This window comes from Bubalus bubalis, chromosome 8 (genome assembly GCF_019923935.1).
Source record: "Bubalus bubalis isolate 160015118507 breed Murrah chromosome 8, NDDB_SH_1, whole genome shotgun sequence".
Taxonomy (NCBI): domain Eukaryota; kingdom Metazoa; phylum Chordata; class Mammalia; order Artiodactyla; family Bovidae; genus Bubalus; species Bubalus bubalis.
Window position 1 is genome coordinate 30,392,912 of NC_059164.1, and position 125,529 is coordinate 30,518,440.

Below are 125,529 nucleotides of genomic sequence, written 5' to 3' on the forward strand. Positions count from 1 at the left end.
ACTCATTGGAAAAGACCCTGATGCTGGGAAAGACTGAAGGCAGAGGAGATGGGGCCGACAGAGGATGAGATGGTTGGATGGCATCACCGACTCGATAGACATGAGTTTGAGCAAGCTCCAGGAGTTGGTGATGGACAGGGAAGCCGGGTGTGCTGCAGTCCATTGGTTCACAAAGAGTTGGACACGACTAAGCAACTGAACTGAACAGATATCCACTCACTGGGTGGCTCATGAGCAGAAGTTTACTTCTGACAGTTCTGGAGGTTGTGAAGCCCATAATCAGGGTGCTAGCAGATCTGGTGTCTGCTATCCCCACTTTCTGGTTCCTAGATGATCATCTTTTTGCTGTAACCTCACATGAGGGCAAGGGGTCTCTCTGGGTCTCTTTCATAAGAACACAATCCTTACGGCTCCCAAAGCCACCCTCCTAATACCATCCCACTGGGCATGAATACACATTCTGGGGGAACACAAACATTTAGCTCAGCCCCCTTTGGAACCGCTGACAGCTCCAAATCTGATCATTCAGCCCCTATTTAAATGACTTCAAATCTTCCCCGGGACAAATCAAAAGTTTGCTTCTGAAGTCTGTGAATCTATGTTTTTGCTATTTGCAGCAACACTGATGCACCTAGAGATCGTCTTACTAAGTGAAATAATTGAGAGAAAGACAAGTATCATATGACATCACTTATATGCCAAACCTAAAAAGGTGATACAAATGAACTTATTTACAAAAAACAGCCTCACAGACTTCAAAAGCAAACTTACGATTACCAAAGGGGAAATATGGGAAATAAATTAGAGGAGATTAACATATACACACAACTACATAAAAACAGATAATCAATAAAGACCTACTGCACAGCACAGGGAACTCTACTTGATATTCTGTAATAACCTATATGAGAAAAGAATCTGAAAAGAAGGGAATGGATAAATGTATATGTATAACCAAACTGTTTTGCTGTAAACCTGAAGCTAACACAACACTGTAAAATAATTATACAATATAAAAATTTAAAAATAATAAAAGTAGACGTCTCAGTTGTCTACACTTTTCCTCAGAGGTTGAGCCCCTTGAGAGCAAACATTATGCCCTTCCTTCTTGCTGTGCAGATTTACTGAGCTGGTATTTGTCGTACATCCCCATGCTAGACCTTTCTGCCTTCATCACCAGTGTCTAGAAGAGTATCAGGCACGCAGTAGAAACCTGAGAAACGTTTGCTGAATTAGATGTCAATTCTTTTCAGTTTAATCAGCATTAATTAATTAACAAGCTTCAGAGTGCCTGTGGAGTATGAGACAAGATGCCACTGCTCATGGGGGACTGTAACCTAATGAGGAGAAAAGATAAAGTCAACCATTCAGGTTTCCCAGTAATGCCCCAGGGGAAGGAGACTAACTGAGCAGTGGTCTTGGAGAAAGGGAAGCAGGAGTCAAAAAGCCCGGCCCGTAGTTAACCCAGCAAAACTTGCTCATTCTTGCTACATGTCTGCCTGGCACAAGTCAGCCAGTTTGCTGACGATTGCTCACAGTAATCACCAAGGACTCGGGATGATGGGAGACCTCTCAACAGTCACCTCCTTAATTATCGAAGCAGGGACAAGGGAGTATGATAAGTTATATGCTGTCTCTTAAAGGATAGTCTTGGACGTGTCACATCATTTCTGCCCAAATTCCACTGGCCAAAGCATGTCACTTATCCATGTCTAATTTAAAGGGACAAAAAAATACAAAATACAATCTTATCATGTGCCTGGAAGGAAAAATGTTCATCAACAGCCTAATGACACTCACACTCATACAGTGTGAGTGCTAACACAGCAAGTGCTCTTATCACTGTGTGCATAGTAGGCATCCAACAAATTTTTAGGAAGCAAACAAGATGTCACAAACATTGAGATCAGAGGTCCTCAACGTTAACTGGACATGAGACTTGCTTGAGAAGCTTTTTAAAAATCCAGAAAGTGAGACTGAACTCCAGACTATTTAAATTGCCATATCTGGACATACCACAGGGGCCACGGGATTTTTATTAAGTTCCCAGGTGGTTTCAATGTTCAGCCAGGGCTGACAACCATTAGTTTAGACTCTACACCAAACATCACTCCACAGACCAGCCTGGCCGCACAGGAGTGCTCAGGCTTGGCTTCTTTACTAAACATGATGTTTTGATTCCTGAGTGAAAATGGTCAGTGAGAGGAGGAATCTTAAGCTCCCCAAACTAGTTACATTTCTAGCAAGATAACTGTGTCCCACACTAGAATACTTTGGCGTTTGATTTTATTCTCTGTTTCTCATTGCTTCATGTTCATTCAAGAGCTGCTTTCCCAACCGGACAGGAAGGTTCCTGAGGGCAGTGACCACACACCACGCACTTGTGGCTGCTCAGAGGGACGCTGAGCAGACCCCAGGGCAGGACACTCAGTGCTTGCCAGACTTACTGGCGGATATCCAGGGCACTGCCCCATAGTTTTCCTGATATAGTTCTCTCTGCCAAGCAGCTTCACTCTGGAGAAAGATCCTAGGTTGTCAGGGTAGAATGTTTGCTTCTCTGTTTATATTTTGCCTTCTCCCAGAAAGGATTTGAGGCAGTATTTGTGGCTCACAGGCTCTACAGAGTGTGCTCAGTCGTTGTGGTGCGTGGGATTGGTTGCTCCGCGGCATGTGGAATCTTCCCCGACCAGGGATCGGACCTGTGACCCCTGCATTGGCAGGTGGATTCTTATCCACTGTACCACCAGGAAAGTCCAAGGGACAGCTTTATCAGTAGTACCAGTGGGTCATTACCTACTGATTCATCTTAATATGTGTCCACGATCCCTGTCCCCTCTGATTTTTCAAGCAGCTTGTTCAAATCTGAGAACCTTCAAAGATATATGTATACTTAATACCCAATAACTTACTTTTCCAAGAATATTCTTGAATAACCATTTCTAAGCCTTATTTCAAAAGCAGAGACATTACTTTGCCAACAAAGGTTTGTCTAGTCAAGGCTATGGTTTTTCCCGTGGTTATGTATGGATGTGAGAGTTGGACTGTGAAGAAGGCTGAGCGCCGAAGAATTGATGCTTTTGAACTGTGGTGTTGGAGAAGACTCTGAGAGTCCCTTGGACTGCAAGGAGATCCAACCAGTCCATTCTGAAGGAGATCAGCCATGGGTGTTCTTTGGAAGCAATGATGCTAAAGCTGAAACTCCAGTACTTCGGCCACCTCGTGCGAAGAGTTGACTCACTGGAAAAGACTCTGATGCTGGGAGGGATTGGGGGCAGGAGGAGAAGGGGACGACAGAGGATGAGATGGCTGGATGGCATCACTGACTCGATGGATGTGAGTCTGAGTGAACTCTGGGAGTTGGTGATGGACAGGGAGGCCTGGCATGCTGGATTCATGGGGTTGCAAAGAGTCGGACACGACTGAGCAACTGATCTGATCTCTGAAGCCTTATTCTCTCTCCCTGGGAACTTCTGCCATGACTTTGGTTTATCTATCATCTAATTACATGATCAATATTATCTAATAACAGATAATGTAAAGAATACTCTGGTTCAAAGGGTCCACACATTCAAATTTCCTAGTTTAAAAAGTGCCAGGACTTTTTGATGAATACACAAGGCACTCAGAGACAGAAATGCACAAGGGCTCACACATCTATGGTAAAGTGTGTGCTCACAAGTCTCCCAAATGCCATTTTGTGGAATTCCTCTTTTCCCTTTGATCTCAATTGCTTTCTCCTGATATCTATTATACTTTTCTTGGCCTTATTTTCATTAAGCTTTAACAAGTCTGACTTACAGGAGAGCATAATTTATCAAGAGTAACAGTGTATGATCAAGTTTTTACCCACATACCTTACTGAGAGTACAACTTAGTTGAATTCATCTTTGTTTCTCCCTTCAATCCTTTCAGTGACATCTTACCCATAGCAAGTACTCAATAAATGTTGAAGAAATGAATGAATGCATAATACATGAGTTGAAGCTCCTGGTACTTTCCAGCCAATTAGGTTTTTAATTACTCTTTGAAACATCAAGAGGAAGCAGCATTATTCACAATAACCAAAACGTAGAAGCAACCCAGGTGTATACTGACAGATGAGTGGATACATAAAATGTGGTTTACACATATAACAGGCTATTATTCAGCCTTAAAAAACAAAGAATTTCTAACACATGCTACAACATAGATGAACCTCGAGAACATTATGGTAAGTGAAACAAGCCAGTCATGAAAATACAAATACTACATGATTGTATCTATGTGAGATATATAGAGTAGTCAAATATATAGAACAAGAAAGTGAAATGGTGGTTGTCAGGGGTTGGGAGGGGGAAAATGGGAGTTATTATTTAATGGGTTACAGAGCTTTGCAAGATGAAAACATTTTGGAGACTGATTACACAACAATATGAATAGGAACTTAATATGAACTCTATACTTTAAAATGATTATGAAGGTAAATTATGTTATGTTTATTTTACCACAATTAAGTTTTTTAAAAATGAAAATCCATCTAAGCCCCAAACCACACATTATTTGAACTGTTGGCCAAACAAACAAAAACACTTAATTCAGTTTCTACTTTGTTTGCAGGAGCACATGGGATGGTACCAGCCACGCTAAGAAGAATATACAGTCCAAATAGACTATAATCAGAGCAAGTGTAACTGGGTAAGCACCAGGGCATAGAGGAATTGTGAAAGGAACCGAAGATAGCTAATCTAGAGAGAGATGTGGTTTGGAGTTACCCAAGTGCAGGTGACAGAATTCCAGCTGAGCTATTTTAAATCCTAAAAGATGATGCTGTGAAAGTGCTGCGCTCATTATGCCAGCAAATTTGGAAAACTCAGCAGTGGCCACAGAACTGGAAAAGGTCAGTTTTCATTCCAATCCCAAAGAAGGCCAATGGCAAAGAATGTTCAAACTACCATAAAACTGCATTCATTTCACATGCTAGCAAGGTAAATTCAAGCTAGGCTTCACCAGTACATGAACTGAGAACTTCCAGATGTACAAGCAGGATTTAGAAAAGGCAGAGGAACCAGAGATCAAATTGCTAATGTCCGCTGGATCATAGAAAAGCAAGGGAATTCCAAAAAGAACATCTACTTCTGCTTCATTGACTATACTAAAGCCTTTGACTGTGTGAATCACAAGAAATTGTGGAAAATTCTTAAAGAGATGGGAATACCAGACCGCCTTAACTGTTTTTTGAGAAACCTGTGTGCAGGTCAAGAAGTAACAGTTAGAACTGGACATGGAACAACAGACTGGTTTCAAATTGGGTAAGGAGTACATCAACGCTGTATATCGTCACCCTGCTTATTTAACTTATATGCAGAGTACATCATGCGAAATGCTGGGCTGGATGAAGCACAAGCTGGAATCAAGACTGCTGGGACAAACATCAACAACCTCAAATATGTAGATGACACCACTCTAATGGCAGAAAGTGAAGAGGAATTAAAGAGCCTCTTGATGAGGGTGAAATAGGAGAGTGAAAAAGCTGGCTTAAAACTCAACATTCAAATAAAGATCATGCCATCTGGTCCCATCACTTTATGGCAAACAGATGGGGGAAAACTGGAAACAGTAACATATTTTATTTTCTTGGGCTCCAAAATCACTGTGGATGGTGACTGCAGCCAGAAAATAAAAAATGCTTGCTCCTTGGCAGAAAAGCTATGTCAAACCTAGACAACATATTAAAAAGCAGAGACATCACTTTGCCAACAAAAGTCCACAGTGTCAAAGCTATAGTTTTTCCAGGAGTCACATACAGATGTGAGAGTTGTACCATAAAGAAGGCTAAGCACCCAAGAATTGATGCTTTTGAACTGTGGTGCTGGAGAAGACTCTTGAGAGTCCCTTTGACAGCAAGGAGATCAAACCAATCAATCCTAAGGAAATCAACCCTGAATATTCATTGGACTGACTGATGCTGAAGTTGAACCTCCAAATCTTTGGCTAAGAACCAACTCATTGGAAAGGACCCTGATGCTAGGAAAGATTGAGGGCAGGAGGAGGAGGAGGTGACAGAGGATGAGATGGTTGGATGACATGACTGACTCAATAGACATGAGTATGAGCAAACTCCAGGCGAGTGGAGGACAGAGAAGCCTGGTGCGCTCCAGTCATGGAGTTGCAAAGAGTCAGACGCAACTTGGCGTTTGAACAACAGCAACAACAATTTTCTCATATTTGAAGAGCTAAGCCATGTGAAGGACAGTTATTCGATCTGGACTAGTTTCCTCCAGAAAAGAGAATTTGAGCGAGGTGGAAGCTCTAGAGATACAGATTTCAATGCAAACTTCCTATAAATATGCTGCTTCAATGTGGCATGAACTGTCCCAAAGGGAAGTTTCATTTCAAAACACCAAAACTACACCGAGATATTACCTCACACCAATCAGACTGCCCAACATCAAAAAATCTACAAACAATAATGCTGGAGAGGGTGTGAAGAAATGGAACTCTCCTACACTCTCGGTGGGAATATAAATTGGTAACAGCCAGTATGGAGAACAGTATGGAGGTTGCTTAAAAAAAGAAAAATACAGCTAGCATATGATCCAGCAATCCCACTAATGGGTATATATCCAGAGAAAAACATGGCTGAGAAGGATACATGCACCCCAGTGTTCACTGCGGCGCTGTTACAATAGCGAAGACATGGAAGCAACCTAAATACCCATCAACAGATGAATGGGTAAAGAAGATGCGATACAAATATACAATGGAATACTACTCAGCCATGAAAAGAATGAAATAATGCCCTTTGCAGCAACACAAATGGACCTGGAGATTATTATACTAAGTGAAGTCAATCAGAGAAAGACACATATATTATGATATTGCTTATACTCAGAATCTTTAAAAATGAGGGTTTCCCTGGTGGCTCAGTGGCAGAGTCCGCCTGCCAGTGCAGGAGACATGGGTTCAATCGCTAGCCTGGGAGGATCCCACATGCCTTGCTGGAACTAGGCCCCTGCACCACAGCTACCGAGTCTACGCTCTACAGCTTGTGCTCTGCAACAAGAGAAGCCACTGCAAGGAGAAGCTTGCACAGAACAACTAAAGAATAGCCTACAAAGAAAATGTTTTCTTTTAAAAATTATACAAATGAATTTATTTATGATATAGACTCACAAACTTAGAGAATGAACTTATGGTTGCCAAGGGGGATAGATGGTGGGAGTTTGGGATTGATACACACACACTGCTATATTAAAATAGATAACTAATAAGAATATACTGTAAAAAATAATAAAATTTCAGCTCCAAAAAAAGGACTAATCTGCAAAATTAAAATAAGTGGGACCTAATTAAACATAAATGCTTTTGCAGGAGCAAAGAAAACAATGAATAAAACAAAGGACAATCTGCTAAATGGGAGAAAATATTTGCAAATCATATGACTGGTAAGGGGTTGATATCCAACATATATAAACAGCTCTTACAACTCAACATTAAAAATCAAACAGCCAGATTAAAAAATGGACAGAAGACCTGAATACACGTTTCTCCAAAGAGGAGAAATGTGCCTATCGGCCATCCACATGTCCAATAGGCAATGAAAAGACGCTCAATATCACTAATCATCAGAGAAATGCAACTCAAAACCACAATAAGATATTACCTCAAACCTGTCATAATGGGTATATAGGCCAGATGGCCAATAGGCACATGAAAAGATGCTCAGTATCACTAATCGTCAGAGAAATGCAACTCAAAACCACAATAAGATATTACCTAACACCTGTCATAATGGCTATAAGCAAAGAACACAAATAACAAATTTAGAGAAAAGGGGACCATCGTACATTGGTGATAGAAATGTTAATTGGTGCAGCCACTGTGGAAAACAGTATGGAGTTTTCTCAAAAAACTAAAAATAGAACTACCATATAATCCAGCAGTTCCATGGATTGCTGGGGTCTATATCTGAAAACAACAACAACAACAACACTAATTTTGAAAAGATACATGCAGCCCTATGTTTATAGCAACATTATTAACTGCTAAGAAATGAAAGTAATCTAAGTGTCCATTAACAGGCAAATGAATAAATAAGCAGTGTATATACATACAATGGAATACAAATCAACCATAAAAAAGAAAATCTTGTCATTTGCAACAACATGGATGAACTTGGAGGCTATTATGCTAAGTGAAATAAGTCAGACAGAGAAAGACATATACTATATGATATTACTTATATATGTGGACTCTAAAAAATACAACCAACTAGTGATTAACTAAAGAGAAACAGGCTCACAGGTATAGAGAACAAATTAGTGGTTACCAGTGGGGAAAGGGAACGGAGAGCAGCAAATAGGGGTAGAAAATCAAGAGATACAAACCATTATGTATAAAATAAGCTACAAGGATACACGATACAACATGGAATATAATCAACATTTTATAATACTTATAAATACAGTATCACCTTTAAAAATTGTGAATCATCACATTATACACCTGTAGGTTATATAATATTGTATATCAACTATACTTCAATTAAAAAAAAGAATAGTCTGCAAATTCATTTATCTGGATGTTACCAAAGGAAATCTTCAGAAAAGAACTTACTTCCATATACAAGCAAATGTAACTTGCTTTCCCAATCCCTTTTTTCTTTTCTTTGAGGTGTTTCATATTAATGAAGTTTCTCCCCAAAGCTGTCACCTAAATAGAACATCTCTGTGCTCTGTCCCTACAGGTGATCTAGGGACTCGGTGCTGAGCCCAACTCCTAGTCTTGTAGTGCAGACTCGACCATTGGTAACACGGCAAAGATTGGATTTATTTGGAATCTGAGTGCCCCATTTCTGGTGGCTGCTTCTCTAGGTTTTATGGTCTAAGCATTTGGTGATCCCTGCAAATGCAGTGATGGTTCCTAGAGACCTTATGTCCGTTGAGTGAAAGATGAGACACAGTCTGACTGGTTAGTCTCCCTTCCTGGTTTGTCTGTTTGTCTGGTTTGAGCTCACATCACGTAAGAAGTCATATCCACTAGGAAGAGAACAGTTCTTTGATACGGTTTAGTGAATTTTGTAATTCTGTCTTTACATTTTACTCATGGCTGAAATTTTAGGATTGAAGCCAGAAGCTCTGTGTGTCTGTATGTTTTTATGTAACTCAGAAAGGTCTTTACCTCTCATTGGTTCAATATAATATTTTCTCTGAATGTTTTTACCAAATTAGATTACAAAATCCTGGCCCCTCCATTCTCTTTAAGATCTTCTTAATCTGTATTCTTTCTATTGTAACAGTCTGACTAAAAGCATCTTTTCAATGCCTGGTATATTTTGTGTTTTACAGGTGAGATGATCCTTAAGTATTGAATCACCTATTTTACCACTCAGGAACTTTTGAGTATGAAAAACAATATTACAAAACAAACATATAGGTTTAAAGAATATTTACTTACTGATCAAGAAACTTTTGATTAAATTGGTGGATATGCATAATATTTTAATTCAAATTTTATTTACATATAAAATTATTTCTAAAAATAAAATAGCATATATGTATGTATATTGAAATAAGAAATCTTTTTATACTGTTTATCAAAATAATCCTCCAGGTTGTACCCAGAATGATATTAAAAATAGCATAAGCATTAAAAAATCATTCTGGGGGAAGTAAAGAATCATTCTGGATACACATTCTTTTAATTCATTTCTTAACTGTATTAGTCTCCAGACAGTCGTTAGTATCTTTCCAAAGAGTGTATGTGGTCCTATTTTTTAACTTTTTCTTCAAAGTGTTATCAATATTCTTCACATTTACATTTTATTGTTGATGTATTTGAAACCGACCTTTCTCTGTAAGTCATAATATTTTTCATTGAGAAAATATTTTCTCTACAAGTGTTGACATACCTGGTAAGGTCAGAGCAAGTGCTGATAAATGAAAGCTATCTGCAATTCTAATTTTTTATATTAAATTGTGAAACTATCTCAGCTCAAAGAGCCTCATGGGTCCACTTGCATCTCTGCTCATAATACCTTTCTTAAACAAATATTTTTACAAGACATTTATCAAATAACTTGTCTCTATTTATAATTCTATTGAATATTCAAATTAAGATGCTACTAAATGTTCTGTTCTAACAGAGAATATAAATTTATCCAATTGAAATTAGGAGCACCATCAAAATATTCTTTATGCATGTAGAGATAGTCCAAAAACAATTCAAAAATTTTTAAATTGTATTTGTATACCATTTGAGTGCTTATTAATCTATCAGCATTAGTTCAGGTTCTCCCTTGCTTTCTTTAAAGGAACACATTTTCATCTGCAAATGTTCCCAAGTTTTATTTTCAATAATTTAAACACGCTAAATGTTTCAAGAGCTGAAGTTTTTTGATGCTGTTTTTGTATAAACATGGTGCCTTAAAGATTTCCAATATAATCCAACTGAAATGTTTAACTTACAAAAAAGTTCTATACTGTCACTGAACATTTAGGTTGATTTACAAAGTAGTTCTTCAACGGTTAAAAGTTTCTAAAAGCTAACTGAAGGCCGGAAGGAGATTGATTACTACCATGCCGCAATTTTTTTTCCCTTTAAATCAATAGCTTCATTAAAAAAAATCTGCATTTCAGTTACTGTGTACATACAAAAAAACTATATATTTGTCTTACAAAATATATAAGCATAAACTTATGGACTTTAAGTGTAAAACAATGAAACAATACAAATTCAAGTACACTTACAAACTCTTCTCTAACCTCAGTGTAAGGAAAAGCTCTTTAAGTATGAATCAAAACAGAGAGACAAATAGGAAAATAATCAATAAATTTTACTGCATCAAAAATAAATGCATGGCAAAAGCATTACAAAGTCAAGACCATAGGCAAATGGGAAGAAAATACTTGCTATGCACACTATAGGTGAAGGACTAATAGCCTTTATGTATGTGTGTGTGTAGGTGTAAATATGTACTTTTTAATTCTAAAAATTGCACAGTAAAGGACAAAAAATTCACCAGAAAAATGAGGAAAAGATATGAAGAGACAATTCCCCCAAAAGGATGTAAAAACAGCTCTCAACTACATTAAAACATATCTAAATTCAGTAGAAGTAGAGACATGCATATTATAACAACACAAATACCATTTTTCACCGAGCAAGTCACAGGAACTGAGCAGCACGGTAACACCTATTGGCGAGGCTGTTGGGAAACAGGCACTCTCATTCGTTAACCGAGAGGACTGAAAACTGATCCAATCCTGCTGGGGGAATTTGGCAATACTTAAAAATTGCGTGTACTTATTTTTTAAAGTTTATTTGGTGATAAAATACACATGACAAAACACCACTTCAGCCATTTTTAAATGTATAGTTCAGTGCTGCAAGAACATCCTCACTGTGTAACCATCGCCAATTTTGTGTCATCCAAAATAGAAACTCTGTACCCTTTAAACATTAACTCCCCAAACCCTTTCTCTCGAGCCCCTTATAACTTTTACTATATTTCCTGTCTCTATGAATCTGACGAATACAAGTACCTTCAGTTCAGTCACACAGTCATGTCTGACTCTTTGCAACCCCATGGAGTGCAGCACGCCAGGACTCCCTGTCCATCACCAGCTCCCAGAGTTTACTCAAACTCATGCCCATTGAGTCAGTGATGCCATCCAAGTATCTCATCCTCTGTCGGCCCCTTCTCCTCCCACCTTCAATCTTTCCCAGCATCAGGGTCTTCTCAAATGAGTCAGCTCTTCACATCAGGTGGCCAAAGTATTGGAGTTTCAGCTTCAACATCAGTCCTTCCAATGAACATTCAGGACTGATCTACTTTAGGATGGACTGGTTGGATATGCTTGCAATTCAAGGGGCTCTCAAGAATCTTCTCCAACACCACAGTTTAAAAGCACCAATTCTTCAGCACTCAACTTTCTTTATAGTCCAACTCTCACATCCATACACGACTACTGGAAAAACCATAACCTTGATTAGATGGACCTTTGTAGGAAAAATAATGTCTCTGCTTTTTAATATGTCATCTAGGTTGGTCATAACTTTTCTTTCAACAAGTAAGCGTCTTTTTATTTCATGGCCGCAGTCCCCATCTGCAGTGATTTTGGAGCCGCAAAAAATAATGTCTGCCACTGTTTCTCCATCTATTTGCCATGAAGTGATGGGACCAGATGCCATGATCTTTGTTTTCTGAATGTTGAGCTTTAAGCCAACTTTTTTCACTCTCCACTTTCACTTTCATCAAGAGGCTCTTTAGTTCTTCTTCACTTTCTGCCATAAGGGTGGTGTCATCTGCATATCTGAAGTTATTGATATTTCTCCCAGCAATCTTGATTCCAGCTTGTGCTTCTTCCAGTCCAGCAATTCTCATGATGTACTCTGTATATAAGTTAAATAAGCAGGGTGACAATATACAGCCTTGAGGTACTCCTTTTCCTATTTGGAACCAGTCTGTTGTTCCATGTCCAGTTCTAACTATTGCTTCCTGACCTGCATATAGATTTCTCAAGAGGCAGGTCAGGTGGTCTGGTATTCCCATCTCTTTCAGAATTTTCCACAGTTTATTGTGATCCACCCTGTCAAAGGCTTTGGCATAGTCAATAAAGCAGAAATAGATGTTTTTCTGGAACTCTCTTGCTTTTTCCATGATCCAGCAGATGTTGGCAATTTCATCTATGGTTCCTCTGCCTTTTCTAAAACCAGCTTGAACATCAGGAAGTTCATGGTTCATGTACTGTTGAAGCCTTGCTTGGAGAATTTTGAGCATTACTTTGCTAGCATGTGAGATGAGTGCAATTGTGTGGTAGTTTGAGCATTTTTTGGCACTGCCTTTCTTTTAGTTTCATTTGGGACTGGAATGAAAACTCACCTCTTCCAGTCCTGTGGCCACTGCTGAGTTTTCCTAATTTGCTGGCATATTGAGTGCAGCACTTTCACAGCATCATCTTTCAGGATTTGAAAGAGCTCAACTGGAATTTCATCACCTCCACTAGCTTTGTTTGTAGTGATGCTTTCTAAGGCCCACTTGACTTCACATTCCAGGATGTCTGGGTCTAGGTCAGTGATCACACCATCATGATTATCTGGGTTGTGAAGATCTTTTTTTGTACAGTTCTTCTGTGTATTCTTGCCACCTCTTCTTAATACCTTCTGCTTCTGTTAGGTCCATACCATTTCTGCCCTTTATTGAGCCCATCTTTGCATGAAATGTTGCCTTGATATCTCTAATTTTCTTGAAGATATCTCTAGTCTTTCCCATTCTATTGTTTTCCTCTATCTCTTTGCACTGATCACTGAGGAAGGCCTTCTTATCTCTCCTTGCTGTTCTTCGGAACTCTGCATTCAGATGCTTATATCTTTCCTTTACTCCTTTGCTTTTCATTTCTCTTCTTTTCACAGCTATTTGTAAGCCTTCCTCAGATAGCCATTTTGCTTTTTTGCATTTCTTTTCCATGGGGATGGTCTTGATCTCTGCCTCCCATACAGTGTCACGAACCTCCATCCATAGTTCATCAGGCACTCTGTCTATCAGATCTAGTCCCTTAAATCTATTTCTCACTTCCACTGTATAATCATTAGGGATTTGATTTAGGTCATACCTGAATGGTACCTTATGGTACAAGTACCTTACTGTAAGTGAAATCATATAATATATTCCCTTTCATGTCTGGCTTATTTCAATAAGCATAATGTGTCAGGATCGTGTTCATTTTTACTGACTCCTATCCTGTTGTATGTGCAGTCCGCATTCCGTTTCTCCATTTTTCTGTTGATGAACATCTGGGTTGCTCCTCAGATCAGATCAGATCAGTCACTCAGTCATGTCCGACTCTTTGTGACCCCATGAATCGCAGCATGCCAGGCCTCCCTGTCCATCACCAACTCCTGGAGTTCACTGAGACTCACGTCCATCGAGTCAGTGATGCCATCCAGCCATCTCATCCTCTGTCGTCCCCTTCTCCTCTTGCCCCCAATCCCTCCCAGCATCAGAGTCTTTTCCAATGAGTCAACTCTTCGCACGAGGTGGCCAAAGTACTGGAGTTTCAGCTTCAGCATCATTCCTTCCAAAGAAATCCCAGGGCTGATCTCCTTCAGAATGGACTGGTTGGATCTCCTTGCAGTCCAAGGGACTCTCAAGAGTCTTCTCCAACACCACAGTTCAAAAGCATCAATTCTTCGGCGTTCAGTCTTCTTCACAGTCCAACTCTCACATCCATACATGACCACAGGAAAAACCATAGCCTTGACTAGACGGACCTTTGTTGGCAAAGTAATGTCTCTGCTTTTGAATATGCTATCTAGGTTGGTCATAACTTTCCTTCCAAAGAGTAAGCGTCTTTTAATTTCGTGGCTGCAGTCACCATCTGCAGTGATTTTGGGACCCAGAAAAATAAAGTCTGACACTGTTTCCCCATCTATTTGCCATGAAGTGATGGGACCGGATGCCATGATCTTCGTTTTCTGAATGTTGAGCTTTAAGCCAACTTTTTCACTCTCCACCTTCACTTTCATCAAGAGGCTTTTTAGTTCCTCTTCACTTTCTGCCATAAGGGTGGTGTCATCTGCATATCTGAGGTTATTGATATTTCTCCCAGCAATCTTGATTCCAGCTTGTGTTTCTTCCAGTCCAGCGTTTCTCATGATGTACTCTGCATATAAGTTAAATAAGCAGGGTGACAATATACAGCCTTGACGTACTCCTTTTCCTATTTGGAACCAGTCTGTTGTTCCATGTCCAGTTCTAACTGTTGCTTCCTGACCTGCATATCTTTTGGCTATTTTGAATAATGTTGCTACGAAAACAGGTGTGCACAAATCTGTTTGGTTTCTGCTTTGAACTCCTTTGGAGTGGACTTGATACATCTACGTCTAGGGTAGTTTCGTATTCAACTTTTCAAGCTATTTTCCACACCTCTACTGATCTTTTGACCCAGCAATTCTACTCTTAGGAATCTACCTTGAAGATTCCTAAGAGAATCTTAGGAACATCCAACACATCCAACAACACAAAAATATATGTGCACAAGGTTGTCTGCAGCATTCCTGTTTGTAATTGACAGTATGAGAAACAACTTCAGTGCTAACATGTAGGAGAATGGGTTGAATAAACCAGAGTACATTTACCCAGTGGAATAGAACAGAACTGTAAAAAAAAAAAAAAAAAAAGGAAAGAGGACAATCTCTGTGAACTGATATTGTATAACTTCCAGGATATATTAATTATAAAAAACACAGTTCAAAAGTCTACTTACTGTATGCTGCCTTTCACTTGAGAAAGAAGGATATAGAAAAATACATATGTATCTGTTTACTTGAGAAAGAGAAACATAGTTACTAATGAAATCAGAAATTAAAGTCTGTAGGTTACTGCAGAGAATGGGTGGGGATGGAATGGAAAAAAAATGGGGGAATGGAAGTGAGATAGCAGAAATACTTTTCTCTGAGTATATGTGTTTTTGGGTTGTTTTTTTTTTTTTTTTTAACAGCTCTGACTCTTAGAACCAGAGTAATATTTCACAAACCTTAGTGAAGTGAAGTCGCTCAGTCGTGTCCGACTCTTAGCGACGCCATGGACTGTAACCCACCAGGCTCCTCCGTCCATGGGATTTTCCAGGCAAGAGTGCTGCAGTGGATTGCCATTTCCTTCTCCAGGGGATCTTCCCGACCCAAGAATCGAACCTGGGTGTCCCGCATTGCAGGCAGACGCTTTACTGTCTGAGCCACCAGGGAAGCTAATTAAAAGCAATCAGAACAGGGAGGGAACCTGAAATGGAACTCAAACATAACATGAACTTAAGTATGTAACAAACCGTAAGGGGTGGGGAAAAAAGGAACTAACCTACAGAAATCTGGAAAACATGATTTAGACTTTATACTGTAAGGCTAAAAGCTAAAGATACTGTATACAGATGCCCTTGCATGTAAATTTGTTTCTAACAGGGATGTGGACTATCTGAAACTATTTTGTGTATATACTAGAACTGAACAAATAAGCACACATACAGATAAAATGAACCGGGTTTCTCATTGTCAGAAATAAAGTTATAAATAAGGAAAGGGGAAAGACAATTTCAAAAAGAATAAAACCTATGGTATTGGATTAGTGTCAAAATTATCATTATAAACTTATTTTTGTGTGTGCATGTGTGTAGACAGATAAATATAGATACATATGTATCGGATTAGTATACATACACTAAGTTCCTTGTCTGCTGGGACAGTCTAGAAACAATGATACCCTGGTAGCCATGAGTGACTTCACTTTCACTTTTCACTTTCATGCATTGGAGAAGGAAATGGCAACCCACTCCAGTTCTTGCCTGGAGAATCCCAGGGACGGGGGAGCCTGGTGGGCTGCCGTCTATAGGGTCTCACAGAGTCGGACACAACTGAAGCGACTTAGCAGCAGCAGCAGTAGCCATGGGCACATGTAGCGCTGATTCTGTTTCCTAAATTCCATTCTCCAATAAAAGAACAATGCTCCTTAGCAAAGTGGTTGATTCCAGGACCAGAGCAGGCAAAATACAAGATAAGCCTGCACATGTTGGTATGCTAGAATACAGAGACATGCTCACAAAAAGGCGGGGTTATGTCAAAAGAAGATGGGAAGGCATCCAATGGCCCAAACTGGAATAATTTTGATCAAGAAAGGAAATAGAGTTAGCACTGGATTATAACCTATAGAATAAATAAGTATCAACGAGTCTACACTGATATAAAGAAACAAGTTACTAAGTAAATAAACAGGATAGAAGAGACAACTCTACAGAAGAAATCCAATTAATAAATCTAAAAGGAATGAGGAAATAAGAAGAAACTCCACAGTAATAACAATTGTTGTAGGTATTAATGGATGTTAAAATTAGTAGGTGAAAGTTTAAGAAGAAACAAGATTTGTACATAGTCTTATAATTTCTCACCAAAGATATTTATTAATGACAAAAAGGAAAATAGTAATTTAACTGTGGAGCATGTAGTAGGTATCACCTTAGCCAGCAATTAAAATTAACATCTCCAGTAATAAAACTATAACATCACATATTCTCTGATACGATGCACAGAAAGGGCCCAATATCACTTTCACAGTATTCCTGCTAAATATGCCCAACCTTATCTAAGCATGAGAAATCATCAGACAAGCCCACATTTGTGGAATGAGGCATACTCTACAAAATAACTAGTTAGTACTCTTCAAAAGTGACAAGGTCTCAAAAGTCAAGGGAAGATTGAGAAACTGTTCTAGACTAGAGGAGATTAAAGAGATGCAATAATAACTAAATCCAACGCAGGATCCTAGACTGGTCCCAGAACTGAAACGGATGTTAGTAAAAATTCAAATAAGGTGAGTAGATTTACAGTATTGTACTAATGTTTAATTTCCTTACATGACCTACTGTGGTTATGGAAGAGGTTCACATTCTAGAGGCGGAGTGAAGGATATACAGGAATTCTCTGTATAATTCTGCAATTTTTCTACAAGTTTAAAACTATTTCAAAAGAAAAAGGGTTTTTGTATCTTTTAAAAAAGCTTTGTTGGACTTAAGCTTCCTTATCCAAAAAATAAGTGGCTTGCACTTTCCATTTTATAAGCTCTATTTTAGATGTGAAATCACGAGTCATCAATCATCACACTAAACAAACATCACCTCTCTTCCATCAACACGTGCTTGAGCCATAATGATCACCTTGCTTTACTAAAACAGTATTTTGTTTCTGATGAAGGTAGCACTCTGGTGTACACACATCACTTTGAAGTAGTTGCTGGGGTCAGTATTTCCTTAAGAAATGCACCAGGTCTCTCCTAAGGCTGGCAGTTTTCTTACCTCAGCTTAAGTCAAGGTTGGAAAATTGAGTAAGATCAGAAATTAATCACTGAGCAATGTAATCAATCGCTTACATCAAACCGCAATACCACTTTTCATATCTACAGCCACCATTTATTGAGAATCTGCCCTGTGCAGGGTACACTGCCAGGCTGCGTATAAGGGACCTCTAGTCTCTTAAAGCTGCACGGTTGGGACTTGTTAACCGCTTCCATTTCTTTCAGACAAGAAACGCGGGGCTCAGAGGGATCAAGCAAGTAGCAAATTCAGGATGTGGACTCTTTGGGGGTACAAAGCACATGATCTTTCCACTCCACTATTCCAGACATAAACAAGCTGAGGAAAAGAGCAGCAACAACCCCACAACGTGTCAACTTCTCACTCCACGTGTTTATCATGCGGAGAGAAATAATGAGAGCACAGCTCGGGTTTCTCACCTCTCGTTTTTGAAACCAAAAGAGTTTGTTAAACTTAGGCATGGAGAGAGAACGAGGAAGGAGAGAGAGGGAGGGAGGAAGCGGTAACCTTCCAAACTCAGTAGAAAACATGGATAAAATTATCAAATACATACATATTCAAATAAAGAAAACCATTTTCCCATGAGCACCATCCATATTGTACCACAGAAGGAAATAATCTCTTCATTATTCACTTTTCCCCCTGTTTGTCCATTGGAGGAGGGAGCGTTCTTTGAGAAAAAAATCTTTCTTCAGTCCCTAAGCCCTAACTGATGGGTTGTTTTTATACAACAGTGCCATCTACTGGACTGACTCAGAATTACAGGGCACTCTAGAAATTGTTTTTGCTTCACTTTTAAAACGAGCTTAAACAATTCAATTCTTCACATATAAGGGAAATGATACACATGAACTTACTTACAAAGCAGAAAGAGACTCATAGACTTAGAAAATGAACTTATGGTTGCGGAGGGGAAGAGATACTTAGGGACTTTGGGAAGTTCATGTACATACTGCTATATTTAAAATGGGTAACCAACAAGGACCTATTGCATAGCACATGGAACTCTAAATGTTATGTGCCTGCCAGGATGGAAGAGGTGTTTGAGGGGGAAATGGATACATGTATTTGCATGGCTGAGTCTCTTCTCTTCTGAAACTATCACAGCATTGTTAATCAGCTATACCCCAATACAAAATAAAAAGTTAAAAAAAGTTAAGGTCACCATTCTCCATTACTGTTACCAACGGCTTTGTTTTATTAATAAATAGGTCTGCAGGGGGCAAAGACCTAATCAAATGCTGGGTATGCACTAAAACCACACAACAGGCTACATATAAATGCTGCCCAAGGATTTCATATGGGAACAAACAGAAACAGTTGCACATCTGGGAGTCTAACTTCTGAAATTTAAAAAATAAAAATACTGCCAAGAAGTTGTCCTTTGTAGAAAGATAACATTTCCAGAGGCCAAAGAGCTACATAACTACCATGATTCTTCTAGTAAATAACAGCTCTCCTTTAGATTTATGTTTCTATTACTCACAATTGTGGAATCATGCTTTATGTTGCCTATAAATGCTTTATTGCATTAGTAATAATATTATAAATAATCATCATTGTTCCAAATATTTCATTTATATATATATATAGTCATCACTGTTTCAAAAATGTTAATCCTCATGGTCTAGGCCACTGCACATCACCATTTCATTTCAGTTCATTTGGACAACAGGGTCTCAGGACATCTTTAAGTGAGGACTATCCCATGGGTGTTTTCTGCTTAATCAGCTCTAAAACATCCTCTATCAATAAGATGGCAAAGGAACAAGAAACTAAATACTTCTCCTCTAGGGCCCCCTGGTTTCAGTCTGTACTTCACAGGGAAGAAGGGAAGTGGGGAGGTTGAATCAAAAAACAGAAAATAAATGAAAAGACGAGATTCAAAAAGTTTTTGAACCATGAGTTCTCAGGTGTCCCTTAAATATTTAGAAGCTATAAGGAGTACACTGTAATAGACTAATTCCAACCTTAAGAGGAACTCAGAAGTCACTGGGATTATCCTGACTGCCTCTGCTTTTCATAAGGAAATACATAAACCACAAGGTATTGGATGATTTCCTCCAACATTATCGTAAGTTCTAAAAAGAGTAGAATATTATCAGTTAGGGGCTATTACAGCAAGGATCCTCAGTGCCTATGGGTTCAATCTGTTAGCAGCGCCCTTTCCTCTTCACGTCTTCTTGATCTGGGTATGGAGCATATGTGCCTATTTTGTAGAACTTGGATGATTAATTTATTTTAAAAAGCATGTTATAGGTTTATGGTTGTTCTATAGCTACTTCTTTGACACATTTTGGTCCATATTACCGATTTACTTGATTCTGAGGCCTTGTTCAGGAATACAATCCCTAACTAGCACTTCATTCCTATGGGAAAATATACAACACATAGCAACGATTCATTTCTCAAAGTGGTTTCCAGGAGACCATTGTGGAAATAAAAAGCAGTTTGTCCGTAACTTGATTTTGGAGGTGCCAACTAAAAATTGGCACTTGCCATCTGTTTCTCCAAGGATGAAGTCACCAGCCACTGCAGCTGCTGACCTTCAACACCCCCTGAAAGGAGATCAGGAATGAGGCACTCCGTTCTCTGGGAGAAACTGGCAGAACAGGCCTTCAGCGAGTTAGACATTTTCAGGAGAAAATCTGATGAATCCAATTTCTTGCATCTTCTCAGACCTAGAAAAGCACTAAAATCATTAGCAGAGACATCTGTTCATGTGACTAGCAGCAGACCTCTGCCAAAACGTGTGCCTGATGGCGGGTACCCCCTTCACCAGATCACTTGCCTACTGCTCTCCTCCACTGCCTGCCTCTTCGGAGCAGTGCTCAGAGCTATCTGTGAAGCTGTCTCCAGGCTCTAGACCTCATCTGCCCCAAACAAAGCTTAACTCCCAGCCATGATGTTTTTTTCAGTCACTGAAGTCCTGTGAAGATAAACACGACTCCTCATATATTACAGAAGGGAAATGCAGTCTCCAAGTACGAGGGACTTTGTCCCATAGGAGGCAGGGCAGAGGCCTCCATCTTCGCTCACAGTGCACTGGTCTTTATACCCTGGGCCTGTCCTTCAGCAGGTAACGGTCAAGGGCAGGGACCTGGGTTTGCATCTAGGCTCTGTGCATTAGGCAAGCTGATCTCTCTACACTCAGTGTTGTTATCTGTCAGATGGGATGATGGCGATAATGGTACATAATCTCATAGAACTGTTATGATTAAATAAACTAGTATGGTATTAATATTTAGAACAGTGCCTGGCAGGTAAGAAACAATCCCTCAATAAATGTTAGCTACCATTATTTACATGATCAATAAAATCATATACTAACAGTTATTCCAAGTACTCAAAAACATCAACAAAGCTATTAACACAACTTAAATAATTAATAAATCAGCAATTTCCATTTGATGGGTTCCTACTAGATGCCAGGCAAATTACATCTATTTTCTCTTATTTGCCCTTTCATTCCCATTTTACAGATGGCAAACTGGAGTCCTGGAAAAACCAAGTAACTTTCCTAAACCACATAGAAACAGGTGACAGAGCCTGGCTTAAACTCCAGGCTCCTCCACTGCCAAGGCCTGTAGATAGTCCAGCCGTTAAGCCAGATGACAACACAGGGAACAGAAGTTAACTGAGCACTGTTTCTCTCCTACAGTAACAACATTTTGGCTCAAAGTTCACAAGATGCACTTCTGATTGTGATGAACCACAAGTTTGAAACTATCGGTCATTTTCAAACATGTCACCCTCTGAGTATTTGCATGTGAGTGGACCCAGGACCAGACCTTGTGCCCAGGCCGAGAGAATCCATGTTAAACAAGACACAAGTTCAAGCAGCTCACAGGCTTAGAGGAAGAGGGAGTCAGACCACTAATGGGAAATCATAGTTCATAATGCAAAGTGTTTCCAAGGACTGTAGACTTAAGATGCTACGGGAATATATTTCTTAGGAAAGGCAGCAGCCCAGCCTTGTGAAGTAAATGGTGGATGGGAATATCAACAATTTTTCCTGAAGGAAAGAGATGCGCAAACACCTTGCTCTTCCTATTAGGTTTAAAACAACATCAGCAAGTACATGCAAGTGACCTGATCAACATCAGGCATGCACCTAAGACCCAGTGTCTCATGTAATGCTCGGTACAATTCTCTAGAAGTAGTAGTACTATCGTTCCCATTTTGCAGATGAGAAAACTGATGCTTTGAGAAACCAAGCAAGTTGTTTAAGGTCACATAGCTTGTCCAGGCCATTAACCACTCCATCAGACTGCCTCCATGCTTACTGTTTTATCTTGTTTGGTGTAGATGAATCTGAATTATAACTTTGCCTTCATACATATCTGCAGTTTGCTGTTTCACTTGTTTCAACAAATACCCCACAAATGAACAACTTTTATTAAAAAAGAAAAGTTCTTACTCTTACCTGTTATGTTATTAATAAAAGGCTGAAACCATTGCACTGCCTTCTCCTAACGCATGCAGAGGTACATACTTCTCGCATAGCTTCACAAGCAGAGCAACAGGTTGGTAAACTTGGGTAAGGACCCTCCAGTTTTGAGTTGACCTGGTGATTCCAAATCCCTAGTTTTCTATTCTAGACCTTGTTTGACAGATGTGCAGCTTTTTGGTTGAAAGGTTGTATAAGGCAACACAGAGTTATGCAAAAACAGATTGACCTAACCTTGGTCTTATCCTTGAGAAATCTGCAAGAGGAGGAAAGTTACTTAAGGCCTTCATCATGTCCTGTCATATCGGCTTGAACCAAGACCAAACAGGTGAACAGCCATCCAAAAAGGAGGTCTCTAGAATATTGAGCAAGATGTATTTGGCTGGAAGGGAGAATAGGAGCAAAGCATGTTAGAACAACATTCAGTAACCAACCAACTGCTCTGGCCACATTCTCTTCTGGGGCATGACAGTATACATGGTCTGGCCCCTGACTCCCTACCTCCTGTCATCTCCTGAAACTTCCTCCCAAATCTCTCCCCTCCCTCATCTAAAAACACCACCACCACTCAAGACCTATGTACAACAAGCTTCTTGAAGCTCCCCATGCACAAATCAGGCTCTTTCTGACCTCCCATGTATTTGACCTCCTACACATGTATTTGCCTCTCACTCTTTCTGGGGCAAGTCATTTCCCACATGTCCTTGACCTCTGGCTTCTTACTCTATCTTCAAGGTTAATACCCATTCAGATCCTCTGCAGAGATGCCCTTGAGTCCTTATTTAAAGAAATCAGGAGCTTTCTCTTAGGACTTTCCACTGAGCCCTCAGCAAGCCTTTATTTCTTCTCTGACACCATTGCTCTAATTCCTTGTTGCATGTCTGCTTCCCTGATAAACCATACAGACTGGATGGCAAGAATCATGTTTTATTCATCTTGAACTCACTGCATTTTTAACAGTACTTATTACAGGTTCGGTACTAAACAATCTATATGGATAGATGGATGGATGTTATTAACCTGAACCAAGGATTCACTACACACTCTCAAATCAATTCAGCAAGAAAATTCCTCAGTAAAAACATCATCAATTATTCAAGCATTAAGGATAAGGGAATTCCCAGCTTCACGAAGAAAACGGTTAAGATAGAGTCTATAGAAGGTTCATATAGTCAAAGCTATGGCATTTGGTATTTCTAGTAGTCATGTACAGATGTGCGAGTTGGACCATAAAGAAGGCTGAGCACCCAAGAATTGGTGCTTTTGAGCTGTGGTGCTAGAGAAGACTCTTGAGAGTCTCTTGGACAGCAAGGAGATCCAATCAGTCCATCCTAAAGGAAATCAGTCCTGAATATTCATTAGAAGGACTGATGCTAAAGCTGAAACTCCAATACTGTGACCACCTAATGTGAAGAGCAGGCTGATTGGAAAAGATCTTGATGTTGGGAAAGAATGAGGGCAGGAGGTGAAGGGGATAACAGAGGATGAGACGGTTGGATGGCATCACTGACTCAATGGACATGAGTCTGAGCAAACCCTGGGAGATGGTGAAGGACAGGGAAGCCTGGCGTGCTACAGTCCATGGGGTTGCAAAGCATTGAACATGATTGAGTGGCTGAACAATAACAACAACTATATTTATAGGAACCTCTGGCTCAGTGATTTCCCCCTAGCTTAGGCTCACTGATGTAGAATAAAAATGGAAAAAAATTATGAGGAGCATTTAAATACCATGTGCAGATTTCCTAGAAGTAACAAGGCCTTAACCTTAAATAAGCTAAAACAACAACGAAACAAGAAAATGGGAGATCAAGATTAAAAATGGTGGCAGGCTCTGAGTATGGTGGGCTTCCCTAGTGGCTCAGATGGTAAAGTGTCTGCCTGCAATGCAGGAGACCTGGGTTTGATCCTTGGGTCAGGAAGATCCTCTGGAGAAGGGAATGGTAACCCACTGCAGCATTCTTGCCTGGAGAATTTCATAGACAGAGGAGTCTGGCGAGCTACAGTCCATGGGGAATGTATATGGCCAAAGAAAAACTGATCATTCTACTCTATTGTCAGTTTCTGAATTCTAATTCTTCAGAACATCCTCTCAGATGGACAAAAGCTGAGAGGCTAAAGAGGCTTCCATGCTCTACATCTGTGTTGCTGGTGAAATTCCATAAATAAGAAAAAAGAAAGAGCATTTCGCTCCCTGCTTCAGATCTTCAGCAAGCCTGCATTTAAGACTGGGGGGGAGTAAAGCCATCTATTCCTGCAACTTCCTTCCTGTTTGCACACTGTTTGTGAAGCAGTGCTCAGGCTACAGAAAAAAACCGACCAGGACAGTGTCTATCAGGTAGACGCCATGACAGCTGCCCCCACTTCTTGCAACTCTCGTTCAGGTACCAGGCTTTGTGTCTTTAAACTCTACCAGTCTCTGCTGGTGGCACCTTTACCGCTTGCCTCTGGGGAAGTGATTACTGCAAATGTGCATGATTTTATCCACAATATACAGTATCGTGTGAAGCTTGCTTTTATTGCCTTCAGTCTTTTCTTTCTTACAATTTATTTTAATACATTTGGAATTATTATCCCAAACATTAGCCAGCTGGCCCGCTGGGGTTTCCTTTGCTGGACTCCACGTCTCTCTTTTTCTAATCCTCTCCTCACGGATAATCCATTCTAATGCTTCTTGGCTGCGGAGGGGGTTCTGCTATTACTACCTGTTGATTAGAAATTCACTTTGTCCTGTGTAGGTGGCTCTAATCGTTTGGTAATGAACACCTTATTTGAGTTAGCTGAGGTCAGAGTTATATTCATAAGATTTTCTTTCTTCTTTCCAGATTTCTGGATGCTTATCTTTTTTTTTTCTCCTGAGCTACAAATCAGCTGGTCTTTGAAAAAAAAAAAAAACGGCCTCTAAGACCCCCCACTCCTCAGGGGAAAAAAAAAAAGGAATAGTAAGAAAGGAAAAGAAAACTGTATGGTACGATATGAGAAAGAGAGAGGCTTTTATTTCAGCTGTTTGGACACCATGTAGATTTTGCTTTCATCTTTCCCAACCACTGGGCCTTCAGGGTCCTTGCTGAGGGCAGCCTTGGGAGAGTATGGGGAGTCCAGGAGAACAGGCCACAATGCTTTCAATCATCAGAGGCCACCAGGATGCAAAGAGTCAGGAGAACCAAGCAGGGTCCTGATGCCTTGCTGAACCCGCTTGAGTCCCTGCCGTGGGCTCAGTCAAGTTGGGCGTGTGATGTGGGGAAAGCCCCAAAGCTAAGCGTTCTGGTGGGGGTCACCCACCCCTGCTGAGGCTTTGGTGCAGGGGACTTTCTCCAGGATCCTCTGGGAAGAGGCCAAAATGAATTGTGCTTCCCAACGCCCATCTTGGGAAGAGGTGCCAGGACCTCTAGTCAGGGCATTTCTGTATTGAAGAATCTATACTCTGCATTTGTCCTAAGGTGTCTGAAGTCACAGTAAGATAACCACTGGCTACATTTCACTTGAAACCCTAAGGAGGTTTTTAAAATAAGTATGTTTTGGAATGGACTTTGCTGGTGGCTCAGTGGTAAAGAATCTGCCGGCAATGCAGGAGATTTGAGTTTGATCCCTGGGTCAGGAAGATCCCCTGGAGGAGGACATGCAACCCACTCTAATATTCTTGCCTGGAGAATTCGATGGACAGAGGAGTCTGGTGGGCTACAGTCCATAGGATTGCAAAGAGTTGGACACGACTGAAGCGACTTAGCACACACACACAAATGTTTCAGAATAACACTCTCTGACGTCATTCTTGATCACCCTACCTTTCAACCTGTCTATAGCTACATTTCAAAAGTTTTAAGGCTTGAGTGGATAGTTCCTCAAGGGACTCATATTTACATCTGGCTATTAGCTGAATCTGGCATAGTGCTTGGCACTTTTTAATTAATAAAAAGAAGAAAGATGTGAAGGAAAGAGGAAGGAGGAGTAGGAGGGGAAGGAGAAGACAGAGAAGGGGAAGAGAGAGAGAGGGAGGGAGGGAATAACATGTGGCCATTAGAGACTCAGAAAATGTAAAAAAAAAAAAAACCCCACAAAGATCAATACAACTCCTCAAGATCCCATTGAGAAGCATCCTCTGTTAGTAGTTTGTTCTCTTTACTCTTTCAGCCACTTTCTGCATTTACTTTTTTGCTTCATTTACAAAGTTCAGATTACACTGCCATGTATTCAACTTTGTATCCTACCATTTCAATTCACACTCTACTGCCAGTCTTTTCACAAGTTCAAACTGTTGAAAGTAATATTTTTAATGACTAGACAATATTTTACTCTTTGAATATACCATTACCTCTTGAACCATTTTCCTACTGTAAGTTCCTGGCTGTTTTCCTATATCTGTTTGAAATATATATTCTTCCCTTCTGAGGTATTACTCTTTCAGTGATTCTTTCAAAAAGTGGTAATACATATGGAACATATTTATTATTTTTGAACATTCAATATTCTATTGGTTATTGATCATTTGGTGCCACATCTTTTGTTCTGCTGTCTCACGTATGATACTTGTGACTATGACTATAACTTTGATAGAACTTATCAAAATTTGTGTACTGTATATTGCCCATAAATAATTATCCTAAATAATTTCAAATCCTAAAAGGTGATGCTGTTAAAGTGTTGCACTCAATATGCCAGCAAATTTGGAAAACTCCTCAGTGGCCACAAGACTGGGAAAAGGTCAATTTTCATTCTAATCTCAAAGAAAGGTAATGCTAAAGAATGCTCAAACTACTGCACAATTGCACTCATTTCACACACTAGTAAAGTAATGCTCAAAATTCTCCAAGCAATTAAAAAATATGTGAAAAATTCAACAATACATGAATTGTGAACTTCTAGATGTTCAAGCTGGTTTTAGAAAAGGCAGAGGAACCAGAGATCCAATTGCCAACATCTGCTGGATCATAGAAAAAGCAAGAGAATTCCAGAAAAGCATCTACTCCTGCTTTATTAACTATGCCAAAGCCTTTGACTGTGCAGATCACAATAAACTGTGGAAAATCCTGAAAGAGATGGAAATATCAGACCACCTGACCTGCTTCCTGAGAAATCTGTATGCAGGTCAGGAAGCAACAGTTAGAACTGAACATGGAACAACAGACTGGTTCCAAATCGGGAAAGGAGTACATCAAGACTGTATATTGTCACCCTGCTTATTTAACTTATACATAGAGTACATCATGCAAAATGCCAGGTTGGATGAATCACAAGCTGGAATCAAGATTGCTGGGGGAAATATCAACAACCTCAGACATGCAGATGACACCACCCTTATGGCAGAAAGTGAAGAGGAATTAAAGAGCCTCCTGATGAAGGTGAAAGAGGAGAGTTTAAAAAGCTGGCTTATAACTCAACATTCAAAAAACTAAGATCATGGCATCTGGTCCCATCACTTCATGTCAAATAGATGGGGAAACAATGCAAACAGTGACAGACTATTTTCTTGGGCTCCAAAATTACTGTGGACAGTGACTGCAGCTATGAAATTAAAAGACCCTTGCTCCTTGGAAGAAAAGCTAAGACAAACCAAGACAGCATATTAAAAAGCAGAGACGTTACTTCATCTACAAATGTCCATACAGTCAAAGCTATGGTTTTTCTAGTAATTGTGTACGGATGTGAGATCTGGACAATAAAAAAGGTTGAGCACCCAAGAATTGCTATCTTCAAATTGTGGTGCTGGAAAAGACTCTTGGGAGTCCCTTGGACAGCAAGAAGATCAAACCAGTCAATCCTAAAGGAAATCAACACTGAATACTCATTGGACTGACTGATGCTGAAGCTCCAATACTTTGGCCACCTGATGCAAAGGGCCGACTCATTGGAAAAGATTCTGATGCTGGGAAAGATTGAAGGCAGGAAGAGAAGGGGATAACAGACAATGAGATGGTTGGATGGCATCACCAACTCAATGGACATGAGTTTGAGATGAAGGACAGGGAAGCCTGTCATGCCGCAATCCACAGGGTTGCAAAGATTTGGACACGACTGAGTGACTGACCAACAACAATAAATAATTATATTGCCAGAAATCTTTACTGATGCTATGACTCTCCAAATACAGATCTCTTATCTTTATTACTTCAATTCTTTTTGGTGGTTTGGCCATGTAACTGCTTTAGCAAACTTTCTACATTTAGAAAGTTAAAACTTAAAATCATTTTGAAAACATTTTATTCAATATTGATTTTGTAGAGTTGCCTCCTCTTTCTTAATGAGGCTTTTAACAATGACTAGAAGGCAATGGCACCCCACTCCAATACTCTTGCCTGGAAAATCCCATGGATGGAAGAGCCTGGAAGGCTGCAGTCCATGGGGTCGCTGAGGGTCAGACACGACTGAGTGACTTCACCTTCACTTTTCACTTTCATGCATTGGAGAAGGAAATGGCAAGCCACTCCAGTGTTCTTGCCTGGAGAATCCCAGGGACGGGCAAGCCTGGTGGGCTGCCGTCTATGGGGTCGCATGGAGTTGGACATGACTGAAGTGACTTAGCAGCAGCAAATATCATGTAGACATATTTAATAAAGATCAGCAACACAATACTCAAAGCTAGTTCTGAAACTGTATACAAGGCCCTGTGTCCTTGTCTTTTGAAGTAAAATTCTGACTCAAGAGTTAACGGTTGGGAAATGTGAAGATGCAGAAACAAAAAATAGCTGTTGGGTGGGGGAACTGGTAACAATTTAGATTGTAAATCTGCTACAGAACAGAATCACTGAATTCACAGTTCTCTGAAAGATACAGATAAAGGCCTGACACACATTCCTAAATTGTTTTTACATGAAGCAGATGCCCTCCCCCCAGATGAAAATTACTGACCACAAGAATATAGACCCTCAGTTCAGTTCAGGCGCTAGACTGGTTGAAACCAGAAGGTTGATGATGCTTGAAATTTCATCTTCATGCCAACCAATCCACCAACTGTCCACAGTTGATCATGCCCTGCTCCCTGAACGCTGCAAGACACCTCTCTACTCCTCCAGGAGGGCAGGAGAGGGACACACACACACACACACACACACCCCTGCTGTGGCCCCTTTGCCTGGCCAGCAATAAAGCTATTCTTTTCTACTTCACCCAAAGCTCTGTCTCTGCATTTCTGTTCAGCATCAGGGAACAGAGGCCGAGTTTCAACAAAAGTCCTAAAATTAAATAAGCAAATTATCTTTTCTAAAAACTACCAAGGTAACTGAGCTTTGAAGATTTTTTCTTAGGAAACTGAGTAAGTTCATCTCTTCTATAAGGATAAGCCAACAACAGTTCAGAATAAAGAGAGAATGACCAAGGAGCCTACATTTAAATTTTAAATTTCTTGGCACAAATATGCATTGTTATGATGTGTCTGATGCTTTTGAACTGGGTGTTGGAGAAGACTCTTGAGAGTCCGTTGGATTGCAAGGAGACCAAATCAGTCAATCTAAAGGAAATCAGTCCTGAATATTCATTGGAAGGACTGATGTGAAGCTGAAGCTCCAATACTTTGGCCACCTGAAGAACTGACTCCTTAGAAAAGACCCTGATGCTGGGAAAGATTGAAGGCAGGAGAAGGGGACAACAGAGGATGAGATGGTTGGATGGCATCACCGACTAGATGGACATGAGTTTGAGTAGGCTCCATGAGTTGGTGATGGACAGGGAAGCCTGCTATGCTGCAGTCCATGGGGTCGCAAAGAGTCGGACACGACTGAGTGACTGAACTGAACTGATTGATGTGTTTGATAAGGAACATTGACTTGCAGTTGGCTCTCTCTCCAAGAGTTCTCTCCTGAGAGACCGGTGGGAATGGAACAGAGAACAGTTGGATAAGGGGAGGAGGAGAGAAGATGGCACTGCCCTGAAGACCCCATTCCTCTGGGGAAGACCAAGAAGAGCTCCTGAGTGTGGTTGCTCTTTACCTCCATGACTCTGCCGCTCACATTTTACTGTGATTCTCTATTGACAGGAATGAGTGTTTACCACTCTAATGAACCCCTCTGGGTTAAGACTCTGCTGTTTTCACCCCTTTGTCCCTAAAGCCTAGCAGAATGCCAGGTGTGCTGAGTGCTTCATTTTAATATTTGTTCTAAGAAGCAATGAACAAAGAGGACTCTAACTCAGCATCTTAAAGTTATTTGAAAAAAATCAAAGCACTTTAAATATGGGAGTTTTTTCAGGATAATCACTAACTAAAATGATTTGGTTAAGATGTACTGGAGGCTTGTTAAAATGATCAGAGTTGATGGATGCGGTGGCTGTGATGAGATTTAATGACACAGTTGAACAAAAGCTTTCAAGCACGGGTTGCTCAAGATGCCTGAGTTTTTCCATAGGAAGTTCTAAATTGAAGCATTATTTGTGCTACAAGTTAATGATCTGATGACTTTTTTAATATTTGATGTCCTGAATAATTCCTCTTCTTCTTGTATGTAAATATTGGAAAGTCAAATAAGTGTACTTAAAAATCCTTCTGAAGTATATAATCTTAATTTCTTCCCAGTTTGCAACCATGATACCTAAGATATGAAAATTGCTGTTTTATCAATCTGACTCACTCATAGGGTTGACTTGTCCAGTATAATGTGCTGCATTCAAACAAATTAGAGTTTGAATCCTAGGTGTGCCACTTTCTAGCTCTGGTAATTTGGGCAAATTTTTAAACCACTTATGCCTTGTTTTACTTATTTGTAAATACAGAGATTATAGTACCTACCACTATTCTTTAATGCACTTGACATGTGTATGAGTTAGTTGCTCAGTCATGTCCGACTCTTTGCAACCCCATGGACTGTATAGCCCGCCAGGCTCCTCTGTCCACAGGATTCTGCAGGCAAGAATACTGGAGTGGGTAGCCATTTCCTTCTCCAGGGGATCTTCCCGACCTACGAGTTGAACATTGCACTGGATCCCGCACTGCAGGATCCCGCATTGCAAAGTGGATTCTTTACCATCTGAGACATAATGATTGTTTACTAATGATGATTACTGATCAAAAAATCTACAAACAATAAACTCTGTAGAGGGGATGGAGAAAAGGGAACCCTCCTACATTGCTGGTGGGAATGTAATTTGGTACAACCATCGTGGAGAACAGTATGGAGACTCCTTAAAAAAACTAAATATAGAACTACCATATGATCAAGTAATCCTATTCCTGGGCATATGATCTAGAGAAAACCGTAAGTTGCAAAGATACATGCACCCCAATGTTCACTGCAGCACTATCTACAATAGCCAAGACATGGAAGCAACTTACACGTCCATCGACAGAGGAATGGATAAAGATGTGGCATATGCATAAATGGAATATTACTCAGCCATAAAAGAGAATGAAACAATGCCATTTGTAACAACATGGATGGACCTAAAGATTGTCATACTGCCTGAAATCAGGCAGAGAAAGACAAACATCATGATACTGCTTATCTGTGGAATCTAAAAACAATGGTATAAATGAACTTATTTACAAAATAGAAAGTCACAGACGTAGAAAACAAACATGGTTACCAAAGTGGAAATGTTGGGGAGGGAGGGATAAATTAGGAGGTTGGGACTGATATATACACATTGCTATATATAAAATAACTAATAAGGACCTACTGTATACTACAGGGAATTCTGCTCAGTACCGTGTAATAACCTACATGAGAAAAGAATCTAAAAAAGAGTAGATAATATATAATTTCTCACTTTGCTGTACACCTGAAACTAACAACATTGGAAATCAACTATACGCCAATAAAAATTTTAAAAAGAATAATGGCAGCTGCAATCGTTTTTCCCTTTTAACTTGTCCCTGAGCATTTTTCCCCTTAGCACTTAGATATTCCATTTTCACCATTTTATTTGGATTTACAGTACTGGCTGGACTTACTGTAGATGTTTCCAGTGTAAAGTTCCCCAGTGAGATGAATGAAAGCAAATGGCCTGAAGATTTGATGACTGTCCTCCAAGAGAAACTGATTATGGTACCCAATTAGTTAAGATACAATTTCTTTTTCTGTAACAATGCCCCAACTAAATAATGATAGCTTAAACAGCATAAAAGTTAATTATTGCTATGCAGTCACTGAGATTAAAAAGTACAGGGATAAACTGACTCCATCGAGTTGGGGATCTGAGTTCCTGAATTCACCATTTTTTAGGACATTTTCATCTCATTTTAGGTGGAAAGTCCACCTTCCAGAAAGTGGGGAGGAGAAAAGGACAGCACAGGGAACATGGGCACATTCTTTCCTTTTTAAGACATGACCTAGAACTTGGATACATCACTTCTACCTATAGTTATTTCGCCAGAACTCAGCCATATAGGCACAAGGTACAGGGAAGCTGAAAATACGGTATTTTGTGAGGCCATGGAGCTAAAATTCAGGACTTCTGTTACTAACAGAAGGCAAATTCAGTTTTAGAAAAGAAATAACAAATCCCTGCCCTAGATACAGTTTGGCATCGGCTGTAAAAGTTCAGAGGACTCTGATCCTTTCTGTGTCCCGTGGCTGATCATGCTCCGCGCAGCTAACTCACATTGAAAAGCTCACGAGAGCCTGACGTGTAAGTCAGAAAGCAATAAAACAAAATCACTACAAAAATATTACTTTTAAAGAGACAGGATGGATGGGTTGTCTTAAACAATTGCTATCCTAAACAATTGTGCTGTGTACAGAAGCTGCAGGTCACTGCGGGGTCGGGTGACAGAGTTGCTTGGTGAGCAAGCACTCAGAACCTCTTAGTGCATAACGGCGTCTGGCTCTGTCCGCGTGTTCCTCCGTCCTCATGCTGGATGGGCTCCGCACACTGGCCGTTTCCAGTGGACCCTGCCAGCCGTTACCTCTTGGGCCATGTCCTCTTAGTTAACCTCCCTCCTTTCTGACCAAAAGCTTACTCCTTTAAATATGTTAATAACCCATCAGGGATAATGCCCTCATACTCAACCCCGGAGTCTTGTCTTCCTCTCCTTCTCTCTGCTCTGATCCATATGTGTTGGTTTATGGTTTTGATCCCATTTACCACTCTAATTCTATAATACTTTGAGCTCTTAATATTTTATGTACACATTTACCATTTTACATATTGATAGCTCCTTTGGGGCAAGGCCCTACCTCATACCCCTTGGCATGCACACTCGTCAATATCGTCCACCGTGGCACTCTCGCGAGCACGAGGCGTTGGCGATGGCTGTAGGACGAGTGCCTCTGCTGGCACAAGGCTCGTGGTGCGGCGTCACCTGAGCATGAGGTTTTAAAGGTACCAAAGTAAGTTGGTGCCAGCAATAAACGGTTAATGGGAATTTAGTGACACAGATAGTCTGTACATTTTAAAAATAGAAGTGGTAGCTTTCTCACTTTGCAGTTATAGAAGGAAAAATGAAAACGTACCGCATTTTTAGAAACCTTAATATGTCCTTGCTGCATGTCCTTCATATTGCATTAAGACTTCCAATCTGAGGAGGTCAGCTTCCCAGAGTGGCCATGTGTGTGTTCACACACATTCATGCTTACTCTGCTCCTGGCTTCAGTGAATGATGTGGGGATGCATGACTGGCTTGAGGAAATTGGATACTTAGCAATACTAAGGCCAGATGCCCACTAAAGAGAATGCCAAAGAAAAATGTTGGCATCTTGTTCTTTTGGAGAGGTGACTGAGACTGATGATTTTGTGATAAGCTGGTCTGAGTCTGGGTGAAGTCACAGTCCATAAGCCCTCTGAACCTAGCAGACCAGGCAGGGCTATTATATATGAAGAGTTAGAATTTGCAGACCAGCCATTTCAGTACCAAGGAGACCTGGGATATCTGGATGAGGAGGCGAGATGGGAAACTTTCCAGTGATGGGCACTGGAAGTGTTCATGGGGGAGGAAAGGGATGGCTAAAGGCCAAGAGCCTACGTGGAAGGGGTGCCCTGGGGATCAGACAAAGGGGCAACTGGGAAAACTGCACAATCAGAAGGGTGCCAGAGCATGGCCCCAGGCAGACAAGAAGAGGGTAGTGATAGTTGGACCAGAACCAATAATGAGATAATGGGACCACATAGAGAAATGCATCACAAAATATAAGAGAAACAGAAAGGCAGGTGGGAGAAGCAGTCAGATGAGGTGAAGGACTCCCCCACCCCCAATCATCCTCCTTTGGCATCCAGCGCTGTGGGATGGGGGTCTTTTAGCAACATCACGTATCCACCCAATGCCATGAGAAATGAGCCATGCTTGCAATGGAGAGGGCTGTTGGGGCTGAAAGTGCTGAATATGAGAATTGGGGATAACTGGCAATTGTTAGCTTAGATCCAAGAAGCACAAGAAAAAGGATGCTTGTTATAACCAGATGGGCAATAAAGGAATGATGGAGAGACTCCAGGAAAGGGGCCTTTTCTGGGCTGAAACTTTCAGCAAAGGAAGATGTACACTCTGCTTGGGACCTGGGTAAATACACCCTTGACCACCAGTAGGGCTGGCCTATTTTGTGATACAGTGAGTTTACCTAGCTTTAAGGGGATCAACAGACTTAATGGCAAGATGACAAGGTTTTTGGTTTATTTTGTAGGCTGGTTGGCTTGCGTTGTTGCTGATGTTGCTTTGTGGTTGTTTTGCAAGTCAATTTCTTCTTAGCAACATGTTCGGAAGCTAAAAGAAAGCAGTTAGGAGAGAACAGGTGAGATGCTATGGAAGATGCAAGGTCTCCCTGGAACCAGAAAAGGATGTGATTGAGGGTGGAGCATTAAGGGAAGTCTAGGTGTGGAAAGATATATATTAGGGTAGCTTGTCTCTCCAGAGGTATCTATTAAGCGCCCAATAGGTGCTGGGTCTGTGCGTGGCAGCCATCAATTAAATATGGGCCTAGAGGTCAGGTTCAGTGAGGGGTTTAAAGAAAGATACAACATTTAAAATAGCTTCGGGGGTTAAGGCTTGACTTGGAACAATGAACCAAGGGACAGACAGATTGGTGATTACCTAGTGGAGACTGCCCTGCAGGGATTTGTGGAGGGACTTTAACGTCTGCAGAGTTAGCTGGTCCATATTAAGAAATGCAGAAAAAGAAAAAACAAAATGAAACAAACCCAGAGAAACTTTATAAAAATAGCAGAATCTTGGCAAAAGGGCAAAGCACTCAGAGAGATGAGACGTTTCACACTTTCAGGCTCCTCTTTGCTCTGGTGTTTCCCCATTGTTGTTAATAAGAACGCAGTTTCTGAATTCCCAGGAGAAGTGGAAAAGAAAAACCAAATTTGCAGTTGAGCGAAACCACAATGTACCAGTACAATACAGGGGCCTATTTCTAGCAATAAAGGCTGATGCATATTAATTCATTCAGCCAGCTCCATTGTTCATAATTCTTGCTTACATTTGCTGTCATGCACTGGAGTTAAAATTTACACCCTTTTGTGGATGCAAGAAGTTATTTTTATTTATCCTTCTTTGTTAGCTGTTTCACTTCACAATAATTAATCAAATCACCAAAGCAGCATCAAATTGGGGAGTGATGATCTATTTGCATTATTTGGCTTTTCTAACAGATATCTCAGAGGGTGAGGACTCTGCTATAATATGGCCCTCTTATTTTATGACAGGTTGCAATTTTCTTGTAATGTTAGATGTGGTTCATCTTGATAATTATGCTAAATTAAGTAGTCCTACACATTATAGAAATGTATGTGAAGATACATTAACTCACATTAAGAATTTTAATTAGGTTCTACATATCATGGGATTCATATTAAACAAGAATTCATCTAAAATTCAGGTTTTGAACATAAAACTATACAGCTCAAACAAATCATTAATGGAGAACAGGGGTACCCTCAACCTCCCAGCCTTTTCCTTGAGAGGAAATTTTGTAATTGGATATTAAGGCTGTGCCTCAAAGTGGAAAGCCAGTCCCATCAGAAATTTATCTCAATTTTCTCCTTCAGCTAGTCTGTCCCATTCCATGCCTTCTCTCTTGCTACTCAAGTATCAGCAACTTGATTAACTGGTCAAAAAAGCAACTTGACAGTGTCTACAAAATCTGAGTGTTAAATGCTAAAGGAGGAACACACAGAAGCCAAGAGCCACGGCCTGAGCCGGCAGCCGGAATCGCTCTGCCTCGACGGACAGGGCTTTGTATTCACATCAGTTCTGTGACCGCAGCTACCTCATGGGACTGGGGATCCCCATGATAGGAGAAGAGGGGCCCTGGCAGACCACAACCCGGGCCTTACCTGGAGGCCCTGGCTTGTCCAGGTGCAGGGTTGATGCTGAAGGGGCTGATGCCAAACCAGATCTGGTTCCTGCCCAGGAGTGGACTGTGGTGCTGAGTTTATAGGAGCCACAATCAAAGTGAAATGATTAGAGTCTGCAACATGTCGATCCTCTGTTCTAGTTTTTCAGTTTGGCTTGGATTTTTGCAAGCAGCTGACCTCCTGCCATGGCCATACTGTGTCCCCTCAAAACTCGCATGTTGAAGTCCTAACCCCCAATACTCAGAATGTGGCAGCGCTGGGAGAGGGGCCTTCAAGGAGGTAATTCAGGTCCATGAGGTCATATGGGTGGCCCCCACTGCAACAGGACTGACTGGTCTGTTTATACAGAGAGAGGACTAGGACACAGACACACACAGAGAAAAGCCCGTGGGCAGACGGAGAAGATGCCCATCTATCAGCCAAGGAGAGAGGCCCTACAGGAGATAGACTGCTGACACTTCGATCTTAGACTTCTAGCCTCCATAACTGTAGGGAGGTCCCTTCTCCCAGGATTCTGGGACCTCAGCTGCAGGATGGAGTTTGTGGATTTCCTCCCTCAAGACCTGAAATGAATGAGACTTGGCTTCAAACACTCTAGCTTCTAAGTGTCTCAGATGATGCCCACATTCCAAGCTCAGCTGTGGCCCACTCCTCCGCTGGTCAGTTGTGACCAAGTGGCCCAGCAAAGGCTGGTGACAGGCCCCCTCTCAGAGCTACAGTGTGTCGGAGCCTCCCAGGGGAGGGCTGCTCCCTGGAGCCGAGCACCCACCTCACTGGCATCCTCCCTGACATCGCCCTATCCTGCGCTCCACTCTCGAACTCTCCCTTGACCCCAGGACTCTCCAGAGGCAGCAACGCGTGATCCAAGATCAAGAGCAGGGGGAGGCCAGCCCAGATTGCTTCTTCTACGTCTCTTCCTCCCAACCTGTGCTCTCACTGATTCGAAGATACATTTAGAGCTACTTGTCCTGGGTCTAAAACTGTTGCTATGGCATTACCATCATTGTCATGGAAATGAACATCTCTCTGTCTCTGACAGCTACGCTTGACCACAGAGTCTTTGCCGCTTTGTCTTTGAAAATCTTTATTAGGGTTGGGGGAGGGATGGATTGAGAGTTTGGGATTAGCAGATGCAAATGATTATATATAGAATGGATAAACAAGGTACTCAATATCCCGAGATAAATCATAATGGAAAACAGTATGGAAAAAAATGTGTGTGTTTATCTCTCTCTCTCTCTCTCTGAATCACTTTGCTGTACAGTAGAAATCAACACAACATTGTAATTCAACTATACTTGAATAAAATTTAAAAAAAATTTTTTAAAAACCAAATGAATTTAAACAAAATCAGTATGAGTGTTTTACTACTTTTCTCCCCTCCTTTAGTGGTTTCCTACTGCCTTCAGAAAAAAATCCATACTTCTTCACAATGCTTATAAGCACTTAATTGTCTGACCATTTCCTTTGTATTAGGTCTTGCCTCTTGCCATAGGCCCACCTAACACTGAGCTTCTCATCATTTCCCAAATTTGACTGCTCTTTTACACCTCTCTGTGTTCACATGATTTCCTCTGCCTGGTATTCTGTCTTTCCCCTTCCACCCAGGTAAACACTGGGTTTGCATTTGCAAGGTTTGATATAAGAGTAGTCTCTGGGGGAAAACTTCCTTGACTTTCCCTTGATCCTCATCAACAATTTATTACTTCCTTCTCTCTACAAGCAGCAGCATCAATGCCAGCCAGCAATGTGAAGCTAAGAGAGCACATTACAGATCAGAGATGGTGTAGACACAACCTTTGCCCTTGGGGAGCCCATAGTCTCAAAGGGGAGATGGATTTTGAAAATATCTATTCAGTGGTTGAACTGCTTATAGTCACTAAGTTTTGTCTGATTCTTTTGTGACCCCGTGGACTGTGGCATGCTAAGCTCTTCTGTTCATGGGATTTCTCAGGCAAGAATACTGGAGTGAGTTGCCATTTCCTTCTCCAGGAGATCTTCCTGACCCAGGGATCAAACCCATGTTTCCTGTATCAGCAGACGGATCCATTACCACTGAGACACCTAGGAAGCCCAACCACTGGATATTTTCAAAATCCATCTCCCCTTTGAGACTATGGGCTCCCCAAGGGCAGTGGTTGTGTCTGTACCATCTCTAATCTGTAATGTGCTCACTTAGGTTCACATTGCTGGCTAGGCATTGATGATGCTGCAGGCTACACAAAGCAGCTCCTGTCTGCCTACCATGCTTGGCAGGACTGGTCTTCCCCAAATGAGCTCATCTCCACAAACTCCATGTACACCATCATGTGAGAGGCTCCCAAACCAACAAAAGGCAACACTCTGTGGTTCTGTTACGTCTCAAGGCAGCACAGACTATGTATGTGAAAGTGAAAGTTTCTCAGTCATGTCTGACTCTTTGCGACCCCATGAACTTATACAGCCCATGGAATTCTCCAGGGCAGGATACTGGAGTGGGTAGCCTTTCCCTTCTCCAGGGGATCTTCCCAATCCAGGGATTGAACCCAGGTCTCCCGCACGGCAGGCAGATTTTTCACCAGCTGAGCCACAAGGGAAGCCCTAGACTATGTATGTGTAGTGTGGTTCAGTAGCTAAGTTGTGTCCGACTCTTACAACCCCATGGACTGCAACCTGCCAGGCTCCTATGTCCATGGGATTCTCCGAGCAAGAATATTGGAGTGGGTTGCCACTTCCTTCTCCAGGGGATCTTCCTGACCAAGGGATTGCACCTGGGTCTCCTGTGCTGCAGGCAGGTTCTTTACCAACTGAGCTAGGATACATAGCTATTAATAGCATGACTCTTGATCCATAGAGTCACATGCACAAGCGTATCACCTTCTGTGTCTCATCTAAGCTGCCTTGATTTCTAAACTTCATCATCAGTCCAGCCAGCTGGGGAATGCAACCTCCTCCTCCTGCTCCTCTGAGGCCATTTATTATGTGCAGCACAGTGGGAAAGATATATAAAATTGAAAGCTATCTTGATATAGATATGATTTCACACTTACAGCATCATATTCCATAGGATTTGAAACAGCACCAAGTTGAATCAGAGAAGGCTCTCTTTCATATACATAAGAAATATGACGTGATATATTTAATTGCAGAAAACTATGCCCTCTATCATTTGTGATAAGACATGATAGCTTAGGAGGAAAGTCTGTTTTAAGAAACTTCCAAGAAACAAAACTACAGGCTCTTTATGAATTGCTTATTTTGTTAATAAAGGTCCATACGGTCAAAGGTATGTTTTTTCCAGTAGTCATGTACAGATGTCAGAGTTGGACCATAAAGAAGGCCGAGTGCCCAAGAATTCATGCTTTCGAACTGTATTGCTGGAGAAGACTCTTGAGAATCCCTTGGACAGCAAGGAGATCAAACCTAAAGGAAATCAACCCTGAATATTCATTGGAAGGACTGGTGCTGTAGGTGAAGTTCCAATACTTTGGCTACCTGATGTGAAGAGCTGACTCATTGGAAGCAACCCTGATGCTGGGAGAGACTGACGGCAAGAGGAAAACAGGGGCGATAGACGATGAGATGGTTGGATGGCATCATCACTGACTCAGTGGACATGAGTTTGAACAAACTCCAGGAAATAGTGAAGACCAGGGAAGCCTGGTGTGCTGCAGTCCATGGAGCTGCAAAGATAGGACACTATTTAGTGACTGAACAACTTCTAAAGAAATTTGTTGTTAAATTTTTGGAATTTTTTTATTTTTCTGCTTAACAAGGGGTAGTCCTTTCTCACTCTTCTAACCCCATTCCTCCTGGTTCACTCTGACCCACACAGAAGAGCCCAAAACATAGATCCAGAAATTATGCAGCTTTTAAATTGACTCTCTTTCTCTCTTATTTTTAGATATAATTTAGAACTTATTAAATTAATAAACAAACTATTAACTTGACTCTTTTTTTTTTCTCCTATGAGACTCACTTGGGCTTACAAACATATTTTGGCTGAATCTTAAGAAGAGATATTATCAGACTAAGTCACCTTGCAGCAAGTTTAAAATGCCTTTATCTTTTTGCCAATAGTTTTAGAATTATCATATTGCCTTTTGTTTCTGATTAACTATCTAAAGTTCAAAACAATTTTTACAAGGAAGGAGGGAAAAAAATGATCTCTATCACTGTCCTAAGTATCATTTTAACCAAAGTAGTCGTTTATTACACAAATGGAAAAATAATAACACAATATATTAGGAGAATTAAGAATGAGTTTTCCAGGACAGAGCTGATCAGTAAGTCTTTTTTTGTTGTTTGTTTAACTCAATGGTTTTCAACCAGAAGTGATTTTTGCCCTGTGGATTTCTGGGGAATCTGACAATGTCTGGAGACTTACGTGTTATGACTAAGAATGTTGCTCCTGGCATCTGGGTGGGTGTTGCCAAACACTCTACAACGCATGAGACAGCCTCCACAACAGAGAAGCGTCCTGCCACCGGCGTCAACAGTCTGGGGTTGAGAAATGCTGGTTTAACTCCACAAAACCTTCCTCTATGGTTAAAGGTCTCCCTCATGATTTTATTCTTAAAAACACCCCGAGGAGGCATCACAAAGGACAGTCATCACAGCCCACGAAGGTGGGCTCACGGTTGACTCGGGCACACCCCCTTCTCAGTTTGCTGAAAGAGAACTGAGAGACAAATCACTTTCTGTAAGTCAATTCTTACAAAATGAATTGATAGAAAATCATTTATTCAGCCCATCAGGTAAACTGCTTGCGTTTTAATTGAAGTATAGCTGATTTATAGTATTTCAGCTGTAGAGCAAAGTGACTCAGTTATATACATACATATATATACACACACACACACTTTTTTCAGATTCTTTTCCATTATATTGAGATTACAAGACACTGAGTAAAGTTCTCTGTGTTATACAATAATAGGTCCTTGTGGTTTATCTATTTTATCTATGGTAATCTGTATCTGTTCATTTCAAACTCCTAATTTATTCCTGGCTTGCTATTTTTCATTGAAAATATTGCTGTTCCTTTAGTGATGTAAAAGTGCCTGATATAAAATAACTAATGAGAACCTATTGTATATAGCACAGGGAACTCTATTCAATGCTCTGTGGTGACCTAAATGGAAAGGAAATTCAAAAAGGAGAGTATATATGTAGATGTATAGCTGATTCATTTCACTGCATGTAGAAACTAACACAACACTGATTAGCAACTATACTTCAATAACAAAAAATTAAAGGGTATTTTGGGGCTTCTTTGGTGACTCAGATGGTAAAGACTCTGCCTGCAATGCAGGAGACCCAGGTTCAATCCCTGTGTCAGGAAAATCCCCTGGAGAAGGGAATGGCCACCCACTCCAGGATTCTTGCCTGGAGAATTCCACGGACAGAGGAGCCTGGCGGGCTACAGTCCACTGGGTCACAGCGAGTTGGACACAACTGAGCAACTAACACTTTGACTTTCAAAGGGTATTTAGGGGAGATAAGTTTTTTTACTGTTGAGGTCAGAAGATGGTAACCATACCTCTTCAGGAGTGCCCCTGGAGAAGGTAGGAATTTAGATGTTCCTGCTGGTTCAGTTAAGTCTCTGCTAAGACAGCAGAGCATTCTGTGCCTACTTAGTGCTGGCAGTAGAAGCAGATAGAGAAACCAGAAAGAGAAGAGGCAGATGGAGGGTGGGCTGCATCCACCCCACAGGAGCAGAATGAATGACTTCTCATTTTCTCCTTTATGTGTTTCATAACTTAGAAAAGTTGCTTTAGATTAGACTTTAGTTTGCAAAAAAAATATTCAAGGTATATTTAAAGGGATGATAAATTATAAGCCATGCTTTGGGTATGGTTGTGTACTGAATGTTATCCTCCCAAAATTCAAATGTAGGAGTCCCCAGTACCTTTGAATATGATCTTATTAGGAAATAAGTTTATTGCAGATATAATTAGTTATGGTAGGATGAGGCACTGGAGTAGGGCAGGCTCCTAGCCTAATATGGCTGGTGTCCGTATAAAAAGGAGAAATTTGGACACAGACACTCACAGGAAAAACACATATGAACATGAATATGGCCACAGACAAGTCAAGGAATGGGGCCTGGAAGAGACCCCACCCTTGCAGGTCTCAGAAAGAAAGAACCCTAGCACTTCCTTGATTTGTTATTTTCTAGCCTCCAGAACTGTGAGACAATGCATTTCTGTTGTTTAAATCACCCAGTTTGTGGTACTTTGTTGTAACAGCAAACTAAACACCCATGTATTCTGAGCCAGTCCTTGGTGAATATTCTACGAAGTCTCTGACTTTTGGATTAACTAGAGTCTTGTTCTCAAATGTCAATGTTCAGTGTTCAACATGAGTCACCCTGGGATCTTGCTGAAACACAATGCTGACCGAGGGGGCCTGGGTGAGACCCAAGATTCTGCATCTCCACCTAGATCCTAGTGAGGCTGACGCTGCTGGTCCATGGGCCTCACTCTGAGTAGCAAGACGGCAGCCTTCTTGAGCAGTGAAGAGTAGCTGCCTCTCAATTCTCGCTTCACGCAAGAATCACTGGGGATAATTTTGCAAAGTGAATGTGACAATCTTTTTTGGGTGGGGCCTGAGCATTGATGTTTTTTTAAAGCGCTCCAGTGATTCCAATCTCCAGCCAGGTTTGAGAACCACTGAGCTGTGATAAACTGGAGGTTTACACTCCATCATTAGGCTACTGACTTGATGAAATTAGAAATGTGGAACAGCGGAGGCTAGTCCTGTGTTAAACTTCTGGGAGAAAATATTTTAAATGGTGACTCTTTATGTCTTTGTCTAAAGCAGCTCAATGTGATCAACAGTTCTGTTCTCATCATCAGAAGAAACCAGGAAACCTCTATTTTCTAGGGCCTAAAGGACCGGGAGGCCTGGCATGCTGTAGCCCATGGGTGGCACAGAGTCGAACACGACTGACTGGGCAACTGAAAAACAACAAAATTAAATACAGCCCCCCACCCTCAGGTGGCCTTTGGACTCTTCTTCTTCCTTGGGAAGCCTGCCTGCAGAACACACCTCTCTCTCCACCTTGGTCTCCCCTTTAGTCCCCTGGTGCTTCATATGGCCCCCTCTTCTTGGGCTCTGCCCACTGACCTACTCCCTGCAGCGAAGGCCTCCACAGCCCAAGTCCTGCCTCAGCTTAGCTCCAGAGAGCTCAGCCCAAGCAGAGCCCTGGGTCTCCAGGAACAAGGGAGAGTCAGAACAGATAATTCTACCCACCATCTAACTCCCTGCTCATCTACTCATCCATCCCATCACCCATATACTCATTCATCCTTCCATCCACTCATTTTTCTATCCATCTACCCATTCACATATCCAGGCATCCAACAAAAACACCCACTGTGTTGAGTATTTGGGAATAAAATGGCAGACACAACAGCCACCATCCCTTCTTCATCATCAAATCCATAGTACGACAGCACAAGTGAACCATTCTGCTGCACACCTGAAACTAACACAGCACTGCGGGGCTTCCTTGGTGGCCAAGCGGATAGGAATCCACCTGCCAATTCAGGGGACACAGGTTGGATTTCTGGTTCAGGAAGATTCCATGTGCCTCAGAGCAACTAATTCCATGTGCCTCAACTACTGAGCCACACTCTAGAGCTCACGAACCTCAACTACTAAAGTCTGTGTGCCTAGAGCCTGTGCTCTGCGACAAGAGAAGTCAATGCACTGAGAAGCCCACTTACAGCAGCAAAGAGTAGCTGCTACTTCCCACAACTAAGACCCAGCGCAGCCAAAAATAAATAAATACAATTATTTTTAAAATCCCACAACATTGTAAATCAACTATTCAGTTCAGATCAGTCGCTCAGTCGTGTCCAACTCTTTGTGACCCCATGAATCGCAGCACGCCAGGCCTCCCTGTCTATCACCAACTCCTGGAGTTCACTCAGACTCACATCCATCGAGTCAGTGAGGCCATCCAGCCATCTCATCCTCTGTCGTCCCCTTCTCCTCTTGCCCCCAATCCCTCCCAGCATCAGAGTCTTTTCCAATGAGTCAACTCTTCACATGAGGTGGCCAAAGTACTGGAGTTTCAGCTTTGGCATCACTCCTTCCAAAGAAATCCCAGGGCTGATCTCCTTCAGAATGGACTGGTTGGATCTCCTTGCAGTCCAAGGGACTCTCAAGAGTCTTTTCCAACACCACAGTTCAAAAGCATCAATACTTCAGCGCTCAGCCTTCTTCACAGTCCAACTTTCATATCCACACATGACCACAGGAAAAACCATAGCCTTGACTAGATGGGCCTTTGTTGGCAAAGTAATGTCTCTGCTTTTGAATATGCTATCTAGGTTGGACATAACTTTCCTTCCAAGGAGTAAGCGTCTTTTAATTTCATGGCTGCAGTCACCATCTGCAGTGACTTTAGAGCCCAGAAAAATAAAGTCTGACACTGTTTTCACTGTTTCCCCATCTATTTGCCATGAAGTGATGGGACCAGATGCCATGATCTTCGTTTTTTGAATGTTGAGCTTTAAGCCAACTTTTTCACTCTTCTCTTTCCCTTTCATCAAGAGGCTTTTTAGTCTCTCTTCACTTTCTGCCATAAGGGTGGTGTCATCTTGATATCTGAGGTTATTGATATTTCTCCCGGCAATCTTGATTCCAGCTTGTGCTTCATCCAGCGTTTCTCATGATGTACTCTGCATATAAGTTAAATAAGCAGGGTGACAATATACAGCCTTGATGTACTCCTTTTCCTATTTGGAACCAGTCTGTTGTTCCATGTCCAGTTCTAACTGTTGCTTCCTGACCTGCATTCAGATTTCTCAAGAGGCAGGTCAGGTGGTCTGGTATTCCCATCTCTTTCAGAATTTTCCACAGTTTATTGTGACCCACACAGTCAAAGGCTTTGGCATAGTCAATAAAGCAGAAATATATGTTTTTCTGGAACTCTCTTGCTTTTTCCATGATCCAGCGGATGCTGGCAATTTGATCTCTGGTTCCTCTTCCTTTTCTAAAACCAGCTTGAACATCAGGAATTTCACGGTTCACATATTGCTGAAGCCTGGCTTGGAGAATTTGGAGCATTACTTTACTAGCATGTGAGATGAGTGCAATTGTGCGGTAGTTTGAGCATTCTTTGGCATTGCCTTTCTTTGGGATTGGAATGAAAACTGACCTTTTCCACTCCTGTGGCCACTGCTGAGTTTTCCAAATTTGCTGGCATATTGAGGGCAGCACTTTCACAGCATCATCTTTCAGGATTTGGAATAGCTCAACTGGAATTCCATCACCTCCACTAGCTTTGTTCGTAGTGATGCTTTCTAAGGCCCACTTGACTTCACATTCCAGGATGTCTGGCTGTAGGTGAGTGATCATACCATCATGATTATCTGGAATGTGAAGATCTTTTTCGTACAGTTCTTCTGTGTATTCTTGCCACCTCTTCTTGATATCTTCTGCTTCTGTTAAGTCCATACATTTTCTGTCCTTTATCGAGCCCATCTTTGCATGAAATGTTCCCTTGGTATCTCCGATTTTCTTGAAGAGATCTCTCGTCTTTCCCATTCTGTTTTTTTTCCTCTATTTCTTTGCATTGATCACTGAAGAAGGCTTTCTTATCTCTTCTTGCTATTCTTTGGAACTCTGCATTCAGATGCTTATATCTTTTCTTTTCGCTTCTCTTCTTTTCACAGCTATTTGCAAGGCCTCCCCAGACAGCCATTTTGCTTTTTTGCATTTCTCTTCCATGGGGATGGTCTTGACCCTGTCTCCTGTACAATGTCATGAAATCAACTATAGCTCAATATAAAATTAAAATTTTTTTAAAGTACATCAATAAGAACAGTTGTTGAACAGTACGTATGTTCTGTTCTGAGATGAGGATGACAAAGGAGGAAAGTGGATGGCTCTGGGAAAATATAAAAGAATGTAACCCCTCCCTGAGAAAGCAACGAAGGCTTCCAGAGAAGAGAAATTTCAAGCTGAGACACGAAGAATACTTGCAAGTTGTTTGTCAGTTAGTGTGACAAAGATAAAATGCATGAGGGAAGAAAAGATGTAGTATCAGGAAAGCACATGATAATTTTTGGAAAAAAGCTCAGCGTGATGAGAACAGAAAGCAGAGGCGGAAAGAGTGGGAAAGGGGGTTCTGCTGATGCTGGCAGAAGCCTGTGGGGCATACCCTGCAGCTGGTTCTAAACCCCAAATATCCAGGATGCCCTAGTGCCCTGAGTCCTCAGCTTCTTCAGGATCTCACTTCCCTTGGCTACATTCAAGGAGTGTTTTCTGCACAGCCCCACTATGTCACACTCAGCATGGCACTAGAAGCTGTGGGGCCAGGGAAGTGAGGCAAGAGCGAGGAAAGGTCTGCAGTCGGCCTTTGGGGAGCTTGTGATCACACAGAGACGGCAGTGTCTACTGAGGGTGTTGGAACCAAGAGCGTGCCCAGGGGGGCAAGACCATGGGGGAAGGGCAGAAAAGGAGGGCTCTGACATAAATCAATACTCACCCATCCATCCACTCATATGTGCTGTTTAGATTATGTTAACATAATTCATACAAATAAAGAGCGCTTGGCTGTGAAAAGCATCCCTAAATAGAAGCCAGGCATTTTGCGAAGTCTGGGGCTCTGATCTGGGGAGAAGCATTGGTCCTGCCTCGAGAGCTGAGCAGGGGTCCTGTGCCCCTTTGCTCCTGGACACTCTCACTCTCTGCTTCAAACCACTCAGGGTAGAAGAGCAACTCTTCAACTCTTGAGTGGTCAGTTTTGACAGCGTTTTAAAAAAAAAAAAAACACACAGATGACAGTTCCTGAAGAAAAAGGAAATAATGGTACACGAAAGAAAGTTTAGCATCCAGGTCCTTCCATCAGCGATGAAGGGATTGCTAGGGCTAAGTTACAGTGAAGGCCTACATTTTGCTTTTTATTTATTGTTCCTGCCAGGCCCTATATAGTAAAAAAAAAAAAAAAAAAAAAATTGTTTTTAGTCCTTAAAATGTTAGTGTACAAATTTAGGTAGCTCTATAGGGGTGCAGACACAGTGCTGAGGGGGGTTAATGCAACGCAGTCTGGCTGAGCAGCAAGAAGTGAGAGGTGGGTTCTTGAACTCTATTTCCGGCGAGGCATTCTCCTTACTGGGATGACTCAGGCCCACGGAGATCCACGGGAGGGGGACCCACCTGGGACAATTACACTGAATCATGTGCCTTCCTTGAACAATTTTCTCTGTGGGGAAGTCCCCAACCTGTGCCTGCCATCCTTCACAGAAGCCTTATTTTATTTTCTTTGCCTCAGTGGGAGAGGAAATGGATGCTATCACTATTGAACCCAGAAAGAACAATATATGCTAGATGCATGCATTTTCTAAACATCTTTTAAAGCAGGATTTTTTTTTCTCTGTTGAAAGTCAGAAGACTGCTTGGAATGTGTATATTGCTATATTGCTGCCAAAAAGAAAGAAACAAACTGGGATGAAGTAACTCAATGAGAATTAAGTGAGGGCCAAGCTTTTCCTGGGGGTGGGTGTAGAAGAGAGGGGGGTAGGCAGAGGCGGGTGAGTGCTGCCTCCAAGATGAAGACTTTGATATGTAATGGATCGCTGTCTATCTTGTGACCAGAAATTAATTGATGTACATGCAACATTCATTTAATTTGCCTAATTACAATTTGTTCACACGCACACCACAGGGCTCTGTTACAAATGATTGCCCAGCCCCGTCCACTGGGGGAGGCTGGAAAGGCATGCTGCTGTGGTTTGGGGGGAAATCTGCATATACCATCTCCCCCACCAAATTATTAATTGGCTCCTGGGGAGGCACTGGTTACGGAGGCTCTGCTTAATTACTGCTCATGTCAAGGTTAAACATCTGCCCGCTGTAAGTGTGGGTACCTGCTAGCCGTCTGCTCCGGCTGCTGTCAGCATCTTCGTGTTTACATTCACAGCGAGGTAGCGCGTGTCAACACATCCTTTCCATGAAAACAACAGAGAATGCTGCCGTGACACTGTTTAGCTGATCACGGAGGGCTGTGTGAGTAGAATGTAAACAAGGGGAGGCACTGTTCTACTCAGAGCCGCCCACACTCCGTTGGAGATGCGGGGAACCCCACAGAGCCCCTTCCCTCCCAAGGGTACAATACTGGTGCCCAAGGTTGGAAAATATTCCCAACTCATCTCCAGGCGTCTCCTGAAATTCGTAAAGCACTCTGGATTTCTTGCAAATGAAATGATGCCTTCTCCCAGCCCCACCAACCTACCAGATTAAAAGATCCTGTCTGGGAACATTAAGCTCAAGTATGTTTTGTTACTTTGTGTAGCTAATTTGTTACCCAGTCCTCAATTCAAAGGCACTGACCTCATTTAAAGACCAATCTCTGAGGGCAGAATGCTGCTACTGCTAAGTCATTTCAGTCGTGTCCGACTCTGTGTGACCCCATTAGATGGCAGCCCACCAGGCCTCACCGTCCCTGGGATTCTCCAGGCAAGAACACTGGAGTGGGTTGCCATTTCCTCCTCCAGTATAATTCCTGTTAAACTGCCTGCCAGCACTGTGAGTATCTGGATGTTGGTGCTTTTGATGTAACTTTTAGGGTTTCCCTTGTGGCTCAGCTGGTAAAAAATCTGCCTGCAATGGGGGAGACCTGGGTTCGATCCGTGGGTTGGGAAGATCCCCTGGAGAAGGGAACAGCTACCCACTCTAGTATTCTGGCCTGGAGAATTCCATGGACTCTACAGTCCATGGGATCACAAAGAGTCCAACACAACTGAGCAACTTTCACTTCACTTCAGGTTCATTTCAGCTATTCCTATGTCCCTTGGGACCTCACATGTAACTTGCTTGGATGGGAAAGGTAAGCCAATTAGGCTAAGGGGTAACCCCACTTTGGGGCCTTCTCCACTTCTCTCCAAGGCTAATCAATATACATTGCACACACTAAGCTATCTTCGCAATTGGAAAACCTTTCATTTTTCATGCCTATGTTCCACGTAGCTTGCTAGTAAAAAGGAGGGGAAGATGCAGGGTTCAACTTTTGAAAGAATGATACAGCCCAAGGATAAACATAAAGTAATTAGAATCAAATGGGTCCATGCTAGCAGACAAGTCAGCTTTAACTAGACCTAGATCCTCAATCAGCAAGCTAAATGACACAACCAGAGGCACCATAACAGTTCCAAGGCAGCATCAAAAGACCAACATGTGGGCAGTGGCCCAACTCCTGGAAATCTCCACCCCTTCCCCAAAATAGCTGGAATAATCCTCCCGCTCACTGTTCATTGTTCAGTCACTCAGTCGTGCCTAACTCCTTATGACCCCGTGGACTGCAGTACACCAGGTTTCCCTGTCCTTTACCATCTCCTGGAGCTGGCTCAAACTCATGTCCTTTGAGTCGGTGAAGCCATCCAACCATGTCATCCTCTGTCATTGCCTTCTCCTGCCTTCAATCTTCCCCAGCATCAGGGTCTTTTTAATGAGTCGGCTCTTCACATCAGGTGGCCAAAGTATTGGAGCTTCAGCACCAGTCCTCCCAATGAATATTCAGGACTGATTTCCTTTGGAATTGACTAGTTTGATCTCCTTGCAGTCCAAGGGACTCTCAAGAGTCTTCTCCAACACCACAGTTCAAAAGCATCAATTCTATGGTGCTCAGCCTTCTTTATGGTCCAGCTCTCACATCCATACATGACTACTCATAGCTTTAACTATATGGACCTTTGTCAGCAAAGTGATGTCTCTGCTTTTTAATACGCTGTCTAGGTTTTTCATAGCTTTTCTTCCAAGGAGCAAATGTTTTAATTTCATGGCTTACCCAGCCCATAAAACCTAACCACGCCACATTTTCGAGGCTGCCAGACTCACCCTCTAGGATAGCCCACGCTCTGTCTGTGGGGTGTGTTTCTCTCTAAACCTGCTTATTACCTATCACTTTGTCTCTTAGTGAATTCTTTCTGTGACGAGACATCAAGAGCCTGAGCTTCATTAGGTCCTGAAACCAGGTACCATGGGTTTTGACTGGGTTTGAGTCCCATTCACGTGGGTTCAAGTCCCAAGCAGGGTTTTTTGCCAGGTTACAGTCCCGGACACATGCGTTAGAGTCATAAACTAAGTCCTAATCTAAGGTAAACAGTTTCACTAGGAAGATGCCAATTTTAACAGCCAGAAGAGGCAGAAAGAAAGAAATTAACCTAAAAGTACAGTTTCAAAATAAATCAAGAAATGATCTAGAACAGGGGTCAGCAAAATACTGCATCCAAAGCAAACCTAGCCTGCTGTCTATTTTTGTAAATTAGGTGTTTTTTTTTGGAATATGATCACAGTCAATCATTTATACGTTGTCTGCTATGGACTGAATTGTATTTCCCCATGGTCACTCCCTCTCTCTGCAAATCACATGTTGAAGTCCTAACCGCTGGTGTGACTCTACTGGAGACAGGGCTTTGAGAAGCTAAGTAAGGTTAAATGAAGTCCTAAGGGTAGAGTCCTAATCTGATAGGATGGGTGGCTTTACAAGAAAAGGAAGAGATTTCTCTTTTCAGTACATGCACAGGGGAAGGTCATGTGAAGGCATAGCCATCTATAAGCGAGGAAGGGAGGTCACGCCAGAAGCTGACCACAGCAGCACCCCGATTTCAGATTGTTGTTGTTTACTTGGTAAGTCGTGTCCAACTCTTCTGTGACCCCATGGACTGTAGCGCACCAGGCTCCTCTGACCATGGGATTTGCCAGCAAGAATACTGGAGTGGGTTGCCATTTCCTTCTCCGGGGGATCTTCCCAACCCAGCAACTGAAACTGCATCTCTTGCGTCAGCAGGTTAGCTCTTTACCATAGAGCCACTGGGGAGGTCTAATCTCAGAATACCAGCCTCCGAACCTGTAAGAAAATAATATGGGAGGCTTGTTGGTTAAGCCTCCCAGTCTCTGCTATTTTTGTTATGACAGCCTGAGCAGACTTAGACCTTGTCTATGGCTGTTTGGGGGCTATGGCAGAATTGAGTGGTTGGATAGAAACTGTATGATGTACAAAGCCCCCAAATTTTACTGTCTGGTGCTTTACAGAAAAGGTTGCTGACACTGGAGTAGCCTGACCACCTTTCCAAACCATATTTAGAGACTAAAACCATTACATAAGTAAAGAAGAAAAGCCCTCAAGACATATTAGAAGCAGGCAGTTAAACAGGTGATTAATATAAAGTAACACATATAAAGGTTTAGATTAGAAAAAAGTTGATGCACAGCAAAATATACATAAAACTCAATTACTGACAGAGGTTAATTGAGGGAAGTGAAAGAGTACAAGGAACATGAAATTTGGCTAAGAATTTTGTATCAGTGGTTAATTTTAAATGATTACTTTTAGAGTTACAAACTGAAATGTCTATCTCAGACAGGCAGGTAGTGTGTGGGCACCAGACTCCAAAGAGCACATCCTTTGAGGAAACGGGCAGACATAGCTCAGCGCTAGCTGATTTTCAGTCCTGATTCTATTAAGAAAAGAAAAAACTCCTTCTTGTAGGAAATCTTCTAATTAAAAAAAATAAAAAGCACTCAGTCCTACAGAGCAATGTGAGTAAAATCCTTGACTGATGAGTGACTAGTTTATAATCTTTCCGTTGTAATATGTATTATATAAAAGGTATTAAAGAAGAAGCAAAAGAAAATATTTCTTTTGCTGATTTCCTTAATAATCACTGAGGGTATAGCTTCTAGAGATGCTAGCATTTCAGATAGATTCAGTGGCAATACTTTCCCTATGCTTCCAAATTTAGCCAATGGATTAACCATTGGGGTGTCACATAAGCCCCACTAATCCCTCATTTCTGGCAAATGTAATGTGGCATGATGCATGAAATGCTAACGGACATGCTTTAATTGCACATAATTGCTTTCAGTGGACAAATAGTATAGATATTTATGTGTATACACACATATACATACATGTGTGTATATATATGCACATTTTTTTAAAAAGTGAGAGCAAATAAGGTAGCAAGATCACGTTCTAGGGAATCGTTAGCTCCCAACATCAATATGCCTGCAGAAAATCCTAAATGATATGAAATGAAGACAGCCCTTATGGTCTGATTAGAGCAAGAGCTTGTTTAATTAAAGCAAAATTGTCACTGTCTCTGGCATATCAAACTTTGTAATGTAGTTGGCTTGCTTTAAAATCACCATTTTTCAAGTGAAATAATGGGTAGAGAGCAAAAAAAAAGTCTGAGCCTAAACTGATAATGAAAGACCACGCAGAGGATCCTAGGCTTTCTGAGGACTTGAGGTTCTGTTCTTTGTGGCCACCCTGTTTCTTTAGGCCCTCAAGCTATAGACAATATCTGCCAGAGGTGCCATATGTACTAGAAACCCTCTCATCAGAGGGATCAGGACTGGTACTGGTTATTTAATTTAAAAAAAAAAAAGTTGGCTAAATTGGGGAAACATTGTTTTTAAAAGATTCATACATCAAAACCGGAATATTCATTGCATTGCGAGGACTGATGCTGAAACTGTAATACTTTAGCTACCTGATGTAAAGACCCAATTCATTGGAAAAGAACCCGAAGCTGGGAAAGACTGAGGATGAGATGGTTGGACAGCATCACCAACTCAATGGACATGAGTCTGAGCAAACTCAGGGAGATGGTGAAGGACAGGGAAGCCTGGGGTGCTGCAGCGGCAAAGAGTAGGACAGGACCTAGCGACAGAATATCAACATACATAGCTTACACATTTCATTTTTAATGTAAAATTATAAATGAACATTAACTTGCCAATTCAGTTTTTTGATGGAGGGTCAAAACCTTGTCTTTGAAAATGCATCCTCTGATTAGAATTCCTCAATATCTTTCTTGCATTAATCATAGACACAATCCTTATGCAGTTTCCTGCCTGCTTTCCACAAAGTGGAGTGAAGAATTAATACACAGGCAAAGCCAGTGAACACTTGAGCACCTCCAGACTATGACTACTTCCTCTAACCTATCATACTTGTCTCATCACTAATTTTACAGCAATTCTTAAAGAGAATGTATTTTTATTAAGTCTTCTCAAAGTGTCAGCTTTTGTCCTCATAGAAACCACAACTTTCTTTATTCTCACATTGATATTTCATTGCTCTACATAAGATTTAAGTAAATTATATAATTAAAATAGCAACCATGACTGGGATATACAGGTTTGGGAACAAACAGCTAATTCTTGGTAGGGATTCAACTCAACTGGTGCGAGAGGATGTGGGAGGTTATATCTGAAAGAAACCTACTTCAGGCAGACAGAGATATTATGGTCAGTTCTAAGACACCCCGATAAAGCGAATATGGCAATAGAGTGAGTCCAATGAATTTTTTTGTTTGCCAGTGCACATAAAAGTTATGCTTACACTATACTATGGTCTATTAAGTGTTCAACAGCAGTATATCTTTTAAAAAATGTATATACCTCAGTTGAAAAATATTTTATTGCTAAAAGATGCAGACTATCATTTGAGCCTTTGGCAAGGCATAATTTTTTTTGCCATAGTAACATCAAAGATCACTGATAACAGAACACCATAACAAACATAATCATAATGAAATCCTGTGAGAATTACCAAAATGTGACACAGACATAAAGTGAACAAGTGCTGCTGGAAAAATGGGACCAACAAACTTGCTCGACAAGGCAGGGTTGTTACAAATCTCTAATTTGTAAAACAAAACAAAAACAAACAAAACCAACAACAACTTAGTATCTGCAAAGTGAAATAAACTGCAGCCTAATAAAACAAGGTGTGCCTGTACCTCGGAGTGTTCGGTTAGATCAGTGTTCATAGTTTACAAGAGAAAATACAGTTCTGCTTAACTCTGTTTATTGTTTAAAGGGAGGTGTTCACAGAAGAAAATGGTATACAGAGGGCAGAACGCCCCTTACCAGCATGTGATAGCTGAGATGGTTATATGCGAGAATTAGAATGATTCCTGGTTGCACACAGAGTAGACACTCCGTAAATAACTGGGCACCTCTCCTTCGGGCCCTAGGCCAGCTGTTTACCCCATACCTCCAGTGGGGAAGGCACAGACTCTTCAGACTCAACCTGCTCCCAACAGCGTGTCTTCTCACCTCCCAAACCGGCTCCTCCTATTTGACACCATCCCTCACCCAGGACCTCCGCCAGCTCAGCTCGGAGGAGTCATCCTGGAGTCTCTTCTGCATCCCTGAGACTCAACAGGACATGAAGCCATGTCTGTTTTGCCTTTCACGTTTCTGATTTTGTCTTCTCCCCAGTATGATCCCTGCTCTGGCCTGTAGACTCGTTCATTGCGACCCCCTTGTCTCAGTTCTGTCCTCCACTTATCTGCCAGGTGTTCTTTCCAAAGTGCACTTCTGACCATCTCACTCCCTTTAGGAAATCCTCTGATGGCTGGCCACTGCCACCAACGTAACACTGAAACTCTTCAGCCTGGCCTTCACAACCCAGCCTTTCTGCCAACATTTTCAATGACATGTCCTAACATACACACATAACTTCATTCCAACCAGACTGAAGCAATCCCCAGACACATAAGGCTATTTCACATGCTCACTTGTTGCGCCTCCTCGGTCTGTAAGTCCCCTCCTTACCACATCCCCGGGCTAATTCCACTCATCCATTAAGACGGGGGTTATCTGAGCCCTCCTCAGTTGTGATGCTCTTTGTTGTACCCCTTAAAATGCTGTTAAACTACTTATTGAATCTAGTTATGAGTGCTGACTTTCTTGTCTGCCTTTCTATTAGACTGCTGTTTCTCAAAGACATAGAACATATTTTGTTATCCTCTGTAAGAGGACAAAGGCCAAAACACATTGAATTCAATAGTAATTTCTTCAATGAATGAATGAATGGATGGATGGATGGATGAGGGAAAAAGTCATAAGAAGAGATTATACTATGTCTTACCCACTGGAGGACTCTATTTAATAGTGAAGCCATATACAACTGAGCAATGTTATTAAACAGTAATTAATTCTAAAGTACCAGAGCTGCTAACGATTCTTAAAAGAAACACTGCTAATGTTTCTTAAAAGGTAGAGGAAAGAGAAGCATAGCTCTAGGGGATTTTACCTATATGTTAAGCAAGAGCACCTAAATTACTATTAAATTAATGATAAAATAGTGTTGTGGTTTATTATGGAGAATTTGAGGTTTATGCTTAATATATGTATGTGTAAATATATATAGTAGAGATATTAACAGATAAAGATGCTGTCAATTGGTAGCTATTGTATGGTTATTAGTATCTCTTTTAATTAGTCATAAAGATTCTGCATAGATACATATGGTATACATACATATAATTCTGTGTAATTATTATTATAAATAATTATATATATTCTGTAGTATACAGAATAATTTCATATATATAAAGAAAATTATACATAACATATATAGCTATTCAGTTCAGTTCAATCGCTCAGTCGTGTCCGACTCTTTGCGACCCCATGAATCACAGAACGCCAGGCCTCCCTGTCCATCAACAACTCCCGGAGTTCACTCAGACTCACACCCATCGAGTCAGTGATGCCATCCAGCCATCTCATCCTCTGTCGTCCCCTTCTCCTCCTGCCCCCAATCCCTCCCAGCATCAGAGTCTTTTCCAATGAGTCAACTCTTCGCATGAGGTGGCCAAAGTACTGGAGTTTCAGCTTTAGCATCATTCCTTCCAAAGAATACCCAGGACTGATCTCCTTTAGAATGGACTGGTTGGATGTCCTTGCAGTCCAAGGGACTCTCAAGAGTCTTCTCCAACACCACAGTTCAAAAGCATCAACTATTCGGCACTCAGCTTTCTTCACAGTCCAACTCTCACATCCATACATGACCACAGGAAAAACCATAGCCTTGACTAGACGGACCTTTGTTAGCAAAGTAATGTCTCTGCTTTTGAATATGCTGTGTGTGTGTGTGTATATATACACACAGACATATTCATATGTGATTGCTATTTTACAGCCATCATTATAAGGCTTCATAACCTTGAGACATAAACACCAGGTATGAAAAAAAGTTGGTTTATCTTCCTGTGGATAGTTTTGTTGAAATGACAGAATTTATATGAGAATGCTATAAGTAATCACATAACTAATAATTTCAATGCAAACTGTAATGGTTGAGAATAATTTAAGAAATGGAACAAAAGTGCCACTGTGTGTCACTAGCTGTTTTTACATCTTAATGTGCATAAGAATCAAATGAAGATCTGGTTAAAATGCAGATTCTGATTCAGGAGGGCCGGGATGGAGCCTGAGACTCTGCATTTTAACACGCAAACAGGTGATACAGATGCAGCTAGACCACAGACCACACTTGAGAAGGAACAGCATATTCCAATCATGACTAATCATAAGGACTCCCTGAGGTATTTTTTAAGATGTGGATTCCTGGAGGGTGTGGAGAAAAAGGACTCCTCTTACATTGTTGGTAGAAATGTAAATTGGTACAGTCACTATGGAGAACAATATGGAGGTTCCTCAAAAGACAAAAGAGGACTTTCCTGGTGGTACAGTGGATAGGAGTCTGCCTGCCAATGCAGGGGACACGTGTTCGGTGCCTGGTCCAGGAAGATCCCACATGCTGTGCAGTAACAGAGCCCATAGCTCTAGAGCTGGTGCTCTACAACAAGAGAAGACACTGCGATGAGAAGCCCATGCAGCGCAACTAGAGAGAGCCCACTTGCAGCAGAGAGACTCGGCACAGCCAAAAGGAAACAATTGAACTAAAAATAGTGTCATCATATGATCCAGAAATCCCACTCCTAGGCATATAACAGGCCAGAACTATAATTCAGAAAGATAGATGCACCCTCTGTGTTCATAATGGTCAAGACTTGGAAGCAACCTAAAGGTCCACTGACAGATGGATGGATAAAGAAGACGTGGCACGTGTATACAGTGGAACACTATTCAGCCATAAGAATGAAATAATGCCATTTGCAGCCTCATGGATGGACCTATGGAATATCATATTAAGTGAAATAAGTCAGAATGAGAAAAGACAAATACCATATGATATCACCTATCTGCAGAATCTAAAATATGACACAAATGAACTTACCTATGCAACAGACTCACAGCCACAGAGAACAAACTTGTGGTTGCCAAAGCGGAGGGAGGTAGGGAAGGGATGGATTGGGAGTTTGGGATTAGCAGATGCTAATAACAATATTATATACAGAATGGATAAACAGCAAGGTCCTACAGTACAGCACAGGGAACTATATAGTCTGTGATAAACCTAACAGAATAGGATATGGAAAAGAGTGTATATATAAATATACATATAATTGAATCACTTTGCTCTCAGGAGAAACTGATACAACATTGTAAATCAACTATACTTCAGTAAGATAAATTTTAAAAAATCCAAAAGCATTAAAAAATAGATTTATGTTTTAAAAAAGACATGGATTCCTGGACTCTCACCAATTATAAACAAACACATGCACACGTTCATGCAACAGAACTTTGAGGGGAGGGGACTGGGAAGGTAACTAACATGTAACATGTAAATACATATTCAACATATTTTCTATGGAAACTCACTGATATTCACTACAAATCCCTAATTTCTGAGAGTTTACTCAGAGGCATCTTAAAAACTTCAGATTTGTGAATAAAATATCCAAACCGAAGTCACTGAATAACTCCTGCTTTTCATCTTTTAGTTCTATGTATGTTTGTTAACATTGTGCCATCCCTGATTATTTGATGAAACAGAGGAGGTCTTTAAATTTTGAAGGTTTCAGATAAATTCCTGGTTAAAATTGTATTTTAGAAACATTCAAAATTTTCTTTTTTGTCCCAAACATTTAGCTTGGATATGAAGATGATACAGTATGATTATTTTGGCTTTAAAAGAATCGCTCCCCCTTTTTCAACAGTGTAGCCAATTAGTTGGATTCTTCCTTCCACCAGCAATGACGACGACAGTGATGGTGGGCGATGAAAAGAGCAAATACTTAAGCAGCATTTCCTAGATGCCAGCCACCATCTAAGTGCTCTACATCAATGAATTCTTTCCACAAGTTGGTGCATGGTCTCATCATTATCCCCATTTTATAGATGAGAAGACTGAGACACGAAGGACTTTGCCTAAAATCACAAAACTCATTAACAATGAGGACGGAATTTCATTTCAGACAGACTAACTCGGTGGTCTGAGCTTTTGAAGATTACAATTTATTGTCATCATCAATACCCAAGGCTAAGATTTCTGGTGTCTAAACTCTATTGCACTGCCATTGCAAGTGCCTACCAATATCCCAGCCCTTACTACCTTCCCTACTGTGCTCACAAACATGAAATTGGGGAGGACAACCATTTTCAACTTGTATATGTGCTTTGCGTGACTCTAGGAGACATCATTCCTATTAGCAGTCCTGATAGATCTGTGTAGTTATTACAATTTTTTAGAAGACAGCAGTAAAGTATGTTGAGCTGTTTTTTGCCTAACCTGCAGAGCGAGTAGTGGGGACTGCATTTTGGCATCTCTGATTATATAGCTGCGGGAGCCTGGGAAACATGGCTCCCAGAATACTTTACTCCAATCAAGAGAGATGGAGTCTATCTCTCCATCGCTTGAATTTGGACCATTCTGGGACTCGATTTGACCGACAGATTGTGGTAGAAGTGATGTCCAAGTTCAAGAGTGTAGGTTTCTGCTTTTGCCCTTTTGGAGTCCTTCTTTAAAAGTGGTTTAGTTCAACCTACTGGGGGATAAGAGGCCCTGTGAAGGAGAAGTGAAATGTCCCAGGTGACATCTCCAGGGAACTGGAGAGAATGGCCCTCCATCCTGTCACAGCCAGTTCCAAGCTGCCCCACCAGCTGAATGTAGCCGAATGAGTGACCTCAGAGGGCCTGGTAGAATAATTTCCCACCCAACATACAGAATCAAGGGAATTAATCAACTATGATTTCAAGCTACTAAATTTTGGGGTTGGTTGTTAGGTAGCAATACATACATTATATGATCCTTTTAAAGATAAACAAAATTTAAGGCTATATTACTATCTTTCTTAACTAATGATATTTGGAGAATTGTTCAATGTAATAGAGGTATTTTGAGGCAATAATTTTGTATAAAAGTTGACCAAATTGGAGATTCAAAGGGACACATTTACTCTTAGTGATTTCCAAAATCACATATTTTCATAACTAGCAATAACTAAGAACACAATTAACTAAGTGCATTGCTACAAATTCTGAGTTGTTATCATTGATTTTATAATCTAAGATTTACAGCCAATGGATAGAAAAATTACTTCTTACAGCAAATTTGATAGTGTGTTAAAAATAATATAAATCCTTTCTTTTAGAAAAGATAATACAATATCAGAAATATGAATCTCCACTTAAGGAATTCTACTTCTAATTAAAGGAAGCTATGAAGCAATCTCCATGGGTCTAAAAATTACTTTTTTTTTTTTTTCCAGTTACTGTGTTATAAATCCCTTCTCTGTGTTGGTAAGGAAACCTGTCAAATTGTTTTACCACAAAGCTTGTCTGTACCACCTAAATTGTAGATCTTTATATTTTTTTCGCCATCAAAAGTCTGTAAAGTACGTTTCAGATAATTGTAGAAAACCATAAAACCTGCCTGGGGTAGGAAATAGTAATAGTTCACAAATTATATTTACTGTTAATCCATTCAGACACAACTGAACTGCAAATGAACTTCCTTTTATTTTTTTTTCCTGCCTCAAACTAAACCTCATGTTATCCAACACGTTATGATTTCCCATAATGGAACCACAGGCTTTCTTTCTTCTTCTCTCTGCAGTGGTCACAAAAATAAGAGCTTCTGAGGGCTTCAAGATCTTACACACAACAGAGCACTGTTTACTAGCCGGAGAGAAGTGGTAATCTAACTCCATCTGTAAACAGACTGCTACCTGCAGGACGCCACCGAACATGACTCTACGGGACTGTCATGTTATGCCAGTTACACACTGCTAGTAGTCCCACAGAAGAGCAAGAAGACTGGTGGCAAGGGCATACGTCTCCTTTATTCTTGGGGGAAACTCTTTGGAAATTCCAAAGGTATAGAATCATTTACTGTTTTGTGTGCTGTAGGTCTCATTGCAAAGTATTAGTTGTTTGGAAGTTTTCTTGACATCACAGATTTTAAAAGTAATTGGCCCCATAAGCAATCAACAATCTTCTTCTAGCTTTTATTATTGGCCTTTACCATAAAGCATTAGCGATTATCAAAAATTAGTAAAATTTACTGGTAGCTCATTAAAATTCTTTCATTAGCTCCCAAGAGCCTGTTTATGCTAAATTTTTGGTTTGGATGCATAGGCAGTATCTTCTTTAATTACCATAATATAAATATTTTAATTAGGCTTCTAATGGGTGTATAAGATTTTGGGAGGCTTCTGTCAGATTTGTAAACTAATAGGATCCAAGCATCCACCCGTATATATAAGGATTTTCTCATGTGCTAAAAAAAAAAAAACAGTATTAAAGAATTCCAATGAGTGAGTGAGTCTCAAATATTGCCTGGAATTTTAAGGAAAACTTTTGAACCCAGCTTAATCCTTTATTTTATTATCCATAAGACTGATAATACTTCCTGCTGGTTGTTCTCTAAACTGATTATTGCTAATCTTCTGCTAGGTCTGCTATATTTTAATAGTTTATGGTAAAATAATATTATTCTTTTAATTTTAATTTAATTAAGTATTTGTAAAATTGGATTGTAAATGTTTAGGTTTACTAGGTTTTATGAATTTGTTCTTTTATAGTTCAGTTTTCTTATCCTGCATTAAAGTTGTATGTGTCAATGGAATACTGCTGCTGCTGCCAAGTCGCCTCAGTCGTGTCCGACTCTGTGCGACCCCAGAGACAGCAGCCCACCAGGCTCCCCCGTCCCTGGGATTCTCCAGGCAAGAACACTGGAGTGGGTTGCCATCGCCTTCTCCAATGCATGAAAGTGAAAAGTGAAAGGGAAGTCGCTCAGTCGTGTCCGACTCTTAGCGACCCCATGGACTGCAGCCCACCAGGCTCCTCTGCCCATGGGATTTTCCAGGCAAGAGTACTGGAGTGGGTTGCCATTGCCTTCTCTGCAATGGAATACTACTCAGCTATAAAAAGGAACATATATATAAAAGGAACATTTGAGTCAGTTCTAATGTGATAGATGAACCTAGATCCTATTATGCAGAGTGAAGTAAGTCAGAAAAAGATAAATACTGTAAATTAATGTATATATATAGAATCCAGAAGGATGGTACTGACAATCCTACATACAGCAAAGGAGACACAGATGTAAATAACAGACTTCTGGACTCAGTGGGAGATGGTGAGGGTGGGATGATTTGAGAGAGCAGCATTGAAACATGGAGCAGCATTGAAACATGTACATTGCCATATGTAGAATGGAAGACCACCACGAGTTCAGTGCCCGAAACAGAACACCGAGGGCCAGTGCCCTGTGACAACCTGGAGGGGTGGGGTGGGGGGAGAGGTGGGGGGGCTTTGGACTGGGGGGACACATGTATACCTATGGCCAATTCATGCTGATGGATAGAAAAAGCCATCACAATACTGTAAAGTTTTTATCCTCCAATTAAATAAAATTTAAAAAATAAAATTGTGTGTTTGTGTGTGTGTGTATGCTGCTGCTGCTAAGCCACTTCAGTCGTGTCCGACTCTGTGCGACCCCAGAGACGGCAGCCCACCAGGCTCCGCCGTCCCTGGGATTCTCCAGGCAAGAACACTGGAGTGGGTTGCCATTTCTTTCTCCAGTGTGTGTGTATAGTTTGTGTATTAAAGTAGGATGTACACATATTCTACTTCCAGGCTACAGTCTTATGACAGTTCAGTTACTGTGTTTTCAATTCCCTGTGTAGGCTGAGGATGAGCAGAATTAACTTTCTGTGGCAGAACAACTACTAATACCCATTCCTCATATGCATACAGCGTTTTCTCTTATTCCAATTTCCAGATTGGCTTAACAAAGAATTAATTATGTTGGAGTGAGAATTAACAGACAAGGGGAAGAGAACAGGATGACTCATACGATAATGAGTTAAAATTGAAGACATCAGTATGAACTCATGTTTAGCTTAATGCAGATACAAATGGTTATATATAGACAATATTTAAAGATATATGTTTATACCTTGCTCTGACTACCGAGAGGGCCTAGAAGCACCAACATCCCTGCATCACTGAGCATACCCAGCACCCACACCTTGGTTTATAATAACCATTAATCAGTAAAAGTAGCCCAGGTTCCGTGGAGAAATGATTGTTCTAGGACCCAGGTAGGAAGTACACAAGGTGAGTCTGGAGCACCATATAGTACGGGAAGGTAAGGAAATGCTTTTTTAAACAAGTACACAACCCAACACAATCATAGGAGCCAACTGAAAGTATTTCCAATGCCAAAACTGGAAAAATTTTAGTAACAAAATAAAGTAACATTGGATTATAACCCAAAATATAGAATATATATCTGTGAGGGCATACTGATATAAATATGTTTTGAAGAAATAAGTAGACAGTAACACACTACTTCTTACGTGGGGGCTACATACAGAGAAAGCCCTTGAGTAAAGCCTTAATATCTGGAAGAGAAATGGGGGAGGGATTTAGGGGAGAGATTTTTATTCTTCCTTCCAAAGAGGAAAGTATTTAAAAAAAAAAAAAGGAGAGGCGAGGTAACTTTACACTGGAGAAATGTGACAGACACTATCCCAGCCAGGTGATCAAGGTCAACGTTAATAGTGAGAAGTTATGTACTATTTATATGATGTGACACGCATGGCACTTCACTTCTTCCTCCAAAAACACATAATCTTAGTCTAATCATAAGACAAACATCAGACAAATCTCAATAGAGGGACGTTCTATACAATACCTGATCAATACCCTCAAAACCCTCTAAGTTACACAAAAAAAGAAAGTATGAGAAACAATCAGAGCTAAGAGGAGCCTAAGGAAATATGATGACTAATTGTAACATGGTATCCTGGATGGGATCCTAGTACAGAAAAGTGCATTAGGTAAAAACTAAGGCAATCAGCTTAAAATACTGAACCAACACTAGTTCATCAATTGTAAGTAAAGTACCACATTAATGTAAGATGTTAAACAGAAGAAACTGGGTATGTTTGGATATAGGGGAACTCTCTACTTTCTTTGCAATTTTTCTGTAAGTCAAAATTTAAATATAACTTATTCTAAAAATACATGATAAAGCATTTATGAGAGGGCAAAATGTTAAAAATCAAATTAATGCCATGTACCCCTTTCCCAGCTCAAGAAATGATGCTAACCAAGAGTTTAAGTTCACTGTGTATCCCTCCTTATTTACATTTCCAACTCCCTTCTCCCAGAGATAACCACTATCTTGCATTTGGTATTTATTATTCCCATGCATTTATCAGTCAGTCAGTCAGCTCAGTCACTCAGTCATGTCCAACTCTTTGAGACCCCATGGACTGCAGCATGCCAGGCCTCCCTGTCAATCATCAACTCCTGGAGTTTACTCAAACTCATGTCCATTGAGTCGGTGATGCCATCCAACCATCTCATCCTCTGTCATCCCATTCTCCTCCTGCCTTCCATCTTTCCCATCATCAGGGTCTTTTCCAATAAGTCAGTTCTTCACATAAGGCCAACAAAGTATTGGAGCTTCAGCATCAGTCCTTCCAATGAATATTCAGGATTGATTTCCTTTAGGATGGACTGGTTGGATCTCCATGCTGTCCAAGGGACTCTCAAGAGTCTTCTCCAACACCACAGTTCAAAAGCATCAATTCTTTGGCACTCAGCTTTCTTTATAGTCCAACTCTCACATCCATGCATGACTACTGGAAAAACCAGAGCTTTGACCAGATGGGCCTTTGTTGGCAAAGTGATGTCTCTGCTTTTTAATATGCTGTCTAGGTTGGTCGTAACTTTTCTTCCAAGGACCAAGTGTCTTTTAATTTCATGGCTGCAGTCACCATCTGCAGTGATTTTGGAGCCCAGAAAAATAAAGTCTGTCACTGTTTCCATTGTTTCCCCATCTAATTGCCACGAAGTGATGGGACTGGATGCCATGATCTTAGTCTTCTAAATGTTGAGTTTTAAGCCAACTTTTTCCACTCTCCTCTTTCACTTTCATCAAGATGCTCTTCAATTCTTCTCCTCTTTCTGCCATAAGGGTGGTGTCATCTGTGTATCTGAGGTTATTGATATTTCTCCCGGCAATCTTGATTGCAGCTTGTGCTTCATCCAGCTCAGCATTTCTCATGATGTACTCTGCATAGAAGTTAAATAAGCAGGGTGACAGCATCAGCCTCGACCTATTCCTTTCCCTATTTGAACCAGGCTGTTGTTCCATGTCTAGCTCTAACTGTTGCTTCCTGACCTGCATACAGATTTCTCAGGAGGAAGATCAGGTGGTCTGGTATTCCCATATCTTTCAGAGTTTTCCACAGTTTGTGGTGATCCACACAGTGAAAGGCTTTGGCATAGTCAATAAAGCATATTTTTTCTGGAATTCTCTTGCTTTTTCTGTGATCCAATGGATGTTGGCAGTTTGATCTCTGATTCCTCTGCCTTTTCTAAAACCAGACTGAACATCTGGAAGTCCACGGTTCATGTACTGTTGAAGCCTTGCTTGGAGAATTTTGAGCATTACTTTGCTAGCGTGTGAGATGAGTGCAATTGTGTGGTAGTTTGAGCTTTCTTTGGCATTACCTTTCTTAGGGACTGGAATGAAAACTGACCTTTTCCAGTCCTGTGGCCACTGATGAGCTTTCCAAATTTGCTGGCATATTGAGTGCAACACTTTCACAGCATCATCTTTTATGATTTAAAAAAGCTCAACCGGAATTCCATCACCTCCACTAGCTTTGTACATAGTGATGCTTCCTAAGGCCCATGCATTTATGGATATATTTAAAGGACATAATTGTTTGCAAGTTTTAAATTTTTGTATAGATTGCATCATATGACACCTGCTTTTGCAGAGGTTTCACTCAATATCAAGCTTACATGATTCATATTAACTTACGTAGCTCTAATTCATTTTTTCTGCAATGGATGCCTCCATTACATGAATATGCCCAAATATGTTGATCTCTTTGATGGGGTCTTAGGGTGTTCAATCATTCATGCTATTGAAAGCCTTTCCATTCACCTTTCATTTGACACCAGGGATTTCTCTTGGCTGATCCATTCCACATAGCACTCCACATTTCAGGCTAGCTGCCCAGCTCCTCTCTCCCTGCCTAGATGCTTCCTCATCCCCTTCCCCTCAGACCAGCCTTCTGAAGCCTCAATGTCTTTTCTCCTTATTAAGCACAGCTGAGCAATTCTGTCCCTTCTCTCAAACACAAGTCCCAACTTGACTTTGTAAAGTTACAAATCATCCAAGACCTCAGATGAACCAAAGTGTTAGGGGAAGCATACTGATTGAAACCGCCCACCCTGGCCAGGCACCATAGTAACCATTTGCATGAGTTGTTTTATGACAGGAGATCCTGATAAGGAATACAGAGTTAATAAGCCACCACCAACCGGAAGAGTCCGGGAAAGGTCGAAAGGAGACACCGCCTGTCGGTCCACTTCCCAGAATCCCTCTCGCTAGCATCCATCTTGACTGAGCAATGCGTGCACCACCAGGAAAGACTCTGAATTAGAATGATTGGCCAAAGACCACCCGGAAACTAATCCCATCACCATAAAACCCGACATTGCGAGCCACGCGGCAGAGCAGTTCTCCTGGGTTCCCTTACCCTACTGCTCTGCACTGGGGTGCCCTTTCCCAATAAAATCTCTTGCTTTGTCAGCACGTGTCTCCTTGGACAATTCATTTCTGAGTGTTAGACAAGAGCCCAGTTTCGGGCCCTGGAAGGGGTCCGCCTTCCTGCAACAAAAGGACCTGCTACTACTTCCCTAGCACCCCTGCATCCCATGTAAAACTATGAAGAAAAATCAGTTTCAAAATTCCTCTGCTCAAATGTGTTTTAAAATAATCAGCTGTCCTTTTGTAAGAACAAATCATGTGGGTGTTAGTGAAACCGCTTTACTTAAGCTTGTCCTAAGTAAAAAGAAACATATACCAATGTTTAGGTAATTTCTGTATGCTATATGTTTCTCTTCTTTCCTTTGAAAACTACACGGATAAAAGTTTTATCTTTGAAGGGATTCAGAAAGAATTAAGTGTGGACAAAAACATTTTTCAGATAAACAAAGTTGGAATTTGGAGATCCTTGAATTCTAAAGAGAGAAGTGATTTTCAAACCTATAGATAGTTCTCTTAGTTACATTCCCAAACTATAGAAAGTAATACGCTTGGTATTAAGGTACAAAAAAAATGGTCACACTTAGGTTTATATTGAGAGATAGTAGTAGAGTTACATAAAATCTATGCTGTTCTCTCAATTAGGAAACTATTTTTATCTGTTAAGGAGGCAAATTTAATGGAAATGAGGTTTTTCCACTAATTAACCTGACAACTGCAAGTCAGATACATGAGAAGGTGAAGGTGTGTGTGTACATGTTTGTGAGGAGTAGTGTTGGTGATGAGAACAGCCTCAGCTAAAACAGCACTTCAGATATAAAGCTAAATTTCTAAATTGAGATAGTGACAGCAAAATTGGAGAAAAATGGAAAAGATTTTTACAGTGATCTGACAATATCACTTGGCCAGACTGATGAGTTGATGGGGGAAAAGGTGTGACAGAAGTCCAGGTAATGACATAATCGCACGTGCAGGGCGCCGGGATGAGAGTGGCACCACTGACAGCAACAGAGAGCACGGAGCTGCACTGCGCAGGCCAGGAAGACCACCCAGAAGGAGCCAGCCCAGAAAGGCAGAGAACACCAGACCGCCAAGTGAGAGGCGAGGCTGCTCTGATAGTCAGCAGAGCACCACTGAAGGGACTGAAGAGAGAAAAGTACAGAGGTTCCTTAAGACACCTAAAAACCATCATTTGAAAAGATGTACTGCCGGGAGCCGGCATATTGCATATTGAGTGCATATTGCATATTGAGTGCAGCACTTTCCACAGCATCATCTTTCAGGATCTGGAATAGCTCAACTGGAATTCTATCACTGCCGGGAGCCAGCGTGAGGAACTCCGCCCATGACAAAGGTCATGAGGAAGGAGGCTCGGCAGACGCAAAGGCGGGATCAAGCCTCAGGAGTCCCCCTGGAAATTCTCGAGCATCTACCCCCAAAACCAGAGTGTGCCTACTTTCTGCTTTGTGCTTTCACCTACACCTCTGACTTTATGGGGGCTGTCCCCCACTACCTCTCTCTGAAAAAAGAGTTAGCTTACAGCTCCAGTTAATAATTCCTGGGTGTGACAGTGTTTCAACCTACAAGCTCCTTTGGAAATCCTCTAGCCTGCCTGAATAGGTTTTTCCGGCCACATGTGATTGTTCAGAGCCTCCCAACTGTGAGAGGCAGGAGATGTTCTAAACTGTCTAAACACAGATTCCTTTGAGTAGTTAAAAGATTGATTAGAAATTGTATTGGTGAAGGGTTTTTCACTTGTTGGGCCAATGTTTGCTGCTAAGTCTCCATACTCCTTACCTACTGTGTCCTTGGCAGTGTATTGATTGGTATAATGGGTGTATAGAAATGTAAAATGCAGCTTTGTCCAGTGCTTTTTTGGAGGCTGGTGCCTGACTTTGGAATAATCACCTTTAGAGAAAAATAAGTTTCTTAAAATGTTAACAGGCCTCCTGGCCAGAAGATGATGTAATTCACCTGAACTTTTGCATATGATAAGTTTGAAAGCCTGGCTTCGATTAGGACCAGGAACTGCTGTCCTTGCATGACTCCACCCCTTCCCCCATTATCCTCTATGCACAACTTAAGGTATAAAAACTACTTTGGAAAATAAAGTGCGGGCCTTGTTCACGGAAACTTGGTCTCCCCGTGTCGCGCTCTCTCTCAAATTCTGGCTGAGTCTCCATCTGGAGCGCGGAACCCGCCATGCTTGCTAACTATGCCTGGGCTTCTAAGATCTGACCGGGGAGGCCTCAGTGTCTCCTCTCCTTCAGGAGAACGGAAGGACGCCTGCGGCCTATGTAAGTGGTGCAAACTCCTTGTCTTGAAGTTTTATTGGTCTCCCACGTAAACCAAGCTACTCAGCCTCTTTTCTCCACTGAATTTTCCTACTGAGCTATCCTCATTCTATTACTCTTTATATCCTTAATTAACGTTATTACTCTTTATATCCTTAATTAACGTTTAATTAAGCAGTTGTTTCCTGACCCTCGCCTACGCCGTCTCTCCTTCGAATACCCTGGATCAGCTGGGGCTGGACCCCGGCAATGTACCCCAATGTTCACTATTTACAACAGCCAAAACATTAAGCAACCTAAATATCCATTGACAGAAGAATGGATAAAGAAGATGTGGCATATATGAAATGGACCACTCAGATGAGATCAGATCAGTCGCTCAGTCGTGTCCGACTCTTTGCGACCCCATGAATCACAGAACGCCAGGCCTCCCTGTCCATCACCAACTCCTGGAGTTCACCCAGACTCACATCCATCAAGTCAGTGATGCCATCCAGCCATCTCATCCTCTGTCGTCCCCTTCTCCTCCTGCCCCCAATCCCTCCCAGCATCAGAGTATTTTCCAATGAGTCAACTCTTCGCACGAGGTGGCCAAAGTACTGGAGTTTCAGCTTTAGCATCATTCCCTCCAAAGAAATCCCAGGGCCGATCTCCTTCAGAATGGACTGGTTGGATCTCCTTGCAGTCCAAGGGACTCTCAAGAGTCTTCTCCAACACCACAGTTCAAAAGCATCAATTCTTCGGCGCTCAGCTTTCTTCACAGTCCAACTCTCACATCCATACATGACCACAGGAAAAACCATAGCCTTGACTAGATGGACCTTTGTTGGCAAAGTAATGCCTCTGCTTTTGAATATGCTATCTAGGTTGGTCATAACTTTCCTTCCAAGGAGTAAGCGTCTTTTAATTTCATGGCTGCAGTCACCATCTGCAGTGATTTTGGAGCCCAGAAAAATAAAGTCTGACACTGTTTCCACTGTTTGCCCATCTATTTCCCATGAAGTGATGGGACTGGATGCCATGATCTTCGTTTTCTGAATGTTGAGCTTTAAGCCAACTTTTTCACTCTCCTCTTTCACTTTCATTAAGAGGCTTTTTAGTTCCTCTTCACTTTCTGCCATAAGGGTGGTGTCATCTGCATATCTGAGGTTATTGATATTTCTCCCGGCAATCTTGATTCCAGTTTGTGTTTCTTCCAGTCCAGCGTTTCTCATGATGTACTCTGCATATAAGTTAAATAAACAGGGTGACAATATACAGCCTTGACGTACTCCTTTTCCTATTTGGAACCAGTCTGTTGTTCCATGTCCACTTCTAACTGTTACATCCTGACCTGCATACAAATTTCTCAAGAGGCAGGTCAGGTGGTCTGGTATTCCCATCTCTTTCAGAATTTTCCACAATTTATTGTGATCCACACTGTCAAAGGCTTTGGCATAGTCAATAAAGCAGAAATAGATGTTTTTCTGGAACTCTCTTGCTTTTTCTATGATCCAGCAGATGTTGGCAATTTGATCTCTGGTTCCTCTGCCTTTTCTAAAACCAGCTTGAACATCAGGAAGTTCATGGACCACTACTCAGCCATAAAAAAGAATGAAATGATGCCACTTGCTGCAACATGGATGAACCTAGAAATTATCATACTAAGTGAAGTTAGACACAGAAAGACAAATAGCATATTATATCACATACATGGACTTTTTAAAAAATGGCACAAATGAACTCATTTACAAAACAGAAACAGATGTGCAGATATCAAAAACAAACTTATGGTTTCCAAAGAGGAAATACGGGGGGAGGGATAAATCAGAAGTTTGGGATTAATATACACACAAAGCAATATACAAGACAGATAATCAACAAAGACCTAGTGTATAGCACAGGGAACTCAATGTTCTGTGATAACCTATGTGAGAAAAGAATCTGAAGAAGAATGCATATGTGTGTGTATGTGTGTGTGTATATATATATATAACTGCTGGTTTTGCTGAAACTAACACCATTGTAAATCAACTATAGTCCAATAATTTTTTTAAAAAATGAGACCAGTGAAGAGGATGGGACAAAAAAAAAATTGAGTTTCATATTGTGGAAGCTAGAGAAAAAGAATAACTAATGGTCAAACATCGTCAAAATGGGGCTTAGAGGACGCTCTGGATCACATTACATAGAATAGTTCTCTCTGTGTTTCTATATCTCCAGCTCCTTTTCCTGCTCTACACTGTTTAATTTCTTCAGTGACTGGGCAGAATTTTCTGTTGTCCTGCCTTATTTCCCTCTGTGAAGAGGAATGTAGCAGCCTAGGGGCATAGCTTACCTAGTGAGTGAAGACAAAAAATAAAAGAGAAACAGAAAGAAGGAAACATCCTCTGACTCAGTAGGGGATCCTGAAATGAAAAGGGAAGCCTGATCCTGAAATCCCTCATTTTCAGATGCTAAAATCAGTTTTCTTCCTCTCTCTTCTAAAGAGGATGGATGGACATTTAGCTCAGCCGATTGCTTAACATCCCTGTTTCCTACTTCCATATCTATCATTTATTTCATCTATAACAAGACTACACCTGAACATTCTCTTTCATATCCCCTTGTATCAATCTTTATATTTTCATACTCCTGCAACAAAAGTTCACTTCTCACCAGAAAGATCTACCCTATCCTTTTATAAATTTAGGATTTTAATGATTGCCTCGAGTGAACTGAGTTGAGAGTATCCATTGAAAATGAGGAAGAAATAAATGGCCCTCACACCATACCCTTCATCCATTTACTCAGACACCCACGTACTGAGCACCTACAATGGGCCAATCACCAGCACAGGTCCTTGGTTTATAGATTCTAAATAAGACACAATCACTGTTGCCAGGAAATCTTCAGGGAGGGATGGTGAGTCAGCCTTTCTTAGTTTGCCCTGAAGGAAGGGTGATGAAAAGGAAGATCCCCTAGCTCATGGCCTTTTATTTTATTGCTAGTCCTAAAGGGTGTTCTTTGAAAGATACAGATTTAATAAGGGAACAGTCTGAGGGGGCGGGGGGGTGGCTGGCTGATGGTTTTATAAAAATACATTGCTATCTAGAGTCTGTTATAAATGTCACACTCAACTCAGTTTGTGGGAGTTGGTTTAAGTCTGGGTTGAGTATAAAAATAGATTCACTGTGGGATTTGGTAAATGATGAAAGACATGAAAGCTTTCACATGCATATTTAGGAAGTTGTTGCTGGACTTACTGAATATGGAGATACTATCCTTGGTCCAGATCTGTGGATTCTATTTAGAATCTGTAATTACTTAATAAAAGTTAAACAGCGACTAGAGTGGAATTCTTTTCAAATGCTCTGTTTTGCATGCCCTTTAGGAAGACCAAATAGGACCAAGAACCCTAAAATGAAAAAGGAAATAGATGCTTTATCCACTGCTTTGTTTTGCAGTGTAGAATCCTACTAAGGCAACACACTAGCTTCCTCTCTGGGCTTTTCATGAAGCTCCTTGCTGTCTGGCTTTCCCAAAGGAGGGGCCAGCCTGCCGGTGGCCCTCACCACCCTCTCTCCACACCACGGCAACCTTACTTTGTAATTCAAATCAGCCTCTCTCGAAAAACAAATGCTGCGGCAGGCAGTTAAGCAAATTTTGCATTTTATGAGCGAGGATAATCCTTTCACATTTTCAGAAATCAGTTTACAAGCCTGAGCGCCTGGTGAGCAACGGAAGCCGCGTGACAAATGGGGACAAGGAGCATCCTCCAGGCAATCTGGGTGACAGGCAGTAAATCCTCCTGCTTTGGCAGGTCTGCGAGTGTGTGGAGAAAACAAGATCAATCCCCCCTCGACCTCACAAAGGCTCCTTCACTGCTGATGGCTGTTCAACCGGGGGGAGGAGAAGCTTAATGAAGTAGATGCTGCAAGCTGACAGGAGTATTGGAAAATGTATATAGAGAAAATGAAAATATTATGCACCAAATTGGCAGAACAGGAGACTGAGTGACTATTAGTGGACATGAAAATAGAGTGTGGCTGAGTGTCTTCTCAGGCCAGCTACGAGGAAGTAGTAAGATGAAAATCCACACCTGGGATGCGGAGGGCCTGATTACCCAAGTTCTACCACAGAAAGCAGTGCAGAAATTGGAAATGTAGGCTTGCCAGCACTTCAAATAACAAACACAGCTATGGTGAAAGGGAACGCGATATCTAAGCTGGAGAGGAAGGTGAAAGCCTGAAGACAGTGTATTGAAAGATAAACACCAAACAGCATTTGAGGGTGGAAAGCCTTTTATTCCCTCTCTGGTTGTTCTTTCTCCTCTGGCTACTAATCTGATGCTTGTTTGGTTTGTGATTGCTCACCATGTTCATGCTCTCTATTTTTTTCTCTTGCATTTTCCTTCTGCTAGTTCACACAAATGTACCTGAAAAACAACATTACGATTCAAGTGGAAAATTATTACAAAATGGGGAAACATAATGTTTTACAGTTTTAACTGGTGCTGTGAGCAGGTATGCCCGTAGAAACGTCAGAGTGACAGAACAGGAAAATAAATGACTTGCAATTAATGGAGAGAAGAAAAGTGGCAAGGGGGTTCTCCTCCTGCTTTTAGGTAAAGCAGGGCTGGCTGCTGGGAAGAATAAAAAGTACATATATCATTGAAGAGTCCCTCCTTCGAGAGAATCTCCGTGCTCTATGTAGCTGAAGCAGCAGGACTACTGTTCACAGACCCCTTGTCTGTTGAACACCCCTCTGTTACCACCCTTACAAACACTGCTGATAAGACACGCTACTCCACTGGCCTGAGATCCTGGAGGAAGCGGAACATACTACCACATCTCTAAAGAAATCTCCTGAGGGGAACTCTGTTGCTCAGGAATAACTTGACTGAAATGAGTCAACTCAGAAGACACTGCTCTGACAGGAAAATAGAAAAGAATGAAACACGAAGAGCTTACACTCCTGGGATGAAATCCTGTGGGCTAGACTTATCAGTGGACATAGATTTGGGCAGCTTTATCTACCATCACCTTGACTGACATAGCAAAAGGTAACACGCATAGGATATACTATGTATTAGAGCTACCTGACCGGTGAAGAGATTGGGCATCTTCATCTATTAACAGTATCACCTTGACTGGCACGGCAAGGGATAAAAGGGCCAGAATACCCTATTTTAGATCTAGCCATTGGACCCCCATTAAATGGGAGACTAGCAGTTGCTTTATAGAACATTGGGGTTTTCTTGTCTGCCTCAAACAGCAGACTCTCGAGTGAAGCCAAAATCTTTTTATTACCCTACCAATAGAACTTGGAACTCTGGTTCCAAATGAAATTCAGTCTTTTTACGGGGAAGTATCTATCTGCTTTGGAGAGACTGCTTTCCCGGAGGTGGACAGGTTTGTATCATAGAGTTTTGGTCTTTCATTTCCCCAAAGGTGAGTCTCAGGGGCCTCAGGTTCTGAGTGGAGGAATCTAGTCCCCCCACCTTCCCTCTGTTACCCGTTTCAAAGATTATGCTGAAGAACAGAGCAGAGAAGCTAGCAGAAGGGACCCGGCGGGGGGGGGGGGGAATGGGGGGAACGAGTGAAACAAAATGGATTATGAATTTGAAAATTGCCAATTATCTTGTATCATACAGCTCAGAGCCCTGGCACAATGATCAGCCACAATCCAGATTTTTCAGCTTAAATGGCTTTACATTCAAGCAAGCAAATTAACCATAAAATAGAGGGGGGGAAAAAAAACAAAATATCCCAAGAAAGAATAAACTGCAGATAATAAGCACCAATCTGGTGTTGAATGCAGCCCAAGATACCAATTGTTTTAAGTCACGACAAAGACAGCTGAAAGCTCATCTTGTGGACGCAGAGCGAGGATGATTGCCTGCCATGAGTATCTTCTCTCACAAATAACAGTTTTTTCGCTCTTAATTTTCTGCTAAATTGGAAGCTAACTGCTTCCCACATTGTCATCGGAACACCTGCAGCTGTGCTGGATTTCTGCACACCATTTCTTTTAGGTAAAACAGCACTCCACTTCCTTCAGCGCCTCATTATGCCGAGGTCTTCCTTTCACTGCGCCGCAGCACTAATGATTCAGGCAGGCTGGTCAGTCATTAAGTGACAAGCAAATGATACCGTGTGCAACGTGTGAGTAATCGGTCTGAACAAATGAAATCACAGACTTGCCTTTCCCATCATTCATTTCACAAACAGTAGCAATGTGCCGCACAGCAGGTAGTTCAGTTAAAACCAGCCTTGTAAAACAAATTTCCTGCAGCCGTTTAAATGAGCTGCGATGGGCTGGATGCTTCAGCTAGTGGATCGCGCCCGAGGAGTTAAGAGAGGTTGGGGAGGAAGGAGGTGCTGTGAGAGAGCTTCGTACATACATTAGAGTAATTAAGGGTTTCGTATCTTATCGCTATGTTTTTCCTTTGTATGGATCTCAGAAATTACTTTTGTATGAGCAAACCCAAAACAGACAGCATCCACTTCTCTGTACCTTGTCACGAGGTAGCCTGTTAAGAGACTTAAGTTCCCAGATAAATATTCTAAATTCGGAGTCATGAAGACGTCATAGTACATCAGATGGATTGCTAGGAAGCAAGTGACGCAAATCATGGTGATTAAAAAAAACAAACAAACATGGCTTTTATTTTTGCAGTAGAACCCCTTTTGATTCATCAATTATTTTGTGAACAGTGCAACTGGCTTCTAATAGAAACCCAACTTCTGTGCTAAAGCTTAAAATGGGTTTTAGTAGCTCCCCACCACCAAAAAAGGATGTAAAATTATAGAGGATGAAAGAAAATCTGTGTAGCCCCAAACTTAGTAGCCACTGGACCGTACATCCCGCCGGCTAGGACAGGGAAAGGGGCTGTTCTCTTCATGGGACGGGGTCTCCACTCAGGTTTCACTCCCATTGTCAAGCCCACTGGCTCTCTCTGGGCCAAGGGTCTGGCAGGTAAGGAGCCAATCGTGGTGTGCTTTAAGGCGTGTTCTGAGTCTGTCGCAGGAGCACTTGGTGGGCTGAGGGAGGACAGCCTGGCATTATGAGTGCCCTTCGGTGCCCTGTGTTCTTCCCACACCATCAGGGAAAAAGCTAGCAGGGCCTCAGAGCTGGCATCTCTGTTTTTTCCTCCCTTGCATAATCTTGATTTTGGCTTCAAACTTCCTCATCATGTCCTTGTAGGCAACTGGTAAAAGTTCCTTGAAGAGGGCTTAGGCAAGTAGGCCTGACAGGAACCCCCACAGCCTGTGCACCCCAGGAAGTTGTGCAGGGAGGGGAAGACCAAGGGCTCGACTTGGGCACAGCCCCCAACCCAGGACCAGGCTTGTGTAGGCCTTCCTGGACACGGAAACAAAATTTTGTCCACAGCCTCCCTCTGGTCCTGACACACTATGGAACACCGAGTGTGCTGTAAAGAGTGAAAGGAAGAACATCCCTCAGTCAAGAAATCTGAACTCTGGGAAGTCCCTCTGGGGTTAGGTGACTGTTTTTAGTCTGAGACACCTTTGCAAATGGCTCCAACTCACTAACTAAAGTTACTGCAAGAAGTCTATATAAGAAAGCAATCTTGTAAATGGATGATAAGGCATCTTTGCAAAAAGACAGTATTAAATCCCTCAACCCCACCTCCTTCTATGCCCAGCTGTGAGTTTACCAAACCAAGACTGATTTCAGGCAGTCTTTGATTTGCAAGAAGGGTGCCCAGATTTTAAAAGTTTTCAATAGCATATCACTGATTTCATACATGCTTATTGTAGATAAGTCAAACGGCTCAGAAGACTGTATGAAGCACTCCTCTGTGTTCACCTTCCCTGGGGTATGACCCTGCTATGAGGGATGTGCATGATCCCAGACACATTCTGTGCTTACACCAACATTCACACGGACAGAATCACCCTCCACACTTTATTCTGCAACTGATGCGCAGTGAACCCCTTTCCACATCAGCGCATGTAGATATATCTCATTCCTTCTAACATCCACAGAATACTCTGGCCTGGGGGTGCATTTTCATTTATATAACCATCTGCCACTGAAGGACAGTTAGGTTGCTTCCAATACTTAATCTATTCAAAACAATGTGGCTGTGAAAATTCTTGTACGTATATCTTCATGCATTTGTGTGAGAATTTGCAGGGTGGTCCTAAAAACAAAGTCACCAAACAGAATGAACCTTGCTAGTCTGACAACTGACTGTTTTTCACAGTCTTATTTAATGGAATATGAGGTGGAGAATCATGTCACGTTTCAAGGACATTTGTAATTCTTTTTGTCTGGGGCTTGCTTACATGCTCATTTTTTAGTTAGGTTGATGGCCTTATCGATTTATAAACACACTTCTTATGCACGTGTATCTAGCATGTGTTGCTGCTGCTGCTGCTAAGTCACTTCAGTCGTGTCCGACTCTGTGCGACCCCATAGACAGCAGCCCACCAGGCTCCCCTGTCCCTGGGATTCTCCAGGCAAGAACACTGGAGTGGGTTGCCATTTCCTTCTCCAGTGCATAAAAGTGAAAGTGAAAGTGAAGTCGCTCAGTCGTGTCTGACTCTTCGAGACCCCATGGACTGCAGCCCACCAGGCTCCTCTGTCCATGGGATTTTCCAGGCAAGAGTACTGGAGTGGGGTGCCATTGCCTTCTCCCTAGCATGTGTTACAAATCCTTTTTGGGGTCACTTTTGGCTTTTTTATAATGATGTTGCCCTAAAGAAATCATTGATATTTATGCAAATATTACAGCTCTTACAACTTTGGGGATTTTTCATTATGTTTGAAAACTCCTCTCCACTCTGGCATTGTAAAAATAGTCACTCTTATTTTTTGAATGCTTATGGCTCAGTCCATCTGGGATGAGTCGCACTGGGTTGGTCAAAAGGTTTGCGTTTTTCTGTAACGTTGTATGGAAAAACCTGACTGAACTTTTTGGCCCACCCAACAATTAAGAAGAGAGTGGGGGTTAAAGCTTCATTCCATTTCCACATGGTTCGCCACTGTCCCAACACCATTTGTTTAGGGGCAATGTGATCTTTCCAGACTGTCATCTCACTGAAAAATATGGTTGAAGCCTGGCTGCTTTAATTACAGATCTAGGCACTAACATTCAAAGCTACATATTCATAAGTTCTATCCTTAAATGCCAACCATCTAAACTTAATATAAACAAGATGTTTTAAATTTGTTTTAAGATCCTGGGGCTTTTCAGTCTTGCTGGGGCTGGTTTGCCTCCTGGTTCAAGAATGGAATACTGCCCACAATCTTGCATTCAGTATGCTGAAACGCAAATAGCTCCGGAGGCCCACAGGGCTTTCGTTTGCTCGGTTTTCAATTCATAAAACCTAAACCAAGGGGCTTCCTGAGGGGCTTCCCAGGTGGCTCAGTGGTAAAGAACCCACCTGCCAATACAGGGTTCGATCCCTGGGTTGGGAAGATCCCCTGGAGAAGGAAATGGCAACCCACTCCAGTGTTCTTGCATGGGAAATCCCATGGACAGAGGAGCCTGGTGGGCTACAGTCCATGGGGTTGCAAAAGAGTCGGACACGACTTAGCAGCTAAACAACAGCAAAACCATCCTGATGTTATATATAGTCCCTAATCTCTATAGTCTGAATATCTACACCATTTGCTTCAGACCTTAATATACAGTATGCACACTACTTTACTCCTTTAAAATTGATGAGTATGAACTTCAAAAAACATAGCTGGTCCTAAGCATTTCAGAAAGGGGATTGTGGTTTCGTAAGAGTCATTTGTTGAAAAGGAAGAACAACATAGTGTAGGGAGGGTTGATGGAAAGGAGGAGGGAGAGGATGGAAACTGTGAGAAACCTGAGTTGAGAGGAGGGAATGTGTTCATGGACAATGCTTCCTAGAGTTCTAAGACCGCATATCAATCAAACTTCAAGTTCAATGACATGCAGTCTGAGATTTTATTAGGTGAATAGCAGTCAGGAAGTCATTCAGAGTCACTGCAAACAAAACAACCCTAAAAGATCTTGAGATTTTGAACACTGTCAACATAAAAAAAAAGTCACAATTAACACTATTGTGCCTGATAAACAAAGTTGTGCTTTTGCATTTCTTCAAGGATCTTGCAGAACTTCTTGGTACTCTGATATAATTTTTCTTCTCTGTCAAAGGGATAGGTCCAGGAGATAAGACACATTTTAGACTGAGCTTTTTAGAGCCAAGGCATATAAAACCAGAACTCTCTTGGCTATGACTGATCTAAAGGATCAGAAACCAAACAGGCAGTTGGCTTTTGCATAGTTGAAATCAAACAGAAGTAAATACAACTTCCCTCTGTATCTATGGGAGATCCTGTGGATATGAAAACCTGAGGAGCTCAAGTCCCTTATACAAAATGTCATAGCACAATGAATACAATTGGAAGGAAATACTAAAATTTTCAAACCTGGCTGCACATTGGAGTCACCTAGAGTTATATTTTAAAAATATGAACTGCAGAGGTATTTCCCCTCAAACCTGAATGAGATCAGAACCACTGGGAGCGCTATTAAATCACAGATCCTGGGCCCCACGTGTGTCGAGCGTGTCTGATTCAGCAGGTCTGGGACCAGGACCGGGACCCACAGTTCTGACAAGTTCCCAGGTGCTGCCAGTCCAGAGACTTCACCTTGAGCTCTTGATTGAATTAGTGTGTGGTATGACGGGAGTATGATTCATTTTTCAGAGTTCCTGCGGTAACTCAATGTGTACCCAGGCTGGAGAACCACTGAGCAGGGCAAGGAGCCTTTCCATATGTACATCTGACCAGACAGCCTGCATTCTTCTCCCACACAGAAAGGAGATGGTCCTTACTTTTTATCTAAGGGGCTAAGCTTCTCTATACAGTTCTAGAGAAAGCAGCGAAACTACTCTGTTGAAGAGAAGTATTTTCGAAGTACACAGATAACTAGGTGATCAGGATATGACTGGGAACAGATTTGGAAATGTTAGATAAAATTTACTTTAATACATCTTTTTTTTTCCCTTGAGTGAAGCTGGTCAGAGGAGAAACTTTCACATGACACCCCTTATATGCGGTATCTAAAAGCAAATTGATTCACAAAACAGACTCACAGACATACAGAATGAATTTATAGCCGCCATGGGGGAAGAATAGGGAGGAGGGATTGGGATCGACGTGCACACACTGCTATATTTAAAGTGGATAACCAACAAGTACCTACTGTATAGCACAGGGAACTCTGCCTAATGTTATGTGGTAGCCTGGGTGGCAGCAGAGTTTGGGGGAGAATGGATACATGTATATGTATGGCTGAGTCCCTTTGCTGTCCACCTGAAACTATCACAATATTGTTAAACTGTTATACTCCAATATAAAATATTAAAAAAAAAAAAAAGAAGCATAAGTAAATTGGAAACATAAGAGAAAGTTGGGTCCCTTATAATATCGATATTGATAAATCATAATGAAAAATATGAAAAAGAATGTATGTGTGTATATATAACTGAGTCAATTTGATGTACATCAGAAACTGACACACTATAAATCAACTATACTTCAATAAAGTAAATTAAAAAATAAAGCAAAACAAGTGGGAGAAGTGGCTGTAGAGAACTTACAACTGCTATTATTTAAGAGCCCATGATAATTTGGAGCACAGCCCTCATGAAAGAAAATTTTGCTTAAAGTCGCAAGAAAGGAGAAATTCCAGAGACTACACAAATGATACCCTTAGAAAGAAATTACGTAGTGATGACTGTCAGTTCATTTCTGGAAACCCAATAATCTACTCTTATGAAAAACCTTTTAATAGAATTGTAAAGATGAATGTCAAGGGTGAGTGAGGCATTTGCTTTGTTTGAAATTTCATGTTAACCCATGATTTTGTTTGTCTGTTATTCCTTAGTTGGAAGGGGCAGGAGACTTCCCCCGGCATGCTAATTCACTCCCTGGCAGGCTGTGACATTAGACGGTTTGATTCTCCCTCATCTGTTGATTTTTTAAAAAAAAATAGTCTCTGGCAACATTGCTTGGCTCTGGGATAATAGCCACTTGATGCTGCCAAAAAGAAAACTTGGAATTTTCTAATCTGCCTTCGTTTTCTAAATCGGCTTCAAGGACACGTGGAGTTGGCTCCAATGGACCATGAAGGCGAAAGTTAGAGAACAGAGACTTCACTGAACGAAACGGAACTAAAGGAAGTAAGTCTCCAGAATCCATCAGTACTGCAGGACTAGTCTACTTACTTCTGTCTAGCATCCTTATTTACATGTTCACAGCAAGCCTTACCAAGTCTGGTGCCCGATATATTTCACTGCTGGGCAGTCTACACTCAGATGAGACCACCAACCCTCATGTGTATTAGCAAGAAGACCAAAAACAACCACAAAGATTAGTGTCTGGCTTTACAAGGAAAGGCTGCACTGAACTTAAGCAGTCAGGACAGGAGTATCCCTGAATTCCTTCTCTAAGGTAGCTAATTGTGCCCTAGACCCTGGGGTTGACTCAGTTCCCTCACCTGGTTGATTTATGAGACACTGGTTCACCATCCAAGCGAAAACAGGCTTACCAAGCAGCTTTATCTCTTTGGACCTGACATAGCTAGAAACCAAGAGATGGGGGAATTTAGCATTTAATTGCTTTTCAGCCTTTCCCTACCTTCCTGGGTGATAACACGCAGGTCCATGCACGCAGGGAGGACGACAGGGCAGTCATCACCAATCCCTCGTCCAGCGGCCAGCCAGACACACACACAGGATTTCCTTTTACCTGCCGCCACCGGCTGGAGGGTTGTTTTGCCACTCATCCTACCTCTATTAACGTGGACAGGAAGGGAAAGCAAAGAAGGTAAAATGCAAATCATGTGACTTTGTAATTTGCTGGTTGGAAGTTGGAGGCGGCATAAAATAAACCGTGACTATCAGAAGTCAAGTTACAATTTGGTGGCAGATCAGAGCTCCAGTTTCCTGCCCCTCCTTCGTTTTCACACTCTGCAGTGTAGCCTGGCCCAGACTCCCTCCATCCTCACTGGCTGATCATCGTAAAGCCCTTCAGGGCTCTGATAGTGGGGAAGGGCAGCTGCCTAAGAGGATTTTCTTCTTGAATTCCTGTTGATTTCTCTCCTTGTCACCCACCCATGTTGGCATGTGGTGAACTGGGCTGCCAGTCAGCACTTAGGATGCCCCCTTTCTCTGAGTTCCATAGCCGTGAGATGGCCTCCTACCAAGGATGCACCCTCCCCATCACAGAGCCCACAGCACCCCCTACCACTTACCTTCTCGTAGAAACCGCTCTGCTTCTGCCCTCTGTCAGTTTCCAGGCTTCTCCCGGCTATATGAGCGTTGATCCCCTCTCCAACAGGTTCCTAATCTCCTGCTCTTAGGTCTTCCCAAGCTTTCTCCCCAATAACTCAGGCCCTCATCCCCAAAGGGCTGTGACTAGCTTTACTATTATATTCATCAGGACAGGTCTGCTTCTTCCTGTTGACAAAGCCTGGAGTCAACCTGGAAAAATGTGTCATTTACAATAGGTATAAGGTGATGCTTGCTGCTTACAGAATCTGAAACTTTCCACCAAGACAGTTATCTGATACATGGTAACTGCCTAAGGATGCAACTCAGACATTAAAACCCCATACAAGTTAGTTTGGAAAAGACAAAAAAATTCAGGGGAAAAAAAGGGGCAAGAGGAAAGGAATGGATTATTGAAAAAGAGATTACTTGAAGTACCAATAAACATCTGAGAGAAAACTCAACCTAACTAGTAATCAGGATAATGAAAATAAACCACTATGATAGTAACATTTTAAAAGTTTGATTATACAAAATATGAGATGGGGCAGGAGAAAATGAAAATTGTCAGGTCCTGCATTAAGCACGCATATTGTCCAGCCACTCAGGAGAGGATAGGCAGTGGTCAGGGAGGGTGACGGTGTGCTTGACATACAGCCCAACATTTTTTCCCCAAGTCTACATCCTTGAGAAAGTCTTGCAGATGTACACAAGACACTATTTACAAGGATGCTCATCAAACGTTGTTTGTAATGGTAGAAAGGCAAACATTCTAAATATTTATCAATAGGAAAAAGAGAAATAAACCACAGAATATACTCATATAATGAAAGAGTCCACAGCATTTAAATGAATGATGTACCAGTACCTGCCTCAATAAAGTTAATTCCTGAAAACATAAGGAAACACAATTTATTTTGATTTTAAAAGCACACAAATAGCACGACTATGTACACTATTTCTAAACCCATGCCTATGTAGTCAAAGTATGAAAACAGGGAAGGAAAATGTTGATGTTGACACTGTGGTCACCTCTGGAGACAGTGGGAGAGATGGTGAGGCTCAAGACTGCAGTGGAAGCTTCAACTGCATCCAAAAGACTTTACTTTCAAAAATGAAACAACATAACAAGATATTTATGTTTATTAAATATAGGTGGGCATAGATGGGTGCTTTTTGTGTATCTAAAATTTTTCTCTTTTTAAAAATCGTTATTACAAAAACTTCCATTTAAATCATTAAATTATTTCATTCCATTAAATAATTCTTCCACTTAAAGAATAAACCTTTAACCTCTTGATATGGTGAATAAAGGGCTTCCCAGGTGGTGCTAATGGTAAAGAATCTGCCTGCCAATACAGGAGACACAAGAGACTTGGGTTCCATCCCTGAGTTTGGAAGATCCCTGGAGGAGGAAATGGCAACCCACTGCAGTATTCTTTCCTGGGGAATCCCATGGACAGAGAAGCCTGGCAGGCTACAGTCCATGGGGGCACAAAGAGTCAGACACGACTGAGTGACTGAGTGCATGATGGATAAACCTAACAACTAAACTGAGTTTCTTCTTTTGATTCTTGGGCCCTTCTCCAGGGCTTTTCCATGAAGCACAGGAATAGAACCCAAAGTCATACAATGGACAAGCTGGATGCAGAGGGGACCAGCAAACTCCTGAGGCTGGGGCCACAAGTTAGTGCTGAGGAACACTTCCAGAAAGCTCTTTTTGTTTCCTTTTCCTTTAAATGCTACATAGGAAGAAACAAAAGGAGATGCCCCCCATAGCTTTAAGTCAAACCCTTAATTTTATTTGAATATAGTTTTTGTCATTTAATTACTGCCATTTTTCTTTTCTTTTTTCCTTTTTTAAGCTTCTAGATTGCTGTGTAATTTTTGTATCGACGCCGATTAGACTGAGAGTCCAGGAAGACCCAGCCACATAATTAGGGCCAGAACGGAATCTTTCACTTTACATCCATCTTCCCCAATTTAAAAAATGACATTTTCCGTTCTCTAATCACGCACTGTTGGCTTCCAGTTTTACACTGTAGACAAATATTTTCTGCTCAAGCCTGCTGTAATAAATTTGCAGCCTCTCAAGTAAACATGAATTTGCATTGACAGATCTCAAGAATTCACCAATATTTTTGCTTGGGGTCCAGTTCTAGGAAGTAACAATGGGACCACACAAGAAACTTCTCCCTCAGTCAGAGTCCTCCCTTGAGAACTTTTGTAGACCCTCAAATTAGAACTTGTCATAGATTTGGAAAGATGTCCTTGCTACACCTGGAGAAGGAAATGGCAACCCACTCCAGTATTCTTGCCTGGAAAATCCCATGGACAGAGGAGCCTAGCGGGCTATATATAGTCCAAGGGGTTGCAAAGAGTCAGAAATGATGGAGCGACTTCACTTTCTTTCTTTCTTTCATTGCTACACCTGATGCCTTCTGTTGTCTCACAGGCCTTAGAGGCTAAATTACTTTTAGAGATGTAGACACAGCAACAGTGGGTTATCAGTCAATATCTAGAAAAGAGGTGGCATACCTAAATTGGGGGAGTTTAGGAAAGTCTGATAGAGGGACTATTTACAAAGATGTCATCAAGGTAAAGGAGACCATAAGACTAGTGATCCTAGGGCTGTTACCACTCCTAGGCTTCAACACACAAGGAGGAGGGAGAGGTTATCTACAGCCAGAGAGGTGTGCAGAAAAGACACTGCACACCCGACAGGAGCTGTGACAAAGCCACCACTGCAGAAAAGAGGCCAGAAAATGATACCCCAAATCACTTCCCTCCCTCCCTCCCTCCCTCCCTGGATTCTCTCACTGGTGCTACTCATTGGCCAAATACAACTAGAACCAGAAGGTAAAGAAACTCGCTGATTCAGGTCAGCCTTCCTGAGCAGAGAGTAAGGCTAACAGCTAAAGTGGACATCCGGCACACCAGCCAATCCAGAAAAGGTCTATAAATATACCTAGGGGTCCACATGCTGAACATTCCCCCATAGGCTTAAATGCATTCACAATGATTCCAAGGATAAGGTATTCTCCATTTCGGTGGTGGGGGCAGCCAAATTCCTCGGGCAGTTTACACATCCTTTGGAGATGCTCTGATTTCCAAACTGCTCCACTAGCAGCACTCAATAACCAACCATCTCATTACTATGCTTTGAGTGTATAAAGACGATTCATCAAGGAAGGCAGAACATGTTTTGCACAGACCAACAGTGTAATAAGAACAAATGCAAATAGATACACTAAAGGCTAATTTCTGACATCAAGAAGAGTCCTTGTCTTGTACTTTTGTGTTTTGGAAAGCATTGACGGTGCCCTTCCTGTTGACAGAGAACGTGTCTCAATCAAAGAAAAAGTGTATCATGCTCTCTCTAATGCTAAGACTCAGTAAAACTTATATATGAGTTTTATGGGCTTCATGGCAACCCACTCCAGTACTCTTGCCTGGGGAATCCCATGGACGCAGGAGCATGGTAGGGTGCAGTCCGTGGGGTCGCTAAGAGTTGGACACGACTGAGCGACTTCACTTTCACTTTTATGCATTGGAGAAGGCAATGGCAACCCACTCCAGTACTCTTGCCTGGAGAATCCCATGGACGCAGGAGCCTGGTGGGCTGCCGTCTACGGGGTCGCACAGAGTCGGACACGACTGAAGCGACTTAGCAGCAGCAGCTGGTGGCTCAGACAGTAAAGAATCTGCCTGCAATCAGGAGACCTGGGTTCCATTCCTGGGTTGGGAAGATCTGGAGAAAGGAATGGCAACCCACTCCAGTATTCTTGCCTACAGAATTCCATGGACAGAGAAGCTTGACAAGCTACAGTCCATAGTGTCGCAAAGGGTCAGACACGACTGAGTGACTAACACATACACATACATACAGGTTTTTAATTAGATTTCAAATTATTAAATTTGAAAAAAAATTGACTGGCTTAAAAATATATTATTTCCATACTAGAAGTATTACTAAAATGAGGAAAGGCACAATTCCTATGAAGACAAAAACAAATGGTCCTATTCTGCTATCTAGGAAAATAATATCCTAGACACAGGTAGAAACATAACCACAGCCATATCCTACCCCCTTGCTGACCCTGTCTGAATCCTTTGCCACTTAAACCTTCTTCTTGCTACAGTTAAATAACTTAATCCATGTGTTTCGTGGTTATCAGCATTTTGGCACATAGTAAGTGCTCAATAAATGCCAGTAGCAATAGCAGTGGTAAAAGTTATTTTTTTTAATATCAATAAAATTCATACAGCATTCAGAAGAAGAAAGCTCATTTGTAGTTAGAAAATCCAAAAAATATATTAAGAAATTAAAATTTGAGATGGCTTTAAAGAATGGGTGCTGCTGCTGCTAAGTCGCTTCAGTTGTGTCCGACTCTGTGTGACCCCATAGACGGCAGCCACCAGGCTTCCCGTCCCTGGGATTCTCCAGGCAAGAACACTGGAGTGGGTTGCCATTTCCTTCTCCAATGCATGAAAGTGAAAAGTGAAAGTGAAGTCGCTCAGTCGTGTCCGACTCTTAGCGACCCCATGGACTGCAGCCTACCAGGCTCCTCCGTCCATGGGATTTTCTAGGCAAAAGTACTGGAGTGGGGTGCCATTGCCTTCTCCAAAAGAAGGGGTAGATTCTCACAAATGAAAAAGAGAGTAAGACTGCAAAGAGTATAGGGCCGTATACCTGAAAAGCATTTGCAAAGGTACTAATGTTGGTCATAAATGAGATGCAGGTACATCTGTCATAGTCTTGGGGAACAGATTTTGAACTTAATTAGGTTAAAATTGGAGAACTATTGAAGGAATTTGGAGGGGATGGCACTAATGATAATAAAACTAACACTTATTAAATAAGTACTTCCTACATATCAGACCCTAAGTCCTATACATGTGTTCATTCACTCATCTTTACAAACATTCTATGAAACAGCTGGTTTTAACCACTTCACTGGGTTAGGTGCTACAGGTGGTTTTAAGATTACAGATGATCTCCGAACTCATTTACACACTTGCTTAGAGGGGAGGGAATAGAGAGTGTTTTCATAGAATTTTAGAATGTTAGTTTAGGAATTGCCTTAAAGTTATCAGTTCACTTACTCTTTAAAAAGTCTTTATTGAATGTTACAATATCACCTCTATTTTATGTCTTGGTTTTTTGGCCCCAAGACATGTGGGATCTCAGCTCACCAACCAGGGACCAAACCCACACCCGCTGCATTGGAAGGCCAAGTCCTAACCACTAGACCACCAGGCAAGTCCCAATTCACTTACTCTTCACAATAGCCCCATGAGGTAGATCTGACTCCATCAACTTCCAGACAGAAAACTGCGGCAGAGGGCCAAGTAACTTGCCTGGATTCACACAACCAACAGTAGTACTGAAGTATTGATTTCAGGTAGATTAGCTCCAGAGTCCATACTCGTGACCCCCACTATGGTACTCTCTCACACTTAAACATCTGGTTATACTTTATATAGCTGTTAGCTATCTTTAACTGAGTTAAAAACTGGGGCTACAGAGATAGATAGGAAGTGGCTCTTGTGATCAAGGAATTTGGCATTTCATGGAAAGGAGTCATAGCCACAGACGATTACAGTGATCAGGACCAAAGCTATGGTGGAGGCCCTCACCAGGGACACAGGAACTCAGAATTGGGAGCTCAGTCTCTGGAAGGTTAAAGGAGGTCTCCCATGGGAGGTGAACAATAGCTAGGTCAGTAAGACCGTGCAATGCTCTGACAAGAATCAGAACTCATCTGGCAGAGAGGCAACATTTGCAAAGATAGGGAGACATGGGAGGACATGGGGGGAGTCAGAAAAAGGTGGGGTTGATTATGGAGACGAGGAACAGCTCAGAGAGGAGATTCAGAAGGTCTCAGAATTGGGCTGGTTGGAGAGGTGAGTGAGCAGCAGGATGGCAGGATTCTGGTCTGTTGCAGTGGGGAGGAAAGTTGGGTAAGCCAGAGGGATAAGGGTGGGAAACATAAAGGTTTGAAGAAAGAAATGGGAGGGAAGGTCGGTGAGGAGAGTTTCAGACAGGTTTATCTGAGTACACGTAGAGGAGGTGTAGGCAGTAGGCAATTGGAACTAAGGATCAAAAGGTAAGAAAACTGACACCTATTATGATTGCTGGGGTCTGTAATAGTCACCTGGAAGATATCATATAATATAATCATCATGAAAAGTAAATAGTTCCACACCTAGAAGATGGTTTGGGATGTCAAAGTGGGAGGAAAAAAAAAAAAAAAAAAGCCTCTAGTAACTCCATGATGGCATTTTCTCAGAAATAGAACAAGAATTTTCAAACTCAAGGAGGAACTTGCATTAGGGAATGGGGAAGCAAATTACTCAGGATAAAATTTTTTTTTTAAGCAACTGTACCTCTAAAGGGAAGAAAATAGTTTAATTATGGCTTGGTGCTGGCTCTGAAGACAGTTTAGAAAGACATCTCTTGTTTCCTTAAAGTGGTATTCGCTAAATAGGATTGCCAAAAGGGGGCGATGACAGGGAGGCTTAGATGGAGAAGAGAGAAAATACGTCAATGGTTTCATATCCAGGGCAATCAAATGCAAGTTTCTCTGAAAAGCAAATGATCTCAGGCCCAGGATGAGGGTGAGGCAAGAAAGGTATGAAGGACCTGTGCTCCAGATGCCTCACTCCCACCAACCTGGTCCTGACCCTGGTGGTACGGTTGAATCATCCAGAGGCCAGTGAAGCAGTCGGTAGCATTGAGTTCAGCCTGTGGGTGGGGAGGAGAGAGGGCGGGCCAAGCTGGCCCCCTCATAGGTACTCCCAAGCCCAGGGGTCACAGGACGAGGACCGCGCCGGTGGTTCTCAACACTGCCTGAACGCTGGAGAACTCATGAAGGGACCAGTGCCTGGTTGTCCCCCTCCATAGGTTCTGATTTCACCAGAGTGGGACCAGACACCGGGTATTTTTCAACTCTCCCAGAAGATTTTAATGTTCAGATAGGGTTGTGAAAGGCTTACCTAGAAACGATGACAACCACAGGCAGGGGGATAAAGGAAAACATCAGCTCCAGAAAAATGCCAAGTATATGGCTGGAACCATCCAAATCTTTAGTTACTGACAGTCATTGTAACATATTAATAACATCCCAGTAATCCCCTCATAAGGCAATAATACCTGCCTTGTCCACCAACATAACTATCCAGGATGAGGGGGCTTGGCTTAAATACAAAAGTTATGTGCATGAAAAACACAAAGCTACAAATTGCCCCTAGGAAGATAGGGAGTGCTGGATTAAATAAAACCAATTTCACAAAACTGAAGAATCTTGGTGAAGACTCTTGAAGATGCATTCTGTCAGCAGTGGCTTGGACAGGAAGGGATTACCACCACTGAAGTGTAGATAAAAGCAGATTGGAAAATGCTTATTAGGAACATGTGGGCAACCTTCAAAAAATAATCCAACTATTTCCATGAATCCAGCTCTTGGGTAAATTACAGAACATGGGAGAGAGTTCAAAAGCAGAGAATTCCTACCCAAAACAAAAAGGAGAAACCCACCCTTCCTTTACTTTCCATCTTCATGGAAAGTTTTGTTTTGTGGGGTTTTTTGCCCCATTCCTTCTCTCTGTGACTCTTGACACCCTGTAATTAGCGCTCTCATCTCTGCCTCTGGCACCCGGGCTTGCTGTAGGTGGCTGGCATGACATCGGATGCCTGCCCCTGCAGTGCGATTAGGCACCCTGCGGCGCACAAACAAAAACCCCAGAAAGCCTGACCCAACTATTTTCCTATGAATAGAACGTGCTTTCTTTATCGAGATAAAAGGTGTTTGTGTGTGTCTGTTTGTATAGAGATGTGCTACACATATAAGCATAAATATAGGGGCCTCTGTGGATGTATATTGCATGTGAGTTTCTTAATCTATTTAAAAGGTTCAAGGTCAGAAATATTTTGGTGTGTCCTCAAATAGGACTGGAAATTCCTGAAAGGCTAAACATTTGTCCTTCATGTAGGAAAAATGAAGAGAAGAGAGTCAAAGTTTCTAAGAAGCAAGCCAGAGTTGAAACTTTTTGTTAACTTATTTTTTAATTGAAAGATAATTGCTTTACAGAATTTCGTTGTTTTCTGTCAAACCTCAACATGATTCAGCCATAGGTATACATATATCCCCTCCCTTTGAAGCTCCCTCCCATCTCCCTCTCCATCCCACCCCTCTAGGTTGATACAGAGCCCCTGTTTGAGTTTCCCAAGCCAAATAGCAAATTCCCATTGGCTATCTATTTTACACATGGAAATATAAGTTTTCATGTTACTCTCAACATGCATCTCACCCTCTCCTCCCCTCTCGCCATGTCCGTAAGTCTATTCTCTATTTCTGTTTCTCCATTGCTGCCCTGTAAATAAATTATTTGGTACCATTTTTCTAGAGTCCGTATATACGTGTTAGTATACAATACTTATCCTTGTCTTTCTGACTTACTTCACCCTGTATAATAGGCTCTCAGTTTATCCACCTCATCAGAACTGACTCAAATGTGTTCCTTTTTATGGCCGAGTAATACTCCATTGTGTATTTTGTACCACAAATTTATCCCTTCATCTGCTGATGGACATCTAGGTTGCTTCTATGTTATAGCTATTGTAAATAGTGTTGCAATGAGCAATGGGATACGTGTGTCTTTTTCAATTTTGGTTTCCTCAGGATATATGCCTAGGAGTGGGGTTGCTGGGTCATTTGGTGGTTTTATTCCTACTTTTTTAAGGAATCCATACCATCTTTCATAGTGGCTGTATCCATTTACATACCCACCAACACTGCAAGAGCATTCTCTTTTCTCCACACCCTCTCCAGCATTTACTGTTTGTAGACTTTTTGATGATGGCCATTCTGACTGGTGTGAGATGATATTTCATTGTAGTTTTGATTTGCATTTCTCTAATAAAAAGTGATGTTGAGCATCTTTTCATGTGTTTTTAGCCATCTGTATGTCTTCTTTGGAGAAATGTCTGTTTAGGTCCTTTTCCCACTTTTTGATTGGGTTGTTTCTTTTTCTGGTATTGAGTTCTATGAGCTGCTCGTATATTTTGGAAGTTAATCCTTTGTCAGTTGTTTCATTTGCTATTATTTTTTCCCATTCTGAGGGCTGTCTTTTCACCTTGCTTATAGCTTCCTTGCTGTGCAAAACTTTTAAGTTTAATCAGGTCCCATTTGTTTACTTTTGTTTTTATTTCCATTACTCTAGGAGGAGGGTCATAGAGGATCTTGCTTTGATTTATGTCATCAAATGTTCTGCTTATGTTTTCCTCTAAGAGTTTTATAGTTTCAGGCCTTATATTTAGGTCTTTAATCCATTCTGAGTTTATCTTTGTGTATGGTTTTAGGAGGTGTTCTAATTTCATTCTTTTAACATGTAGCTGTCCAGTTTTCCCAGCACCATTTCTTGAAGAGGCTGTCTTTGCCCACGTTGTATATTCTTGCTTCCTTTGTCAAAAATAAGGTACCCATATGTGCATGGGTTTATTTCTGGGGTTTCTACTTTGTTCCATTGGTCTAGATTTCTGTTTTTGTGCCAGGACCATACTGTCGTGATGACTGTACCTTTGTAGTATAATCTGAAGTCAGGAAGGTTGATTCCTCCACAGCTCCATTCTTCTTTCTCAAGACTGCTTTGGTTATTTGGAATCTTTTGTGTTTCCATATGAATTGTGAAATTTTTTGTTCCAGTTCTGTGAAAAATGCCATTGGTAATTTGATAGGGATCGCATTGAATCTGTAGATTGCATTTGGTAGTATAGTATTTTCACAATATTGATTCTTTTTAGCCAGGATCATGGAATCTCTCTCCATATGTTTATGTCATTTTTTATTTCTTTCCTCAGTGTCTTATAATTTTCTGTGTACAGCTCTTTTTTCTCCTTCAGTTCAGTTCAGTCACTCAGTTGTGTCCGACTCTTTGCAACCCCATGAATTGCAGCACGCCAGGCCTCCCTGTCCATCACCAACTCCTGGAGTTTTTTTCTCCTTAGGTAAGTTTATTCCTAGATATTTATTTTTTGTTGCAATGGTAAATGGGATTGATTCCTTAATTTCTTTCTGATTTTTCATTGTTAGTATATAGAAATGCAACTTATTTCTGTGTATTGATTTTGCATCCTGCAACTTTGCTAAATTCACTGATTAGCTCTAGTAATTTTCTGATACTATCTTTAGGATTTTCTATGTACAGTATCATGTCATCTGCAAACAGTAAGAGCTTTACTTCTTTTCTGATCTAGATTCCTTTTCTTTCTTTTTCTTCTCTGATTGCTGTAGCTAGGACTTTCAAAACTATGCTGAATAACAGTGGCGAAAATGTACTTACATCCTTATCTTGTTCCTGATCTTAGGGGGAAGGCTTTCAGGTTTTCACCATTGAGAATAATGTTTGCAGTAGGCTTATCATACATGGCCTTTACTATGTTGAGGTAAGTTCCTTCTATGCCCATTTTTTGAAGAGTTTTAATCATAAATGGGTGCTGAATTTTGTTTGTCAAAGGCTTTTTCTGCATCTGTTGAGATTATCATATGGCTTGTATCTTTCAACTTGTTAATATGGTGTATCACATTGATTGATTTGCATATATTGAAGAATCCTTGCATCCCTGGAATAAACCCAACTTGATCATGGTGTATGAGCTTTCTAATGTGTTGCTGAATTCTGTTTCTTAAAATTTTGTTAAGGATTTTTGCATCTATGTTCATCAGTGATATTGGCCTAAAGTTTTCTTTTTTTGTGTTGTCTTTGTCTGGTTTTGGTATCAGGGTGATGGTGGCCTTGTAGAATGAGTTTGGAAGTGTTCCTTCCTCTGCAATTTTTTGAAAGAGTTTTAGGATAGGCATTAGCTCTCCTCTAAATTTTCCTGTGAAGCCATCTGGTCCTGGGCTTTTGTTTTTTGGGAAATTTTTGATCACAGCTTCAAGTTCAGTGCTTGTAAATGGGTTGTTCATAATTTCTATTTCTTCCTGGTTCAGTCTTGGAAGATTGAACTTTTCTAAGAATCTGCTCATTTCTTCCAGGTTATCCATTTTATTGCCATATAGTTGTTCATAACAGTCTCTTATAATCCTTTGTATTTCTGCACTGTCTGTTGTAACTGCTCCTTTTTCATTTCTAATTTTGTTGATTTGATTCTTCTTTTTCTTGATGAGTCTGGCTAAAGGTTTGTCAACTTTGTTTATCTTCTCAAAGAACCAACTGTTAGTTTTATTCATCTTTACTATTGGTTCTTTCATTTCTTTTTCATTTATTTCTGCTTGGATATTAATGATTTCTTTCCTTCTGCTAATTTTGGGCTTTTTTGTTTTCTTTTTCCAGTTATTTTAGGTATAAAGTTAGGTTGTCCATTCTATGTTTTTCTTATTTCTTGAGGTAGGATTGTATTGCTGTAAAATTCCCTCTTAGAACCGCTTTTGCTGCATCCCATAGGTTTTGAGTTGTTGTGTTTTACACTGTCATTTGTTTCTGGAAACTTTTTTTATTTCCCTTTTGGTTTCTTAGTAACCTGTTGGTTATTTAGAAACGTGTTGTTTAATCTCCATGTGTTTGTGTTTCTTACAGTTTGTTTCTTGTCATTGATATCTAGTCTCATAGCATTGTGGTCAGAAAAGACGCTTGATACGATTTCAATTTTTTTAAACTTACTGAGGTTTGATTTGTAACCCAAGATGTGGTCGATCCTGGAGAATGTTTCATGTGCACTTGAGAAGAAGGTGTATTCTTCTGCATTTGGATGGAATGTCCTGAAGATATCAAGGAGATCCATCTCATCTAATGTATCATTTAAAACTTATGTTTCCTTATGATTTTCTGTTTTGATGCTCTATCCATTGGTATGAGTGGGGTGTTCAAGTCTCCTACTATTATTGTGTTACTGTCAATTTCTCCTTTTATGTCTGTTAGTGTTTGTCTTATGTAATGAGGTGCTCCTATGTTGGGTGCACACATGTTTACAATTGCTAAGTCTTCCTCTTGGATTGATCCCTTGATCATTATGTAGTGTCCTTCTTTATCTCTTGTAATAACATTCATTTCTTTATTTAATGTCTATATACTCTTTTCTACTGGTCAAGTACTCCTGTCCACGCTCAGCTGGTGTTCTGCATGCACTCGTGTGTCTGAAGGTGAATTCTTGATGTATCTGTGGAGAGAGATGTACTTCACGTCCACCTACTCCTCTACCATCTTGTTCTCCAGTAAGTGAAACTTTCTTGATCGTGAGATTAAAGAAGGTCCCAAGAAATAGTTAACTCTCAACCTCTCCCAACTTCTTTAATAACATCTTAAGATGGAACAACCTCCTCTGCCTTGGGAGACAGAAATCTGTGTCCCTACACTCCAGTCCTCTCCCACCTGCAGTGTAAGATGGAGAGAAATAATTTTCTACAGCTAGGTATTCAATTAGTATTTATCAAGTGATCACCAAGGGCTGAACATTCTGCTGCTTTGATCAAAGTGCACTTGAGGTCTCCCTGAGGTTTATCTTCCAGAGAGCTGTAAGACTGCTCCACCGTGAGTTGTGACACTGAAAGCTGATGGCAGATGGTATCATCATGCTGAAAGTAGTGCTCCAGAGGACGATCAGCAAGGGCACAGCCTTCACTGCAGGTGGTGACATATTTTGGAAATTTCCAAGACTAATGCTAAAGGAATAGTGTGAGGGCCAGGGTAGTCAAAACATGGTGACTAGTTAGACCACTCCACTTTCTCAGCTTTAATGATGGGCACACTCGGCTACAGTCCTTACTGATGACCCAAACCTGGAGGTAGGTTGTCCCCGTATGCCCAGGGTCTGTCAGGCACTAGAGCTGGGAACTCTTTCATAAGGGCACTAATTTCTATCATGACAGCTCCACGTCCATGAACCAGTCACCTCCCAAAGGCCCCACCTCCTAATACCACCACCTTTCAGTTCAGTTCAGTCACTCAGTCGTGTCCGACTCTCTGCGACCCCATGAATCGCAGCATGCCAGGCCTCCCTGTGCATCACCAACTCCCGGAGTTCACCCAGACTCATGTCCATCGAGTCAGTGATGCCATCCAGCCATCTCATCCTCTGTTGTCCTTTTCTCCTGACCCCAATCCCTCCCAGCATCAGAGTCTTTTCCAATGAGTCAACTCTTCGCACGAGGTGGCCAAAGTACTGGAGCTTCAGCTTCAGCATTATTTCTTCCAAAGAACACCCAGGACTGATCTCCTTTAGAATGGACTGGTTGGATCTCCTTGCAGTCCAAGGGACTCTCAAGAGTCTTCTCCAACACCACAGTTCAAAAGCATCAATTCTTCGGCCCTCAGCTTTCTTCACAGTCCAACTCTCACATCCATACATGACCACTGGAAAAACCATAGCCTTGACTAGATGGACCTTTGTTGGCAAAGTAATGTCTCTGCTTTTGAATATGCTATCTAGGTTGGTCATAACTTTCCTTCCAAGGAGTAAGCGTCTTTTAATTTCATGGCTGCAGTCACCATCTGCAGTGATTTTGGAGCCCAGAAAAATAAAGTCAGATACTGTTTCCACTGTTTCCCCATCTATTTCCCATGAAGTGATGGGACTGGATGCCATGATCTTCGTTTTCTGAATGTTGAGCTTTAAACCAACTTTTTCACTCTCCTCTTTCACTTTCATCAAGAGGCTTTTTAGTTCCTCTTCACTTTCTGCCATAAGGGTGGTGTCATCTGCATATCTGAGGTTATTGATATTTCTCCCAGCAATCTTGATTCCAGCTTGTGCTTCTTCCAGTCCAGCATTTCTCATGATGTACTCTGCATATAAGTTAAATAAGCAGGGTGACAATATACAGCCTTGATGTACTCCTTTTCCTATTTGGAACCAGTCTGTTGTTCCATGTCCACTTCTAACTGTTGCTTCCTGACCTGCATTCAGATTTCTCAAGAGGCAGGTCAGGTGGTCTGGTATTCCCATCTCTTTCAGAATTTTCCACAGTTTATTGTGATCCACACAGTCAAAGGCTTTGGCATAGTCAATAAAGCAGAAATAGATGTTTTTCTGGAACTCTCTTGCTTTTTCCATGATCCAGCAGATGTTGGCAATTTGATCTCTGGTTCCTCTGCCTTTTCTAAAACCAGCTTGAACATCAGGAAGTTCATGGTTCACGTATTGCTGAAGCCTGGCTTGGAGAATTTTGAGCATTACTTTACTAGCATGTGAGATGAGTGAAATTGTGCAGTAGTTTGAGCATTCTTTGGCATTGCCTTTCTTTGGGATTGGAATGAAAACCACCACCTTTAGGGTTAGGATTTCAACAAATGAATTTTGGGGGCACACAAACATTCAGACGGAGAAGGCAATGGCACCCCACTCCAGTACTCCTGCCTGGAAAACCCCATGGACGGAGGAGCCTGGTAGGCTGCAGTCCATGGGGTCACTGAGGGTCAGACACGACTGAGCGACTTCACTTTCACTTTTCACTTTCATGCATTGGAGAAGGAAATGGCAACCCACTCCAGTGTTCTTGCCTGGAGAGTCCCAGGGATGGGGGAGCCTGGTGGGCTGCCGTCTATGGAGTCACACAGAGTCGGACATGACGGAAGTGACTTAGCAGTAGCAGCAAACATTCAGACTATAGCAGAAGGTATCAGCTCTAGTGCCTGGAGCAGAGAAGAGTAGTCAATTAATAAATGCTGAGCAAGTAAATGAGTGGGTGTATCAACTACCCTAAGTGTGTTGCGAGTTCAGAGGAGGGGAAATTGACAAGAAATAGAATGGAATAAATTGCTTTAAGGAGGATATGGAAACCTTCATGGAAGAATGAGTTGGACTGACTAGACAGGATTTACAGGGTGGGGCTGGGGAGAAGCATTCCATTTGAAAAGGACACTATGAGCGTAGTAGTCCAGACAGTGCAACAAGCTGACAGTTGTAAGGAATAAGAGCTTACTAAAAAACAGATGCACAGACTCATTTCCCCTGTAACCACCATATACAATTTTGCCAACAGAAAAAAGACCAACTTTACTTTCCAATGTAAGGGAATGGAGTGGCACCGTGAGTTTTAGGAACATCTCAGCTATTGTTAGCCATGTAAGCCGCTGCCATTTTGAACGCATAATCTCATGTGAGCTGACTTCCCACGAAAGGCCTGACATTTTAGATAGAGTTCTGAACACATACAAAGCATCCGAATTCTTTCAGGTAAGAGAAGAGAGTTTATTCGGACAATTCTAGATGAATAGGAGGTACCAATGCCAAGCACAGACATGCTAAAAGCCGGGGCACACAAACTCCAATGCCTTCTGGGGCCAGGCAGGTAAGGTGTGAGTGCAGCTGATGAAGTGGGAACAGTAAGAAATGGTGCAGGCATGTGTCCTTTGGAGGGTACACAGCTTTTAAAGTACTCAAACTAACTTAAAAAAAAATCCACTTAGCTAACCTCAGAAATCATCTGTGAGCTGAACAGAACCTCTGGTTACCAGTTTGCAACTCACAGACCAACAAAATACCTATATGGTATTGATACATCCAAACAGCCTAGCATGCTTGGAAGTTTAACAGAATAAAAAGATCTGTGAGACAAGGGATCTCTGTTCCCTGATGTATCCCAACTGCCTGGACCAGATGCTGGTATATGACAGATATTGAATAAATGTTTGTTGAGTGAATGATGAGTCAATGTCCCAGAGACATTTCATGTCTATCAACAGAAAATCATTCAGTGATCATTAAGTTAGGTGCCTGGATAGATAAAAGGAATGTTGTTTCGTTTTTCTCATGCTTCAGATTTAGCTGGGGCATTTTTGGTTGAGAACCTTAGAAACTTTGGTTATTAAACAGATTCCAGGCTTCTGTTTCAGTGGGGAGAAACTGCCCAGGACTTGTACATTTGGACAGCCTCCCTTTGAGCTATGCTCATAGTGTGTGTGTACACTAAGTTGCTTCAGTTGTGGCCAACTCTGTGACTTAATGACTGTAGTCAGCAAGGCTCCTCTGTCAATGGGATTCTCCAGGCAAGAATACTGCAGTGGATTGCCATGCGCTTCTCCAGTGGATCTTCCTGACACAGGGATCAAAGCTGTGTCTCGTACGTTTCCTGAATTGGCAGACGGGTTCTTTACCACTAGTGCCATCTGGGAAGTGGTGTCTGACTCTTTGTGACCCCATGGACTATTCAGTCCATGGAATTCTCTAGGCCAGAATACCAGAGTAGGTGGCCTTTCCCTTCTCCAGGGTATCTTCCCAACCCAGGGATTGAACCCAGGACTCCTGCATTGCAGGTGGATTCTTTACCAGCTGAGCCACAAGGGAAGGCCACATTCATAGCAGATGTTCTCAAAACAAATCAGACTATGCAGGGAGATATAAAGAGCCTTTAAAACCACACCAACTCAAAAATCCATGCTTTTATAACCCAAAAGGTGAGATCAAACACTTAAAACCAAGGCTTACTAAACCTTTTAAATATAATTTCTACAGAAGAATTATTGTGGTTCAGGAAACTGAAATGGCAATCATTTCCATATATTCTTAAACGCACTGACATCACAGTAAGAATGGTGGGTAGCAGCTATATCCCAGACCTAAGTCACGTTGTTTGCATGTGATTAAAAGACTGAACAATCAACTACGGATTCTAATCCTAGGTCCACTACCAATTCTATGTCCAAACCTTGAGCAAATTGGGTTATCTTCAAAAAAGGTAAACACCACACCCTCAGACTGGTCTCCGAAACACAGCTTACATACATATAAGAATGAATCAATTTGCAAATTACTCCACCTTAGATGTAAAAAATGCTCAGACTTCTAACAATAGAAATCAGTACAGTTACACTGTTTCATTAATGAAATGAACAAGGAAAAACATGTATATTGAGGCATTTACTGGGAATACTATCAACATCATAAAAAGAATCTGTAAGACTTTGCATGAAAAGATCAACTACTAGCTCCCCTATCAAAACTGCATTCCACTCCACTCTTCTGTGTTTTAACAATGTCCTTTCTATCATTTTCAGTGTTACTTCTAGGCTATGCATTTGATAATTTTTTAGTCTAACGCAACTCAACTTTATGGACCTCATCAAAAGAAAGAAAATGAAGTAAAGAAAGTGAGGTGTGCTCTAATAAAAATTATTTATTTACTAAAAGAAACATTCTCCTGAAGCTAAAAAGTTCTCAATAAATGTGTGTGTAGTTCAGGATAATACAGGGAAGCACCAAGCCCTGTACCTGGAATATGAAAGTAATCCCGTGGTAGCCATGGGACACCATCATGTTAGAAAAAAAGCATTGTGTATGGCTTCGTTTCTTTTCAAGACAGGTCAAATATAATGCACCGGACAGTTATCAAATGCAACAAGGTATGAAAAGGATCTGGTGAGCATGTTTAAAATACAGATCCTCACGTATCCCCACTAAGTCAGATTATCTGGGGGAACTACAACCCCTGAATCTATATTTTTTAAAAGCCTTTCCAGGTTATTCTCAGAGATGGTCCATGGACTCCCACAAGGGAAGCGCTGCTCTAGATTCTTACTAAAGATTTGAAATTTTAAGAATCCATTACATTTTATCAGAAAGAAAAAATATATATAGTATAAGTATATATAGATACGTATACCTGTGCGTATTTGTGTATAGATACATATGTGTGTGTATTAACAAAAATGCTTTTGCTTGACCAAACTTTAGTCAGGCTCCTGAATCTCCTAGGCTCATCTATGAACTTTCTTATAAAATCCAATTCCAGGAAAAACTAAGTCAGTTCAATGAGTCTTTCCTCCTCCATATCTGAGCAGATTCCTCAGCTCCCACCCTCTCCCAGGTAACATCTGATCCTCCTGGCCTGTCTTCAGCAAGAATCTTGTTTGGCCAAAAATCCCCATTCCCTTGATATTTTCTCTTAGTAATTTCCATCCACTGACCCCCATCCTGCTCCTTGGCTATAAATCTCCACTTGCCCACACTATACTTGAATTGAGCCTTGGTTCTATACTGAGATCTCTTTCCTCCTCTTGCAATAGCCCTGAATAAAATCTGTTTTTTTCCTCTTCAACTACTGTCCAGCTTGGTTTTTCTTTGCCATCTACTTGTGTATGTATGTGTTTATGCATGTATGTACCCATAGAGCCACACTTAATTTCTAATGACTGTTTCTCAGGGAAAAAGACTTTTGCCTTATGAGTGTTTAAAAATCACCATCCTGAACTAAAATGAGTGACGGAAGCCAATAAACCTCTCAAAAAATTTAGCAGGAATCATCTAAACATGGAAAATTTTAATCTCAACACTTAAATGCATTCACTGACTTCTGTTATGAAAAATATCTGATATAATTCATTTTTGAAAAACTGATCTGAAAATGCCCCTTTGTGCTTAAAGAGAGAGAGAAAAAAACTTAGAAAATATTACTGAAAAGTGAGAAAGTTTTTGAAATTTCCCAGGATGAATCACAAAGTCTTTATATGCCTTCTACTTCCTTCCTTTGGAGCCTTCCCCACTGGGAACATAGTAGGCACTCAGAGCTTGACTGTATACAAATGCTTAGACCATTTCATTAAGGGCTGGAGAGAGGCCTGGGCACAAAGAAAAACAGGGAGATCCCCTCTGTGGCTGGGGAGGCCACATGAGTCAGTGGGAAGTCAACTGACTTTTGACTGAGGCTGGGGGTACTTGCTACATCATGGGAGAGACATTTCTATTGATGCTGCAGTTTGATCTGTACAACTATTCTTAAATAATTGTGAGGAAAAATACTTCTCTTTCATTCTCTCCTGAGTCCCTATCTGCAGGGATGTTCTAATAGGAAAGCTGATCCCTCAAAACCTCAGAGACTTTTGGTGCTGAGGAGATGCTGAAACAATTCCAGTCCATGTGAGCAAGGATAAAAATGGTGACATTCATTCATTCTCTCTCTCTTTCAACCATAAAAAGAGATGAACCAGCTGGGCCTGCTAACATTTTCCTGGACTCATAGCTTTAAAGGACAAGCACCAAAGTCTATTCCTAAGTTTATGACAGAATCGAGGGATACTTGCTTCTTTTTAAAATCTGATAGGTGAAGGCAATGGTAATTGTCAGAATTCATGGTTGTCTTCCACCACTGATGAGCTACATAAGGATGATTGTAGTTTTATTTTAAGTAGCAAATGGACAGCGATTCTCATGTGACTTAGAGAATAACATGATTGTTAGTTAACAATCCACATCAGAAGACAACTGAACGTAATTTTACAGACAAGATGGGTAAAGAAAACATATCTTGGAGGAGTTCTGTGACAAGTGAAGCAAGCAGATATAAAATTGGGTAAGACTATCCTGTTCCAAGAAAGTGCCTGCCCCAGCATGGTGGCCCGGCATATAGGTGCCATAAAAATTGACCAAACAAATGATGTGAGCAACAGAAAATGCACTGGGGGAAAAAAATACTGCAAGGAAAGTGCCTGTGTGTTAACAGTGTTTTCCTATCTCTTTTGACTTTTCTGTATTCTTTGTACAATTTTTTTACACTAAGCATGGATTACTTTTATAATTGGAAAAAACAAATGCAAAAACAAACAAGGTTTTTTTGTTCACTAATTCCTCAGTTTATCCCATTTGAAAGCTCTGTTGGGAATTACTTTTTTATTGATCCCAAAAAGGAATACTTTTTCCAATATTGAAAATACAATTCTAGGGGAGAAAAGATGCCCTTTTGCTAGGAAAGCTTAAGACCAACTAAGCAAATTAAGATAGAACATAACAGAAAACTACAACTGGGCTTGATAACAACCTAATAGGAAGAAGTAACCCAGGAAAAATCTATCCACAGGGTAGGACATGATAATATTTCATCAGGTTAGTGCACTCCTCTGCTATTTACTTCATTAGCATTGCAGATTAAAAGCTGAGAGAACTGATGAAAACTTTACAGGCTGGCTGAGGTTTTCTGAGCGCTACCTCCATCACTCATGTTATTGCCACATGCTTGTCAATCACAGTGCCTCTGTATGAGCTGGTTGAGGTTCAGGTCAATCTTGTGCCAAATAGAAGACCCCTGATGTTCTTTCATTGTTAAAAGACTTTGCAAATTTGACTTTTACTTATGTGAAAGAATCTACTCAATGACATAACCTAAGGCATTCAACACCAGGGCTCAGGATGAGCTGAAATGCCTGTGGGGAGACCACAGATTCAGTGGGGTCTGGGGACAGAGACCCCAGCAATGAGAGGTGCTGGGGGAGAGAATCTTTCATTTGTAGAATATGCTCTATTTACATTTGTACAGAACATTTCAAAACCCTTTCTCAGCACTAACCACAATCTCTGTAACTACCCTTTCGAGTAAACACAGCAGCGCACTCTCCTTTCACTGGCAGGTGGGTTGAGGATCCCAGGGAGGGAGTCGCTTAAGACTGTTTGCTGGGAGGCTAGAAGCAGGCCTGGAACTGGGTTCAACTCCCCTTCAACACGCCTCACTGCCTTTATGTGCCCTGCAGGAACTGGAAGAGTGGAAATGCTCACACCTATGGCACTGAGATACTCTTAATGTCATTGGCATCAGGCGAATAGTCTCCAGTAACCGATCCAATTTGATGTGTACATGCGCAAGTAATTTTCTGTTAGACATCATCATCATTAGCATTCAACAATTAAAATTCTCATCCCTTTAGCCTAGAAAAGCCGGCAGAGAAGCTGTTCAGGTAGTTCTGATCCAAATTTCCCAGGTCCAAGAGGCTTGGTTTTCCCCCATCTCAGGTTCAGTAAAGCATGCAAGTAATTGGCTGTGGAGTCGCACTGAATGGCTGACCCTTTTGAGGCTTGCCGGCCACAGAGTTGCTCTGTTCTGACTGTCATCTGGCGGCCGCAGCTTTCAAGCAATTACCCGTGGCCACTTAGTGACAGTATTAGGAAAGTTAAGTTGGGACTGTTCCCAGCTCCTAATTTACCACTCGGTAAAAATGGAAAGTTAAAAAGAAAACGAGCTTGGCTGCAGCCTCTAAGTGTTTCTGAAAGACCTAGCTGGGGCAGAGGGTTGTGAAGGCAGGCAACTGACAGAGAACTTGGCTTAGCTGGAGATGCTGGGGGAGGACTTGGAGAGTCCCAGGAGCTTTTTTCAGGGGGCAAAGGAGCTGGGAGTTTTGGGAGGAGGAAGTGGACAATTTGTGCTCATCTGGCAGGTGCTTTTCTTTTATGGATGCTCAGACAAGACCCTATCTCTGCCCTTTTCAAGCCTGTTTTCTTTCCTCTTCTTTGAAAGTGCATCTTAGACTGCTGCCATCGATGTAAACATGTAGGACTCTAGTCTGTAATGTCAAGGATTCTTACTGTTATATATAACCATTTCAGACCCCTAACTATAAGAAAGTCAACTTTATCTTAATTTTGAATCCTGTAAGTTTCTTATTTGTTTGAAAAATTATCTTCTGATTCCAAGAACTATAATTAAAAGGAAGTAGGGGGAGAAACCACCCAGCGGGCTACCACCCTACTTTTCCTCTAATACATTTATTTCAGGGAATTTTTTAAAAGAAGTTTCCCACTAAAGATGCTGCACATCTCATGGGGCCTGGGCTTCAGCACCATCACGGGGATAAAGTGCGGGCTTTGGGAGGGTGACTATCATTTTAAACAGAGGTGAATCCCAGGAGGATCCTGGAAGTCCTCAGCTGGCACACGTGTAGCCACGTCCCCACCCGACAGCACTGTATGTTCTTCCATCTCCCATGGCTCTGTTCCAAGAATTCTTGACATTGGAAATTAGCTTAGCTCCTTATAATTTAAGCAAGACTTAAACAAATGGTTCAGTTACCATCTGGGAAAGGCCTGGCAGAGAGCTGGGAAAAAAAACTTGTAAAATGTTTAGTCTCCTTTACTCTACATTCTCCTAATATTTTGCTTTATGTATCTCTTTCTAGTTAGCAGCTATTACTGGGTCTTCATCTTTCTCCTTCCCACTTTCACCTGTTTGGCTTGAATTTCTATGCATCTTCCTTCTCTCTCCAGTTTAGCCTGTTTTGATTCTGTTCTTCCCTCGCTTTCTGATGGGTGGCGAGTGGAGCACACAGCAGCGGCACATCCTCACAAGCTTATTTAGAAAGATTCCTGCAGGACGTGTTGCTTCTGTTTTTGTCTATCCTGGGCAGCAGCATCCTAACTGGTAGGCAGGAGAGGGACAAAAGCGATGGCTTTGGTTGTGATTTCATTTCCTGTCCTATTTCTAATTTTTAAAAGCTGACAGACACCAAAAGCAATGGTAAAAGCAGCAAAAATAAACAACTGAGAGTACTACAAACTACAAAGCTCTGCACGACAAAGAAAATCATCAACAAAATGAAAAGGCAACCTACCATGTGGGAGAAAATACTTGGAAATCATACATCTGATAAGGGGTTAATAGTCAAAATATATGAATAACTCATACAACTCAACAGCCAAAAAAACCACACGATTTGATTAAAAAAACCGGCAGAGGATGTGAATAGACATTTTTCCAGAGAAGACATGCAGATGGCCCGTAGGTATATGAAAAGGCACTCACCACCACTCACCTCCAGTGACGTGCAAATGTAAACCATAATGAGGTGTCACTTCACATCTGTCAGAATGGCTTTCATTAAAGAGACAGAAACAGTAAATGTTGGGGAGAATATAGAGAAAAGAGAACCCTTGTGTTCTGTTGGTGGGAACATAAATTGGTACAGCCACTAAGGAAAAGCATAAAGAGGTTCCTCAAAAAATTAAAAATAAAACTATTCTAGGATCCAGCAATCCCACTTCTGGGTATTTTTTTTAAAGAAAATAAAAAAACTAACTGAAAAAGATATCTGCGTTCACACGTTCACTGCAGCATTATTGACAAGAGCCAAGACAGAGAAACAAGCTATGTGTCCACTGATGGATGAATGGATAAACAGATGCATACAATGGAATACTATTCAGCCATAAAAAGGGGAACTTTGCCATTTGATACATCACAGATGGACCTTGAGGGCACTAGCTAAGTGAAATAAGTCAGAGAAAAACAATACCATATGATCTCACTCAGAGCTAGAATCTAATAAAGAGTGAATTCATAGATACAAAGAAGAGATTGATGGCTGCCAGCGGAAGGGCTTGGGAATGGGTGAAATAGGTAAAGGGGGTCAAAAGGCACAAAATTCCAGTTATAATACAAATAGGTCCTGGTATGAAATGTTCAGCTGGTGACTGTAGTTAACAATACTGTATTGTTTATTTGAAAGTTGCTGAGAGAGTAGATCGTAAAAGTTCTCATCACAAGGAAATGTGTAATTATGTGTGATGATGAATGTTAACTAGGTGTGTTGAGGTGATCATCTCACTATATATACAAATATCAAATCATTATGTTATAAACTTGAAACCAATATAATGCTATTTGTCAGTTATATCTCAATAAAAAACAAAAGCTCACAAATATCACAAAATTCAGAGACATGGCATTATATAATGCTTTACATTATGTAAACAATGTAATAATTTATAATATATGGTTATAATTATAATATAAATAAATATAATGTTTATATAAATAAATATATTAAATATATATATAATAAATAACAAATATATTAGTTGACTCACCATTATTTTTTCCTACATTTCTGGTGGTGCACTTTTTACATAAAAATGATTCTTGTAGTATCAAATAGAAGCACGCAACTCACTATCCATAATGCCATAAGTTCAGGATTATTGTCAAATTTAGGGAAACTTCTATTAAGTTTTTGTCTCAGGACTAACTCGCAATTTTAAGGTAATGCTGCTGCTGCTGCTAAGTCACTTCAGTCGTGTCCGACTCTGTGCAACCCCATAGATGGCAGCCCACCAGGCTCTCCCGTCCCTGGGATTCCCCAGGCAAGAACACTGGAGTGGGTTGCCATTTCCTTCTCCAATGCATGAAAGTGAAAAGTGAAAGTGAAGTCGCTCAGTCGTGTCCGACTCTTAGTGATCCCATGGACTGCAGCCTACCAGGCTCCTCTGTCCATGGGATTCTCCAGGCAAGAGTACAGGAGTGGGGTGCCATCGCCTTCTCCGTTTAGGGTAATAACTACTTTAAATACTTTTATAAAGTGAAGTAAGTTGTGAATCAGTCTATCATAGATGTCCCTGTTGTGGCGGGCCATTATGATTTTTAATTTGTCTCTGGCGGGATGGAACCTCCACTCTGGCCCAACAGCAATAAGAACTAAACTTTCTTGTGCTCATGCTCGGTTGCTCAGTCGTGTCTGACTCTCTGTAACCCCAGGGACTGTACCCCACCAGGCTCCTCGGTCCACGGCATTCTCCAGGCAAGAATCCTGGAGTGGGTTGCCATTTCCTACTCCAGGTGATCTTCCTGATCCAGGGATCCAGCCGAAGTCTCCTGTGTCTCCTGCACTGGCAGGCATATTCTTTACCACTGCACCACCTGCAACTCCTCCTAAATCTTCTACTTACAATATTAAAGATCTGATGATTGTAAAAATTGAATACAGACTACCTTGGCTTTGTACATTTCAAACCTGTTCCTCCTCCTCTACAGCTTTTGGTGTTGGGCCCTTCTGTTTTACAATGTCAGGTGAAGAAGCATGGTAGACCATAGTGATAGTCATAAAAGCCACACTGGACAATTAACATAACTTAGCATGACTTATTTCTACAGGAAAAAATTGGAATCCCATGAAAAACTATCCCATGTATGTGCAATTCAACTCTCCCTTTGTTGGGTCTCAAAATGATGGTTGCCACCTCTAACGCCACCAGGTGCAAGAAGTCCATAGAGGGCAAGCTGAAGCGGAAACAGCGCTTTTGATGGATTTCTTCCCTGGTGGCTCAGATGCTAAAGAATCTGCCTGCAATGCAGGAGACCCAGGTTCAATCCCTGGGTTGGGAAGATCCCCTGGAGAAGGGAATGGCAACCCACTCCAGTATTCTTGCCTGACGAATTCCATGGACAAAGGAGCCTGGTGGGCCACAGTCCCTGGAGTCACAGCGAGTTGGACACAACTGAGCCACTAACACTTTCACTTTTCATGTCCACAGTTAATATACCTGATTTTCTCCAATTTTACAAGAACATGTGACATGTGAACACGTTCCTGGTCATGCCCAGGACGTTGCAAGAAGCCAGACAAAGACATAACCAAATTTGCAGCTTCACAGGCTGACCATGAATCTGCCTCTGTGACAGAAAAAGTTCAACTTAGGCTTGTTTAAAGATAGAAAGGAGCTCTAAAGACAACGGAAAACTTACTCTCTAATGAGAACTAAATTCAGCTGCTTTTATATACTGCAGCAGATAAAAATCCTAACTTTTGTACAGAGGCAGTCGGTACAGATGCAGCTACTGAGTAAAATTTCAGATCCACAGACTATGAGGCACAGGGTGACAGTGAAGGGAAGGGTGGCTTCTTGGATCAAGGAATCCATGAAGTGGAGCAGAGCAAGTGGGAGGCACTTCAGTTCAGACTCCAGGCAATTCGGGCCTTGCTCCGGAACCCCAAATTACTCAAGATGTTGAGATGATCACCGTTGCACCTTTGGCAAGCAACCTCTTTCAAAACCAAAGCAAACCACAATGAAAACATCAACCTTTCTCCCTGTTCCACCTCACCCAAAAACCTTATCCTTTCCTTGCCAAATCCTTAACCTAGCTGACAGGAGAAAGAGTTACTTTTGTTGCTGTTTGCTGGATGGGAAAGCACCTTAACTCCTGCTTTGGGACTCACTTTTGTGAGACACTTCCCTCTACAGTGGGCTCCGATGTCCATCTTCTGAGTTTCCGCACTAAGAAACCAGTGAAAACTCTTCCCCAGCAGGTTGGGGACGCTAGGCTGATCCAAGATGGATCTTCACAGATGGTATGAACAGTGGTAGAGGGGATCTGTGTTCCTTTCCTCAATGGGTATGCACTTTCCTTTTAGAAACTGTGCTCTTTGTATGTCCCTAGAGCGAAGAAGGGAGAACCTCAAAACCTAGTGATGTGGAGGAGTGAAATACAACATCACCGATCTGTTTCCCCACAGCTATCTCCCACTCTAATTTCCCTAATGAAACAACGTTCAAGAATTAAAAAACCACAATTCACCAACAAAAATTCATTCAGTTATTTGTCAAATGCCAGCACTGAGGATATAGCAGGTGACAGGGCAAAGCTGTTGTCCTCATGGTCATGACAGTCTAATGAGCGAGGCCCTAAGCTGGGAACGAGAGAAGAGATAGCTAAGGGGGGGGGGGGGGAGTGGTGTGTGTGTGTGTGTGTGTGTGTGTGTGTGTGTGTGTTGGGGGGTTGTTGCAAGATGAGGGAGAGGTACCCTGGGTCACAGCCACTGGAGCTTCAAGGGCCACAGTTAGGGCTTTGGGTTTTATTCTCATCTATTGGAAAGTTTGTGATACCATCTGGTTATTTTAAAAGGCTTACTTTGGCTGTATTGAGAACAGACTGTAGGGGTGCACTGAGGCAGGAAACTCTATATACAGGTGGTTGGAATAAATACAAGTGACCGCTGAAGAGAGCTTGGTCTAGCAAAGTCACCATGAATCTGCTTTTGTACACTGGATGAAGAACCGAAAGCTCAGTAGTACACAGCAATGACCAAATCTGGACCCAAAACCCATGCTGTATTTGCAAAGGCCTCCAGGTTAAATCTCCCACACATCTGCAGTCTGCAGAACCTGCATATCATCATATTAAGGGTCAGACTGACAGACCAAGTACCCACAGTTCCCTTATTCACTTGTACAAACTGCACAAAAGATGACAAAGCTTTTGGGACCAGACAGACCTGGGGTGGAGTCCCTACTCCATGGAAAGCAGAGCCAACTTTGGGCAAGTTCTTAACTTCAGAGCCTCCGTTTACCAGTGGGTAGAAATGGAGAGTCTCCCATCAAGTTGTGGGAGAACAAATTAGAATTATGTAAGTAACAGTTTAGCAGATCACAGGCATTTGGTAGAAATTAGATCCAAAATACAGCCACATCAGTGTGAAAACGGCCACTTTCTGCCCTTTGGAAGTAAAAGTACTTCTGCAATTTTCTAATTACCCCGTATAACATCTTTTGAAAGAGTACCCAGATTCCTGGCAAGTCTCCAGGAAATTGATTTAATCTGATTCTGTTAACTACCGTATTTCCAAGTACTAATTGTGACACCAGAGCTGCTTGCAAGAAGTGCAGATTCCAGGGCAGCATCCCATTAGCTCCCAACAAGAGCTCCAGGGTCCGGGCCAGGAGTGCACTGAAATATCAACAGGTTGTGCTGCCTTTTGAGAAGCATCCTCCTGATTCAGCTCCAGGGAGAAGGGGCCCCAGGACTAGCTTCACCAGTCAAGGAAGAGTTGGAGACAGGTCTCAGCCCTGCTTTGCAAAAAAAAAAAAAAGCCCCTCTGTCTCCTCTGTGGCGGCTGCAGGAGGCGCAGCCACTAAAGCGAACAATTTTTCATACTGAGGAACATTTCAGTCCCTTTCGGAATGGCGGTAATTTACCTCTCGTTTTAGGGTCCCCCTCCGCAACACCCCACCTCCTATCAAGCCGGGCAGCGCACAGCCTTCGCGTCTCCTGCAAGATTTCTTTCCTGACCACAGCGACACCCGCGGAGGAAACGCGGTATGTGCACGTGAGACGCGGAGATAGTGCCGCAGGCGAAGCATCCCGGTGGCCGCGCGGGGCAGGGAGACCACGCCGGGCGAGGGACGCAGGCCAGTTGCCTGGCTGAGGATCGCCCCGGCTGCTGCCCAAGAGGGCCCTGGGGGAATTTCGAGGTGGCACCCCGCTAGCCCAGGTGATCTTCTTGGAGGACCAGCTGTCTCTTGGGAAATAGAGGAACCAGCGCCCTCCAGTGGCTGCGAGGCAATTAGCACTTCTGTTAGTTATTAACGAGCCTCCCAGAAAGCAAGATATGAGCCTATGGTCCAAGAAGGAAAAAAGAAAACAAAAACGCTGGAATCCTCCTGCCAGCCAGGCCCTGAGGCCACAGTTCCTGCTACCCCTCTGCCTTGTTCATGTGTGACTCTGGGCACATCTCATCACCATTCTCCAAGCCGTAACTCCACAGGAGAACGTAAAAAATTTAGAGTAGGAAGTTTCCCAGGGAACAACTGCTGGGAGGCAGATATAACAGGGAACAGAGAGAAAAGGGAGAGAAATCAAGAGAGCTTCCCCAGAAAGATGTAATCAGACAGGAGGAAGGCAGCAGCGGTGCATGGGATTTTAGCCCAACCCCCTTTCCTCCAAACCTGCCTCAGCCACTTCATCCTTCTCTCCTTGTTCCTAAGGGGTGCCCCATGAGACTCTGTCTGCACAGGACTTGCTTTTGAAGTCTCCCTCGTTTCGGTATCTTAGCTTGGGCTGCTGTATGACAGCAGTCACTAGGTGACTGAGACACATGTGTCTCACAGTTCTGGGGGCTGAGAGGTCAGAGATGAAGGTACCCATGTGATCAAGTTCTGGTTCAGACCCTCTTCCTGGTTTGCAGACTGAGGTCTTCTCACAGGGTCCTCACATGGTAGACAGCAGAGGGAAGAAGCAAGCTCTCACTGTTTTAAGGAAGATTTTTTTTTTTTTTTTTTTTGGATGCAGACCATTTCTAAAGTCTTTCTTTAATTTGTTACAATATTGCTTCTGTTTTATGTTTTGGTTTTCTGGCCATGAGACGTGTAGGATCTCAGCACCCTCTGCACTGGAAGGCCAAGTCTTAATCACTGGACCACCAGGGAAGTCCCTCTTATCTCTTCTTATGAAGAGATCTGATCTCATTCACAGGACGTCACCCTCATGATCTAACTGCCTTCCAAAGGCCAAATACTATCACTTTGGGGATTAGGATTTCTGAAATTTGGTGGTGGGAAAAAGCAGTTCATTAAAAAGGGTCCCTGAGGACATCTTGGGGATTCGGAGACAACAAGAATTTAGTACTGTCACATTAGATATTATCAGCTTCTGCTCTTTCCATTATCAGCTCTGAGATACAGGACTTTGTAGTCCCTGTTGTACCCCTGTGCCTGGCATACGGTAGCTGCTTAATATATCCCTGTTCAGTGAAAAATTCTAAAACACTAATTTGGAATTTACTCTGTGCCAGGCAGCCTTATAAGATCTTCATCTACAGTAACCCTTTACTCCTAACTACAACTATAGGAGGTAAGGTTTTCAGATAAGGAAAGCCGGCCACTCCATAAATAATACATACAGGTTCACACATTCAGCAAGTGCAGAAGCTGGAATCAGGCCTGGGCTTCCTGGCCTTCTCACAGCTCCCCAGGGCACAACACTGCCTCTTATGAATGAATGGAGGGAAAACAATGTTGGTTCTTTGGGAAAAGATACAGGCTTTCCGGCTGCAAAACGCCTGAGTAATGAGGAAGACCCTTCTGACTGAAGGGAGAATGGAGCCCCCGGGTCTCCAGGCTCTCAGATGAATGTCTGGAACCTCACTCATAGTAACCAGCCCCTAGGGGATCTTCCCCATGCTTTCAGCTACGGCTATGGTTCTCAACCTGGGCTGTGCTTTTAGAGTCACCTGCAAGAGAATTTTTAAAAACCCAGTGTTGTTTTTTTTAAAAAACAAAACAAAACAAAACACCCTGAATTTTAAAAATTTAGGCCATCCCCCAATACTAACTGCATCAGAATCTTTAAGGGTGAGTCCCAGCCATGGATTCGGAGAAGGCAATGGCACCCCACTCCAGTACTCTTGCCTAGAAAATCCCATGGACGGAGGAGCCTGGAGGACTGCAGTCCATGGGGTCGCTAAGAGTCGGACACAACTGAGCGTCTTCACTTCCACTTTTCACTTTCATGCATTGGAGAAGGAAATGGCAACCCACTCCAGTGTTCTTGCCTGGAGAACCCCAGGGACGGGGGAGCCTGGTGGAGTGCCGTCTATGGGGTCGCACAGAGTCGGACACGACTGAAGCGACTTAACAGCAGCAGCAGCAGCCATGGATTCAGCGCTTCTGAAAGTTTCCCAGGCGACTCCAATGTGCAGGCGAAGTGGAAGGACCCTGGCAATCAATCGGGAAACACAAAGCTGGTGCTTTCTCAAGGGGTGGCCACTGAGCACCGATTCAGAGTCACTAGGGTTACTTGTCACCAGTACAGATTTCTGGGCCCCATCCAGGTTTATCCCATCAAAATCTCCTGGAGTGGGTCAAAGGAACTGCTCAGAAGAAGAAACAGACGCTCCCAGTGATGTGTATGCAAAATGGGGTCTGAGAGCCGCCGCCAGGGCAGTTGTTTTTAAAGACGGTCCCAGGCAAGCGGCGCGTCACCTGGCACCCATCAGAAACGCAAGGCAGCAGCCGCGCGAGGCCTCCCGCACCAGAGACTGCAGGGTCGGGCCCAGCAGTCTGCGCCCATTGAGGCTCCGGGTGGCCTTGGTGCCGCCAGCCTGCAAACCACTTCTCCGAATAAAGGGCTTCCAGGTCAAATCCCAGCTTGGTCATTCATTAGCCAGGTCGCCTTGAGGTGGTGGTGGCGCTTTAGTCGCTAAGTTGTGTCTGACTCCTGCAACCCCATGAACTGTAGCCCGCCAGGCTCCTCTGTCCAGGGGATTCTCCGGACAAGAATACTGGAGTGGGCTGCCGTTTCCTTCTCCATGTGACCCTGAGAAGCTTATTTAACTCCTCTATGCTTCAGTTTCTTCATTTGTCAGTTGGGTGGGAGTGGGGGTGTTATTGGTTGAATTATGTCCCTCCAAATGTATATGTTGAAGCCCTCACTCTCAATACCTCAAAATGTGACCTTTTTCAGAAAAAGGTTCATTGCCAATGGAATTAAGATGAGGTCCTACCGGGGTAGGGTGAGCCCTGATCTGATATGACTGGTCCCCTTATGAAATGAGGAAACGTGGAGACAGACAGGCCCACAGGGAGAGTGTCCTGTGGAGAATGGGTGATGCCCCACAAGTCAAGGAGCTACCAGAAGCTAGAGAGAGACGCGGAGCAAATCTTTACCTAGTGCTGTAGAGGGAGCGGGGCTCTGCCCACACCTGGACCTGGGACTCGCGGGAAACGACACACCCTGTGTGAGCTCCTGTCTGTGGTGCGGCATGATGGCAGCGCCAGCAAACCAACCCGGGGACGGTCGGTATGAGCCGTAGCGCAACACCTGCTGACGGTGGCTTCCCAATAAATGTTAGATTTTGTTATTTAAAAAGGGAGGAAAAGTGATTCTGTACACTGTCTCCTTAAGTAGGCGTTAAACCTGAGGAGGAGGAAAAGGAACCAAGCAGGAAATTCCATCCAGTGGACGGAGGCTGGGGTGGGCAGCAGCCACGGCGTGTGCCAAGCCACCCTGGCCCTGGCTGGAGGCTAAGAAACAGTGGACAGATGGTCACCATTTCTGGTCACTCCTGACCTGGAAAAGAGCCAAATGAGAGATCCAGAGGCAATGGTGTGCTCAGCTCTGATGTAGCTTTCATCTCCAAAGCTCCCTGGGGAGGGCTCAGACCTTCCATGAACTGTCCCGGCCCTTCCCGGTCAAAAGCATCCCTGCCCGGGGACCAGAACCTATAACCAGCTCCCGTTCTACTCAGACCCTCCAGAAGTGTGTGTGTGGGGAGGTGGGGGGTGGGGAGGGAGGGAGCCAGGGAGGTGGGGGGAGAGCGAGAGAGGGGTTCATTGAATCACCTGAAATGAGTATTAATAAAGCAGAATACAAGTTCCCTTCATCACCCTCAACAGCACAGTGACCTGGCTGCTCGTTAGACAGTGCCCAGCCTCTCTGTAAGGGCTTCCCAGGTGGCTCAGTGGTGAAGAATCTGCCTGCAATGCAGGAGACACAGGAGACAAGGGTTCGATCCCTGGGTCATGTAGAATCCTGGAGGAGGAAATGGCAACCCACTCCAGTATTCTTGCCTGGAAAATCCCATGGACAGAGGAACGTGGTGAGCTGCAGTCCACGGGGTCACAAAGAATCAGACACGACTGAGCGACTAACACTCATTTTTTTACCGACATCCCACCCAGTTCTGGAATATCCTCCTCTCCCCCCGCCCCAGGCAGTAAAGGAAGTAAGGGGGCACTAGTTTTGTGAGGAAAAGACTCTGCTGTGTGAGCCTGTGCAACTATGCAACCCCTCTGAATTTCAGGGGTTTGGTTTTTCTCCTTTAAAATCGAGTTATTAATATTTCTTTGGCTTTTCTCATTTGGTTGTTAAAATTCAAGGAGATTGCCTGTGTTCAACATAAAGAGTGATACAGGTGTAAGCACTGCACAGTAGGGAAACTGATCATGGCGTTGTAAACATATCCTGCTTGTCGGTGGGGTTCACTGACCTTGGTATGAGGGTTTTGCATATGTCCTTAATGAATGCAGGTGAAATTCAACAGAAAAGGAGCACACTAAGTAAGGGCAAAGTGAAGAGAACTAACATCTATGGCATTATTTCATTTAATTCATTCAAAAATCAAGTGAAAGAGCAGTTGTAACTGAGTAGAACCCTTTGGGGCCTTTCCAGGACACACACCCTCATGTCCTCCACTTGCCTCTTGTTTGTAGAAAAACTTGAGCCTCCTAGGCATTCCCCAAGTTCTAATCAGAGAACTGAGAAAATGCAGAAAGAAAAGAAATCAGTCAAGCAAAATAATAGTTTAGCCATTAAACAAAGTCAAGGACCTTTAGTTCCTCTTCAAGGGCTACAGATAATATTCTGAGCCATATCCTTTGAGCTGTTTTGCAGATACCGAAACCTCCACCAGGTGGAAGAAGTTAACTGCATGCTGCTGCCCACAAGCACATAGCGCCCAGACCGGTTGGAACTGGAAGGTTGATTAACTTCCAATTACTTCACCACGAGACAATCAGGCACTGCACAACCCTCCTCCCTCATCATGTCTTTAAAAACCTTTCCCTGAGAGCCAGTGGGGAGTTTGGGTCTTTTAAGCACTAGCTGCCTGGACTCTTTGCTTGGTGCCCTGCGATAAATCTGCACTTAACTTCACACAACCCAGTGCCAGAAGACTGGCTTCACTTCGCATGGGGTGACCGGACCTGACTGGTTTGGTTACAAAGCAATTAACCAAATGTTAAGCCAGAGGTTCCCAAACGTTCTCAGTTCAGGGTCCTCCTAGTGTGTCAGCACCCCAGGAAAGGAAATACCTAACAGGTCTACTTATTATGTAGTCAGGTTCAAACAATTTAATCCACATTGACAGCCTCAGGTTCAAACAATTTAATCCACACTGACAGTCTAACAGCTTAGCACCTGTTGGGCTCTGAACGCTTCTCAGATTTTGCATTCAGATACAACTGCCAACTCGTTTCTCATTCCCCATTGCCTTTCACACAGGTCTAGTATCTGATCACAGCTGAAGTTTTTCCTAGTCGTCCATAAGACAGCAACAGAAGGAACACAGTGATCTAAGGCGGAAAATAAACTAAAGCTAGAGGCACACGTGACGCTGGACAGAGGTGCCTGTGTTTCCCAAGATACGTGTTACATAAAGATACCCCAGAGAGCTTCCCGTGAATTCACTGTGGTGCCGCTGGGCACCTCAGTGAACAGTTTGGGAACAAAGGTAACAAACTCATGTTCGAAAGTGTGTCGTAAATTGTAGTCAGAACTTTGCAAACGCTAACCTGCACAGGGATCCCCTGGGGGGGTCTCCTTACATTGTGGGTTCTGATTCGGCAGGTCTGGAATGGGACCCCCGAGAGGCTGCTTTTTTATAAGCTCCGAGTTCGGGCTACACAGCCAGTTCACAGCGCTCGGGGCAGCGAGGCGTCAAGTGAAGCACCCAGGAGAGGTGGGGTGGCTGGTGCCCAGTCCAGGCCTCAAAGCCTCCCCGCCTCTTTCCCACAACCTTACTGCCTGCCACATCATTACAACCGTAGGAGCATATAAACAGTATTTGAGTTCGAGTTTCTAGCTCTGCCCGTAAGGAAGTTTAGAAGTTACCTCTCCCACCCACATAGAGACCAAAAGAAAGCTGAACAAACTGAAAAATCAACAACTCTCTCAGATCCATCAGAGAACTGAAGCCATAGGGCAAGCCACTGCCCCACAGACTGGAGAGACCTACCGGCAGATGCAGAGTCGCAACTCACCAGAGCAGCAACCAGTCTGTGGGAACCGGCGCCTGGGGGGGAAGAGCTGAAGTGTGACGGGCGAGGTGCGGGAGGCCAGGTGGGTTAACCTCCAGGGAGGCTCCCACACTTCTGGGAGTGCAGCCTGCTGGAGTCCTGCAGGTTCTCACAGGGAAGATGGAGAAGAAGCCCTTCCTACGTCTGTGTGGGGGAGGGGAAATGGCCTTTCTTAAACACACCCAGACATTTCCATTCTTCCTAACAAGGCCTGCCCTCAAGAGAAATTTACTAGAGCCTAACCTGCTGAGGTTTTACCAGACCCTAACCAACCTGGGGGAATGGATATACCCATCTCGACCTTCCCCAGCCTCCCTGTCTCACCAATGAGGGACAAACAAAACAAAGAAAATGGAGACGCTCTTATGAAGGTCAGCTCACTAAAAGACTGTCAATTGTAGGACCACAGACGCTTTCCCTCCACATCACCTTCCAGATCACTGGGGCTCCGGTATGACAACTGGGGAATACACCTCCGAGAACTGTGCCTCTCGGAAGATTCAAGAAGCCTCTGGGGAAATCCAAGGACCACAGGGGAGGCAAAAACAGGGACACAGAGCAAGTTTAGCCTCTAACACCTTATAGCTACAGCAAACAGAAAACACAGCCCAAGCCCGAGCCAGATAAACACAAAACCTTTCACTAATGGCCAGTTTCCCTCAGTTCCTTGTACTCTATTCCACATCTGTCTGGAAACAAAGAAGCATAAAACACTTTGAAGAGCCTCCAAATACCTGGCCCATGCTTCACTGTCCCAGCAGACTTCACTAACAAAACACAAATTCAAAACTCAAATTATTCAGAATTTCGGGACGGAAGCCACAGAGCATCACAGGCCAAGCAGACCATGCATCTGCGAAGCCAGCCTGCACATCAGCCACAGTCTGACCAGCACGCGTGACTCTGGTCATTAACAGCTGAGCTCTCTGTGCTTCAGATCCGTCCAGGAGCTAAGTTCTGGAAAGGACGGGGTTCTGAGCAGTTGGTCTTAGTCTGGCAGCTCTGTTTTCCTTCAAATCACAGTACATGCAGACCTCAGAGATACAGTGGGTTCAGTTTCAGACCACCCCACAGAGTGAATGTCATAACAAAGCAAGTCACAAATCTTCTGGTTTCCCAGTGCACATAAAAGTTATGTTTACACTACGCTGGACTGGTTCAAAATTGAGAAAGGAGTACAACAAGGCTGCATATTATCACCCTGCTTATTTAACTTAGACGCAGACTGCCTGTTTGCTAAGTTTCTTCAGTCACGTCTGACTCTTTGTGACCCAATGGACCATCACTTGCCAGGCTCCTCTGGGATTCTCCAGGCAAGAATACCAGAGTGGGTTGCCATTTCCTTCACCAGGGGATCTTCCCAATCCAGGGATCGAACCCATGTCTCTTATGTCTCCTGACTGGGAGGCAGATTCTTTACCACTAGGCCCACCTGGAAAGCCCAGGTATGTAGAGTACATCATGTGAGATGCTGGGCTGGATGGATCACAAGCTGGAATGAAGATTTCTGGGAGAAATATCAACAACCTCAGATGTGCACATGATACCACTCTAATGGCAAAAGTGAAGAGGAACTAAAGAGCCTCCTGATAAGGGTGAAAGAGAGAAGTGAAAAAGCTAGATTAAAACTCAACATTCAAAAACATTCATGGCATCCTGTCCCATCACTTCATAGCAAATAGATGGAGGAAAAGTGGAAACAGTGACAGATTTTATTTTCTTGGGCTCCAAAATCATTGCAGACAGTGACTGCAGCCATGAAATTAAAAGATGCTTGCTCCTTGGAAAGAAAGCTAAGATATACCTAGACAGCGTATTAAAAAGCAGAGACATCACTCTGCCGACAAAGGTCCGTATAGTCAAAGCTATGGTTCTTCCAGTAGTCATGTATGGATGTGAGAGCTGGACCATAAAGAAGGTTGAGCACCAAAGAATTGATGCTTTTGAATTGTGCTGTTGGAGAAGACTCTTGAGAGTCCTTTGGACTGAAAGGAGATCAAACCAGTCCATCCTAAAGGAAATCAACCCTGAATATTCATTGGAAAGATGGACGCTGGAGCTTAAGCGCCAATACTTTGGCCACCTGATGTGAAGAGCCAACTCACTGGAAAAGACCCAATGCTCAGAAAGATTGAGAGTAGGAGGAGAAGAGGGCAACAGAGGAAGAGATGTCTGGATGGTGTCATTGACACAATGGAGATGAATTTGAGAAAACTCCAGGAGATAGTGAAGGACAGGGAAGCCTGGCATGCTGCACTTCATGGGGTTGCACTCAGACAGGACTGAGTGACTGAACAAGTGGGAGGAGATGTTGGAAAAAAGGTTCATATTGATGCCATACCATTTGAGATGCCTTCACACAAATGTTCTTTCTGCAAAGGACAGTCATTTTCAAACCAGACTGCACTTTAGAATCACCTAAGGCACATGTGCCTTATCTCCAGGGATTCTGTTTTAATTAGGGTGGTCTAGACTTAGCAGCAGCAGCAGCAGAGGCTTGACATTACTATTAAAAAAAAAAATTAGCTCTATTGAGAAATAGTTTACAAATAATAAAATTACCAATTTTAAATGTACAATTTGTTGAGCTTTAAGAAATATATATATTAAAAACTCCACCATAATTATGATGTAGAATATTTCAATCTCCCCAAAATGTATCTTTTTTGTCCACTTAGGCTGCTGTAACAAAATACCACAGGTTGGGTAGCTTTTAAAGGACATATGTTAAGTCCCCCAGTTCTGGAGGCTGGCAAGCTGAAGACCATAGTGCCAGTATGGTCGCGTTCCGATGAAGCCTGTGTCCAGGTCCACAGTTGGCACCTTCCCTCTGTAAACTTGCAGAGACGAAGGGGCTAGGGATCTCTCTAGAGCCTCTTTTATAAAACATGAATCCCACTCCCAAGGGCTCTGCCCTCATGACCTAATCACCTCCCAAAGGCCCTGTCTCCTATGACCATCAACTTTGGGGGTCAGGATTCAGCCTATTCAGGATATTTTATAATGTATGTAGACACTGTAATGTGTCTATCCGTTTACCAGTTGGTAAATAGTGGGTGGTTTCAGTTATTGGCTCTTATGACTAAGTCGGTTATAAACTTTTAAGGATACGTCTTTGTCTCGACATATCTTTTTACTTCTCTTAAGTAAATATCTATGAGTGGCAGTGCTGAATTGAATGGTAAGGATCCATGACAGTTTATAGGAAACTACCAAACTGTTTTCCAAACTGGCTATATCGTGTTGAAGTCCCACCAACAATGTATGGAGTTCCAGTTACTCCACATCCTTTGCCAGCACTGGTTTTATCTTGTATCAACAGGTCCTATTTTATCAGAGTTTGATGATTCTTCATTGTAAACTTTCCCTGTTTACCTCCTGTGTGGCCTAAGCTCCAGACTGGATGCAGGCAAATTGATATAGACTTTAAACTATGAATTCAGTTGCTTCATTTGATATACAAGTACTGGGCTCCTGGTAAAGAATCCGCCCACAATGCTGAGACCCTGGTTTGATTCCTGGGTTGGGAAGATCTGCTGGAGAAGGGATAGGCTACCAACTCCAGTATTCTTGGGTTTCCCTTGTGGCTCAGCTGGTAAAGAATCTGCCTGTAATGTGGGAGACCTGGGTTTGATCCTTGGGTTGGGAAGATCCCCTGGAGAAGGGAAAGGCTACCCACTCCAGTATTCTGGCCTCGAGAATCCCGTGGACTGTAGAGTCCACAAGGTCACAAAGAGTCAGACATGACTGAGTGACTTTCATACTATTTATTATTTATTTCTTGAGTAAACTTTATGAGTTTATATCTTTAAAGATATCTGTTGGAAAGTGACATCATCAAAATGGCAAAAATAGAAGCTTTCTATAGTCTTCCCCTATAAGAATCACCAATTAGACAATCACCCACAGATCAGAGAGACTCTGTGGAAGTCCAAGAATCCAGCAGAGGTTCCAGCACGTGACTGGAGCAACAAGGACAAAAATCTGCAACTGAACGCATCAGAGAGGGTAAGAGGAACATCTGACTTTACCTACACCACGCCTCTCCTGGGTAGCTCAGCTTAAGGGACAAGAGAAACTTTCTCAGCCTGTGATGTCTCCTGTGTGGGAAGGTGAGAGTGTGAGAGGAAGTGCCTGGATTCTCCAGCTGTGTGAACACTGCCAAAGAGGCTTGTTTCTCTCTTGCCCCATCCAGAGTTCTAAGTCAGGAGCCGCACACGTGGACAAACCTTTGGCTGGCTAACTAAGGATAAAAAGAGAAGACTCAAATAAAATCAGAAACGAAAGAGGAGATATTACAGTTTGCCACAGAAATACAAAAGATCATGAGATAGTAGTGAATAATTATATGCCAACAAGTTTGATAACCTAGAAGAAATGAGTCAATTCCTAGAAATTTACAACCTACCCAGACTGAATTACGAAGCAGAAGATATGAACACACCAATAATGAGTAAGGAGACTGAATCAGTAATCAAAAACTTCCAAAAAAAGAAAAGTTTAGGACAAGGTGATTTCACTAGTGAACTCTACCAAATGTTTAAAGAAGAATGAACAGTACACAAACTCTTTCAAAAAACTGAAAAGAGGGAACATTTCCAGGTTCATTTTACAAGGCCAGTAATACTCTAGCCAGATAAGGACACTACAATTTAAGAAAATTATAGGCCAATATCCCTGATGAACATAGATGTAAATTTTTCAATAAGAGAAACCCAATAAGATATTAGCAAGCCTAATTCAAAAGCAAATTAAAAAGATCATATAGGAATTTCCCTGGAGGCTCAATGGTTAAGACTGCAGGTTTTCACTGCCATGGGCCTGGGTTCAGTCCTTGGTCAGGGAATCTAAGATACTTCAAGGAATGCAACATGGCCACGAAAAAAAAAAAAAAAAGTCTGGCCTCTTATCAAATACTGGATAACTGCCTTGCAGATACAGAAGGAATCCTAGTGGAGAAGAAAATAAGAAATACTGAGAGAACACTGCAAAACCGATTTTTTTGTGTTTTTTCAAACTTGCTTTCCTAAACTGGTGTCCACTTATACCCCCATTCAGTGTATTGCCTCAAGCCCCAAAATGCTGGAAACTACTACTGCATTAAATAACTTGTTAGATGAAAAGATTAAACTTTGGCTCTTAGCTGATTTGGGGGCTCTACTGTGCCTCTGTTGCACTCTTGAGGTTTCGTTTTGTCTGCCTGCCCATCAATCTCAAAACCCAGCATCCAGGGCTGTCTGGAGATGAGTCAAGCAGCCATAAGACAGATTGGGTGTGATCTGGGATGTGAGTCCAAGTTTTACAGATAAGCAGCTCGGCTGCCTTGCAAACATGTGAGCCGCTAGATGGCGCTCCATGCTCACACTGAACCTGCCAGAACGCCACATCCCCGGAGTCTGACAGGCTTCCAGGACCGACTGAGCCTTTGGGCACCACAAGCACGGTGCCTAAGGTGCACCATACCTTTAGAAACCCATGCGAGTATTTTACTTTCTTCTAAAGTCAAGAGAAAAATGGAATATAATATTAATACTACTTTATTATATTCCTCTCTATACAATTCATTCAGATGCTTTCATATATATACTTATTTATATATAAATATATTTTTTTATTATTATTTTTAATGGAGAAAGGGGCTCATTGAAGGCAAAGTGTCTAAGGCCCATGAAAGTCATAATACAGCTCTGACTTCCCTTGCATCACATCTGGAGTGTGGATCAAAAATGTCACTGAAATTGAATGTAGTTCCAGGGAGCACCTCTGTGTGAGGACATCTTTCAAGAGGCCTGCATGCATGCACTTATTTAACTCAACAGACCCACTCTTAGTCACATGTCCTCTTGCTTTCACCTCCTAAATCCCTCCCCAGTCTGGCATCTTCCCTGCACACCTATGCTGCCACCTGAGTGTGGGCCACTGATACCTTCTCTTGGACTCTGACAACAGTCTCCTACTGGCTTCTTTGCCTGCATGCCCTGCTTTAAGCACCCAGGGTCACTTGCTGAAAATCAAACCTGATCAGGTGAAGTTTTTTTGCTTTCATCTAAAGCCTGCCATGATTCTCCACCACCAAGAGAAGTGATCTCTCAAATGGGGTGTGTATACTTGAGGAAGCAGACAAAATAAATCACTGGAGAACAGAAAGAAAACAGAACTTCTGCTTATATTTGCCTTTCATCTGCTTCTTTAAACATTTCTGGGTTTTTTGGTATGCTTTATTTCCTTACACATGTGCATTATTTATACATAAATATACATGTATTTGGAAGGGTGTCAGTTTTCACCTTTTTTTCACCAGAAGGATGCATCATCAAAAGTGTTTGGAAACTTTCAAAATGACAGCCAAGTCTTTTAGAATCATACATAGGGCCTTTACAATATGAATCAAACCTACCTTTAGGATCTTCCCTGCTTGTTCTAACCACACAGAACACCCCTTAAGAGCCCGAAGCTGTTAAACTTTCAAGCATTTACAAATATTTCAGGCACAGACTGCATCTCCCTAATCAGGACCCTCACTTAACCCGCCTCTCCCCTACGCTAGGCTCCCGCCCTCTGCAGCCTCTCCTGGCTTCTCAGCAGTCCTTCTCTCCCATAGCTGCCTTAGCTATAGCATATTTGTTTGCTTACATTTTTTCTTTTCCCTTTATCCTGTGATGAGGTGTGTGGGTGGGGGTGTCTGGCTGTGTGGGCATATACCCAAAGAAGGGCTGTATTGACAAAGCAGCTAGCAGATGCTGGGCACTGGGCTTGAAAAGTGAAAGTGAAAGTGAAGTCGCTCAGTCGTTGTCCGACTCTTTGCGACCCCATGGACTGCAGCCTACCAGGCTCCACTGTCCATGGGATTTTCCAGGCAAGAATACTGGAGGGGGTTGCCATTCCCTTCTCCAGAAGATCTCCCCAACCCAGGGACTGAACCCAGGTCTCCCGCATTATAGGCAGATGCTTTACAGTCGGAGCCACCAGGGAAGTCCCTGGGCTTAGTCCCTATCTATGTATCATTTCAATTCATCTCTCAGATAGGTGACCAACTCCTACCAGTTTGTCTGGAACCTTCTAGGTTTTAGTTCCAAGAGTCCTGTGTCCTAAGAAACTCTTCAGTCTCAGACAAATTAGATGGTTGGTCACCCTATGAAATAACCCCATTACACTAGTAAGCAGACTAGAGCTCAGAGAAGTCATCAAAACTTAGCTGAGCTCTCACAGCTAATTAGCACTGGCACCTGGCCACGTCCCTCAGAAAATCAGCACTCTTTCCACCATGCCTGTTCATCAGTGGGGACCATGTCTTCGTCATCTTTGCATCTTCATGCTTGTCATGATCTCTACATATATTAAATAGTTGATGAACAAATGAATGAATGAATGAACTCTCCGAGAGAATCAAAACAGCTGTTATATGGTGACACAGTGAACTAACCAAGCCCTCCTCCCTCCCTGTGATTCCACATCATCTCAGAATGTCAGAGAACTGGTCTCAGTGAGGATAAATGACTTGCCCAAGGCCACAGTTCCTAGAAGAACGTGGGGCAGGCACCAGAAGTCAGGTTTTCCTGACTCACACTCCAAGGATCTTTCTACTGGAACACTGAGTGAAATAAACCAAAGGGCAAAGAAAACAGTGGGAGAAAACCCAGCTGTTCTTTAACACCTACCCAAAGATACTAAGCAACTCTGAACTGCCAGAATTTGAATCATTTTAAAAACCCTAAGATTGGGAACTTTTCGTAAAGGAAAAGTAACTCTGTCAAAAAACAGTGTTTCCAGGGACTCCCCTGGTGGTAGAGTGGATAAGAATCCACCTGCCATTGAAGGGAACATGGGTTCAATCCCTGGCCCTGAAAGATTCCACATGCCACAGAGCAACTAAGCCCGCGCACCACAACTACTGAGTCTGTGCTCTAGAGTCTGAAAAATGTAACTGCTGAAGCCTGTGTACCTGGAGCCCGTAGTCTGCAACGAGAGAAGCCACCATGAGGAGCAGTAGCCCCGGCTCCCGCAACTAGGGAGGAAGACCACGAGCAGCAACTAAGATCCAGCGCAGTCAAGATAAATAATTTTTTCAAAAAAAGATTAAATGGTAAATGCAAAGACTGCTTCCAAAAGAACATATCTATGAAACAGAAACAGACTCAGACATAGACTTGTGGGTGCCAAGGGGTGGTGGGTGGGGAAGGGATGGACTGGGAGTTGGGATTAGCAGATGCAAACTATTATATAGAGAAGGGATAGACCACAGGCCCTACTGTAGAGCATAGGGAACCATATTCAATACCCTGTGATAAACCATAATGGAAAAGAATATTAGAAAGAATGTGTATATGTTTGTGCATGTATGTGTGTGTATATATATATATAAAACACTGAAAAATCACATTGCTGTATAGCAGAAATTAACACAAGATTGTAAGTCAACTCTACTTCAGTAAAATAAACTTAAAAACAAACAAAAACAGTGTCTCCCCATGGGGAGGGCTGAGTACCAGAATATGAAACATACAAACTGCCATATTTATCATCCAGAGGCCATTTGTGATCCAATCAATCCTCCCCACTCCGACTCTAAAACAGTCAAGCCTTGGGTCCAAAACAAGCTGGCATCTCCAAAACGAAGGACTGTTTGGAGACCCAGTGGCCAGGCACGGCCAGCCAGAGAAGAGGCAGCGTCCCAGGCCCCGCCCTGTGCTGCTCTGAAATGCCTGTTTATCTCCGTCTGTATGGTGTCTTCTGGCTTCCAGGCTGAGTCTGTGCTTTGTCCCCCGCCTTTACTGACCTCTTTGATTCCGGCAGGGTAAGCTCAGCCCCGGGGCCTATGGGAATTTCAATGCATAATGTGAAACATGGGTTCCAGGAGGGCCGTTGGCTGCTCCCCACATCTTGACTCTGGACTCTCCAGAGAATCTGTGGCCCCAACCCCGTCGGTGTCAAAGAACAAAAGGAGCCCAGCTGCGACCACTGGGGCCATTGCGCGTGACTGAGGGGACCTGTCCTTCTTTTCCATCTGAATCTGCCGTCAAGGCTCTTTCATGGGAAAGAAGAGGAAGGAAGGAAAGCGAGCTTTATCCCTTCATTCCATCCCCCTCCACCCCAATTTGGGGCACCAGGCTAGTAACACCTGGGAATGTTCCAGCAGCTTATTCATGGCTGGGGCAACAAGGGTGCTCAGCCACTGTGAGAGTCAGGGAAATTCTTAGCCCTCATGGGATCTGAGAGTGGCCAAAGTTTAGCCCTGGCAGGACTGCTGGGGAGACGAGGTGGGATGGAGCGGAGGACAAGGGTTCTCCGCGTCCCTAGCAGTGAGAGGGTCGTTTCTGAGCAGGGCTCAGCTAATGCCTCCTGAGGTCTCCTCTGAACTGCGGACGGTGTTCAGGGCCTCGAGGAAGAACGTGACCGTGGTGGCCCTGGGTCACCGTGACCGTGGTGGCTCTGGACTGCTGGCACAGACCTCAGGTGTGGCCTCGCTGGTATCTGCTCTGGGAAAGGGGACTTGGATTCACCCCAGCTATATGCATTCAGGAATGTGCTGGAATCGCTTCCAGCTCCTCAGACATCACAACACTGGGAAGGCGCTGAGAGCGACCTCTCTGGTCCATAGCCCCCGGAGCTCTTCAGCCAACTCCCGTCACCCGCGGGGTCTAGCGGGCAGCGCTGGCCCCGCAAGGCTGCGAATCCCTCCGACGCTGCAGCATTGCTGGGCCGTGAACTGTGCCCTTCACCTGCGCCTGGGACACCTAC

The 125,529-nt window shown here is 42.2% G+C and overlaps 1 long non-coding RNA gene across 3 annotated transcripts; it reads right to left on the minus strand.

Annotated features, from left to right (window-relative positions):
* Nucleotides 1-39,909: 39,909 nt before the first annotated feature.
* Nucleotides 39,910-116,961, minus strand: LOC123334673. 3 transcript variants are annotated; one of them, XR_006552706.2, is made up of 5 exons: nucleotides 115,731-116,961; nucleotides 81,734-81,962; nucleotides 80,978-81,060; nucleotides 40,865-41,158; nucleotides 39,910-40,160 (listed from the first exon to the last, which is right to left on the minus strand). It is a non-coding gene; the product is annotated as an uncharacterized LOC123334673 (long non-coding RNA). The 3 variants fall into 3 exon arrangements; XR_006552704.2 differs by lacking the exon at nucleotides 80,978-81,060 and adding an exon at nucleotides 81,118-81,272; XR_006552705.2 differs by lacking the exons at nucleotides 80,978-81,060; nucleotides 81,734-81,962.
* Nucleotides 116,962-125,529: the final 8,568 nt, after the last annotated feature.